Source organism: Budorcas taxicolor, chromosome 5 (genome assembly GCF_023091745.1).
Source record: "Budorcas taxicolor isolate Tak-1 chromosome 5, Takin1.1, whole genome shotgun sequence".
Classification (NCBI taxonomy): Eukaryota; Metazoa; Chordata; class Mammalia; order Artiodactyla; family Bovidae; genus Budorcas; species Budorcas taxicolor.
The window spans coordinates 72648627-72789195 of NC_068914.1; the positions used below are offsets into that span (position 1 = coordinate 72648627).

General features: G+C 51.8%; 5 protein-coding genes across 7 annotated transcripts; all 5 read right to left on the reverse strand.

Moving 5' to 3' along the window:
• Positions 1-10354: 10354 nt before the first annotated feature.
• SMIM41 (small integral membrane protein 41) lies at positions 10355-10630 on the reverse strand. The gene has a single exon (XM_052639341.1). It carries the CDS (start codon positions 10628-10630, stop codon positions 10355-10357), a length of 276 nt encoding a protein of 91 aa, XP_052495301.1.
• Positions 10631-12964: 2334 nt separating this feature from the next.
• ATG101 (autophagy related 101) lies at positions 12965-18758 on the reverse strand. 3 transcript variants are annotated; one of them, XM_052640505.1, is made up of 4 exons: positions 18722-18758; positions 18300-18426; positions 15256-15583; positions 12965-13668 (listed from the first exon to the last, which is right to left on the reverse strand). In XM_052640505.1, the coding sequence occupies exons 3-4, from the start codon at positions 15505-15507 to the stop codon at positions 13264-13266; spliced, it is 657 nt and encodes a 218-aa protein (XP_052496465.1). In that variant the 5' UTR covers positions 15508-15583; positions 18300-18426; positions 18722-18758; the 3' UTR covers positions 12965-13263. The 3 variants fall into 3 exon arrangements, with proteins under 3 accessions (XP_052496465.1, XP_052496464.1, XP_052496463.1); XM_052640504.1 differs by lacking the exon at positions 18722-18758 and adding an exon at positions 17354-17500 and having other exon boundaries at positions 18300-18715; XM_052640503.1 differs by lacking the exon at positions 18722-18758 and having other exon boundaries at positions 18300-18715.
• Positions 18759-27320: 8562 nt separating this feature from the next.
• On the reverse strand, positions 27321-42746 carry NR4A1 (nuclear receptor subfamily 4 group A member 1). The gene is made up of 8 exons (XM_052639381.1): positions 42513-42746; positions 36915-37048; positions 32143-33017; positions 31198-31327; positions 30722-30873; positions 30182-30384; positions 29919-30097; positions 27321-28134 (listed from the first exon to the last, which is right to left on the reverse strand). The coding sequence occupies exons 2-8, from the start codon at positions 36943-36945 to the stop codon at positions 27878-27880; spliced, it is 1827 nt and encodes a 608-aa protein (XP_052495341.1). The 5' UTR covers positions 36946-37048; positions 42513-42746; the 3' UTR covers positions 27321-27877.
• Positions 42747-67836: 25090 nt separating this feature from the next.
• TAMALIN (trafficking regulator and scaffold protein tamalin) lies at positions 67837-75531 on the reverse strand. The gene is made up of 8 exons (XM_052640497.1): positions 75236-75531; positions 73132-73181; positions 71484-71538; positions 71277-71379; positions 70064-70157; positions 69899-69965; positions 69474-69540; positions 67837-69025 (listed from the first exon to the last, which is right to left on the reverse strand). Exons 1-8 carry the CDS (start codon positions 75485-75487, stop codon positions 68532-68534), a joined length of 1182 nt encoding a protein of 393 aa, XP_052496457.1. The 5' UTR covers positions 75488-75531; the 3' UTR covers positions 67837-68531.
• A 10251-nt stretch (positions 75532-85782) lies between these two features.
• Positions 85783-117898, reverse strand: ACVR1B (activin A receptor type 1B). Its single transcript, XM_052641337.1, has 9 exons — positions 117805-117898; positions 100685-100924; positions 99649-99897; positions 96626-96856; positions 93908-94075; positions 92536-92692; positions 91416-91540; positions 88384-88514; positions 85783-86969 (listed from the first exon to the last, which is right to left on the reverse strand). Exons 1-9 carry the CDS (start codon positions 117893-117895, stop codon positions 86844-86846), a joined length of 1518 nt encoding a protein of 505 aa, XP_052497297.1. The 5' UTR covers positions 117896-117898; the 3' UTR covers positions 85783-86843.
• Positions 117899-140569: the final 22671 nt, after the last annotated feature.

The window sequence follows — 140569 nt, forward strand, 5'->3', positions numbered from 1 at the left end:
GGGTAAGTCCTTAGAGCAGTAGCCCCCCACCTTTTTGGCACCAAGGATGGGTTTCATGAATGGCAATTCTTCCATGGGCTAGGTGGGGAGGGGGTTGGCTTCAGGATGACCCTCATAAGGAACACGCAACCTAGATCTCTCACAGGCGCAATTCGCAGTAGGATTCAAGCTCCCGTGAGAAACCAATGTTGCTGCTGATCCAACAGGAGGCAGAACTCAGGTAGTAATGCTAGCAGGGGGGAACGGCTGTACATACAGATGAAGCTTCCCTCACTCGCCTGCCACTCACCTACTGTGCGATCCAGCTCCCAACAGGCCACGGGACTGGTGCCAGCCCATGGCCCAGGGGCTGGGGACCACTGCTTTGTGACCTTAGTGGAATGAACGAGTTAATGACTGACTGAAACCTGTGATGTTCTGTGCCCACTGAAGACGGCACGTGGCTGCCTCTCCCTCTCCCTCTCCACCCCTGGGTACCTTCTGTGAAGCATGGATAAGCCTCCAACACACTGCCCTTTGAGGAAACTCCAGTCACCTGCTGTCCACGCTACCCGAGCTACCTGAGCCCACCCTTGAACTGTGTATCACCTGGAATTGCCCCATCTGGGTCAGCATCCGGGCTAGACCCGGGTCTGGCTGTCTCGGGTGCAGACGACTCCCAGAGAAGCTACTGTAATCTGATAAGTGAGAACAAATGAGTCAAGAAGGAGCCCAGGCCTGGGGCAGGGGAGCAGCCTCCTGCACCCGCAGGTCAAAGGGCCAAGCGGGTGGAGTAGAACAGGAGCAGGCAGGGAATCGGAGCTGGAGGGGGTCAGGGCCTAACGGGTTCAGACAAAGGCAGAGAGAATGTCAGGTGGGCAGGGCTCACGCTGCTGGGTGAGGCCGAGGTGCCTGTGTGGGTGCACGGGTGGGCAGGCAGCTTCGAGGGCCGGGTGGGCCAGACGCCCCATCCTCTCCTCCCACGGCCTCTCTGTAGAACTCAACCTTTCATTCATTCAACACGGACTGACTGAGCACCTACTATGTGCTGAGCACTACAACTGCACTGGAAAGGCAGCAAGGAATGAACACACTTAGGCTTGTTCTTGCAGCCCTGGCCTGACAAGGGGACCCAGGATGTGTAACTGAACGCTTGGGGAAAGACCATCAGGGGCAAGCCTGGAGCTGTGGGGCTGCTTGACAGGAAGCCCCGGGCCTGAAGGAGGGGAAGGGGCCAGTTGGGCAATGGGAGGAGGGCGGTCAGAGGCCCAGAAGACATGATGGAATGTGGGCAGAGACAACGAGGAGAGGGGGCAGAGACCCAAGAGAGCAGCAGCTTGGGGACCATGTTTTAGACTCCAGCCTGGCAGGGAATAGCTTGACGGGCTTCCCCTTCGTAAAAGAACCACTCTGGTTCCTGTGAGAAGGGGGGGCCAAGAAGGACCGATGGACATGGGGGCTAGGTGAGAGGTAAGGCCAGCAGCCAGAGACGGAGTAAAGCTTTCTCAGGGGTAGAATGGACCACATTTGTGTCGGGCTGTGCAGGGGAAGGAGGGGGGCAGTTCGAGGACACCTGCTGGGGAGGAGGTGGTCCCAAGCCAGGAGTCAGGCCAGGAGCAAGGATGGTGCACCCGGAGCACAGGCCTTCTTCTCCAACTGCTTCATTAAGCTCCCACCACGCCAGCCTCCTTTCAGACCCTCAGACAGGCCCATCTCATTCCCACAGCAGGACTCTTTGACCCGTGGTCCCTTTGGCAGGAACGCTGCGCCCCAGCCTTTGGCCTGGCTGCCTCCTCCTCCTGGCCAAGTCTTGACCCAGATGCCGCCCCCTTGGAGAGGCTTGCCCTGACCACCTGCAGCTAAAGTCAGCACACAGGTCTCCTCCCCATCGCCCTGCTGTATTGCCATCTGCGGTGACCTCATTCATGTATTTGCTCACAGGTCCATCAAACATCCCCTCCCACCAGGATGGAGGCTCTGTGGCAGGGGCCCCTCTGTCTCATTTACAACATGTTCTCCAGCAGCTGCCAGAATTAGCTGCTGAGGAAATCACTGCAGAATGGATCAAGACATTAATGCAACTTTCAGCACCCAGGTTCAGCTGGGGCTGCAGCTTTCAGAGCCGTGGTTTATATATGGCGATTCAAGTGCCAGGAAAGGGTACAGAGTACCCAGAGCAAGAGGGCGGGGAAAGAGGAAGCCCTCAGACCATTCTGAGACACTCAGCATGCACGCCCTGGGCAAAGAGAGAGGAGGTGCTGGCATGGGACCCCCAGAGAGAGGTGAGGCAGGGACAGGGCCAAGCGAGACCTCCCCAAGGGCATCCAGCTGGGAGCCGGGGAGCCTGGATTCAACCCAGGCAGGTGCTCCAGGGCCCTGGGCCCACCCTCTGAAATCCACTTCATCTCAGGAGTTTCCCAAAGTGTTATCCACTTCACTGACGAGGGACAGTGTTTTAGTTACCCAGTGAGTGGCAGACCCAGGGTGTGGACCCAGTATTGTCCTGGAGCCCACCGTCTCAGCCTCTCCTCTGCATGTCACCAAGCTTCTCTCTGAGCTTCTTCCGGAGCTGTCGGAGAAGCCACCGGGACGCTGTGAGGAGGAGGGGGCAGTCAGCAGCAGAATGAGAGACCAGGAGAGCAGCTGAGAAAAGAACGGACAAGCAGGCTCAAGCAGCCATCCCGGGGCTGATCTCGGCCAGGCAGCGCCAGTGTAGACTAAGCCAGGTGGGAGAGGATTAAAGGAGGCAGGGGGAGGGGAGGAGGGGTGCGGCCAGTGTGGATAACCTTGGAGAAGGTTGGCTATAAAGATGAAGCAAGACACGGGGTAGTTACTGGAGGCGCACGCACCAGGCGCAGAGAAGGGCTATTTTTAAGGTGGAAGAAACCTGAGTGTTTTGAAGCTGGAGCCAGCCAAGAAGGAGTGGTTAAAGGAGCATTAAAGAAACTAAAGTGAAGGGGGTATGGTGCAGGGGTGGAGAAAGCATGCAGTGTGTGTGTGGTATGGTGGGGTGGGAGGGTGGTCCTCTCATCGGGACACATGGAAAGCCCCTGGCTCCACAGGAGGTCTGGGGACAGAGCGGAGGGAGTCATGTCTGAAGGCACCTTTTTTTTGTGAGCAGCAGGAGGTGAGGGCATCTGAGCAGAGTATGGGAGATGGGAGGCAGGACGTGGAGGCAGAGTTGAAAGTGGTTGTGATTTTGCAGTTAGTAGCAATTAGTACGTGAGGAGAGAGAGAGCAACCAGACAAAGGAGAGGGTCCTGCGGGGTCTGGTAAACAGAGAAACCATGGGCATGGAGGGCGTGGCTGCAAGCTCTGCCTGCCCAGCAGGATGCAGCAAGTGCAGAGGTCCCTGCACTCGGAAGGGAGGCTCAGGAGCCGTGGAGTGGATGAGCTCATTTGTGTGGGCTTTGTGTTGTTTTGTTTTGCCTAGGTGAGCCGTGTGTGTGTGTGTGTGTGTGTGTGTGTGTGTGTGTTAGAGCATTCACACATACAGAGCAGTAAACTAAAGAAAAGAAAGCCACCTCTCTCCCTACAGTGCGTCTGCCAGCCCAGAGTGACCATGTTCCCACTTTCTTCCGTATGGGGGCTCCTCCCACCCCTCCCCATCACCCAGGTTTAAGGCAGTGGGAGTTGGGGTGGGTAGCTCAGGGAAGCCAGGTGGTCCAGAAAGAAGCCTTCTAACTCCAGAATTATGGGAGCATGGACACTCCCCAGTTCTGAAATCCTTTGTTCCCTGACTCCCAAGAGAACTGGCTCCCCGTGTTCCCTCCTGCCTCCCTGGACCCTGCCCCACCTCTAAGTGACCCCTCTCTTCTCAGCCCTACCCGGGCCCTTCCCACAGCTCCATTTTCTGCCTCTAGCAACACCCTGGCCTGGAAGTCTCTCTGGTGAGCCCCAGCCCCATAACTAATTGTACACCTTGGATGACCCCGCTGCCGTGCTTCAGACTCAACACACCCAAACTGGACTCACCCACCACCCCTCTGCCCACGGCCCCCCATGAGTCAGTTTATGGACACCCAGCCTCTGTTCACCCCAGAACTAAAACAGGCTTAGATCTAGGGAGGAGACATCCTTCTCCTTTGGGCCCTGTGGTCTGGGATGTCTGAGCAGAGCATGTGACCTAGGCCTAGAACATTCCATACCAGCAACACAAGACCCCAGGGTTAGCACACAGTCACAACTGCTGCAGGGTTTGGCTTGAGGGACCTGGGAGATGACCCGTCCTTCCCTGATAGATTTGAACTTGAGATGCCTCCTGCCTCACGTGGAGGCTGAGGCTGATAACAGCACTGTTACTGGGCCAGGCTCTCTACACGTATGGGTCTCACTTTATCCTAACGCCCTGCTTCTCCTCACTCCCGCAAGGGATTAAACACCTTGCCCAGGTCACACAGCCAGAAAACGTGGGGCCAGCATTCATGTCCAGCCACGAGATTTCAAGCCCTTGCCCCAACCTTTAGACCACCCTGCCAGAGGCTGACAGAGGCTGCAGACCAAGGCATGGAAGGCAGAGAGGCCAGGGCTGCTCACAGTCAGACCTGAGTCACAGCCGGCCTGAGGCCAGAACTGCCCCTAGGCTCTGCAATTATGTGGGCCAATTAATTACCCTCTGCTCAAGCCAAATATCTTTAGGGTTTCCTGTAAACTCAGACCAAAAATATCCTAACTGATAACACAGCCCCTCGATGGGTGGCAGGCGTCACCACCCCCTGGGTAATTAATTCCAGGAGCTGGGGCTTCGTCCTCCACCCCCACTTCATTCCACATCCAGCTAGTGACCAAAGCCTGAATCCCAAACATCACTTGGGTCTGTCCCCTTTTCTTTCCACTTTAGTCCAGGGCATCATCATTTTTGCCAGGTTGTGACCACAGCCTCCTTGCTGTCTCTCTACGTCCAGCCTGCTCCCACCCACAGACTTACCCCCAATTCCCTAAGATCCAGATCTTACCATGTCGTTTCCAGCTTAAAACCCTCTAGACCCCTGCAGACCCCTTGCTGCCTCCAGGATAAACTCTCCCATCCAGGCTGCCACCCCTCCGGTCTCACGCCTCTTCACATCCTACTCTACCTACCTGCCTCTAGGGCACCTCCAGCCGTACGCCCCTCTGTGTCTCTGCCCAGAATTTTCTTCCTCCCCTTATTTGCCCGGTGAATGTTCACTCAGTACCACTTCCTCTAGGAGCCGAGCCAGTCACTCTCTGCTCTTGGCTTTGTCGACACTCGGCACTTCTTATTGTCTGTGTTAACTTCAGTCTTGTGAGCAGTGCTCTTACTGGACTGTGTGCCTCTTGAAGGCGGGACCTCTGTCTCATTCATCTCATCCCCAGCCCCAGAGCAGGCCTGGCACAGAGCAGTCATTCAATACTCAAGCGACTACCTTGTCAATTACCAAGGAACCTGGAGACACGCTCTAGCCAGGGGCCCTGTTTTCAGGAAACACCAGTTTAATGTTTGGTGGAACATGTTAACATTGTGCCCGCAATGTAACCGCTTATTTTAAAAAAAAAAAAGCCGAAAAGAGAAAAATATAAATAAATAAACACTCATGGACTCAGCCATACATATACCTGTATCCATTCTTCCTCAAATTCCCCTCCCATCCAGGCTGCCACAGAACATTGAGCAAAGTTGCCTGTGCTAATACAGTAGGTCCCTGTTGGTTTTCCATTTTAAATATAGCAGTGTGCACATACCCATCCCCAACTCCCTGACTACCCTTCCCCCATCCCTTCCCCCAGCAACCATAAGTTCGTTCTCTAAGTCTGTGAGTCTCTTTCTGTAAGTTCATCTGTATCATTTCTTTTTAGTTTGTACATATAAGTGAAGTCATATATCTTCTTCTCTGTCTTCACTGCTCACCTGAAACTATCAGAACACTGTTAACAATCAGCTATACCTGAATACAAAATAAAAAAGTTAAAAAAAAAAAAAAACGCTCATGGAAAAGACAAATGACATGTTCCCAGAAACAGGGTGGGTGGGTGTCTCTACACCTTTTCTCTGGAGATGGTCAGGTTTGGAGAAAAAAATAACATCACACTATAATCACAGTGTAGAAAGCCTTTTATCTATGGACAAGCACGCTATATATTTGATCCTTATGACATTGTTGCCTCCATTTTAGGGATGAAGAGATTGAGATTCATGGAGGTTTACAGAATGAAACTATAACCTATAAGTATTCCATGAAGTATAGAATTCCATGCACATGCTCACAAAATTCACTCTCACGTCGAGGCACAAGCTCTGGCCAAACTGTGATCAGACCCCCAATTGTTGTTTTTCAGTCACTCAGTCGTGTCCAACTCTTTGCAACCTGATGGAGTGCAGCACACGAGGCTTCCCTGTCCTTCACTAATTCCCAGAGTTTGCTCAGACTCACGTCCACTGAATCAGTGATGACATCCAACCATCTCATCCTCTGCCATCCCCTTCTCCACCTGCCTTCAGTCTTTCTCAGCATCGGGGTCTTTTGAAAGAGTTGGCTCTTCGCCTCAGGTGGCCAAAGGACTGGAGCTTCAGCTTTAGCATCAGTCCTTCCAATGAATAGTCAGGACTGAGTTCCTTTAGACTCTCAAGAGTCTTCTCCAGCACCACAGTTCAAAAGTATTAATGCTTTGGTGCTCACCCTTCTTTCTGGTCCAAATCTCATATCCATACACAACTACTGGAAAAACCATAGCTTTGACTAGACAGACCTTTGTTGGCAAAGTAACGTCTCTGCTTTTTAGTACGCTGTCTAGGTTGGTCACTGCTTTTCTTCCAAGGAGGAAGCGACTTTCAATGTCATGGCTGCAGTCACCATCCGCAGTGATTTTGGAGCCCAAGAAAATAAAGTCTGTAACTGTTTCCATTGTTTCCTCATCTATTTGCCATGAAGCGAGGGGACTGAAAGCCATGATCTTAGCTTTTTGAAAGTTGAGTTTTAAGCCAGCTTTTTCACTCTGCTCTTTCACCTCATCAAGAGGCTCTTTAGCTTCTCTTCACTTTCTGCCATTAGGGTGGTGCCATCTACATATCTGAGGTTACTGATGTTTCTCCCGGCAACCTTGCCCACACTGACCACAGGGAGGCAGTAGAGCGTGGGTGTGAGAGTCACTGCCCCACCTCCTACCTACCAGTAGGTGTGGACCTGGGTGTGGAGAGGGAAAAGCTAGCACTGAGAAGAGACCGAGGGAGAGGGGCTGTGGCTGGGGTTGCTATTTCAGGATCTGCCAGAAACAGTCCAAGCTGGAGTGGGCCCAACAGGCTGCGTGCTAAGTCGCTTCAGTCATGTCCAACTCTCTGCAACTGTATGGAGCCCACCAGACTTCTCTGTCCCTGGGATTCTCCAGGCAAGAACTCTGGAATGGTTGCCATGTCCTCCTCCAGGGGATCTTTCCGATCCAGGGATCCAACCTGCATCTTTTATGTCTCCCGCACCGGCAGGCAGGTTATTTACCACTGGCCCAGGTTTACCACTAATTCCAAGAGTCAGGAGCTGCAAGCACTGACTGTATACTCCAACTTTACATTACCAGCATATTTAATAACAAGCCACAGGAAGTGATGGGGCAGTGATGAGGCATTGCTGGGGCACCCAAGACCTTCAAATTTGGGACACGGGCCTACCGCCCTCAGCAGGGACAAGTCACTAGCCTGTCAGACCACAGCCACCCAGTACCACAGACGGGACTAGGCCCAGCAGGCACGAGTCTGTCAGCGTCTGAAGCACTGAGCATCCTGAGGGCGTGGCCACTTCAGTGCCCAGGATGCACAGCAGTTGCCAGGAGGCGGGCTGGACACCCAGGCCAGTGCCATGAGCACTTCAGGAGGCTGGATGGAGCGGGTCAGAGGCAGCAGCTGCGTGCAGGAATCCCAGGTTGCGGTCTCGCCACAGTCCAGGCGTCTCCCAGGCTGTCATCTGTACTGTGTGTGGACCAAAGGTTCCTTGTGTGGCCGGTAGCCTGGAGGAAAGCTCTCCGGGACACACAGCATGCGAGGTTCAGGAATCTGTACTAGATAGCCGCCCCCATCTTCGCTGGAGAGGGAGCCAAGGAATGACAATTCTTTCCACCTCAGGGTGAGACTCAGGGTTTAGAGGAAGAGTAAACCAAGATGTCCACGCATGTGTGGACCCAGCCTTTCCATCAAGGACAGTGCAGGCTAATGGAGCTTGTTGGGATCCAAACACCTGGCCTCACTCCATGGCACACCAACCTGCAGTCATCATCCCTGCCACTCCCAACCTGAGTCTGGCAGATGGCATGACAACAGCACCCATTTCCCAATTTTCTGAATTCTTTCCCTCCCCATTCAGTCTGACAGCCTTGACCAGGGTCAGAGTTTCTTAGCAAACGTCTCAGGCTCTTCCTCCAGGAACACTGAGGTCCTCCACAGCACACACCATGGGCCAGCTTCCCAGGCACTGAGCTGAAGGGACAGCAAAGACAGGAAGTTGGATGAAAAAAGTCTTTGCCTACCCCCTCTTCTTCACCCCCACCGCACCGTCCCCAGCCCTGCCTGGCTGTGAGCGGACACCATGATGCTGGGGACACAGCCTTTCCTGCCATCAAATCTCCCTACACCCCTAACACCACCCGGACTTGAACCCAAAGGCCAATCCAAGTCATCATCTTGACCTCTGGTCCCTCTGCCCTGTCCACTTGGATTTCCTTAGATGTATATTCCAGCTGACCCTCTGAGCTCACCCCACCCTCATGCTCAGGCCAGAAAAGCTGAGCCCAGCTACCTGGGAGTTGCTGTGGCACCTGGAAGGCCATTCGCAGCAGCAAGAAGGTATCCAGCAAGGCTGCAAGGAAGTAGGGATGGGAGAGAGGACACCAAGGGGAGGGGTGAGTAGGGGTGCCATGTGTGTGGTATGAAGGTTCATTCTTTTGGGGAGAGAGGCCATATTTTGCATCAGCATCTCAAACAGTGGTGAGAAATCAGGGCAAAAGAGAACAGAGCTAAAGGGGCGACCCAAAGGGTCCTCGCTCAGGGATACCACTCGCACCCAGACGCTCGAAATCAATCAGGAGCCCCAGGGTCCAGTTTGAGCTCTGTCATTCATTCGAGCAGGTCACTTTCTTCCCTCTGAGCTTTCCCATTTGTAAAACGAAGGCCTCACAGCAGACATGGAGACTCTGGCCCAGCTGGAGAAGGAGGAAAGTGCACAGGCTGGAGATGGGAGACAGGACGGAAATACAGCGGAATGTTGTGGGCAAGGGGGCAGGTGAACTGGATACAGTAAAGAGAAGCAGTTCCAGCCCCTCCCCCAGGACACAGCAAAGGGCGGTGGGGAATGTCCCTGCGCCCAGCCCCGCTGCCCTTGGGCCAGGAGCAGTCACACACACCCCTCACTGCCCTGGCCAGGCATCCCTCCAAGGGGGTGGGGGCCGCGTGCCTGAGGTGAGAAGTCCACAGCTCAGCAAGTCCACTGCGGCACAGCTGCCCGGGATTAACACCAAATCCTGGGCTCCTCTGCGGAGGGATCACACGTCGTCGCCTTCACAGCTGCTTAGCTCCACGTTGCCCACTCAGGCCCCTCACCCCCACCAGCCCCTCCTTACACACCCCGCCCTCCCCTCTCAGGGGCCAGCCAGGACCCTGCCTCTGCCTTGGCAGACAGGAGCAGGGCTCTACAGTGGAAGGGGCAAGAGAGATCAGAGGCACCTCCAGTGAACAGCCGCACCCACAAAAACCTCCCAGGAACCCCTAGGTGCGACGCTAAATAGAGAAGGGCAGAGAAGGCTTCCCTCACTGGCCCCTGTGGCTCGGCAGGAGACAGCCTTGGCCTAGAATTACCTTGTCTTTAGGCCACCCAGGCCCTTCCCTCCAGATGGTTCCTGTCCTTGGGGAGAGAAAGGCAGGAGGGCCAGATGGAGCCCCTACAGCTGGGAACCCTCAGCTCCAGCCTCCTGGAGCAACGTGCTTCTGAGGTCTCGCGGCTGTTAGGAACCTTGTCACCTACCCCCACAAGCACACCCCAAAGCTGCTTGCTCTGGGCCACGTGCATTCCCCCCAACCTGAGGGGGAGGGGCAGCACACCTCTCCATCCCCCAGGGTCATCCAGGCCCCTGGTTCTGCCCTAAAACTCAACCCACACCCCCATCCCTGCCTCAAGAGGGAGGCCACAGTGAGGAATCGTACTCGAATCTCCTCTGGGGGGAAAGGCTTCCGGAAGGAGAGGAGGGGAGAAAGAAGAAGCCGGGGGCCTGGGATGGCTGCATCTCTGTCACCTGTGAGCACTCTCACCCGTGCGAGCGCACCAGCATCGGGCAGGGCTCCCCGCTGCAGACGTCGGGCGCTGGGGGACGGCTCCCTCCAAGTCTGGCATGGAGTCCACGGATCGCCGGGAGGCCGCGACCCCCGAACGCAGCCGGGCGCCTAGGAGTCGTCGTCATCGACGCTGGCGCCGCCGGGCTCGCCCTCCCGGGACGAGCGCAGCTCTCGGGCCAGCAGCGCCGTTAAGCCCTGGGCGCGGAGCAGGAGGCCGGCGCCCAGGAAGAGGACCCCGCACAGCACGAGCAGCGACAGCACGCCCAGCACCGCCGCCTGCACGGCGCGCGGCCCCTCGGGGGGCTCCGGGGGCACCCCCGACTGGTTGCAGCAGGAGCTCTGCCAGGCGCCCCGGGCTGTGTCGCCCGCCTGCGAGCTGTTCATGCTTCGGCGCCGGCTGCCCAGATGCGCTGAGGACCGCCAGACGTGCGGGAGCCCAAGGCCGGCGGGTGGGCGGCGGCTGCCTCGGGGAGGGGCCCAAGGGGCGGATCCCAGGCGCCGTGCACCCCCACCCCTGGGGCCGAGCGAGGAGGCTCTTTCTAGACAAAGGACTGGTAGCTACCGCCCAGAATCCCGGGGGCCGGTGTACTTCTCAGCCCAAAGGCCCACACGCCCATTCATGTGAACCGGCCCATGCACCCAACCAAAGCCAGGAGTCCGGTCCCCAGGGCTCTCCCTCCCGCTTAGAAAAGGTCAGGAGACAGCTCTCTCTCAGAACCCTTAAGCCATTCTAGACCACATTACAGGTGCTGGCCACGGTGCTGCCCCCACTGAGCAAGACACAGGACAAGCAAGGGCCATCCCTGCTCCTAGGCTTTCTGTCCCTGGGCCAAAGTTAAATGCTGCTTGGGCTTCCCTGGTGGCTCAGTGGAAAAGAATCTGTCTGCCAGTGAAGGAGATGTGGGTTTGATCCCTGGGTCAGAAGATCCCCTGGAGAAGGAACTGGCTACCCACTCCAATATTCTTGCCTGGGAAATCCCATGGACAGAGGAACGTGGCGGGTTACAGTCCCTGGGGTCACAAGAGTCAGATACAATTTAGCTACTAAAAACAACCAATGACCTAGGTGCCACTGGGACAGAAGGCAAATGAGCAGTGTCTAGAACCTTAGTGATGCATAGCCTTCATCAACCCTTTGGGAGCCTCCTGGGTCTGGCTAAGCAGGCCAGCACCCCTCTGGTCCTAGGTGTGATGGAGGGGAGGAGGAATTTAAGGCCTGCCCCATTCCTCTGCTCAGGTCTGAGGTCAAGGAGAGTTATAGATCAAGGGGAAAGATCTGAGCCACCAGGGCTCCTGTCCTGACCTTGAATAAACCAGTCCCCTAGCCCTGGGAAGTCACAGTGCCAAAGGGGATAGAGATGCTATTGAACTGCCCACTAAAGGGAGCCTGCTGCCAACTGGGTGTGCCACAGCCAAGCCAGGGTGAGTCTGGAGCAGAGCCTGGCTGCAGAAAAGCATGAAGTCTGAGGAAGCTGGGATGGAGGAAAGACACTCCTGCCCAGGTCTCCTGAGAACTCCTGTAACAACCCTGAGCTCTGTTTAAAACAAAGTCACTGTTAGTAAACAGCTGAGTCAGCCAACTCCTCAGAGGAAATGAGCTGGTCTAAGGAGAAAAAGGACCCCCAGACTGCAGCAAGCCAGGTAGGATCACATCTCATTAAGGACTTGCTGACAATGGGCCTTCCCCATCTCCAAATCCCTGAGAACCTCCTGAGTTCTCCGATTCACCAGTGCCCCAGAGGCCAAGGGTATGACATCACAAAACTCCTCATGAAATAACACATGGCCAAAAAGCAGCCTGAAATGAGAAAAATGTGCAAACACTTCCTGGCCATCCTGGCACCTATCTCCTCCAGGACCATGGACAAGACCCCCAGAGCCTGGCCATTTCTCCTTTAGCATTGCTGCTTGCTTACACACTGTTCACTTAGTTTGGTTAGAGCTTGCCCCTGGGTAACAAAAAGCATTGTAAAATATGGAAGAATAAATCAATGAAAAGCACACTGATCTTGACAATGTTTGCCTAGAAATGGATGTGAGATACCAAGTGAAACTGTTAGTTGCTCTGTCATGTCTGACTCTTTGTGACCCCATGGACTGTAGCCCACCAGGCTCCTCTGTCCATGGACTTCTCCAGGCAAGAATGCTGGAGTGGGTTGCCTTCCTTCTCCAGGGGATCTTCCCAACCCAGGGATCAAACCCAGGTCTCCTGCATTGCAGGCAGATTTTTTACTGTCTGAACCACCATAGAAGCCCATGTCAGCCCAAACCAGAAGTGTCACCGGACACCAGTCTCAAGGTGGGCAATCTCTCTCCAGAGGGAGAAGACACCAAGTCAAATGAGCTTTCTGTCAAGTGGGGGGCCTGTGTGTGCTCTATTGATAAGAGGAGATATTCTTTGGGGTCATCTGATAATATAAAAGGCAGGTCAAGGTCATAGCTTCCTTAGGAAGGGAGGAGAAATAGCACAGCCATTTCCAAAAGCAGCAGATCCTGATCTGTGTCATCATTTAGGGGACTGACCGTGGTCACACCTGCTTATGTGAATGTCTAACAAAGTACAAGATCGATGAGCTTTAATCTATCTTCAATCCCATCATGCACCCCCATGTTGGAATAATGCCCTCTACACACTCGTGTGTTCCTCGAAGTTCCGCCAGAAAGCGTTAAAATGTTTCAGGGCAGAACACCAGTCAAGGGAGAGACAGCTCAACCCAAACTCACATTCTCAGCTTTATTCACCATCCTAGTGATGGCTGCTCTGTACAGTGCAGGAAAGGGGAACCCCGCCCCCCGAAACCAGGAGTATGGAGAGACAGTGCAGGCCAGACTTGACCGTCAGTGAAGGTGACAAGGACGACCAAGGACTGGCAACCACACTATGAGGAAGCCAGGGAGGCCCCTCCAAGTCTCATCGAGGACCCGGAGCGGGTTCCAGAGCCCCAAGGGCCTAACAGTATGATCTCCAGAAGCCAAGGTCCATAAGCCATCAAGGAGCACCGAGGCCCTGGAGAGACCTAGAGGGCCAGGGTGTCTTTGATGAGCCTGCGCATGGTGGTGGTGACGGAGGAGCCCAGGGCATCAGTGATCTGGAAGGAAATCTTATAGAGGTAGGGCTGCACGTCCCGCAAGCCCGTGTCAAACACGTTGTCCACCTCTGACTGCGTGGGCATCTTGGGCAGGTACTCGTGCCGGTTCATCACCTCCACGATGTTGATGACCTTCTCGCAGAGCTTCTCCCCCACCTTCTCTCGGCAGATCTGCCGCTCCTGCTCCGTGGCCAGGGCCACCACGTGCACCTTGACCGTCCACACTTCCCAGGGGATGCACTCGTCGGAGAACGGCCAGCGAGACTTCTTCTTCTGGTAGAACTCCAGGGACATCTGCCCCAGCCCGTCGCCCCCGGAGTTGCGCAGAGCATCCTGGGGAAGGAGGAGCAAGGGTGAGCAGGCCAAGGCCTCCACTGGGTTCTCACCTGCAAGAGCCAGCTTCCTACGCCCCAGAGAATCGCTCTCTCTATCAGACCTCCAGGGAGGGCAGGGAACGAGACCCAGAGAGTACAGGATTTGTGTAAAGTGACACAGATGGTTCCTCTTAAGCAGAATCCTTCATTCCCTCGAAGACAACCTAAACTCACAGTTTCTCAAGAAAAGCCCAGCGATCCTTGAATAGAGAGACAGAAGCCAAGGGACAGAGTGGGCTGGGAGGGGAAGGACAGGCCACATCTAGAGCTTCTCCCTCTTCTCCTCGGAGAAGCAAATGGGGCCACCTGGTCTAATAAATCTTCCCGTCCCCCCATGGGGTGCGATGGCCCACACTCTTCCTCCCAGTGGAGACCCCAAAGCACCCGTCTACCTTTCTCTCTGAGTTAGGGTCAACCCAAAGGTAAGGATGCCTCCCTCAACTCCTTAACAGCCCATCAGGAAGTAAGTCTCTCCTTTATTGACAAACCAAGCTCCCATTCCCTCTGCTGACAGTAACAACAGCTACCGCTTCTACAGTGTCTCCCGTGTGACGGCTCTCCAGCACTTGACATATTTGACTCACTTAATCCTCGTGATGCATACACCCTATGAGATGGGTACAGCTTTTGTTCCAAATCTACATATAGTGAAACTGCAGTCCAGAGGAGCACAGTCACTTGCCCAAGATCACACATTTGTGGGTGGTAGAGCTGGCTCGACTCCATGCCCTTAAGAGTCCACTGTTTCATGTGCTTCTCATAAGCATCTGGAGGACAGGAGTCTGAACACCTCTGCCTCCCCTGAAGGGGGACTGGGAAACTCATGAACGTGCCCCTTCTAGGCTTGGAGCGATGGGAGGGTGGGGAGTACCTTGTGGCTGGTAGAGTTATGAGGATCACACATCTACAGAATGGAAGCCAGACAGACAACCCTCCTCCTCCGATCTTAGGAAGGGCACCTTACGAGAAATTTCCTTGGTTACTTTAAATTTTAAAAATATGCACTCACTGAAAGAGTGAAACACTGCAACCCTGAATGAAGACAGAATTAAAAATCACACCTCCATTCCCGCTCCGAGATGACCAATGTGAGCAGCCTGGCGTGTCCCTTTCACCCTTCTCCTGGCCCCTACAGGCCCACACAGACACCTGCCACACCGCCCACAGGACCCTTCTATGGGACAGCCACTGCCTGAGCCCAGCAGCCCTCCCTCTCAGAGAATCTCGTATGAGAAAGGCCCGAATGTGGAAGCAGAAGCAGAGAGGTGTCAGTAGAGAGGAGGTCAAGAGTGCAGAGGCGATGATCAGCCCAGGGGCCCTGGCCATCAGTGCTCCAGGGGCTTCCTGCCCTCCTTGCTGGTACTTTTACAAGGCCCCCTCATCTACCCGCCTACCAAGCACTCCTCACCCAGAGGAGCTCTGAACACGCCTGTTCCTGAAAACCTGCAAGAACCTGATAGGCCCACCTAGGAAGGGCGAGCTGGTCCAGCAGCAAGGAGGTGACGACACTCAGCAGCCACCTGCCGCCCACCGCACCCCACCTTACCCTGAATTCCCCGACGACCTTGCGCAGAGCGCGGTCCAGCTCCTCTGAGGAGACACGCACGTAGGTGAAGTCGATGAAGTCGCAGTCCACATCCTGGGTGCCCACGGTGCCGATGGAGTAGGTGCCCTCCTTCTTGTAGTGGAACTTGCCGGTGCTGCGGTGCAGGAGCACCGTGTGCAGCACGGCCAGCACAGCCTCCTCCACCTGCCGCCCCTCGACCGACACCTCCAGCACCTCCGATCGGCAGTTCATCTTGCAGTCGGTGGCCCACGCTGACGGCAGGGGCCAGAGGAGAGACGGCGGAGCTTCACCCCACCCAGGGGCCGCCCTGCCAAAGGAGCCAGGTCAGAATGAGGACACATTCTGCCTGATCGGCGTGTCACCTGCTCACATCCTTCCAGGCCCAGCCCTGTCCCCTGCCATCGCGGCCCTTCTCTGCTGGCAGAGGGCCGCAGACTCTTGGGATGGGAGATGGGGAGAGCCTCACAGCTACCAGTCCAAACACCCAGCTCCGGCCTGAATTCCGTGACGGTACCCAGGGTGGTTTACAGTACATGCTCACTGTGAACCCCTGCCAGCCCCATCCCTTGCGAAGCTGCCAGGATGGAGGACATACAGGCAGGTAAACTTCACCAGAGGAGTGAGACGCCATGATGGGAGTGAGAAGAAAAGGAAGACTGGAATCTGACCTCCCGGGACCCTGAATGACCAGGCATCCGGACTCTGTCCCGAGGGCGGTGGAGAGTCCACGCATCTCTGTCCAACACTGAATCTGCGCATCAGAAAGTTAACTCCAGCCGACAGATGAAGAACGGCTCGTCACTCTTTGAGGGGTCACAGACTGCTCTGAGAAGTCAGTGAAAGCTAAGAAGACTGAACTTGAAACCTGACTGACACAGACACACCAAATCTCACATACTCCGAGGTAAAAACTTGCCAATTTAAGGGACTCTCCCGGTGGTCCAGTGGCTAAGACTGTGTGCCCCCAATGCAGGGGGCCCGGGTTCGATCCCTGGTCAAGGAACTAGATCTCACAGGCCCCAGCAAAGATTGAAGAGCCTGCGTGCCACAACCAAGAACCGGTGCAGCCAAGTAAATAAATATCAAAAAAAAAAAAAAAAAAAGCTCGTCAGTTTAAGGCAGAAAGGGTTGGGCAAGGAGTCCAGTTAGAGGCCACCACTGTCGTGCCATTTCCAGCCAGTGCAGTGGGATGTGGCAGAGTGATGGCAGACTGTGGCGCTTCCACATCCAATGGCCCAGGGTCCGAATCCCAGGTTTTGACCTTAAGCCAATCACTCAGTCTCTGAGCCTACTTTCTTATCTGTAAATATGGAATAAAATGACACGTGTAAACACAGCAGGCTGGTGGTTAAGAGCAGGGACTCTAAAGCCAGACTGCCTGGGTTGGAACCCCAGCTCTCTCATCAGCTCACTGTGTGATCAGGGCATGTTGCCTCACCCCTAAGTGCCTCAAGTTCCCCAATCCATAAAAAAGGGATATTCACAATGGCTACCTTGAAGGTGTCCTCTCCAGAGTAGGGTGAGCTGGCATCTGTAAAGCACGTGAAGCAGTTCCTGGCAAGCACTAAGCACTCAGCACGAGCTGCTCTAATTACTACGTTGTTATTGCTAAGAGATGACAAAAGGCTACGGCAGGACTGGAGGAGCGAGTGGGAAGGGAAGGTCAGACGTGAGAACCAGAACTTCACCAGTGACTGTGTATGAGCTGGGAAGGAGAGGGGACCGCCAAATTTCTTAGCTGAGAAGGTTCAGCTTACACACCTCCCCTGACAGGGAATTCACCACCTCTCCCAGCAGGTCATTTCAGTCTTTTCAAAGTTCTACCCAGAGACTCCCTCTATGGAAGGCCTTTGTCTCTCAGTGCTTTAAACTGCTAATCTTAATTGTGATATCAAGAGTCACACACAGAGTAAGTCCCACCCCTTCCCCACAAAGGAGCCTTTCAGATATTCAAAGGCAACTCTGCCATCACCCCCTTACTCCTTCTACAGGTTAAAGGTCTCCAGTCCCCAGAAACATTCCAGCTTCACATCACATCTTAATTCCTGAGGGGCAGGCAACTCTCTTCAAAGCTTACTGGTTTGTCTCTTTGCGCCTGAAGTCAGGGAGACAGTCCACAGACCACTCGGAGATCAAGCTGGCTCTGCCTCTCACTGGCGGTCAGCCCAAGACTACCCGTATCATCAGTTATCTTTTCACAGGTGTTAATCTTGTCTGGTCTCTCCTGAAAAAGTGAAGTCGCTCAGTCTTGTCAGACTCTTTGCGACCCCCATGGGCTGTAGCCTACCAGGCTCCTCCGTCCCTGGGATTCTCCAGGCAGGAATACTGGAGTGGGTTGCCATTTCCTTCTCCAACCCAACCCAGAGATCAAACCTAGGTCTCCCGTATTGCAGGCAGACGCTCTACCATCTGAGCCACATCTCTCCTACTAGTAGACAATTCCTTAATGGCAGGGACTGTATCCTATTATCAGTGGAATCTCAGTATACCTGGTTCCCAGTACACAGCAACTGCTCAATTCATCCTGAAAGGATTACTGGACTGATTTATCCTATATATACTCTTAGGATGAGCAGGGCTTCTTGCTCATTTCTGCCCTCTAGTCTAACTCCATCCAGCAGTTTCCCATCTGAAAACTCCCAGCTCTGGTCCAACTCTCTTTCCTTCCACAAACCCCCTCTGGTATCCCCCACAAGCCGTCAAACAGGCCATCCCTCTTCTCACTTTTGCCCCCAGTCCAGGTTCTTCCCTCATTCTCAGTGCTATTCAAGATTCCACTTCTTCAGGAAGTCAACACGAACCAACCCCAGCCTCCTTCCCAGTGCGGCCACCTTTGCTCTGTGATGGGCTTGTCTGCTCTCTCACCCTCGACCCCCCCGTGAGCAGGGGACTTTGCCAGGGCAGTGCCTGGGAAGTCTCATCCCTTCGGGGCCCCAAGGCCCAGGTCTGCAGAGTACCGGGGCAGACGCTGACTGATGCCTCCACTGAGTCAGCCCGGAGCCCAGGGTTTCCCCCAGCCTCACCTTACACGGAGAGGCTGGCACGCGGGTCACTCAGGCTGGATCTTGCCCTTTCTCCTCCTCACGCACAGGTACGCCCTCCGCAGGTACACCGAAACCTCCCCGCGCGCCACGAGCCGCAAGAGACAGGCTGAACGCAAAAACACAAAGTTATTCGGCTCCGCATCGAGAGACCCTGTCGGACGCAGGAATGACTTCCCGGCCGGGTTAAGTTTCTCCCGCCGCCAGTGCCGGCGAACCTCCACGGTCCAGGGACGCGGGAGGAGCGGAGCCCGGCGCCCAGCCTGGCCAGGCCCGGGAGTTCGAGGCGCGCCCGCGTTCGCACAGAACAAGGGCCACTCGGCTACAACTGTCTCCCACCTCCCAGAATCCCCGTCTGGGACCCGCGGGGCAAGAAACGGCCCTCCAGGAGGAGACCCGATCACCTCGGCAAGAGGCGGTGCCGGCGCCGGAAGACCTGGCCCGCCCCTGCGAGCCCGGCCGGTCCCACCTGCTCCATCGGCCTCCGGCGGGGGCGCGAGCACGGCTGGCCGAGCCGTGACACCAGGGCAGCTGCCCGGACCGCTCTACCTCCACACCAGCGAACAAAGACAACCCCATGGAGCTCTACACTTTGAAGGTTGCTTTCTTCTGCATTATTTCTCGGATTTTAAGATTTGATGGTAAGAAGTATCCCCCTCGTTTGGACGAGTCCATTTAACCCCACCACGGAGGATGTTGTTGTGTGAATAACTCACTTCCGCCATAGAGATGAGAGGGAAGGAGGGACCAGACGAGCTCTGTGCTGCCTCTCTAGGCGGAGAGGAGTCATCGGCAGAGAGCCACCCCTGGGACCGAGACGTGGTCCCCAACTCTGGTCTCAGAGGACTGGAAGAAGTACCGGTCCCCTAAGATGAGGGACATGGCATTTGGAGAGGTGCCCTGGAGATGAGCTCAGGCCAGTGTTCTGAGTGGGAAAACTAAGTTGGTTCAATGTGCATGATGGAAGATATCAGGCAAAGAGGGCTTAACCTTACTCGGTTATCTTCAGGAGCATTTCTTGGTGCTCTGCCATGACCGGTCTGGTGACTGTTCTTGCTTGTAATTCTGCCATTGCCTCTGTATGGGCCTCTTGATGTTATTCATCCTTTCTGATTTCCTCCTTTATAAATGGGGCCTGGGGAAGGAGAAAGTAGCCGGCCTGACAGGCCAACACCCTCCTCTAGAGCCTGGACTTAACCGGAAGGGAATCAGGATGAGCTACTGCGAGGGGAGGATCTGTGAGAAGGCAAAGGAGGGAGAACCAGGGCGGTTAGCACCAGCCCTGGGGAGGGGGAGGAAAAAGAGCCGAGGGACTTCTCTGGGGGTCCGCTCTTCTGCGGCAGGGGACGCTGATTCGATCCCTGGTCAGGGAACTAAGATCCCCTATGCTGTGCGGAACGGCCAGGAAAATAGAAAAATAGCCTAACTTCCACCGACTGCCGAAGAGTGAGGGGAATGACTGAAGGCACTCTGTGCCCTGACACACTCATCTCAGGAGCTTTCACTGCCACAGTCCTGACAGCACCCTCATCAGAATTACCTGTCACTGAGCTTTACAAGGCACCATACTAGCACTTCACATGCACTAGTGTGTTAATTTCTCCAACTGCCTGGGAAATTAAGTACAATTTCTCCCCAGTTTACAGATAAAGAAACTGAGGCTCAGTGATACAGAGTGACAAGCTGTGACGGCATATTTTATGCGTCAACTTGACTGTGCCACAGAGTGCCCAGACATCTGCTCAAATATTATTCTGAGTGTGTCCATGAGGGTGTTTCTGGAAGAAAAAGATTTGAATCACAGACTTAGTGTGGCTTCCCTGGCGGCTCCGTGGTAAAGAATCTGTCTGCCAATGCAGGAGATGCAAGAGGCATGGGTTCAATTCCTGGGTCGAGAAGATCCCCCCTAGAGAAGGAAATGACAACCCACTCCAGGATTCTTGCCTGGGAAATCCCATGGACAGAGGAGCCCAGCAGACTATAATCCATGGGGTCACAGAAGAGTTGGACACAACTTAGGGACTAAACAACAACAAAGCAGATTACCTTCCCTACGGAGGGTAATAGTAATAGTGTTAGCAGCTCAGTCATGTCTGACTCTTCGCAACCCCATGGACTGTAGCCCGCCAGGCTCCTCTGTTGGTGGAATTCTCCAGGCAAGAATACTGGTTGCCATACAAGGTTGCCATTTCCTTCTCCAGGGAATCTTCCTGACCCAGGGATCGAACCTGGGTTTCCTACACTGCAGGCAGATTCTTTACCGTCTAAGCCACCACGGAAGACTCTATGTGCGGGTGGGCCGCAACCAGTCAGTTGAAGGCCTGAATAGAATAAAGGGTTCTCACCCTCCCTGATCACTTTCAAGTTGGGACATCAGTTTGTTTTTTTTCCCTACCTTCAGATTTGAACCAAACTATCAGCTCCTCCTGGACCTCGAGCCTGCCAACATTTGGAATCACACCATCAGCTCTCCTGGATCTCCAGCTTGCTGACTGCAAATCTTGGGACCTGTCAGCATCCATAATCACATGAGCCAATTCCTCATAATAAATCTCTTTCTATATATACACATTCTATTGGTTCTGTTTCTCTGGAGAATCCTGACTAATACATTTGCCAAGGCCGCACAGCTAGTCTGTCCTAATTCTGCCAGTCTTTTTTTTTTTTTTAATCTTTTTATCTTTTAGCTATGTCACACAGCATGTGGGATCTTAGTTCCCAACCAGGGATTGAACTCGTGGCCCCCGCCCTGGAAGGGTGGAGTCCTAACTGCTGGACCACCAGAGAAGCCCGCTGCCAGTCTTTTTTCCCACTCTCCTCCCTGCACACTCACGCGTCCGTCCCTGGAGCCTTTCCTGCCTGAGGATGAGGTTGAGACGTCTCACCTCTCCTGTCTCAGGCCCAGATCCTGACCAGTCCTTGCCTCCTCATACTTCCCTGAATCCTTAAAGGGCCATTCTCACAGTAACTCTGACCCTGAGTCCTACACCCATCTGGGCGGTCCTGTCAGGAACATGGCGGGGGGGCGGGTCTCAGCCCCTCAAAATGAGGCTGTGTGGAATGAATTCTCCCATCCTCCGCCAGCACTCCTGCTGACCCAGATGGAATCATGCAATCATGCTGCACCTGTGAAACTGTCCCCATGCCAGGCCCATGTCCTACCTACCAAGGGGGACAAGTGGCCATCCTGGCCCTCTGAGAAGGCCTCGGAGTCTCACAGAGGAGATGGACCAGGAGTTGCACCTGGGTGGGAAAACACAGCAAAGGGTATGAAAAAATGACAGCAGGTTCTGCAGGGGCCAGAGGGGGCCAGGATGGAAGCCACTGCTGTAATCCCAGAAAGATGCCTGTGGCCTGGAATAGAAAGTGACACAGTCAGAGTGAAAAGGAGTCCCAGGCCCTGCTCTCAGCAAGCTGGGAGGTGACGGCACCAGCAGAAAACCGGGATGACAGCAACCTGAGAAGATGGACAAGAAGCGGGGTTGGCAATCGCGGGAAGAAGTGGGGCCACACAGAATTATGCTGGGGAGGCTTCCTGAAGAAAGAGAAAGAAAGGAGCTAGAGGGAGAGGTCTCAGCGAGGGTGGAAACTGAGCATTCTGAGGCAGGACGGGCCAGCACAGGGGGAGCTGACTTCTCAGTCAGAGTCACGGCCAGCCAGGCAGACAGGCAACTGGTGAAGGCCCTCTGAGGCACGTCTGCGGCAAAAGCTTGCAGAGGGACCTTGAAGGCCAACCCAAGACCTTGGGAGTAGGCAGCTGGCTTCGCAAGGCGACTGTGGCCTCAGATGGCCCCACCCCATCCCAGTGCACCCAGGGGAGAGCTAAGCCCTGAAGCCACCCCCAGCCGCTCCAGAGCTGACCCCCGTGCGTCACAGGGAGTGACTCAAGCCTCAGCAGCAACAATGAGTGGGACTGACGTCAGGCTGGGGGCTCTTGACAGTGGCCAGCTTGGCTGGGCAGCCGGCACCCTGCCTCCCGACCCTCTAGTCCGAGCCAGGATGCGGGGGCGATGAGGACCAGCTGTCTGCTTCTGACATCTGCCCCCCGGGATCCTGGGCAGGGGCTACTCCACTTCCCACTCTTTCTGGGCTGTCACTCCCAGCACCCCCCCCCACCCCCCGCTGGCCCTCCCTTCAAGGCGGAGGAAATGGCTGGGCGGACGAGAGAGTGACAGAGAGCGTGAGAAAGAGGGGCCTCCCAGCCCAGCCTCGTCAGGAGCCTCAAGACCTGGGCAGGGCAGGAGGTGGCACTGGCTGCCCTTTGCCCCGGGATGCGTAGGGCTCTGGCCTTTGGTGCTGGGGAAGGCTGGTGTGTCTCTGTCTCCTAGAAGATCTTTATCTCTCTGGCCAGCTGGGGTGGGGCTTTGTTTCTGTGTCTGTCCCCCAAAGGGAAGGGGTCAAGCTATCCTTCCTGCAAGGTCTGTGCCTCTGTTCCTCTGGGAGGTGTGTGCATGACTGTTGTTCTTTGGGGCAGAGGATTCTGTGAGACTACCCGTGCAAGAAAAGAGGCCTGTTTACCCACCCTTCGTAAGGGAGTGTCTCCACCTACTCCTGGGGGTGGGGGGGGGGGCTGCTTTTCTCTCCCAGGTTTCCCGTCGGGCGGGGTTACCTCTGTATCTGTCCTCATGGTACCCCAGTTACCTGGGATAGGTCCAGGTCTTCCGCTTGGGCAACCCTGATGCTAGACTCCCTGGATGGGGGCCCTGTTGCTCTGATGTGCCTGGATGAGGGCAGCAACAGTCAGCACCCGCCCGCCCAGCTCGCAGCTGGGCACTGCTCCCTGCTAACGCAGCATGTACCCAGAAGAGCCCCCCCGCACTCCCCTCCCCGGCCCAGCTGCCACCCCCAGCCCTCCCAGCCGTGCCGGCATGATTTATGATCCTGAGCCAGCACCTGGGTAAGACCTTGAGGAGACCTCAAGTGGCCACCCCCCCTGGCCTGGCAGGGTCAGGGCCCAGCAGGAAGCAAAGGGGAGCAGGGGTGGTGGGCAGGATGGCTGGAACACGGGCCTAGGGTTGGGGGGCAGGAAGCAGATGCCAAGGCCCCAGGGCTCTCAGGCAGCTCTGAGTCCAGCTGGGGACCCTGAAATGTGCCCCCTACCCTCAGAATGTTCCCAGCTGTGTGGCGAAGGAGATACTAAGGGGGTGGAGAGGGGTTTCCTCAGTCTTGTGCTCCTTCTTGCCCTTCCCACAGTAGACTAGAAGTTTCCAAGTCCCACTGGGAACCCTAGGCCTTACCCAACAGCCCCCAGCCTGGGACCAGGGCAGGGCCTGGAGCAGGGAGGAGCAGAGGTTCGGGGCTCTAGGTAACACAGAGCAGCTGCTGGCTGAGCTTTAGGGCTGTAAGACCGGGCCTGGACAGGGCCGCAAGCAGATGGACAGAGGCTCATCCCTTCGGCCTCATGTTATGAGAAGGCCCAGCAGCCCTGGGGTCACTGCTAACGTCAGGGGCTTGGTGAGGCTGCGGCTCATCTAGATTTAAGCTAAAACACCCTGGGAATCCCCAGGCCCAGCTCTTACCTGAGGCAACCCACCACTGCCCTCAACCAGAACAGGCCCAACAGGGCTCCTCACAGCCATGGAAGGACATCACTAGACCTGCGGACTGTCCCCAGCTGCCTACCTCTGAGAAATTCTCATACGCTTCTCTCCGCAGCCACAGGGCCAGCTACCATCCAGCCTGGCGCACTGGACATTCAGAGCAACCGTGAGGTACCGTACAGCTCAAGTACCAGGTGGCTGCCTATGAGGGTCAGAAGCTTCTGCGCCTCCTTGAGGCCGACCCTCGTCACCTCCCTCCATAACCACAGCAACTTCTTCCATCCCAGGCCCTAGTGAAGGGCCGTCAGCCCCTACTCACTCAGACCTTAGACCTCAGAGCCAGAGCCCCTTCACTGTGGCACCTCCGGACTGGGGGCCTCTGGGCACGGGGCCCAGCGTGGGTGAGGCGGGGGACAGAGGGAGGCAGGCTTCCTGGGTCCCCTGTGAGGACAAACAGAAAGCTTTGAGGCCTCGGAAAATCCTGCCTGGGATTCCAGGCCCTGCCGGCGTCACTGCCTTTTGACTATTGTCCCCGACGGAAATGACCCAGCCCCCAGGCTGCAGGGACAGAGCAGCCATTGTAAGGCCCCACCAGGCTCAATGCCCCCTTGTTCGTCCTCCCAGCCCCTAGCAAGACTCGGAGGCCAGTTCTTCCAGTTGCTAGTTGGAAAGAAAGGGCCTGCCTTCAGGCACCAGGCCTTGGGTGGGGCAGGGCGGGGCTGGAGAAATCAGCACACACCCCCCACCCTATACCCCTATCATCCAAGTCCTGGAAAGAAGCCACTGTCCATGGTGTTTCTTCAACTTACAAGGCCCTGTACAGAGAGACCTAGTGATTAAGTACAGTAGTTAGACCCACCCAGCTCAGCCACTTAGAAGTCAAGTGACCTTGGGAAAGTCATTTCCTTTTCTCTGAAATGAATTCTCCTCTTTGGCAAAAACAATAGCTATTATGTATTGGTGCTTGCTACATGGCAGGCACTGCTGGAAACAACTTTGTATACATTCACCTTGTAATCATTATAGCAACTTTGTGAAATAGATACAACTATTTTCCCCACTTATAGATACTCAAGCTGAAGCTCCAATCCTTTGACCACCAGATGTGAAAAGCCAACTCATTGGGAAAGACCTTGATGCTGGGAAAGGTTGAAGGCAAAAGGAGAAGGGAGCAGAGGAGATGGTTAGATAGCATAGGCAACTCAATGGACATGAATGTGAGCAAACTCTTGGCAAAGGCAATGGCACCCCACTCCAGTACTCTTGCCTGGAAAATCCCGTGGACGGAGGAGCCTGGTGGGCTGCAGTCCATGGGGTCGCTAAGAGTCGGACACGACTGAGCGACTTCACTTTCACTTTTCACTTTCATGCATCGGAGAAGGAAATGGCAACCACTCCAGTGTTCTTCCCTGAAGAATCCCAGGGATGGGGGAGCCTGGTGGGCTGCTGTCTGTGGGGTCGAACAGAGTCGGATACCACTGAAGCGACATAGCAGCAGCAGCAGCAGCTGGGAGATAGGAGGAGCCTGGAGTGCTGCAGTCCAGGAGGTCACCAAGGGTCAGACACAAACTAGCGACTGAACAACAACATAGATGAAAACACCGAGGCGAAGAAAGGTGAAGTGACTTGCCCCAAATTCCACAGCTAGGAAAAGACTTTTAAAAAGCCAGGTAGTCGGGTTCTGGAGTCCTTGCTCTCTTCACTCTCCTCGGTTGCAGGCTTTCCTCATAGCGCGGTGTCGAGGACTAGAAATAGCAAATATATGAACTCAGTGGATGATGAAGCAGGTGTGGTAGCTGCTGTCCTCACCATGGTGCCTAGATATCGGTAGGGACCAAAATTCTCCACTGCCCTGCCTGCTTTCTGACTCTGGGAAGAAACTTCTCAAGCACCTTTGCCTTCCCCGGGGCCCTGCCATGTGCTCTACATCTGTCTGTGCCAAAGGGTGACCCAAAGGGAGAGAGACTCAATCCAGCTACAGCTGGTGGGAGATTTCCCAGCAAGCTCTGCTCCTAACCAGAGTACTGCCACCAGACTCACCTCCACACGGAAGAGACAGGAAACCAAGGCTCAGCGAGGGAGTGGGGCTTCTCAGAAAGCAGCATGGAGTTGGAGGCAGGGCTGAGAAACGAAGCAGATCTCCTGACCACCCCACCCCATACCCCTGTCTCACCAGGTGCTAGGGCTGTGGCAACTCAGGGGCTCTGGCAGGGCTGCCAGGAACATGTGCTTGGATGTTCACACACTGTGGGGGGTGGCGGCCATCATGTACAGGGCCCAGGACTCCCCAGCCTACCCCAACGTGGACCCTTCAAAACACCTGGGGCTTAGCCATCATCCCAAAACCTGAGTGAGGGCAGGTGGTGGGGGACTCTCTGGGGAACCTGTAGGCGGGGGCTGGAGCACCAGGGAAGGCCCTTGATTCTGTTCTACTGCGAAGCAGAGCCCTATTTTGTTGAGCTTCCATCAGGCAGGGGCTGCCCTCATCCAGCCAGTTCCTAGGGGCTGTGGGGGTGGAGGTTCAGGGGTCCTGGGTCAAGGGTCCTCCTGCACAAAGCGCAGGGTAGGGGGCCGGGCCCTGCGTGGCAGCCAGCTACCTTGGACTTTGGTATAGGGTCAGTTCTACATTTGTTTCTCCAGAGAGTGGCTCCCAGACCTCCAGCCTCACAGGCACCTGGGTGCTGGGTGAAAGTTGAGCTCCATGGGCCCCGCCCCTCGTCAAATCCCAGTCTCTGGGGTAGAGCCAAGGAATTTGCATTTTAAGCCAGCTAAGCATCTGATGGGCTTGGGAGCTGGAGAACCTATTTGGGGGCATTTGGGCACAAGCAGGGAACTCAGAACAGTCTTCCTGCCAAGAAGGTCAGGGTTACCATAACCTGGGTCCTGCTGCTGGTGCACTAGGCTTGTGGGGAGGGATACTGAAAGTGGGGATGGGGAAAAACTTCTGAGTAAGGACAGTGGCTACCACCATCCTGGGCTGCCCTGGACCCAGCCCTACACTCCCAGGGGACATGTGAGCTGGGGCTTCAGGTTAGGAACTTCCAGGCAAAGCCGCTGGACGAATTGGTCCCCAGCACAGGCCCCATCCACAAGCCTGGCCTGTTCACCAGAGGCTTTCTCCATGTCAGAAACTAGTCTGAGTGCTTTGCCTAACAACCCCATGAAGCAGGTGTCATTACTTTCACCTTTTATAAATGAGTAAACCGAGGCCTGTTAGCCAAGTTGGCAACATGCAAGATTTATGGGAGCTAGGGACTTCCCTGGTGGTGCAGTGGTTAGGACTCTGCACTTCCACTGTAGCGGGTGTGGATTCGATTCCTGGTCAGGGAACTAAGCTCCCATATGCCACCTGACATGGGTTGCCCCAAAATAAATAAGGACTTACAGGAGCCACCTCTGTCTCTATTATGCTGTTTTGGGGGTGGGTGGTATGGGTAGAGGGTGCCAGAGAGAAGATCTCAGCTTCAGCTACATGTCTATTTTTTATTCAATATATTAAATATATTAATCAGAAAAGTCACATACTATAAATCCAGGAAAATACACAAATATAAATGTCAGAATCTGTCATTTGTCTTCCTCCTAGAATGAGTCTATGTACACGTGGAAGGAGGGCGGCAAGAGAGCAAGTAGGAGGCGGCTGGTGGGGGCCCATTCCTCCCTCCCAACCCCCACTCCCACCTCAACCTCTTCCTTCCTGTATTTACAGCAGCATTCGGCTTATTTACAGCATGGCGGTGTGTGTGTGTTAAAAACGGTTTATCTTACAAAAACATGAAGACCAGGGCTGGGCTGGGGGGGTAAGACAAATAGTAAGGGTCACCCCTGTGAATGCATCCCTCTCCCCGAGGCCATGAGCTCCCTGCTGACCTCCCAGACAACAAAGGGGAGGGGCAGCCAGTCTGCAGCTCAGGCCCAGGCCAGGGTGATGCTCCGGGGGTCCGTGGGCCATGGGCTAAAGGCACGTGGGGTGGCATTATGAGCGTGCACACCAAGTGCGCGCATGTTCCCGGGCCAGGGTCAGAAGGGCAGTGTGTCCATAAAGATCTTGTCGACGATGGGTGGAGGGGGCACCAAGTCCTCCAGCTTGAGGTAGAAGATGCGCTGCAAGCCCTGGGTGCACAGGGTCCGCAGCTCGGGCAGCTTGCCCAGCAGGCGTGACAGGCAGCTGGCCGGCTGGGGCTCACCCGCCTCGGCCGAGACGTGCTCCTTCAGGCAGCTGGCAATGCGGTTCTGCAGCTCCTCTACCCGGCGAGGCTCCTGCAGCCCATGCCGGTCTGCGGTGGAGGGGGGGACAAGGTGTGGGATTAGACGCCCTGCCCGGAACCGGACGACCCTCTCCCCCCTGCAGAGTCGGCTGCCCCCAGGTCTCTGGAGCTGCTGCTACTGATCATCTCCCACGCCCCCTCTGCACCCCACGCAAGCAGAGGAGCCCCACTAGAAGCCCAGCAAGGCAGCAATGCTCATCATCCTCATCTTCCAAGGGACAAAGTGAGGCCCAGAGAGGTTACAAGACTTGCCTAAGGTCACAAAAAGGAAATAAAACCTTAAGCAGGTTTCACTGACTAGCCCGGTGCTGTTTTTTTGGTTTCTGGTTCCCCCCACCCCAGATGGTAAAGAATCCGCCTGCAATGCAGGAGACCGGAGTTTGATTCCTGTGTCAGGAAGATCCCCTGGAGAAGGGAACGGCTACCCATTCCAGTATTCTTGCCTGGAAAATTCCATGGACAGAGGAGCTTGGCAGGCTACAGTCCATGGGGTTGCAAAGAGCTGGACATGACTAAGCGACTAACACCCCAGACTACTGTGAGAAACCCTGGGTTTGTGTAGCAGCATTACAGATGTCACCTCCAGAGAAAGCAGGCCTCAAAACCCAGTGCTCTTTCTGTAGCCGAAAGTACCTCGGATTCTGTCCTACAGTTTTTTGGTTCTATGTAGCCTTGTGAAACTTAACTTAAATCCACCTTGCAATGCAGGGGACAGGGGTTTGCTCCCTGGTAGGGGAACCAAGATCCCGCATGCCTCAACTATCAAGGCCCACGTGCTCTGTAGCTCATGTACCATAACTAGAGAGTCCTTGCACCACAACAAAAGATCCCGGAGAGAAAGAGATGGGGCAGATTCTGGTGCTTTAACAAATAAAGACCTGAAAACCTACACATTTAATGCCAAAAACTCGTATCTTGCAGAATTACATTTACATATTCACATGAAGTACACAACCAGCACAGCTAATCAGTGCTGCTAGCAGTCAAGGTGGTAGCTACCCTTCGGGCAGCTAATGACTAAAAAGTGGGCACAAGGAAGGGCTCTGGGGTACTGGTCATGGCTGTTTTTTTAAATATAACTTTACTTATTTATTTGTTGTTGGCTGTGCTGGGTCTCTGTTGCTCCGTGGGCTTTCTCCAGTTGCAACGAGCAGGGGCTACTCTAGTTACGGTGCACAGGTTTCTCATTGTAGGTCTTGTCTTATTTGGAGTACAGGCTTTAGAGCAGGAGGGCTTCAACAGTTGCAGCTCATGGGCTTCAACAGTTGTGATTCCTGGGCTCTAAAGCACAGGCTCAGTAGTTAAGGCACACGCGCATAGGTGTAGGTGTTTCGCAGCATGTGGGACTCTCCCAGATCAGGGATTGAACCCGTGTCTCCTGCGTTGGCAGGTGGATTCTCTACCACTGAGGCACCAGGGAAGCCCCATGTCTGTTTCTTGACCTGTGTGTTGTTTATGTGCATACATTCTGTGATAATTTCCATGCAACATGATTCAGTAAGATTTAAAAAAAAACAAACAAACTTTAGGTCACACCTGACACCTACACAGTTAGGACCTTCAGTAGTCTGGGCTCCGTCAGAGGCTGATGGTTTGCAGTCAGCCACAGCTAGGCCTGAAACCCGGCTCTGCCAACCACCGACTGCACTGCCCTGAGCCACGTCTGCCCTCTCTGCATCTCGTCACCCTCACTCCACAATGCAGGGGGCCCAGGAAACACCAGATGTTGGTACATCCAGAGCCAGGCCCTCAGGCCCTCCCCATCTCCCTGGGTCTGGGGACCGGCCTCCCACCTGTGATGAGGACAAGCGCGGAGAGGCAGGCGAAGGCAGGGATGTCTACCACCAAGCTGTGCAGGGAGCGAGAGAAGGCCAAGATGCTGTCGATCCAGTCCCCGAAGCCACGGGCACATTGCAGGCGGTGCAGCACCAGGCCTGAGCAGAAGATGAGCTTCCCCTCGGCTGGTTTAGACCTGGCAGGTTGGGTGCAGACAGCCGTTAGGGGGGCTGGAGGGCAGGGCGCCGGCCAAGGGCTGAGCACACAGTGGGACACTCACCTGTAGGCCAGACGGAGGATAAAGAGCTCCAGAAAGGCGGACTCCAGCAGCAGGTCCTGGTCTCCGGGAGACAGTTCGGCAAAGCCAGGGATTTTCTCGGCCCACTTGCGGATCACCTCCAGGGAACCCGAGAGCAAGTCGTAGAACTGCTGCACGTCCCCAGCATCCTCTTTCCCGAAGTGGGGCAGCGCCAGCTCCTGGAACTGGCAGGTGGCCCAACAGGGTCAGACCCCAGAAAGAGCCCCACATTCAGGCGGCCGTGTACAGCCGTGTCACGCCCTGGGATGCCAGATCCCAAGGGTGAGAATGGAGCCGAGATCCCGCCCACGCTTGCTTGCCAACTCTTGCCTGTTAACCCAGAGCCGAGGCTGCTGGAAGAAGCACATTTTTTTCTAATTGGCCACTGCCCAGAGGGGTACATTTTTCCATCTGGTCAGCCTAGAGGGGCCAATCCCCTTTTCAGTCTGTGGAACTGGAGGCTGCGCGGGTAGCTTTTCTCATATATAGGAAGTGCCGAATGTGGGCTGGGCAGGGCCTCACCTTGGAGTAGTCCAGTTTAGAAGTGCTGGGCCCTGAGTCCAGGTGTGCCCGGACCAGGGAGGTGAGTAGGTGGGCTGGGGAGGTTTCTGGGGGCTGCTTGGGCTTTGAAGGGAGCCGACCCCGCCGTCCTTTCAGGCTGTCTGTCCGGACAACTACAGAGAAAAGGGCTGGAGTGAGGCAGGGAGAAAGGGGCCCAGGGAAGGGACTCCCAGCCCAAGCTGTGCACCCCGGTGCTAGAAGCACACCCAAGTATGAGGAGCTAGAGCCCCCAAGAACCCAGGGGACCCTGCAACGATCTCCACTCTCACAAGGCAGGCAGGTGGACTGGAGGCGGGGGAGGACAGAAGGCCCAGGCACACCCTCCCCTGCGGCCCACCAGGACAGATGTCTGGGGCGGGGGGGGGGGGGGGGACATCTGCATGCCCCACCCTGCTCTGGCCCCCCTCTGCCCCTCTGGGCCTGTCCCAACCACCCACCTTCCTTCACCATGCCCACGGCCAGGCACTTCTGGAAGCGGCAGAACTGGCAGCGGTTTCGCCGCCTCTTGTCCACAGGGCAGTCCTTGTTAGCCAGGCAGATGTACTTGGCATTTTTCTGCACTGTGCGCTGGGGTGGGGGGAGCAACACGGAACAGGCTGTCAGAGCGTGGGGTGGGGTGGGGGGGAGCCAGGGGAGGGGACTGTCCAGATTCTACTGCCATTGCAGACAAAAGCGCTCTCTGTTCACAATTATTTTTCTAACATTTGGGTGGCAGGGGAGGATAAGATGGATGGGTTGGGGGAGGAAGAAAAAAAGTCTTGGGGACACTGGCAGAGGGTTCGGCCATATCCTCAGGACGCAGGATGAGGGGCGAGGGGCTCCCCAGCAGCCCAGACACTGACACTTCTTAACGTGCCTGTGTCCGCCTGCCCCTTCCCTGAGGCAGACACGAGAGAGCTGAGGGGCCGAGGGTGGGGCCGGGCAAGGAGGCAGGCACCCAGCGCTGGGACAAACACACAGCCTGTTCCCAAGTCCACCCCCAGCCCTCCAGCACCAAGCCCTCTCCTCGGATCCTTTCATCTCGTGCCAGGAATAGGAGTGCCTGGCGCCCCCCTTTCCACCAGGACCTTGAGTAGGGGGAGGCCAGGCAGAGGAAAACCAGAGGCTGGCCACAGAAACTCCCCCTCCTGGGTAACCCCGCAGCCTGCACCCTCTGCCCCACTCTCACCCCTCCCTCCATCTCTCCCCCACCCCAGTGTCAGCATGAAAGGTCCCAGGTCCCTGCTCCTAGGATGGCAGCCCACCAGGCCAAGCGTGCCCTCTTCCTAAAGAGCAGACCTGTTGGAAAGAGAACCCAAGTGAAGCCATCACAAAGCCTGCTGGGGTGAGAGACCAGCCTGCCCCACTTCTCATAAAAAGCTACACCCAGGGCAGCCCAGTACCTTGAAGAAGCCTTTGCAGCCCTCACAGGTGCGGACACCATAATGCTGGCAGGAAGCGTTGTCCCCACACACAGCACAGCGGCCCTCGCTTCCACCCGGAGCCCCACTCCGGGCCTTGGCAGAAGTCACGGGCGCGTCCAGCCTCCCTGAGCCATCAAGGTGGGGAGAAGTGGGCACCAGGCCTGGGAACGCTGTTGGCATGGAATAGCTCTCTCCCTCCCCCAGCTGGTGGGCGGCCTGTGAGGGGAACAGCTTCAGGGGGCTTGGGGCCAGGCTGGGACTGGGGCCGGGGGGAGGGCTGAAGGAAAAGAAGGCCGGTGGCTGGGGGTGCCCAGAAGCCTTGGGCAGCTGCTCTGTCCATGCCCGCAGGCCTTCATAAGTCTGGCTGGGCGAGAAGGGGCCGAAGGAGCCATCCCAGGGAGAGAGCTGGGGCGGCTGGAAGCTGGGTGTGGATGGTGACGGTGCAGAGCAGGGACTGCCATAGTAGTCAGAGCCGCTGGAGGACAGGGTCTCGTCCAGGGGGCCACTCAGCGTGCCAGGGTAGCAGCCATACACCTGGAAGTCCTCGAACTTGAAGGAAGCAGAGGCTGGGGAGGTGGCTGACGATGAGGACGTGGAGGAGGCTGAGGAGGCCGAGGAGCACGGCTGGGCCGTGCCCGGCAGTTGGTAGAGGAAGGTGTCAAACTCCCCTGTGTAGCCGTCCATGAAGGTGCTGAAGCTGGGCAAGGCGGTAGGGACAGCGGGGGCCGCCTCAGGGCTGGCCAGGTCCATGGTGGGCTTGCTGAGCTCGGGGGTCAGGAGGTCGCCTGCCAGGTGGTCACGGGGTCCTGGGCTCGGTGCTGGTGTCCCATACTGGGCTTGGATACAGGGCATCTCTGGAGAGGGAAGAGACCAAAGTTGGGGGGAGGGGGAAGACAGTAAGAGAGGCCTGAAGCCTGATCTCTAGGTACAGGTCCCTGAGCGGCCAGGAGGCAGGACTCCCAGCCAGGCATGGGACACTGAGGCGCTAGGGCCACGGCCCACCACAGAACCCAGGAATCCTGGCACCTGGCCTGGGCACCATCTCAGCGTCTATGTCACAAAGTCCCCGGGCAAGGGTGGGCTCAAGTCGGAAGGCCCACCACACCCCAGGCAGCCTGGGAACCCCAGGGAGGGCATGTAGCCAGCATTTCTCTGCTGGAACAGGGGAAAGCTGTGTTCGTCCAGCCCCCTGCTTCTCCCTAACTGGGTAAGGCGCGGGTGGGGGCTGGAAGAAGGGTGGGTGGGAGAGGCAGCCAGGCAAAGCCAGAGCCCAGTCCTGGGAGCAGATATGCCACTCCTCCAACCTGGCACTTCTGGGAATATTCCCAGGCGTGGCTCAGCCTCTGCAAAACCCCCACCTCTTCTCCCCTCACAGTGCCTGAGCTGATGAACAACATCCTGCAAATGGAAGAGGAGCTGAGAGTGAAGGCCCAGTTGCCTATGAAAGCAGCCTAGACAGCAATTAGCCTGTCCCTACCGCCATCCCCAACCCCACCCTCACCCCACATACTGAGCAAAGGCTGTAGATCCCACGCGCACCCTAGTCCTGCCATCTGGGGATGGGCACCCACTCTACATTGCCTGTGATGCTCCCAGAAGCAAAGAGGAAAGGAGCTCGACCTCCTTCCCCAGTACCCCAAGGGATCAGGTAACCGGGCTCCAGACCTTTAAAGGCCATATGCTGGAAGGGAGAGTGTGGTGGGGAGAGCAGCCCCTGGACTTCGAGTCCTGAAAAGGAACTTCTCTGCTTTCCCGCAGGATCTCCCCCTATTATTTTTACGAGAGCACTCAGAGTCTAGCAGACTACTTGAGGGGCTGTGTAGGGCAGAGGAGAAGCCTGCTGGGGGTGATGGAAGTCTGGGTCCCTCCACTAAACAGTTCTGTGCCCTGAAGAACCCAGAAGCTCAGACAAAGGGGATTTACACCCCCTCAAATCTGGAGGAATCTGAAGGAGCAGAGAGAATCATTTGGGGGGAATCTTTAAGTTCACAGACAAGTCAAAAGCTAACGCAGAGAGGAGGCTCTCATCCTACCTGCTTGCTTTGTCTCCATGACCCTGGCCTCATCAGTCAGGGAGGGAGGCTGGGGATGAAAGCAAGCTGAAACAGGGAGTGCCATAATCAAAGGGGACAGCAGAAGGGGGCAAAAGCTGGCATTACCTCCTGGCCAAGAGCCTGGGGAGTTCTCCCGTAATAGGCTTTCTCCCGCCTTCTTGGGCCCTGGACAGGGCAGCTCCACCCCTGTCCTGACACTCCCACAACCAACCCAGACAAGAGCCCCTAGACACTCTGGCCCCACCAACCAGCAGCGCCCATCCATAGGCATAAAGTACCTGCAAGAGCAAAGCCTGGCCCCGTCTGTCCGCGCTACGACAGCCTGGCAGGGAAGGCTCTGGGGTGGAGTGAAAGAGGCAGCAGCTACGAAGGACTGGGCTGGGCACTCCAGCCTTATTCAAATCCCGTTTCTCCACTTGGAAGTCCCACATCCGGATCAACCCCCACCAATCTACCCCCGCTCCTGCCTTCACGCAGGTACTCAATGACACAAGATATGGACCTCCATCCAGCCTTTGGCAGGGACACAAGGCGAAGGAAGAGGCGGGGTTGAAGGAAGGAGCAAGGAGAATCCGGCTACAGGCAGGTCTTGGCAACAATGTGGTTTGCACCTGTTGTGCTAAACAAGCCTCAGGCTGCACCCTACCTGTCTGATCCGACAGAGACTGGGGAGGGGGATCCTCTAGGTGGTACCCCACCGGAGACTCCAACATCAACTTCAATCAAGGATCCCCAAGGACGAAGCTTTCCACCTCTCTCTCTCTCACACACACACACACACACAGATTCAAGCTACATTAAAAAGCAATCTTCCCTACGCTTCCAGAGACTGTGCTCTGCCATAAGAAGCCTCTTTTATTCCAACACACAGCAGCACCCCCTCCACAGTTCAGTCGCCAATGTTAAGCCATTTGCTTGGACAATCCAGACCTCTCCTAAGATAGTTCAGGCAGAAACTTCCAACTGGGGAACCCTAGAAACTAACCCACAGCATTAAGAATAAGTGTTAAGAAAACAACTAGCGGTATAGGAGTGAGCTGACAAGCTAAGAGACCCTTTTGGAAATCCAATCCTGGAAGGAGTCAGATCCCATCAGCCCAAAACTCTGTGCACCTTTCCCTGCACTGTACTGAGACCCCCAGCAGCAACTAACTCCTGGGCGCCCTGTGCCAACTAAGGGACCTTGGGAGACTGAACTCTAGACAGCCTCCTACTGAACGAGTCCCCACTGCAGGAGCCAACTGAACTCTGAGGCTTCCACCTTGCACAGACCCCCGCCTCCGCAACACACACACACACAGCACCCAGTAGACTCCAGTCCCATCTGGGTTTTTATCCCGTTCCAACCCCTAACCCCCGAGCCAGGGTTGCAGCCTATACTCGCCCTCCTTCATGCTAACCCCAAAACATTCGGTCCTCGCACACACTCATCTCCTTCATACAACATCCCCCCGCCCCTCCCCGCCACAAAACCAAAACGGAGAGCCCCGCTGAGATGCACACTTTCCAGGGGGCACCTACCCGGCTGGCTTCTGCTCCCCCTGCCCGGACCGGGACCGGCGCTCCAAGTCGCAGCCTGGTCCCGCGTACGCTCCCGCTGTCTTGCACACTCCCCCAACTTTCGCAGCCTCCACTACTGGGACTCCCGGCCGCGCCGGACCCTGCTCTTAAGCGCTCCATGACGCACGGGGAGGGGCGGGGGCGCCACTGACGCACGCGGCCCGGCGAGCTTTGGCCATACAAGGGCGCGGGGGGCGGCGCGGTTCCGGCGGGAGGCGGCCAGGGGGAGGCGCGGGGCCGGGGAGCCCGAGGGGGCGGGGCGAGAGGGGGGGCCTGGAATGTCTGTGCGCGTGACGCACGCGGGGTTCCATTGACGCAGGGAGCGCGGATTGTTTGATCTATAAATAGCCCCCTCGCGCCCGCTGCGCCGGCTAAAAATAGCAGCTCGCGGACTCGCAAGGCTCCGCTGGCCGGCCCCAAGACCCCGGTCCCCGGGGCAGAAAACAGGCCCAAGGGCCAGAGCCCGAGAAGAGGGCGCTGTAGCTCCGAGGCCGCGGGGCTTCCCCGGCTTCACCCTCCGGGTGCTCCTGGGAGCCACGACTGCGCCTGGCTCCGCCTCTGCACCTTCCCCAGCCTTCCCTGCTGGCTTGGGGTGCCACTGCCCGGCTGGGCGGCCCCGGGCAGGCCTTGGGCTGAGCAGCTCAGGGACACGTTCCGGGGGAACCAGCAGGGTCTCGGGTTGAGAGGTTGGCCAGGGACGTCTGACACCACAGTACCCACCACACAGATACACTCCCTTCTAGGGACGTCAGACACCACAGCACCCCACCATCACACAGACACACTCACTCCCTACTCCCTCCCCCCAATTTCTTATGCAAAGTATCTTCTAGAGGGCAGGGATTCGCCAGGCCCGAGACAGGCCAGTGCTGTGCTTCACAGCTGAACTAGATTTCTCACCACTATCCTCTCTCTAATTGGGAAATTACCGAATTTCAGAACCGGGTGGAGCCTGAGAAATCTTATCGAATTTGTGCCGACTCTTCCCCATTTTATAAATAAAAGGGCCCAGAGAAATAATGACACTTGCTCAAGGTCACAGAGCAAGGTGGTGGCACACTGGGGTGGAGCCTGCCTGCATCTCTAGGGGATCCCTTCACCCCCTCCGCTGCCCATGATCCCTTCCTCCCACCTCACCTCCAGCACCTGCAGGCAGTGTGTCTTTCATGTACAGCAGGGCACAGGCCAGGCTGCAGGTGGCTGGAGCCTTCTCTAGATGGGGCTGTCACCCCTCACCTCCCTGGGGTGCCCCAAGTCTGGTGAGCCAACACCTACAGTAAGACAGGAAGATAAAAAGGCTAATATTTAGGAGAAGGAGCCCCTCCCCTCCCCCTGTCCACACTGAGCCTGTGACCAAGGACGCCACTCTCGCTTCCCCCGGTCACCCCACGGCACTTCCCTCTACCCTTGAGGCACTTCCTGCTCCTCACTTCCATTCTCACCTCCCTCTCAGGTTTCCCACACTCTGCTCTCCAACATCACCCATTCTCTACCATCTGCTGTCTCTGCACTCCTTGCCCACCACCAATCTCTGCTTTTGAAGCCTCACGCGCTACTTTTCACTTTCTTCTGAAATCATATTTCGGATTTGGAACCAAAATCCACAATCTTGGATCCTCTGTTCTTTTTGCAGCCATGGCCCGTGCCTCACTGGCACCTGAAGGCACCAGAGCATCTGAGTGAAGCCAGTGACTTGCCCTTCTCCCTGCCCACACCCACTAAGAACCTGCCCCTTCACCATCTGTCTCCTATTCACACCCTACAGTCCACGACAGATGGAGCAGGCTCCATGTAGTAACATCAGTATCTTTCAGTCAGAACCTAGCATAGCTCCCTCATCACAGCATACGCTCTCAACACAGACAGGCCTTTGTTAAACGGTCTTCCAAACACCCTTCAAGGCCACCTTCATGAAGGTGAAGTGTGGATAGGATGATCTTTAACCAAAGTTTTGTTTTTCTTTGTCTTAGGCTTTTGCATTGAGATATTACTTGGGAAAAACACGAATTCCACAGCTTAAACCTGCTTTGAAACCACTAATATAATTCATGTGTTCCCATTTTGCAGATTAGGACCCAAGGGCGCCCAGAAGAGCTGCACCTTGCTCAGAAGCACAGGCAAGTCTGGGCTGGTGAAACCAATCCAGTCATGTCACAGGCTGGTTTCCCCACCTAGCCCCCCTCCCCACCCACCCCAGCAGGGCCTTCCTCAGAAAAGAAAACAATTCTAGTATGGTAGCAAAAGTTGATTAGTCAGGTCAATGTTCTTCCCTCCAAACCTCACCACCAAAACACAAAACAAAAACAGGTGTATTAGCTGCAGCCTTAATGTCTCTTTGAAAGCTGAATCAGCAGCCTTGAGCCCTAGCACCTCCTATTCACCACACCACTTTCCATTTGTAAAAAGCAACACAGACCTTCCCTACTTTCCCTACATGGGAAAGTCGACCCAGGAGCCTCAGGGAACTCAAGTGTGGTAAGGAGCGGTCCAGGTTCCGAGCCTACATCTCCACATCTAAGCATCTAGCCTCCAGAGCCGTGCCGGCAGCCCAGGCCCCACCTGGGCAGGAGATGGCAGGTTTGGAGACAGTAATCTTGCTGTCCCAAAGGCAGAGGGTGGGAGACGCAAGAGCAGCTGCCACCTGGCCATGCTTGTGGAGGCAGGGGATGCTGGGGTCTCAGAACACATTACACTCTGAAAATAAGTAAGGAGAAAAGGCCAGAGTCCTTCTATAGGAACACAGCCAGGAGCACCTAGCCAAAGCAAAAGGGAGAGGGACTGGGGGTCCTTGAGCTTCATCCCTGCCAGCCAGATGCCCTCCAGGGAGGGTGGCCTTGGGCTCCAAATCCAGAGACTCTTAGTAGAATCCAACTAAGGCGGAACTCTTGAAAAGGCGTAACAGATGCAAACTTTGGGAGGCCTAGAGCATAAGCTGGTCCAAGGGCAGATGGAGACTCCAAGGGACCTGACTAAGTCCAGCCCTTAAGATAAGCAAGGTCAGAGTGAACAGCTCATTGTAGGGGAAATAAGGAGTGGAAAGGGACAAGTAATAACCATGGGAGGAGAGGTATCCACAACTTTGAAGTGAGGACCAGAAAGTAAGGCAGGGCCAGGATAACACGGGAAGGGCAGGGGAAGATGTCATGCTGGAGACCAGAGAGAGCTGCCCAAGGTCAGGCGCCCACAGCCTGGCACAAGCGCTGTGCCACCAGCACCGGGCCCCCCACTGCCCCAATACAAAGACCTTGGGCTTCAACTTTCCCACCACCCACTGGGCACATTGTTCCTTCTACTCTAATCCCACCGACCTTCTAAGACTTCAGCTCATGCCACCCTCCTGGATCAGCCTGACTTGTAATAATAAGTACCTTCTCACCAGAAGATTTGGGGGTGTGAGGAGTAGGGAATACCAGTGAAGGGTCAGACCTCGGCTTAGGACACTGCATGGATTCTTCCATTTCACCCTCTCCCTAATCTTCTAGGAATCAGGACTTCCCTGGTGGCTCAGACGTTAAAGTGTCTGTCTGCAATGCGGGAGACCTGGGTTCAATCCCTGGGTTGGGACGATCCCTTGGAGAAGGAAATGGCAATCCACTCCAGTACTCTTGCCTGGGAATTACCACCTGCATTTTATAAATGAGGAGATGGAGGCTTAGTGGCCAGGAATCAGAACCCCCACCCACCCCCACCCCTGCTAACTCCCAGCTCTATGCTGGACCCACTGCCCTCAACTCTGAACTCCAGAGCTGTGGCTTCTGACCCCGTGAGCCATGAGTCTCATAAGTCTAACCACAGAGCCAGGTACACACATGGCCTGCAAACTGAAAACAGCAGTGCCTACGAGGAGGTCTCTGCAGGAAACTGGAGGCATCCCAGTTCCTAGTCTGAATGATGGTCACCTGGGTGTCTTCACTATGAAAAAGTCATCAAACTATACACTCTCAAGATTTCACATCTATGGTTTGTATGCTTTTTTGTATGTATGTTATACTCTCAGAAATAAAGTGTTTATTTACAAAATGTGCTCAGTTGTGTCTGACTCTTTGTGACCCCAAGGACTGTAACCTGCCAGGCTCCTCTGTCCATAGAATTCTCCAGGCAAGAATACTGGAGTGGGTTGCCATGCCCTCCTCCATGCAATCTTCCCAACCCAGGGATAGAACCCAGGTCTCCTACGTTGCAGGCATATTCTTTACCATCTGATCCACCAGGGAGGCTCAAATAATCATGTCTAAATGGGAGAGATACATTGATTCAAATGGATGCAGATGCCGCTGGCATTTACTGAAATCACAGAGAAACGGGGGTTGTTTCTCATGTATTTGTTCTATCAACACAGACTCAGCATAGCTACGGTTAGGAGAGCCCACAGTATCTAGCACGAGAAAGATCTCTCCCAGTGTCTTCTGAATCGCTCAGCTAGGCCCTGGTCCCTGCTTGTCAAATCCTTTGCGGCCCACAGACTTATGTGCTCAGACCATCCCTCCCCACAACCAACGCGTGAACATGAAAGCAAGGCCCTGTCTCCCCTACCTTGGCAGGAGGCATCCTCAAACAGTACGTAGCCCAGGGCAGGCCCCAGTGGGCAGCCAGAGTGCACCATCGTCCCTTAGTCAAGACAGTGGAGGAACAGGAGATGGAGGAAGTGGAACTGCACTGCCCCTTTCCCACACTGCCCCCCCCCCCCCCCAACACACACACAGTCAGGCTGGCTCCCACCCCTGCTGAGCAAAGGGCAGGAACTTGTCCTACTTTCACCAAGACCATCCCCACCCATGGGCCTCCACACCCTTCCCAGCGGGTGGGCAGAAGGAGTGAGCTTTGCCTCCTCCCCACCCCCTACCCCGAGCTTCCCCTCCTGAGCCCCAGGACCCATCACCAGGCCTGACCCAGCCACTTCCTCTTCCTGCCCCAGCATCAAGTAGGGGGATTTGCTCTGTGGGCAGGGAAGCGCTGCCTACTGCCCCAAGGGGCTGCCACGGATGGTTCTGGGAACTGGGGATGTGGGGTAAGGCCCAGGCCTGATCTCCTGGCCCTGGCCCAGGCCCTGCCATGACCAGGCGTGTTGTTCCCTATGGGAAAATTGGCTCCCAAGGACACACAGGTCAGCCACCGCTCTCCACATCTCACCCAGCCCCCAACAGGGCAAAAGATACAGGAACTCTCAGATGCATCTTTGACCAGGAGCCAACAAGCCTGGTGTGTGACCCGGGCCAGTCCCTTGCCCTCTCCCAGAGCGTTTCCTCATCTGCCCAATGCTGACAACATCACAAGTGCTGGTGCTGTGAGAATTCACTGACAGAAGGGGGAGGCTCCACAGTGAAATGGGAGCGTTGTCTGGGGACCTGGGCTCTAGAGCAGGATCCTGTGGCAAGCCCAGAAAGGAGACACCAGGGCCATCAGCTCGACTAGAGGGCCCCGCACCCTCCTCCTCCAAGAATCGGAGACAAACAGTACCCCTCCCCTGCCTCTCCCCTCCAGGGCTGAGTAAAAGGAAATGAGAGTATGTCCAGAGATGGGGCTCCACCCAGCACCAGGAAAATTCCAGACTGCATGCAGCAAGTGCTCAATTGATACTCTGAAGACAGCTGGTTAACTAAGGAGATCAGATCTCTCTCCACAGAGGTCATTTTCAGTCGAGTAATTTCTCCACCCTCAGCCCCCTCTCAGGCCAGCAGGAATCAACATACATCATAAAAGAACAAGAGCAGCCTTCAGGAAGAACATCCAGACAGAACTGAAAAACACAGACAAGATCACGGAGTTCCTTGGGAAAAGCTGGCCCACGCCTCATTTGCACCCTCCTCAGTTCTCCTTCCATCCCCTCAGGTTGCTCAGATCCTGGCCAGCTCCTCTCTCCCCCACCCTTGGAGGGTCTCCCACCACCTTGCAGAACATCAACAACCCACCAAGTTCTCCTGCCCCTGCCCAAGGTCTCCACCCAGCCTCCTTGGGCAAAATTTCAAATTCCAAAATAAAAACCCTCTGATAACGAGTCCCAGCCGGAAAGACTGATGCATTTTCCTATTGTTAAAGTATTTTTAGTCACAGGCTCTGGATTCGTTTAGAGACTCACGTTCAGAAAGGGAAAAAAAATTTTTTTTCTCGAGAACCAAGAAGGAGAGCACGGAGCCTCCCACGTAAGAAGCTCCGCTTGTTCCACGCCGGCCCAAGCCCCTGGCCTGGCTCCCGGGGAACGTGTTTGTGGCAAGCTGGTTGGCAGCTCCTCCAAGCCTTGCTCCAGCCCTGCTTCTCAGGCACCCAGGCAGCCGGGAAGCCAGGCTAGGAGGGCAGGGCAAGGGCCGAGGGCTCAGAGACATCAGTCTATGGGTTCAGATCCCAAGTCCCAACCAGCGAGGGGGCCGGGGGCCTTACCCAGGGACCAGTGCTGAGGGACCTGCCTGATAACCAGCTCTCTCCAGCGTCCCTCCCCAGCCTGAGCAGACCAGTGCCCTATCCAGGCCGGGTCAACAGGAGAGGATTGAAGAGCCTGTTGCAGATCTCTGAGGAAGGAGACTTCCACCTCTCCTGATTCTCAACCACAATGTGGTCCAAGTCCCACCATCCCAGGGCCATCAAGCTTTCACTCTCATTCCTTGAGAGGATTGACCACCCTTGTTTCCCCCTCCAGCCCTCCTCTTGAGGCCAAAGAAACCACAACTCAGACAGTCATGACGAAAAGAGATCCAAATGGCCCAGCCCCAGCGCCTTGGGTTCGCCATTCCTAAGACTCACCAGCTTCCTCCACACGACCTGCTTTGATTTTCAGAGGTCGTGGACAACTGCACCAAGGGAGACTCCCAGGGCTGGTTGGGACCTCTTCCTGGTGGCCTTGAGGAGCCCTGCGGGAAGAAACGTGACCGCCCAGTCAGCCTGTCCTGCCGGCCGCGGCCGTGCACCAGCTGAGTGGGCTTAGGACGCGGAGCGGCCTCCACGGCACCGTGTTCTCCTCTGTTTATGTAGCTGAAACCAGAGCCGGCCTCTGGGGACGGGGGAGCTGCCTCGGAGCCCTCTTGGCTGAGGCCTGACTTTGGCCCGGGTCAGCGAGAGCCCAAAATAGTCAGCTGACGGGAGCCCCGGCGTGAGCGTGACCCTGGGCCCATGCCCGGGCCTGGCAGACAGGTGCCCACGTCACAAGACCAGCAGCTCTAGCGCTCATGGGGCCCCCCTGGCAGCCCCTCAGGGTGCCCCTGGCAGCATATCTGGCATGGGAATTCCACCCAATCACCTCCCTCATCCAGACAACAGACTGAATGCGAGGAATTCTGCCCACAGGAGCCACTGTGTACCCAGAGGGAAGGCCGGGCACTCAGGAGGCCAAGTCAGAGCTGAGGGCGGAGGTGGGGGCTGAGCGGAGGGAAGTCACCCAGCCCGCTGCTGTCATCTTCACTCACGCGCTTCCCGCATCCAGACCTCCGGCTGACCAGGAACACCTGCCTCATCCGTTTACAGTGACTCCTCTGCCCGCCCCGGGCCGCCGAGGTCGGTGGCCCAGCACCTGCTGCCATCAGGGGGCCAGGTGCACGCCCAGCCCAGCCCCCAGCACAGGAGGCCCTGCTTCCCAGGGCTGTCCCTCCTTCTCTGCAGGCTTGGAGGGCTAGACACCCTGTCCTCTGCACCCCAGCCACCTTTCTAGACTCTCTGGACCCTGAACACCAACGCCACATGAGGCAACAGTGTTTGGGGTTCCAGCAGGGATACTGAGCCAGCTCCCAGTTCACCCAGGAGGGTCTCTCAGAGATGGCTGAGCGGGGGCTGCTGCCCAGAGATGCCCCTCAGTTCTGGGGAAGGAAAAAGAGAATCCCAGGGTCCCTGTCCAGGGCACCAAGCTGAACTCCAGCTCTCTCGGGTAAAGGTGTAATCAGGACTCTGGTACCCCTGGCCTCACCCCATCAACTTCCTGGAACCAGGCACATGCTGCCCTGGCAGCCGTCACTCCCGACAACCCCAAGACACCCAGGCCCAGAGGCCCCCCAAGCCTGTCCTGCTAGGAAATCCAGGCTTCCCCCTTCCCCACCCCCGCACTACCCCCACTACCAAAGAAATCAGATCTCCCCGTGCCTAGCAGCGCCGCCTACTACTTCTGCAGGGCTTCCCTCTCCATCCCCCAAACCACATCCGCTTCAGGCAGCTCCTACACCCACCTTGGCCCCCCAGCTACCTACTCAGGAGGCCCCAGGGGCATACAAAGGGCAACGGCAGGGCACTTACCACTCTGGGTGGACCGACGGAACTTAAGCAACAGCTGACCATCCCTAGGACCTTTGGGGCCTGGCAGAAGGGGCCAATACCAGGGAGGGGCTGGGGCTGGCCTCTGTCCATGGCGGAGGCCTACAAAGGGAATCGTGTGAGAGAGGAGAAATCAGCTGGCAGGGCCATTCCCTGGAGACAGTGCAGCCAGAAACAGACATGGGGACAGAGGCAGGACCCAGGCCACGACGGAGGACAGGCCAGCCCAAGGTGCCCCGAGCTGGGCATCAGAGGTTGGCGGCCCACACCCCAAGCGACCAGCACTTGGGAACGTGGCATGTGGCCAGGAGCTGCTGACAGTGTCTGGAGCATCTTCAGGCCCTGGAGACACAGCCCCTCAACCTTACACCCCACTCCTGGGTGCAGCAGCAGGTGGTACGTCCACCCAGCTTTCAGCTCCTTGATGTACACGAAAGGACAGCTGGAAGTAGAGAAAAGGGAGCTACTGCAAGGACAGAGCACAACACCTCTCTCTCCTGAATGGACTCCAACTTGGTCCCCAAAGCTTCACAGGCCCCCACAAGGCAAGGGCTCCATGCTCCTAGCTCTAGGAGGCCCAGCCTTCTCATCTGAGCAATGGGGACTTTCAGGAAGTCTTCTGTGAGGGGAGTCCAGTCACAAAACAGGAAGATCCAGCTTAGGGAAGAGTGGTGAAGAGCATGGATCCCTGCATCAGTGTTGCCTGGGTTCAAATCCTGGCTCCTTCACTTGTAACCTTGGGCAAGTTACATAACTTCTCTGTTCTTCATCTGTGAAAATGACTATCTGTAATTGACGTTTCTAAAATTAACAACCGTAAGGTTATCAGCAGGTTTACAATGATTTCGCATGCAAAGGACTTAGTGCCGGATACACATAGGTGCTACTGTTAGTAGAAGGAACTGAATGAAGACACATAAAAGCTAACCCCAGACCCTGGTCCCTATTCCAAGCCCCTTCTGTGAACCTGGGCTCTACTTCCAACACCAGATGTGCGTGCCATTCCTCCAAACTCTTCAAGTTCTCCCCCGATCCTGCTGGTGCCAGAGCCTTCAGCCAGGGCAACCCAGACCCCACTTCTCACCTACCCTTCTCCTCCCTTTAACCAGCCCTCTCCTTTCCTGATTGGGCCCCAAGGTGAGGGCAGGACCAGTCAAGGTGGGATCTTCCCTAGTTATCAGGCTGCCCTTCAGGCCGAGATGAAGTCTAGGAAAAGAGAAGTAGATGTTCCCAGGGTGGGTGGTAGAGGGAATGAGGAGGAAGTCCCAGAGGGTAGGTGACAGCCCCTTTACCCTTCTAACTTCTGTTCTGGGGTCCATAGGCTAAGGGGCATTCCTCTGGCCCAAAGCACCCAGACTCTCCTCTTACAGAGCTACCAGCACTTCCAATGACCCTAGGCATACAGTGGGGAGCAGGGCATGAAGAAGAAGAAGGCAGTCTGGATGAGTCAGAGGGCTTCCAACCCCAAACAGAAGGCAAAGTTCAGTTCAGTTCAGTCGCTCAGTCATGTCCGACTCTTCGCAACCCCATGGACTGCACCACACCAGGGCTCCCAGTCCATCGCCAACTCCTGCAGTTTACTCAAACTCATGTCCATTGAGTAGGTGATGCCATCCAACCATCTCATCCTCTGTCGTCCCCTTCTCCTCCTGCCTTCAATCTTGCCCAGTATCAGGGTCTTTTCCAATGAGCCAGTTCCTTGCATTAGATGGCCAAAGTATTGGAGTTTCAGCTTCAGCATCAGTCCTTCCAATGAATATTCAGGACTGATTTCTTTTAGGATGGACTGGTTGGATCTCCTTGCAGTCCAAGGGACTCTCAAGAGTCTTCTCCAACACCACACTTCAAAAGCATCAACTTTTGGGTGCTCAGCTTTCTTTACAGTCCAACTCTCACATCCATACATGATACGTACAAGGAAAAACCATAGCCTTGACTAGATGGACCTTTGTTGGCAAAATACTGTCTTTGCTTTTTAATATGCTGTCTAGGTTGGTCATAACTTTTCTTCCAGGGAGTAAGCGTCTTTTAATTTCATGGCTGCAATCACATCTGCAGTGATTTTGGAGCCCAAAAAATAGTCTGTCACTGTTTTCACTATTTCCCCATCTATTTGCCATGAAGTGATGGGACTGGATGCCATGATTTTAGTTTTCTGAATGTTGAACTTTAAGCCAACTTTTTCACTCTCCTCTTTCACTTTCATCAAGAGGCTCTTTAGTTCTTCTTCACTTTCTGCCATAAGGGTGGTGTCATCTGCATATCTGAGGTTATTAATATTTCTCCTGGCAATCTTGATTCCAGCTTGTGCTTCATCCAGCCCAGCATTGCTCATGATGTACTCTGCATATAAGTTAAATAAGCAGGGTAACAATATACAGCCTTGACGTACTCCTTTTCCTATTTGGAACCATTCTGTTGTTCCATGTCCAGTTCTAACTGTTGTTTCCTGACCTGCATACAGATTTCTCAAGAGGCAGGTCAGGTGGTCTGATATTCCCATCTCTTTCAGAATTTTCCAGAGTTTGCGGTGATCCACACAGTCAAAGGTTTTATCATAGTCAGTAAAGCAGAAATAAATGTTTTTCTGGAGCTCTCTTGCTTTTTCGATGATCCAACAGATGTTGCCAATTTGATCTCTGGCTCCTCTGCCTTCTCTAAAACCAGCTTGAACATCTGGAAGTTCACGGTTCACGTACTGTTGAAGCCTGGCTTGGAGAATTTTGAGCATTACTTTGCTAGAGAGTGAGATGAGTGCAATTGTGTGGTAGTCTGAACATTCTTTGGTGTTGCCTTTCTTTGGAACTGGCATGAAAGCTGACCTTTTCCAGTCTTGTGGCCTCTGCAGAGTTTTCCAGATTTGCTTGCATATTGAGTGCAGCACTTTCACAGCACCATCTTTTAGGATTTGAAATAATTCAACTGGAATTCCATCACCTCCACTAGCTTTGTTCTTAGTGATGCTTCCTAAGGCCCACTTGACTTCACATTCCAGGATGTCTGGCTCTAGGTGAATGATCACACCATTGTGATTTTCTGGGTCATGAAGATTTTTTTGTACAGTTCTTCTGTGTATTCTTGCCACCTCTTCTTAATATCTTCTGCTTCTGTTAGGTCCATACCATATCTGTCCTTTATTGAGCCCATCTTTGCATGAAATGGTCCCTTGGTATCTCTAATTTTCTTGAAGAGATCTCTAGTCTTTCCAATTCTATTGTTTCCCTCTATTTCTTTGCACTGATCACTGAGGAAGTCTTTCTTATCTCTCCTTGCTATTCTTTGGAATTCTGCATTCAAATGGGTATATCTTTCCTTTTCTCCTTTGCTTTTAGCTTCTCTTCTTTTCACAGCTATTTGTAAGGCCTCCTCAGACAGCCATTTTGCCTTTTTGCATTTCATTTTCTTGGGGATGGTCCTGATCCCTGTCTCCTGTACAATGTCACGAACCTCCGTCCATAGTTCATCAGGCACTCTGTCTATCAGATCTAATCCCTTGAGTCTATTTCTCACTTCCACTGTATAATTTTAAGGGCAAAACCAAAACAGAAGGCAAAAGCAGGCTGCAAACCTGGCCCAGCCCATGCCCTACACCTGCCTCCCAGAATGACACTGTCATCTTCCCATACCCCAGAAATGGTCTGCAGTCAGGCCCTAGCCCTCCAGCTCCCACCAACTTTCCCTTTTCTCCCTTCCAGCCCACAGCTGAGGAGTAAGGGAGGCCAAACACCTTCTATCACCGTCAGGCCCAACCTGAGCGCCCATGTTTTCCCCACTTGTATCTGAGAACAGGGGCCAGAGTCAGAGATCCAGTTGGTTCCCCAGAAAGTGTTTCAAAACATCTTAGAGCAGGTATCTGATTTCATCTCCAGTCCCACATCCACAGTCCCTCCACAAGCATTTACTGAGGGCCTACTGTGAACCAAATCGTGAACCAGGAACACTGGGAGATCCGAAGAGCAAACCGAGACCTGTGGGCCCCAGGAGGTTACAGTGGGGGAATGAATCAAGGTCAGTCACAATCAGCACAGTGCAGAGGACAAACTGAGGGCTGAGTGGGCTTAGAGGAGGAGAAAGTGACTCCCTCCCTAGAGAAACGGGACCATCAGCCCAGACTTCAGTCCCCAGCTCCAGCGCCCCTCCTCCCTGTGCTCCAGCCTCATGGGCTCTGTTTCCCCACTCAGAGCCTGTGCACTGGCTGTTTCCTCTGCCAGGAAAGTCACTGCCTGTGATGTCTGTATGGCCAGTTCCTTCTCATCAATCAGGTTGGCGAACCCATTTCACCTCCACTCCCACCCTGCAGCGTTAATCTGTTTTTATCATCTCCATAGGACTAATGCCATTCGTTTACACGTGTGTCCCAATGACTGCAGAGTTCAGTGCCTAAACCTGAGCTCAGCACTAACAGGTGCTCAGTAAGTACTGGTGGAACGTGGGAGAGGGGGACTCAACACATGCCTGCAACAGAACTGGGCTGGGAGGAGGGTTGACACTGCAGTTAAGGAGGTGTCCCTTCTATCTGGGGGCATACCCAAAGCCTGAGGGTGTTTCCTTATGTTGAGTCACAATGGAGTCCAGCCCCCAGCCCTGGATCCCAGTCCTACATAGCTATGCCCATCTGATAACTCATCCTCCCTCCTATGGCATATTTGAGACTTTTCTTATCTAAACTCCTTGCAACAGGACATGAATGACAGACCCTTTGCAGCCCTGGTGGCTTCCTGATAGCATAAACTCTGCATTGGCTAATGTCCCCACCCAGAAGTAGATATATTACTCTTATCAACAATAGCAACAGCAGTTCATATTTGTTGAACACCAAGAAACTTCCCTGGTGGCTCAGACAGTAAAGAATTTGCCTGCAATGCAGGAGACCCCGGTTAATCCCAGGGTCAGGAAGATCCCCTGGAGAAGGGAATGGCAACCCACTCTAGTATTCTTGCCTTGAGAATTCCATGGACAAAGAAGTCTGGTGGGCTACAGTCCATGGGATTGCAAAGAGTCAGAGGCACTGAGCATAAGTCGCTTTCCCTTTCACTGTTTTTGATGTGTTAAACACATCACTAAGCACTTTACACCCATGTACTTTTTTTAACCTCACACTATAAGGAAGCAATTATTATTAACATTTTAACAAGGAGGAAACTAAGGCACAGAAATGTTAAGCAACCTGCCCAAGGTCACACAGCTAGTTAAGTGACAAAGCCAGAATTAGAACCTGGGCATCCCCCTTCCCTCCCTGGACCCGTTTGGTGGGCACAGAGCAGTTTGATAGCCAACACCAGAGAGCAAGTGGGAAGCTCTGGGGCCTGGGTTGCTAGGCTAAACTTCTCAGCTAATTTTCTAAACTCCAGCACAGGCCTCAAAATTAACAATCAGTCACATTCATCCTGTTGGGCTTGGTCCATCCTTCCCCGTCTGCCATCGCTTGGAATCTTGGCTTTATTGTACTATACACTTGTCATTGTTCCACTCAGCTCTTGGTCAATACCAAGAGTTGGCTGGCTTCCCTTTCAAGTCTTCATCCAAGTCACTTGAAGCAAGAGGGTTTAGGAACATGTCTGAAGCCACCACTGAAACCTCCCACCAGGCTCTTATCAACCCCCTACTCCAGCAGCACACTTTGGGCATAACTTGTGAACCCACCTACCTCTTCCTTCCCAGCCTTCCTTTTCCCAGCACACCCCCCAACCCAAATTTATATTTCATTGGAAACCACCGTAAATGCCACTTCTGTAGCATTTCTAATCCCAGGTCCGTTCCTGACTCCACGAGACCCTCTCCAGGCTGTTTCTCTGCTGTGACCCACGAAGGAGTTGCAGTAGGCCACTGGGGTCCTTCCCGGCTCGGCGTCCTGGCGGCCAAGCTCTCGGACTGAACTCCTGGAACCCGTTCCCTGCAGCCAACGGGTAAATGGAAGGAATTTCTCCGGCCTGGACACCTCCAGCACCCCTCGCGGGCCAAACCCCACCCTTGGCGGGCTGGTGTGAGAAAGCGCTGGCCGCCTCACTCGGGGGCTGACTCGGAGCTAGCTGGTTCCTCCGGGAATCCAGTCCCTGACCCCCCCCCCCCCCCCCCCGCCCATCACCCTGGTCTCCAAGCGGGACTCCCGGCGCGGCCCCGGCCACCCGACGCGCACCCATGCAGACCCATCTCTTCCCGGGCCTCTCCCGGGCCCCCCGTGCCTCCTCCCCGGCCCCCTCACCTGGCCTGGCTCGCCCTGCTGGCCTCTCCGCCCCCGCCTTCCGGGGTCGCGCCCCCACCAGCGAGGAGCGGCTCAGCAGCGCGGGGGCGCCCATGGCCCGGGCGGCAGGGGGTCGCGGGCACGGCGCGCGGGCCCCCACGGTGCTGCCGCCGCCTAGCGCTCCTGCCGCCGCGCCGCCGCGGCCCCGTGCCCCCAGCCCTCGGGCAGCCCCCCGCCCCGCAGTTCCGGCCGCAGCCGCAGCCGCGCCCCCCGCCCCCGCAGCCCGCGGCCGCCCGCGCCGCCGTCCCAGCCCTGGGCGCGCCTCCCCCGGCGGGCGGGCAGGCGGGGGACCGTGACGCGCGCCCATTGACGTCTCCGGAATCCCGGCGGCGCGGCCGACGCAGCCTCATCAATGGGGCTAAAAATAGCGGCGCCCGGAATAGCCGCGAGCGCCCCGCCCCGCGGGCCCCCCTCCCCAACCCTCGCTGCACACCCCGTTACATAATCCGCCGGGCTGTGGCCGGGGTTGGGGAGCTGTTTTTCAGGTGAAGCGTCTGTGGCCTTGCTAACACCTTCCGACAGAGGCTGCAAACCTAGAGCTGACTTCTAAGTAAATTTACCCGGGGCTTCCCCGAGGAAGAGGTGGAAAAAATGAGGCCGAGAGAGGCTCAGCAGTGGTCCAAAGTCACACAGCAATTAGACTGCTTCGATAGGACAGGACCCCGGCCCTCTGAACCGCGGACACCCCCACCAGCCTCGCTTGGCCTACAGGCCACCACAAGGGCAAGGGGCCCGGCCAGCAGGGTGTCCAGCATTCACACAAACAGGTGGCTTAGAGAAAGAGCACTTGCTGGAAAGATGAAATTTCTCTTGGAGAGAAGCATTTCCGGAGGCAGCTCCCCCCATACTCGGGCAAGTCACTTCACCTCTCAGCCTGTTTCTTTACCTATAAAACAAGGATGATACTATTATCATCCTTTTCTGGGTATCAGGAGTCAGGAGGACTGAACAACTGTGGGCCTGCCTTGTACACAGCAGGTCCTTATAGTGACTTTCTCCTTGCTTTCCTCTAGGAGCTTGACTTTCCCATTCCACAGAATTGCTTACTGCAAGAGGTGCTTAGCGCAAGAGATACTTATGCAGAGGCCCCTGCAGTGGCCAGGAGGCCCTGAGTAGCCCACTCTCTTCTGCCCAGTACGAACCTTCCTGGGGATGAGAGTCTTGGAAGGTTTCTCTTTCCCACATGACTGGTACACTCTTTGGAAATGGGAGAACTATACTTGTCTGGAGCAAATCAATCCTTGTCTCCCAACAGCAGCACACTTCGGAGGGGCTGGTTCAGGGAGACAGGCCAAGGCCGATGCAGTGGGGCTGGGGTTATGGTGTCTACTCCAGTGCTGCTAGGCAGGCAAGGCCCTGGGAGACACTTATCAGGCAGAACCAGTCCTGGGCTCTGTGGTCACAGCCACCAGCCCGTACTCATGTTTGGAGCCCACTTAAATTATCAGCATGCTAATCAACCCAGCATTCAGGCCGGCCCCACGCAGCAAAGAATCTCTTCTGCATTCAAAACTCTCCAGAAGAGGCCCCACGCGTGCCCCCCCCACCCCCCCAGCCCTCATTCCGGGGCCACATTCCTCTCCCCACCTCCTGCCCACCCCCAGAAATCCTTTCCTGGACCTGTCCTAAACTCCTGCTGCAACTCACATGTCTCTTTTCCTCCTTTTGAAAATGATCCCAAGGATCTCTGGTTTGTCGCAAAATCACTTTCTCAGAAACTTTATCTTTCTTTCCCAGATTCAAATACTAGGCCAAGATGGAGATAAAGAAACCAATTCTTCAAAAATGCAAGGTGTGAGGGGGGGCTATCAGTCTATTTTTTTCCTTCCCCCTTCCCCCCTCCTCTCCTCCCTACCCCAGGAGTTCCTTCCAAATGGGCTTTTTAAAGAAGCCACTACCCCCCACCTCCTCTTTTTCTTTTTCCAGAATTCTAACTTTTGAAATACATTTTAAAAATATTTGCCTGTGTAGGAGAAATACATTTATTTGGACAGGAAGAATAAAATTTTTTAAAAGTCTGAGTTACCACTTTTTCCATGAAGAATTCCAGCCCACAGAAGTCTCTCCCTTCTATAAATACTTTAGCACAACTTGGCTTTATTATATACTCTCCTGTTTTATAATGAAATAAAAATATATTAAAATATGTAATGCTAAAACACACATGCCCATGTCGCTTGTGGTGGCTGACTGAGGTGGCTGAAGGAACATAGGTTCGAGAGGCCTGGGACTGACCCTGGTCCCCACTATTACCAACTATGTGACTTCAGGGCAATTACTTACCTTCTCTGGCCTTCTGTTTCTTCATTGGAAACACAAGGATGACAACATACCGATCTCACAGAGTTGTCATGAAGAGTGCATCTTTAATAGTACGGATAGAAAAATGCAGCAACAAGTCTGGGACTCAGTAGCAAACCTGCCATTTCCACACAAAAGAACTCGGGTTAAGGCAGGGCTGGGGACTTCATCTTCAAGCTGCACATCCAAAGTACTCACCCTGGCTTTTCCAGATAGTATGTTTATCGGGAGGCTTGAGCTGCACAGATGAGGGTGATGTCACCTCATGATGTCACGACAGATGTCCAGCAAATTTCAATCCTCTTGTCTCCTTGACCCAGTTAGCCAGTGGCCAAGCCAGGGCGACAGCCCCCATCTTCCATCTCCCAGACCAGTACTCGAATTTGTATGCACCATCTTGCTCCTCTTCTTCGTAACTTAGGCTCTCCTCTTTCTACACAAGTTTCAGGAACTACCACAGACCGCACACTGCAGACGGGAAAACTGCAGGGGAAAACTGAGGGGAGAGAAGGGCAATTCCTTGCACAGCTCAGGAGATAGGACTAGAGGGGAAAACAGACCCCATCCAGTGCTGTCCCACATTATGGGAAATTCCTAAGGGAGAAGGACAAGCTCTTGCCACAGAAAGCTGGGGAGGCAGGACACAAGACACCTCCCTGCCAGAAGAGAATATGGGCACAGCGTGAAGGGACAGACAGGACCAGGTAAGGCAGAGCGAAGGAAGAGTATTCCATAGAGGACAAAGATTGATCACAAAGTTCACAGGTATGGGGTGGGGACAGGGTAGAGATCTTGGGGGCATAAAGCCCCAGGACTCAGGACAGTCAAACCCTTAGTGGTGTTCCCCATATGCCCTTCCATCTCAAAAGTAGCAGAACCCAGTAACCCAACTCTGCCCAGTCAGAGAGACACCATTCCACCTTACCTCCACCCTGACCCACTGGGGGTGGGGGTAAAAGGATGTCCAGGGGGTGCCCCAGACCATTTGGGCCCTGAAGGGGCTCCCCTGTCCAGGTCCCAGCCCTCAGTGAGGAGAGGGGCTGTGGAGGGGATTCCCTTCGTGGTTCCCTACCTCACTCTGAGGATGGAGAAATACCAGGCTGGGGTCCCCCCACCCCTTCCCCACGTTTAGGAGCAATTAAAGGGCAAAAAATGGGGACACAAAGACCAGGCCTTTCAGGGGCTGTCCCAGGGATCATGGCTTTCCACGGGTGACCTAGATGGGAGTACATGCTCTGAATGACATAAGGAGGAGGAGGTGCCCTGCTGGGTGCTTTTAAAAGTGTCTCCACATTTGCTCTTCCCTAGTTGCCATGGAAGGCCGTCAGGGCCAACAGGAAACAGTGGCCAAAGTCACCAGGCTGGAAGTGACAGAGCTGGAATTAATACCAAGATTTCCCCTAAATCCAAGCCAGGCTCTTTATTATTAAAAACAAACAGAAATCCTCTGTAACTTATTTTTTAAATTACAAAATCAAACAAGCTCGTTGTAAACAAATGCAAAACGTTACAAAACTGCGTGGTGATTTACGAAGTGAGAGACCGGTAATCTATTCCCAGAGGAGTCGAGTTTGGTAATCCTCTGCTGTCTGCTTCCAGATTTCTCTGCACGTTGCCAGAGATCAGATTTGGCCCAGCAGGCCCTCCCAGAGGGGCCGGGACCGGAACGCCGGGCCGGGACCGGAACGCCAGGCCCGAAGGAATAGGGCCGGGCTCCGCTGCAGCGTTGCGGCCTCGGCTGTGCCCCACGCCGTGTTCCCGGGGGCGGCCGTAATGCCCCGCGCCAGGCCGGGTTGGGTCGGGTGGGGCCCGGGGAAGCCGCTACGTCACCAAGCGGACCGGAGGGAGTCCGCGCCGGGTCCAGCCAGGATTCCATTACATCACCCGGCAGCGCGGACCCGCCGCTGGGTAAACACCGCTGCAAACCATTGGCTACCGTGCCGCCCTTCCAACCAATAGCACGAGCGCATGCAAATCAGCCATTGGGCGTTCACTGCCTTTGGGTCTGATGTATGCAAATAGACTTCTTTGCCAGGATGGCGCAGGGCGGCGGGCGTGGGGGGCGGATGCCTCCAGGCTGAGAAAAAAGAGTGGCCCCGAAATCCGAAATCCGTAGCGGAACTGGTTGGGGACTTTCCATCTCAAATATGGTCCGGCCATTCCTGTGGGGACTAGAGGGTAATTAAGGATAAACGCCTATAATTCTTGAGCTATCTTTCCAGTTATTCCGTGCTTCTCGGAGGTCAGTGAACCTAAGCAATGATGCAAACGTTAGTTAGGTCAAGTTGGAAAGAGGGAAGAAATAAATACAGAGATACACAGAAAACTGAACCGTACTTTGGTGAACATCGGGGACGACTCTCCCGCTGGGGACACAAAGCAAAGAACAAAGCAGACACAGTCCCTGTCTCTGCGCCTTCTTACAACCCAGGCTGCCATTAAAACATCTTGCCAATAAGTAATAAGCGCCCTAAAGAGAAAACGAGTTGCAGGATGTCAATGACACATTTAATGAAGAGCTGCAATTTAGAAGTGGGATGGTGGATAAGGAAAGTAATTTTTTTCCTTCCTCAGGAAGTAAAGTTTTCAGCTGAGGAGTATTTATGAGGTGAAGAGGCAGGGGAAGGGCCAAATGTTCCACGGAGAGGAAACAGTACGTGGTAAAGCTCGGAGGTGAGCAAAAGCATTGTGGAGGGCCACGTGCCAGACACTTTCCTTGTTTTGTCTCTTCCTACCGTTCAACAGCACTCTTAGTTGGGTCCTGTTTAGTATTGAGGGAACTGAGGCTCCAAGAAGCTAAATAACGTGCCTAATGGCACACAGCTGAGAAATCACAGAACATGGTTTGTATCCAGGTTGCTGTGGCCTCAAGTCTCTGCAGTGAACCGCTGATTGTGCCCTCCTGGTTTAGAATCTGAAAGGTCAGGGAGGTGAAGTGACTTGCTCTGCACTTCATGGCTGACAACAGGGCTCCGATCCCCAGAGAGGTCTGCAGATTTTTCACTGTGCTGTGAAGGAAGATGGGGTTCCAGAATGGGGAGTTGGATGGGGAGAGAAAAGATCTTCCCTGCCCAGACCTTGGCCTAGAACTTCGGGTTTGCTGAAGTGGAAATAGGTAGAAGTTTTAAAGCATCTTCCTCTGCAGGGGAGGGGAACAGGGTCTGCTGCTAGCCAGCAGGCAGCTGCCCTGGTGACGGAGGGGTCTGCCAGAGCAGCCCAGATTAGCTGGATCTTGTGTGCTCTCCGGGTTGCCAAGCGACGCTGCTCCTCCAGCTCTCACCAGATGATCCAGCTCTGGTTACCAGTGACAACTCCCGGGGGAGGGCCTGGAGACACAGGGAGGCCGGCAGGAGAACAGTGGAGGCCAAGCCTTCCCTACACAAGTTTACCTGGTAGTGGGGTGGGTGTCCCTTAGCTCTCTGGTGGTCTTTGGGCCTGTCTCCCATATTCCTCTGCCATGAGCTCAGAGATCCAGGCACACAGGAGGCCCTTCTATAGAGTGCTACCATAGGAGTTTAAGGAGGGGGTCCTGCCCCGGCGCCTGAGCACTGAGAAGAGCAGCGCTCTGTGTGTGTGTGTGTGTGTGTGTGTGTGTGTGTGTGTGTGTGTGTGTGTGTGTGTCTGATCATGGAGCAGGGACTCTGTCATCAAGAAGGTAAAGCAACTCACCAGCCCTCCATTGCTCCTTTGTAAAATTTCCCACCCCTCTCTAGTTGGAGGGTTCCTATCCATCAGAAGAGCTTCTCTGGTGGCTCAGAAGGTAAAGAATCTGTCTGTAATGCAGGAGACCAGGGTTTGATCCCTGGGTTGGGAAGATCCCCTGGAGAAGGGAATGGCTACCCACTCTAGTATTCTTGCCTGGAAAATTCCATGGACAGAGGAGCCTGGTGGGCTACAGTCCATGGGGTCGCACTAACACTTTCACTTTTTACTCTCTGTCAGGGAGTTCTGAGATTATGGAATAAAGAAGTCCTAATTCCCTAAGAGTGCCTGTTCCACTGAAGGATATGTGCGGGGGGCGGGAATAATTAGGTGATTTAACTATTAGGTAATTTAAAGCATTTTCCTATTTTTAGGGAGAGGATTTTGTTTTTAGAGGAGTAGGTGTCTTAAAGGCACAGAATTGGAATAGCCACACAAATAAGTCTTACCCCATGATCACCCTACCCTGGGAGAATACCCTGGGGGATCTTCAAAATTCTACCCAAGGTGGTCTGAGGAGTAGGAGCGTATGTGCCTTGTCTCTGGAGGGGGCATGTGACTCTGTCCTTTCTCGCGGGCACCCGAGTGTGTGGACATCTCCTTGGAACCAGGGGCCATGAGTGTGGTGACAGAGTGAGTATGACATAGAGGTGTGGGAATGGGAGTGAAGCGTAGCCCTGGAATAATGGAGCCTGCAGCCGCAGCATCCTCTTTCCCACCTCCAATTTCTCTGACTCCTCTTGCTCTCCTCTTGGGGCCCTGAGCGGAGGACCCCGAAGGGCAGAGATCCCAGCCCTCCTTGGAGTTGGCGGCAGAAATCCCCAAACACTTTCTCTGGGTGAGGCTCTGGCCCCCGACACCTAGGGAGGCCCCAGTGGGCGCAGTGTATCTGTGAGCTGCCTCAGCCATTCAGGCTTGAGAGTGGGACGATCCCTCAGACACACCATAAATGTCCAGACACAGAGTCACGGAGGACAGGCAGGGCCTCCTCTAGGGAGGGCTGGGTAACATGAGCCACCCACAGTCCCTCAGGTCACTTCAGGAGAGGTCAGCTGATGTTCTTGAAGACCATTCATCATGCCCCCAGCCCAGCCTGGGCCCTGCCATGGCTATTTCCAGCCCCTGGGTATGTAGCAGCTTATGTAACAGGCTAGAAGCCAGGGGCTGGGCTGGGGGCACTTGTGGCAAGGGATAGGGCTGCTCCCTCCTCCCACAGCCAGGCCAGCCCCTCAGAGCCCCTGTTCCCCGTGTGGATGTGTGTGGCGAGGCTCACAGGCCCAGGTGGAATCGCTGTGGACAGCCTGATGGCTCCTAGCACACTTTTACTTCCTCCCTCCCACACTGGCCCAGAAAATGACCCAGCCTCCTTCCTCCTGTGGACTTGAGGCCACTGAGCAGCCTCTCCTCCAGCTCTCTGCCCTGCACGACCTCTCTTCTCTCACCCTCCCTGATGCTCAGAGCAAGAGCTAGGTGTGTCTGCTGCTGGCCCCTCTAACTCCCTTCCCTGACTCCAGTGGGGACTGGGAAATATCCCTTGGAGGTTAAGCAGGGTTCAAATACGGGTATTCATATCGTGACTTTGGGCTTTGTCAGCTTTCTGAGCCTCAGCTTCCTGTATGGGCAATGCAAAGATCTTATCTCCTTTTCCGTGTGGTTGTGACCATGAGGACTTAAGAACCCATTCTGCCAGGAGGCAGATTGTTCAGGTTTGAATCCTACATTGTCTGTGTGACCTTGGGCAGTTTACTTAAGCTCTCCATGCCTCCGTGTCCTCTTGTAGTGTGACACAACCCAGCTCCCTGAATTGTAAAGATCTCAGGAGTTTCTACACATAAAGCATTTAGTGCCTGGCACAGGGTAGCCCTATCTAAGTGTTGGCTATAATTAGACAATGTTTGGAGATCACTTTCCTAAGCCTTGGCTCCTAATAAGCTCTTGGTGAAAGGTAGTTGTTATTTTTAACTTCTTTCTCCTTCACTATTTTAATCCCCTCCATAAACCCACCTTTACTTAGCCTTGCAAGTGCCCTTTAATCTCTCCTCTTTTGTTGCTAATTTGCTGCCACTACCAATAAAGGCGTGTGTAAATTATATTCCCCTGGTGTTTACATTCACAAAACATTTCTCACACATTCCTGTCTGGTCTTCACAGCAAAGCCAGGAGCCAGCCGCCCAACTCCTGTCATTGCCCTCATTTTGCAGAGCTTGGGACAGGGTGTGATCTGTCCCGAAGCCTCAGCTGCTAAGGGGTGTGTCCAGGACAGCGGTCAAGTCAGGGTATTCCGACCTCGGGCACCAGAGCCCGCCGGATGAAGCGGCCAGTGCATGCCAGCTCCCCGCTGCCAGGGTAGATTAGCACAGGGGGCCCTCCTGCTTCCGGTTCCAGCCCAACTGAGCGGCCCACAGAGTGGGAGGAGAGAGACTTTCAGGCTTTATAAATATCTCCATTCCTAGCACTAACTCCTAGAGACCCCAAAATGCTATGTAGTGGTGCCCTCTACTGGACAGAAGTGGCTTCTACTGGCCTGCTGCCTCCGAAGGGAAGGCAAGTGGTAGATTTATTCATATTCACACAAAAATCTGTCCAGGGCCTACTATGTGCCAGACAGTTTCCTAGGAGTCACAGAGGCGGAGGAAAAGCTCAAAAAGTCCCTGTGTTCCAAGGAGATACATTGGGTGGGGAGATACAGATAAAAAACATGTGCAAACTTACAAGCTTTTACACAGCAGCTGCTGCTGCTGCTGCTAAGTCACTTCAATCGTGTCCGATTCTGTGCGATCCCATAGAAGGCAACCCACCAGGCTCCCCCGTCCCTGGGATTCTCCAGGCAAGAACACTGGAATGGGTCACCATTTCCTTCTCCAATGCATGAAAGTGAAAAGTGAAAGTAAAGTCGCTCAGAGGAAACCATAAACAAACAAAAAGACAACCTACAGAATGGGGAGGGGGGATATTTGCAAATGATACAACCAACAAGGGATTAATTTCCAAACGTATATAAACATCTCATATAACTCAATAGCAAAAAAGCAAACAACTCATTTGAAAAATGGGCAGAAGACATAAACAGACATTTCTCCAAAGAAGACCTACCGAGGGACAACAGACACATGGAAAGATGCTCAACATCAGTAATTATTAGAGAAACTCCAATTAAAGCTACAATGAGGGACCACCTCACACCAGTCGGAATGGCCATCATGAAGAAGTCTACAAATAGAGAGATTATCCTTCAATTAAAAATAAAAAAAATTTTTTCCAAGTCTACAAATAACAAATGCTGGAAAGGCTATGGAGAGAAGGGACCCTTCCTACACAGTTGGTGGGAATGTAAATTGGTTCAGCCATTATGAAGGACAGTATGGAGGTTCCTTAAAACACTAAAAATAGAGTTTCCATATAATCCAGCACTCCTAGGAATATATCCAGGCAAAAGTATAATTCAAAAAGATACATGAACTCCTATGTTCATAGCAGCACTGTTCACAATAGCCAAGATGTGAAAGCAGCTTGATGTCCATCAACAGATGAGTGGATAAGGAAGATGTGATGCACACAGACGAGGGAGTACTATTCAACCGTAAAAATGAAGCACTGCCGTTTGCAGCAACATGGACAGACCTGGAGATTATCATACTAAGTGAAGTAAGTCAGAAAGAGAAAGACAAATTCTACCTGACATCACTTATATGTGGGATCTAAGTCATGGCACAAGTGAACTTATCTATGAAACAGACTCACACAGAGAGCAGACTCACGGTTGCCAGGAAAGGAGATAGGGAGGGATGGAACGGGGGTGTGGGATTAGCAGATGCTGTTATTAAGCTTCTCCTTCCAGATGCTATTATATGCAGAATGGATAAGCAACAACAGAATGGGAAAGACTAGAGACCTCTTCAAGAAAATTAGAGGTACCAAGGGAACATTTTATGCAAAGATGGGCTCAATAAAGGACTGAAACGGTAAGGACCTAACAGAAGCAGAAGATATTAAGAAGAGGTGGCAAGAATACACAGAAGAACTGTACAAAAAAGATCTTCACGACCCAGATAACCACAATGGTGTGATCACTCACCTAGAGCCAAACATTCTGGAATGTGAAGTCAAGTGGGCCTTAGGAAGCATCACTACGAACAAAGCTAGTGGAGGTGATGGAATTCCAGTTGACCTGTTTCAAATCCTGAAAGATGATGCTGTGAAAGTGCTGCACTCAATATGCCAGCAAATTTGGAAAACTCAGCAGTGGCCACAGGACTGGAAAAGGTCAGTTTTCATCCCAATCCTAAAGAAAGGCAATGCCAAAGAATGGTCAAACTACCGCACAATTGCACTCATCTCACATGCTAGTAAAGTAATGCTCAAAATTCTCCAAGCCAGGCTTCAACAGTACGTGAACCGTGAACTTCCAGATGTTCAAGCTGGTTTTAGAAAAGGCAGAGGAACCAGAGATCAAATTGCCAACATCCGCTGGATCATGGAAAAAGCAAGAGAGTTCCAGAAAAACATCTATTTCTCCTTTATTGACTATGCCAAAGCCTTTGACTGTGTGGATCACAATAAGCTGTGGAAAATTCTGAAAGAGATGGAAATACAAGACCACTTGACCTGCCTCTTGAGAAACCTATATGCAGGTCAGGAAGCAACAGTTAGAACTGGACATGGAACAACAGACTGGTTCCAAATAGGAAAAGGAGTATGTCAAGGCTGTATATTGTCACCCTGCTTATTTAACTTCTATGCAGAGTACATCATGAGAAACGCTGGGCTGGATGAAGCACAAGCTGGAATCAAGATTGCCAGGAGAAATATCAATAACCTCAGATATACAGATGACACCACCCTTATGGCAGAAAGTGAAGAAGAACTAAAAAGCCTCTTGATGAAAGTGAAAGAGGAGAGTGAAAGAGTTGGCTTAAAGCTCAACATTCAGAAAACTAAGATCGTAGCATCCAATCCCATCACTTCATGGGAAATAGATGAGGAAAAAGTGGAAACAGTGGCTGACTTTATTTTTCTGGGCTCCAAAATCACTGCAGATGGTGACTGCAGCCATGAAATTAAAAGACGCTTACTCCTTGGGAGGAAAGTTATGACCAACCTGGATAGAATATTAAAAAGCAGAGACATTACTTTGCCAACAAAGGTCCATCTAGTCAAAGCTATGGTTTTTCCAGTGGTCATGAATGGATGTGAGAGTTGGACTGTGAAGAAAGCTGAGCGCTGAAGAATTGATGCTTTTGAACTGTGGTGTTGGAGAAGACTTCTGAGAGGCCCTTGGACTGCAAGGAGATCCAACCAGTCCATCCTAAAGGAGATCAGTCCTAGATGTTCATTAGAAGGACTGATGCTGAAGCTGAAACTCCAGTACTTTGGCCACCTGATGCGAAGAATTGACTCATTGGAACAGACCCTGATGCTGGGAAAGACTGAGGGTAGGAGAAGAATGGGACAACAGAGGATGAGATGGTTAGACGGCATCACCGACTCAATGGACGTGAGTCTGAGTGAACTCCGGGAGTTGGATGGACAGGGAGGCCTGGAGTGCTGCAGTTCATGGGGTCACAAAGAGTTGGACTTGACTGATCGACTGAACTGAACTGAACTGATATATTTGTTATATAAATATATAGTATGCGTGCATGCATGCTAAGTCACTTCAGTCGTATTTGATTCTTTGTGACCCTGTGGACTGCAGCCCTCCAGGCTCCTCTGTCCATGGAATTTTCCAGGCAAGAGTACTGGAGTGGGTTGCCATGACTTGCTCCAGGGAATCTTCCCCACCCAGAGATCCAACCTGCATCTCCTGCAGCTACTGCATTGCAGACGGATTCTTTCCCCCTGAGCCACCAGGGAAGCCCAAAATATACTATATATAATAAATGTATTTAATGCAGATGTGACCATATATATATCATTTTTTGAAAAGACTGAAAAGCAATGCATCAAAATGTGGTGACTCCAAGGGATGAACTAAGCCACTCCTTCCAGAAGGCGGGAGAGGACACCCTTAGCTTTAACAACAACCACACCTCATCTTCAGATGCTCGCTTTCAGTTTACCAAGTGTCTTCTTTCACAGTCCCACGTTTGGACTTCACGACTGCTATTTCACAGGGAAGGAAGCCAAGTCCCAGGGAGGCCGCGACTCTGCCTCAGACAGAATGTAACAGAGCTGGATCCAGGACCGACATCTGCATAGTTGGAGTCCTGCAAGGGTCAGGTCAAGGAAAGGAGAGAGATGGCAGAGAAGTCAAGGAAGGTCCAAAACCAGGTGGGCTAACGGGCAATGGAAGGACCCGGCGACGGAGGCGAAGCAATTCCCTGATCTGCCCAGCAGAGGGCGACGCCGCCCCAAACTCCGCAAACCTCCCAGGCCACGCCCCTCCCGGACAGCCCCTCCCCAGATCCAGGGAGCCGGGAGGTGCGCATGGGGCGCCTTCCCTCGATTCTAAAGGGTCCGCGGGCCTTGGGGTTGGAGAGGCGGCGGGTGCCAGTGGGGCAAGGAATGAGGGGAGGACACGCAGGAGAGGTTGTCGGGGAGAGGGGGATGGTGTGGGCATCTGCGATGAGGTCAAAGGTGCTGGGGAGCCACGCGCCGCGGCGGAGCGAGGGTGGGCGTGGGCGGGGGACAGGGTGGAGCGTGTCTGTGGGACTTCCTGAGGCGGCAAGATTTGCTGCTCCGGGGAGGCGGTTACTCACTCAGGCTTGGCCACCTGCTTCCCTCCCAGCTCCCAGCCAAACGCAAACCAGAATCCCCATCTCCACCCCCACTTCAGCTAATGGCGGCTGCACCCCCAAGGCTGGGACCTGCCTCCGCAACTCAGCCCTCAGCCTCTCAGCTTCAGGGTGGAAGTGCCCGGCTGACTCCAGTTCGGCACCAAAAATGGCATTCCAGCCCCACCCATTGCAACCAAGCCCAGAACTTGAAGGTCGGCTTTCCTGCGCCCCCAGCACTACCCCTAGTCTCACCTCCCGCTGCTGACCCCGCATTCTGGTCTAGACATGAACCCCAGGTCGGTCCCCCACCTCCGGTCCGCTCCCCTGCCCCCTGAGCATTAGCTACACCCAGTCAGCCAGCAGGTCCTGGATACCTGTGTTGTGTCCCTATGCCCCACTCCAGCCAAGGTGGGGACATAGATGTGTCCAATGGGTTCCCCTTGCTCTCCAAGCAAGGGGAACAGCTATCTTACACCACCAAACTTACACCATGAAGTGGAAGGTGGGAGGCCCAGGTCCTCAGCTCCCGGAGGATGACACAGATGACAGGACCTCAGGCCCCTGAGTTCAGTGTTTGGAGTGCCCTGCAGAGAGGGTAAATTGGTTGAAATCAGTGGAGCTGGATGACATAGATTCTGAATTCATTGTTCGTTCGTTTAGACATATCTGCCTCCAGTGTTGTTGGAATGCCTGCTCAGTGCCAGGCCCAGCAAGGGTGTGGGAGAGCGTCAGATGGTTTGCGAGGTTCAAGGAGGGTCCGCTTTGTAAGAGCATGAGGGCAAAGCTGAGCAGGTGGGCTCTAAGGTGGAGAGCTGCCTTCAGGGCATCTTAACTGGGAGGAGAACCCTACCTCTGCCCCATTGCCTTTGGGGAGCTCTGGGCTGAGAGGTGCAGTGTTCTGAGGTCACCACCAGGGGTCAGGCACACTTGCTCTGTTCTCCAGCGTCTGTCTCATCTATTTTCTTCTATGAGGAACCTTCCTGGTCCCTTGTCTTTTCTCTCTCACTTCTCTTGATCCATCACTCCCTCCTTTAGGTCATCCCCTCCAGCCTTCAGTGCAGGACCAGGCAGCCTCCCAGCGTGACAGCCTGACATTTTTCTCGACCCTCGAAGAGTCCCACAGCCTGTCTCACTTCCCCAGGTTCATGAGTGAGTAATGAACTGGTGAGAAGAAGGTGTCATCTACTGTCTCACCTTTCCCCTCCTGCTCAAGTTCAGCTCAAGTTCTCTGGTTTTGTCTCCAGAGAAAACAGGAGTGTTTATGGGTTCCCTCCTTCTGACAGTTTTTCTTATGTCTGTCCGCAAAGCTATTCTCTAAGCCCCAGTTCCTTTTGTGACTCCTAGAACCCAGTCCCTAGAGCCCCTCTGACCCCCTTACTCTAGGACAGCACCCAAATCTATGGAACCTTGATCCTGTAGTCCTGATCTCCTCCGCCCTTTGCTGTCTGGCACACCTCAGCTCCTGCTCTCTCGGATTCCACCTTTCGTTTGCCCTCCATGCTCCCACCTTGCTCCCCACAAGTGAGTCCCACAGCTCTGGAGGTTCAATTTCTCAGAACGGTTCCTTGCCACCTTGACCCTGCCCTCACACTCCTTCCTCCAGAAAACATCCCTCTCCCCAGTCTAGGCTCGAGAGACAGATGGATCTGAGAGAATGCAGGCTCAGGCAGGTACCAGCTGGGCTATGTTATCCTCTCTAATCCTCAGTTTTCTTCATCTGGAGAATGGGCTGTCACATAGGCTGTGAGGCCTGAGTAAGGTGATGGATGTGGACATGCTTAGCATCCCTAGGCGATGCTCTGGAAGACAGACTCCTGGCCTTTCCTTCAGGACCGCTGACACCCCCACTGTCCCCAGCTCCAGCCTGTTGGCAGGGACCTGCCCTTGTCTCTGCACACTGGATGCTTCTGCTCCCCCTACCACCCCTGGGCAGAGCTCTGGCCTGGGAAGAGGGGGATGAACCAGGAGACTTAGGCCACACAGCCCCCATACTGAGGGGGTGGGGCAGATGAGGGCTCTGTGAGGACCTCAGATCAAAACTCCATCTGCAAGGCTGTGTCCTCAGGCTACCATGCAGGAGGCCTGGAGTGGCATCCACTCTTCCTCCTTGGAGTTATTAGGGGCCCTCCTGGCCTGGGGAGGAGGGGCTCCTGCAGAGTCCCCTGAGGCTTTGAGAGGACCAGAAGGCTGGTGGGAGGTAAAGGAGGGGAGGCAGGGCAGGGGGGATACCGGCCACACAGTATTCCTAGTCTCTTCTCCTTTCCCATCCACCCCCACCCCTCCACCAAACACGATCCCTGGGTTAATTTTTAGCATCGCAGCTCGCACATTAGTCACTCCCTGTCACCCACCTACACGGCAGGAGGCTGCTGTGCTGGCATCGTCATGCCATCAGCTGAGAGGTGGGATCCAGCCCCGCCCTGGGCACCTCCTCAGCCTCCTCAGGGTGCACACGGCCAGCCAGGAGCCCCCTTCGGCCTGGGTGAGGGGGACTGACATCACTGCCAACACTAGCTGCCGGGTGGGGGAGGGGGGAGCAGGCTGGTAGGAGAGGGGCTGGGAATCTGTTCTGGGAGGAGAAAGTCAGGGAGGCCTTGGCAGCCCCCCAACACCAGGAAGGTGCTAGGCGATGCCCAGGCAGCTGGGCTCCTGGCAGCCTGGGGCTCTGGGAACAAAGGTGTGAGAGGGCCCCTCCCCTAGACCTGAGCCCCTGGGAGCGGCTGTTTGTCATCACAGCAGAGCAGCTGTTCAAACAGGGAGCTTGGGGAAGCTCCATTTTCTTAATCAAATGTCCTCCCTCCCCAGGACCAGGGAGAGCGGAGTAGTCAGGAGCAGGTGCCCCTGGCTGGAGCCAACACCCAGCCCCAAAGGGATTTGGTGAAAGGGGTCCAGAGATGCCAGCTACAGATGGCGCAGGGGAGGGGCCTCCCCACCCCACCCTCCAGGACTGAAAGGTGCAGAGGTGGTGGTCACCCCTGTGCAGGGTTGGTCCCGAGGGGACGTTCTCGTGTACTGAGCAGCTGCTGTGTGCCAGGCTGTGTTAGGCCCTGAAGGTACAGTGTAACACAGTTGAGTTTTCCTGCCTTAGAAAGTCAAAAGGCAGATACAATGGACGTCAGTATAATTACCAACTGAGAGTAGGTGCTATAAAGAAAAAAAAAAATAGAGGTCTCAAGATAAATAATAATGGGGACAGGGAACTACTTTCAATCAGATCAGGGAAATCTCTTCTCCTCAAGGAGGTGATATTTAAGAGATCTGAAGTTGGAGGCATCAATCCTGCAAAGACTCTTCCAGGCAGAGGGAAGAGTATGGGCAAAGGCCAGAGGCAGGAAAGAGCTTGGCATATTTGAGAATAGAACCAGAAAGAGCAGTATGGCTTAAATATGATAAGTGACATAGAGGGAGAAACAATTGGAGCTTGAAAGGGCCCAGTTCCACAAGAGCAGGGCATCCCAGTACAGTTGCAGAGGTTGTGCACTGCACAGAGGCTCACAGTTGCCAAACCGTTTGGCCTGTGTGGCTGCTGTCAACCCACAGGAAGGGATGCCTTTTCCTAATTTGTCTTCCCAGAGGGACAACATGTTATGGAGTTTGGGTTTTGGACAACATGATAAAGAGTTTGGATTTTTTTTTTTTTAATTCCAGGGAAAGCCATAATGGGTTTTAAGCAGAGAAGGGTTGTGACCCAATTTCCTTTTTGGAAACATCACCCCAACTGCTGTGTAAAGCGATGGTCCAAGGGTAAGAGAGGAAGCAGGGAGCCCCTTCAGGAAGCAAGTGCCGCAGTGCAGGAAGGAGAGTATAGGAGGTGGCCTGCCTGGGGGAGGGTGCCACTAGACCTCTCAAGGGCACCCCTTATATGACAGTTGCTGCCAGGGAGGAACACTAACACAGGAGTCTCGAGTCTTGGGCCCTACTTTGCCATTTACTTGTGACCCCTAGACAGCGCACTTGCTCGGGGTCACCTCAAAGAAGGTGGTGACCACCTTTCACAGACGCTTTGAGCACACACTGTGTTTGTTTATTGAGATTCTATTATGTGCTCGTGTTGTTCATGAAATAAAGCAGTGAGTAAGACAGGAGAGGCCCCAGAGTCCTGCTCTCAAGAGTGTTCATCCTATGGGAAAGGGAGCCAGGCAAAAACCCAAACCCATCCTAGTCAAGACAGTTTCAGAAGAGGATGAGTAATATGATACAAACCAAACAAGGCTCAGCCATATTTTAGACCAAATGGGAGGGCCCTGGGGAGGCCATGCTGATACCAAAGGAGCCAACTGTGGGCAGAGCAAGTGCAGAGACACTGAGGGCGGGACACCTGAAGTGCACCATGGGCAAGGGGGCGAGAGCAGGGAGCGAGAGAGGAGAGGAAGAAGAGGAGGCAGCCAGGGGCCAGATGCGCCTGCGTAGGGATTAGCCTCTTATCCTGGGAGTGACGGGACACCTTTGAGGAGTTCTAGAACGAGTGACCCGTGATTTGGCCTGTCACAGGCTGGGTGGATGATGGCTAGGGACTCCTATGCAGGAGGCTCCAGATTCCTAGGAGAGAGCATGCCAAACAGTTGTTTATGCAAGGCTAGGTTTAGAGGAACTTCGACCCCACCTGCTGTGGTATTTGGGGAGGGGGGGTTCCAGATGCATTAAACAAGAGGCCCAAGTTCTGAAGCAGTGTGGGTACTCTAGTTCAGGCCCATACATGTAAGTCAATCCCCTAGTCTATTTCCCTGGCCGCAGGCTCCAAGCAAATAAGATGTAAAATATAGTGTGTGTATGTGTTGAGGGGCGGAGTGGTGGAGTCAAGAGCTTGCCGGAGCCCAATCCTCCCCCTCAGGCAGTCACCACACTGACACAGATGCAAAAAACCGTCCATTTTATAGTTTGTGGTTCAGAAGCAACAATATGCAAAACGGTGGAAGAGGCTGCACTGCCCTCACCCCACCCGGGGGTGCCCATTCCTATCTCCCAAGGGCAGAGGACCCAGGACCCCTGCCCAGTAGGACCCCACTTAGTTAAGGGCCCCTAGGGGGCCAAGCCCTTAAGGGTCAAGGCTGAGAGGGAGGGAGACCAGCACCTTGGGCCCCCTCAGGCGCCCACTGGATAACTGGAACTGTGTCTGTGTGGGGTGGGTAGGGGAACGACCCCGGCGGAGGCCATTTCTCCCCATGGCCAAGGGCGGGGAGCAAGTAAAGCTGAGGAGAGGGCTTCGTGGGACAGGGTCCCCCCACCTAGAGGTGGAGTTTTCCTGGACACCCCACAAGGCACTGCTGACCCAGATGCAGGATGGCACGTCCCATTTTTGGCCCCCGAACCTCTCCCAACCCCGAACTCTCCGGTTCTCCTGTGCCCATCTCCCACTGTAGTCTGGGGGAGCGCGCGTAAAGAGGCCTGGGGCTGGGTTCACCACTCTGCAGAGACTAGCCAGGACCAGTTGGGGTTGCCAAGGACCCTCTCCTGCTACTCCGGGCTCTTGGGGTCCCCGTGGCGGCCAAGCGACCGCCCCCGCCCGCTTTTTGCACTGCTGGAAAGAATAAATAAATAAATACGTTCCCCTGCCCGCCCCCGCCCCTACAGCTGGCTCTCCTCCTCCTCCAGGGAGCGATTGAGTCCGGGGATGAACTTGAGCAGCCGCCGGCGGAAGCTGCGGTACTTGGTTTTGCGCAGGCCGGGGCCGCACAGGGCCTGCTCGCGAGCCTCAGTCCAGAGCGCGCCCGGCGCACCGCCGCCGCCGCCCCCGGGGCCCGCGCACCGCACGCTGGCGCTGCGGCTCAGCATCGCTCGGGACCCCGGGGCCGGAGCGTCGGCCGCGCCCGGTCCCGGCAGGCGCGCGAGGGGCGGCGGCGGCGGCGGGGGCGCAGGCGGCTCAGCGCCCCCGAAGAAGCACGTGTGGTAGACCGCATCTTCCGAGTCGCCCCCGGTCCGCCGCGCTCCCCCGCGGGAGCCTCCCGGGGCGGCCAGCAGAGGCCCGAAGGGCAGCGAGCCCGGGAGCAGGCCCGCGCCGTACAGGCAGGAGCGCACCGACTCCAGCGTGTCATAGATACTCGGGTCCTTCACCACGAGACCTGGGGGCAGAAGACACGGGGCGGGGGGGGGGGGGGGGGGGGGGGGGGCAGGCGTCAGAGGACCTTTGCTCCTTCCTGATGACCATCAGTGTGGCCCTTGGGCAAGTCAAAACGTTGAACCCTACTTCCCCAGTGTGTAAAACACAAACTATACACTCGGATCCTTCTGAGGGTCCTTATGACACAAGTCACAAAAGGGGCCTGAAACAAGCTCTTGGAGCCTTGGTGTTCCCACCTGTAAAATGAGATAGTTCTGTGTAGTACTTTCCTTCAGGGCACTACTGTGAGAATGAAAATTTGTGGGCATCAGCCCAGGGCAGCATTGTACCCAGAGTAGTAGTTCAGCACAACTTGGAGGGGGAAGTAAGCGACTAGTTCCTAGGGGGAAGCAGGTGTGGGGGTAGAGGCAGGGGGCACAAGTGACCCTTCCCAACACTGAGCTACTCACCATGCACCAGCCGCTGCTCCTGCACCATCAGGGACCTGTATTCTCCCCACTTCTCATACAGGGTTTGCTGCAAGAGACACACCCACCTCACTGTCAGGAGTCAGCAAGAACCTAACCAGCGTGGCTACAGACTGAGGGATCCGGGAGTACAGAAGAAACCTTAAGGTTAAAAGGAGGTTCAGGCAGATAAACGACCCCCCAAAAAGAGTAGGAGGACTTCTCTGGTGGCTCAGTGATTAAGACTCTTGTGTTCCCAGAGAGGGAACTAAGCCTCCCATGCCATAACTAAAGATCCTGCATGCCACAGTGAATATCCCACATGCCACAACTAAGACCCAGCACAACCCACCCCCCCCCCCACCAAAAAAAACCAGTAGGGCCTGCAGGGGCAGGGGTTTGGCTGGATGGTTTCCAGGCTGCTTTACCTTCAGGTACTGTAGACGAGCCTCCAGTTCTGCCTTCCTAATTGATGTCCCGTACAGAGTTTCCAGTCTGAGGAGATAGGGGAATCAAAGGATGAGTGGGCCCACAGGGTGGGGAAGAAAGGCTGCGCTCAGGAATCCCCTAGGGACCACAGCACCTGGATGTACCTGAGAACGTTGCCAGATGCCTTAATGATGTCGACAATCTCCCGATGTCGGATGCCTTCCACGTTCAGGCCGTTGACGCTGGCAATGGTATCCCCTGCCAGGCAGAGAGGGAATGAGCGTTTGCTCCATGGGGCATGCGGAAGAATTTCAGTCCCCTACCTTCACCACAAAGGGTAGGGGTAATAACCCTACAGAACTCTCCTGAGCTCCCTACCCCCACTCATGGTTCTGGGGCGATCTTGTGCAGACCTGGCACCTTAGCATAGCGGCCAGGGCCCTCAAACATCCACATCCTCATCCTCATCTCACTCTCAGGAAACTCTGTCCCCAAAGGCTGAGCCCTCCCAGCAAGCCTGGGCTTCCCCCAGAGCTGGTTATTTTGGTCCAGTCCACAGGCTGTCACCAGCGAACCCCAGCTGAGACAGGAAGGCAGGAGGGTGAGGAGCACCACACCGCGAACTTTAACACTGGCCCCCAAGCTTGAGGCCTCAACCTCTGACACCCTAGGCTGCTGCAGAGCCTCCTGACCTCCAGCGGAGCAGACCACCCTCTCTTAGGACCCACTGCCCAATTGGAAAAGGAGATGTGGGCCCCTGTGGTGGCTACCATGGGGATGTGAAACTACCTTGCAAAGTTGCAGTGTACCACTTAGCTACCAGAGGCTGCTGGTGAATGGGGCGAGAGATGAGGACTTCAGGAAGAAAACAGGGATAGAATTGGGGGGGTCCAGTTCATGCAGTCTCAGGCTGCCCCTTCCTGGGACTTGGGGCTCTAGATTTGGCCAGTCCCAAAGGTCTCCTGGCAGCACCATGTCCTTGTTAGAGGAAGTATCACAGGTACTCCAGCATTGGGCCAGGTTGGGAACACGATGGACTTGCTCTCTCCCCGACTCCTGCCCATGCTGGGTTGCCAGATCGCCAGGAGGAGGCAGAATAGCCGTGGCAACATCTGCCATTTACCAGGCAGGCCCTGGCTTTGTGCCCAGGAAAGCCCCTCACCACACTGATATGAGGACATGTTACTGCCCCCAGTATGCAGATGAGAATATTCAAGATCATATAGTAAATGCTATATTTGCCTTGATCCAACTCATTCTTCTTTCTGGCCTTCTCAAAATAGGAGGAGGAAGGGGAACTGATTGGATTTCTGGCCCCCTCTGCTTGGGAGGTCATACTCCCTTCCCAGAGCCCCGTGTCCTGGGCTCAGGCCCCACCTGGTGTGAGCCCCGCCAGCTGGGCAGGGCTGGATTCATGAACCCGGCAGACAAAGGTCACCATCTCCACGCGCTGTTCCTCTCGGTGGTGAAGGCCATAAGTCTGTAACAGGCAAGGGGACCCTCAGCCCAGGAGCGGAGCAGGATCCATTCATCCCTCAGACCGCCTCCCAACCCTTCCCTCCCTCTGCACCCAGCTTCTCCCACCTGGAGCTCAAAGCCAAAGGTCTGGTTCTCCTCCTTCTCCAAAGTCAGCACTTTCCTGCAGAAGACACAGGGCCCATCTCATCAAGTCCGTCAGGATTAAAGAGGAGCCTGGTGGGCCCATAGTGTGGCCCTCTGCTAATGCTGGAGTCTACTCTGGAACATCCAGGCAGGGCTCACAGTCTCCAGTGACAAGCCATACTCATCCCCGGCTGTCAGAATGTCCTTCCCCATACTGAAATCAGCTTCATCAAGCCACACAAAATCAGTCCCCTCGAGTGGGGGACACACTGCAATGGCCAGCCCCCAGGGCCAGTTGAACTAGCTGAGTTTTTCGGCCACACTCCCAGCTTCCTAGTGAGCCCCAGAATACTACTGACTGACTAGCTGAGGCCCCCAGTTCGGCCCCAGCCTGGAGCGCTGTCTGCTCCAGAGCCTTGGGGAGAGGGCTGGCCCCACCCCCAGAGGCCAGTCACGAGGCTCAGCCCGGACCCCAGCCGCCCCTCCCAGCTGCGGTGAGGCCAGCCCACCAGATGTGAGGGCTGGGGGGAGGGGAGACTCGAGGCCGCCCCTTCCCGCACTGAAGGCCTGCCCACTGGACACAATGGTCTGGAGCTGCTCCAGATCTTCGCCTGCTGGGGGAGCCCAGAGTTTCCTCTGCCCACTCCCACCCCCTTCCTTCCCGCTCGGCCACAAGCCGAGCTGAAGCAGCCTCAAAGTCCCCTTCAAGCCTCTCGGCCTCAGCAAGGCCCTGGAGACCCAGGCCTCTCAGTGCCCAGCCTTACCCACATACCCCCCCCCCCCCCCCAAATGCTGATCGGCAACTCCCTACCCCAGCGCGAGCTCCTCCCTGCTTTGCAGGCAGGCCTTTCCCCCTCTGTGTGTATTTGGGCCGGGGTGGGGGTGGGGGCAGGGTGACTGATTACTCCAGTGCTCTCTGGTTTTCTAAAAGGGTTGGCAAAGTTTTTCTGCAAAGGGTCAGATGGTAAATATTTCAGCCTTTCTTTTCGAGACCTGAATTATTTGACAGTCTCTGTCTTATATTGTTCTTTGTCTTTATTTTTACAACCCTTGAGAAATATCAAAACAACTCTCAGCTCAAGGCCAATCTGGCCAGCAGGCCATAGTCTGCTGATCCATTTTAGAAACCAGGCTCACATCAGGATGGGACACAGGCAGAGCAGGGCTAGTCCTTCTGCCCTCACCCCAGGCCCTTCCTTAGAGCCCACCACCGATGGGACTAGCAGAGCACTGAGGTTTTGGGTGCAGGGCCAGACGGTCGAGTAGCCGGATGCAGCTTGCCATGGTTTGGGCCTTCAAGGTTTGCTCGGCTGGGAAGGCCCAGGGGAGCTCCCCAAACTCCTCCTGCTTCCCCCTTCCCAGATCCAGATTTCTCCAGGGAGGGGTGACTGGCAGGGACTGGGGGTGGTTTAAGGAGCACCTGATGACTCAAAAGTCCCTCCCTCCTTCCTCTGCCACCCCCTTCACACAGCCCACACCCCCACCTGCCCCTCATTCCTGGTGAGGGCACCGTGCTGAAAGGGTGGGAGCACAACTCCCCCTGGGTGGGCTGAGATGCTGTGTCGTGCTGCCCCCTCCCCAGCACCTCATCCTTTGGGCCAGGGCAGAGGCGGGGGTAATGGTGACTCACCGCTGCTGTTCAGGACTCTGGCTGAGGTTCTTCCAGCGGAATCCTGAGCCCTGGGTGGGAAGGAGAGTCAGGAAGAAGCAGGTGAGAGGGAGGTGTCCTGGAGCAGAGGCTGAGAGCCCTCCTTTGGGGGGTTCCTCACCTGGGCTCAAGTCCTAGACCCAGCATCTATCTTCCTGTTGCCTATCTGTCCTGTTCCAGCTCCACACCTGCTCCTCTGATGCTGGGGTAACTAACCTAGAGTGCCACCATCAGTATCACTCCACTGTTTTCTCCCTAAAGTTTATCCCCACAACTGGCACCTCGGGAACACAATTTCCTGGGCTCCAGATGCATGAACCTCTAAGTCCTGTCCTGGTTCCTAGTCTGGAGGGGGTGAGGGTTTTTATGACTCTAAGTAGAATAGCCTCTGTCCCCAGGGTGCATGTTTGAAGGGGCTCGGCACCCTAGACCCCAAAAGGGGAAGCAGGGGCTCTTCCTAGATATTATTCAGAGAAGGGCAGGGGCCCCCAAGACATTTCAGAGCCCCCAAGGCCAGTCACATCTCTCCTAATTTCTCAGTCACAGAGAGTGGCTTGCAGGAGCTGGAGTCAGGGGCCCGGGTCTAGAGGGCTGGAATATCAGCTTAAGCATGGAAAGGCAGGGGATAGAGGGGCCAAGCCCCCTCCCTCAAACTATGGAGTCCAGCTGCAGGTGGCCAGCTGTGCCCAGCTCCACCTGGGTCTCTCAGCATTGTGATACATGTTGTTGCTTTCTAGGACAAAACAAAAACTTAGATCTCAGACTTGTTAAGTCTCACTACACTCAAGGTGAGAGATGGGGAGGTTTTGTTATTGTTTGGTTGGTTTCATTTGCTTTTTGGTACGAGGGATGACAGAGCTGAGGGACCCCTTACCTCTTTTGGGTCCTTGAGAAACTAAAGCAGTGTCTCTCCCTCCCTAAATGACTGATGCTTGGAAGAAGCCCAGTTCCAGACCAGCCTTTGTCCCGTGTGCCCCAAACAACCCAGGAGCTTCCTGGTCAGTGCACTAGTTAACTCTCTCCCCAGGCTACCCCGAGGCCAGGAAGAGAAGGAAGTCCTCCTTCTCTAGAACCTTACAGACGGGCCTCAAGGGTGGGGACAGTTCCCAAACCGGCCAGGGAGGAAGGACTGGGCAGCATAGAGAGACCCCTTTGTCTTTCCAACCGATTTTCATAAAATGCAAATTCTCAACAAGCTGTTCATTGTGTTGGGGGGGAGCCGGGGGCCAAAGGAAGAGGAGGGGGGGTTGAGCTGGGAAAGGCCACCAGTCCCCTCTCCTTAACCTAGGTCTTAAGTTTCCTTTCTGAGCGCTTGGGTCCCCCTCGGGCCAGAGGAAAAGCCCGGCGGAGGGGGAGACTCCGAGGGCGGGCGCGGCCCGCATCCTTCCTGCCCAGCGGGCGCCCTGCGACGCCTCCCACCGCGTCCGGTCGCGGCTGACGTCCAGGGAGCCGTGGCCTCGCGCCCCGCACCTCAGACGCAGGGTGAGGTGGCCGAGCCCAGGAATCCCGGCGCCCCCTCGGAAGGGTGAGCTCTCGGAGTCGGCGGCGCCGCAGGCACTTCCTCGGCGAGAGTCCCACCCCGGGCCCGCCGACTCTCAACTTGGCTGGACTAGCGGCCGGACCCCAGCTCGAGGCCTCTTGCTCCCACGGGAGAAGCCGGGGCGGGGGGATCCTGGGGACCTCAATACTCCTGGACCCGGGGAGGCGGGGCTGGGGCGGGGTGCCGATGGCCAGTTGGGGCGAGGGGAAGGGAACTTGGGGAAGCAGCAGGAAGGAGAGCAGCGAGACGGGGCAGCGGCGCATGGGGAGTGGAGAGCCGCCCAGCTCGCGAGCGGCGTGGAGCCGGAGATGGGGGAATTTGCGCCTTCTGAGCAGAGGGTCGAGGGGATCCAGCAGGATCTGAAGGTGTCCGTGGGGGTCAGAGGGCGGGGGAGGAAGTGGGGGGCTCGGGGACCCCAGGAGTATGGTGTGGGTGGGGATCGGCAGGCATCCATGGGGACTGTGGCGGGTAGCGCGGGTCTTGAGGAAGGGACACCACAGGGTACCGGGGGCCGAGGGGATCCGCGGGAGTTGGGGAGGTACGCACCTTTCGGCGGGGTAGGGTGCCCCCGGACACCGCGAGCGCGCGATACAGCTCGGCGGGGTGGTAGTCCTCCAGCGCCGCGTACAGCTCGTCCCCGGGGGTCCCAGGGCCGGCGGCTGCAGCAGGGGGGCCCGAGGCCGGGGTCGGGGTCGGAGCGGCGGGAGCGGCTTCCGAGTCAGGAGCCCGAGCGGCGGGGTCTGGGGCGGCCGCCGCCTCCTCTTTCTGCTGCAGCTTCCTGAGTCGACGAAGGGTCATGGCTCCGGCGCCCCTCTCTGGCAGCGCTTTCTCCGCGTGGCGGGGCTGGCGGTGGCTCTAGGATGCCAGCCTGGAGGGTGGTGGGTCGCCTCCCTTTATAGGCTCGGGGAGCGGGGCGGGCTGAAGGCGCGGTCGGGGAGGGGCCTCGCAGGGCCTCGCCCCCTGCGCGGTTGGCTCCGCCTCCGGGGCGGAGCCCGCTGCTCCGGAGCCCCGCCCACCACTCCTGAGACTTGCCTAGACCGGGGAAACACTTGGGGACCTCGAGCGACTGGCCCGTAGGGGTAAAAGCTGGCCGCGGAAAGGAGCGGAGATGGGGGGGTGTGCAGGGCATCCCGGGGCGGAGTATGGGTCTCTATGATACCTGAGGGACGGGGAGCCTGTGAAGGGGCTTGTGCACGAGATTTAGCAGTGGAGTGACAGTAAGGAGTCTTTAGAAGGACGTTTGGAGGCCCAGAGTAAGATTTGAGGAGACCCAGGGCGCTGCAGGAGACTTTAGGTTAGGAGAAGGAGGGGTGAGGTCTCTTGGGGGTAGGAAAAAGATGGCCCTGAAGTAACTGTGTAGAAGCCACTAGGGGGTGAAAGGGCCCAGGGTCTCCTCTTTATGTAGCTCCCGGAACAGTTGCGAAGAGCTGCCTCTGCTCCCCAGGTCAAGAGAAAAGGGAAGAGAGGGAAACCCAGAAAGCAGCAGACTTAATTCTGGCCCGTCAGCCTCACCTCCTGATGTTGGGGCTCAGGTAACCTTTCTCCGGCAGACAGACGCTTACTGTAGGGCTGACTCATGGCAGGGCATATGGTGTGCTGAGGGGGTGCTCAGGATTGGGGGTTGGTGCTCAACAATTCTCTGACCCTTCTTGGGGACCCTCCCCCCACCCCCGACCCTTGGCTGTGCTGTCTGCGGCGGCCAGTCTATGAGAGAGGTGGGAATGGCCCAGCCAAAGTCTCTGTCGTCAGTGGTACCTGAATAAGAAGTGAGAGGAGGAAGTGGTAGGTCAGGCCTGGCGTCTGAAGAGTGGCCAGCCACCACACGGCGTCAGCACCGCGAGCTGAGGGCTCCACATCTCGTCTGCCACTAAACAGAAGCCAGGAATGCACTGTCCTCATCTGTCCCCTCCTCCAGTGTTCCCGAGTCTGTGTTATGCCTTTATATTAATAGCTGACATTTATGAGCCATTTACCATGTGCTCTGCACACTGTTCTGTGTGTTACATCCATGAATGAACTTGTTTGGTCTTCATAACAACCCTATGAAACAGATCCCATTATCATCTCTTACGGAGAAGGAAACTGAGGCCCGGAGAGGTTAAGTAACTTGCTCTAGGCCACTCTGTGGCAGAGCTGGTTCGAACCTGGGCAGCCTGCAGAGCCTGCCATCTACCCACTGTGTGATGCAGTCTTCTGCTGTTCTTCATTCACCTTGGGTTGAAGCCCTGCTCCGGGCCAGGTTACAGAGGCTCTTGGTCAGGTAGGGAGTGATGCCCGCGCCAGTGCTGGGTTAGATGCATGGCATGCGGAGCACAGAGGGGCTAGTGACCCAGCAACCCGGGAAGCTTAGCACAGGCTTTCTGTCTCCTGTGCCTCTCAGTCCATGGGTCTGTCTCCGTCTTCTTGCTTCCTAGTCTCCTGACTCTGTTTCCACCACCCCCAGGCCCCTGGGGCCCCAGCCCCTATAGGAGGTGTGGGTGGGAGGGGGTGTTTCTCCACCCTGCAGTGATTACACAAGTCCAGATGGCAGGATGCTTGTTGGGTGGGGGGCAGGGGTGGATTGGGGACGGCCAGGAGCCAAGTACCAGCTCCCTTAGAGCCTTCCTCTGCCTCCTCCCACCTCCCCCCTTGGCACCACCAAGTGGCCATCAGCTGAGGGGCCGAGGGGGAGTTGGTGGGGAAACACGGGACTCTATTGTGAAGCAGTAGGACAGATGGACCCCTGGACCGTCTGCTGCCTGCTCCCGCTCCCGACAGACAGCATCTGTGGTGGGGGTGGGGATGGGGAGGCGAGCGAGCGAAGGCAAGAGAGGCGATGGTGTCTATTCTCTGCACTCCTTGCCTATCTGAAGGGACTCTCAAAAGGGCGTCTTATGAGTGCTTCTGAACTACCACCGCACCGATCCCACAGTGGTTCCTAAGGGATACCTCCTTCCCTAAAACCCGGGGGAGCAGATGCCATGGGTATCCGTGTCTGCAAGCCCTGTTGAGACAGTCCTTCTTCAGACTGACGTGGAGACAGAGCCTTCCCATCAGCATCCAGGCCAGTCTGCCTCTCCGCGACCAAGTGAGAGAACAGCCCCAGAGAGGTGAAACAAGTTTCTGCCTCTTGCCAGGCAGGGCACTCTGGAGAATCCCAGAGTAAAGGTGGGCCCAGAAGATGCCATTTCTGTCACATTCATTGCATGATTTCCTCAAATCCCAGAAGTTCAGAGCCGAAAAGGGCCTTGTGGTCCAGAGTGGACACCAAGCGAACCAAGCCCTCATTCCATGGAGGTGGCAACCTGAAGCAGGGAGGGAAAGATGGCGGCAGAACAAGCATTAGAACCCACAAGGGCCCAGCCCCCTTGGCTCTGGAGACTATTTAATTCAGCTGCTGGTATCTCCGCCTGAGATCTCAGAGATCCATGCCCTCCTCCTCCTCCCAGTATTCCCAGTTCCTCCAGGGAGGCAATGGAGAGCCCAGGAGGCCATACTGTGAGGTGGTGGTGCCCTCTGCTGGCCAAGAATCTCCTGGAGAATCTTCAGATCAATCTGGGAAGGGCTGTCCAGCAGGCGCTAGAGCCCCACTTTAAGGACCCCAGCTCAGAGGTCCTCTTCCACCTGAGGACTGTGTTCAGCTGAGACGCCAAGCTCTGCTTTGGTCACGAAGTTCTGGAGTTTCACACCTGTTAGGAAGCTGTATTTGTGATCTAAGCCTGGCTGCAGGTGACATTCCTCAGGGAGAAGGCAGACAGCCGGTGGGCTTCTTCTGTGCAGGAATCTGCATGAGCCAGACAGTATACCGGGCCCACAAAACTTTGCCTTTTTCAATCCTCCACCACTTCCTTCTGAGCCTGAGTCTCTAGTGTAGCGTCTGCTCCCCTCATCCCATCTTCGACAGCTCCTTAAGGCTGGGGATGGGGGTGGGGGACACACTGCACTCTGTCTGCAGCCTCATACTATGACACCTCCCCACTCCACTCTCCTCCCCAAGGAAGCCTCCTGGTAAAAGCAAAGCCCTGTTGCTCTGGCTCCGCAGACATCTGCACTCAATCTGTACCTTATTCCCGAGCAAGTCCCAGGCTTTCAGAAGAATTTCCCAGGCTTTGCATCCTTTTGTTCCAGCTGTCCTGGCTCCTAGCTCTCAGGGTACACAGGGCTTGGTCTGTGTTGGGGGGCACAGATGCAGGGGCTTGGCTAATGGACGAGGCCTAGGTGAGACCCCTTCTTTGAGACAAGCCCTTTCCCAGACACCTAACCATCAACAGTCCCCTGAGTCCTGTCCTCACCCACCTGCTTAAGCTCTCGGCTGCCATCAGATCCAGGCACTCAGGGCAAGAGCTGCAGAAGCCCAGCCCTCTGGTGTCCGAGTCGATGTCAGGGCTCTCCCGTGGTCATTTCATCCCAGGACTGGGGGCCCTCTCTGGGTGTTGCCACTGCTTCTGAGTGGGAGGTGGGAGGGCGAGGGCTGGGGACTCAGCTGGCTGTCTGGGAAGGAATGGGGCTGGGCCCCGGGTGCAGGACGCTGAGGGAGGCCTGGGCAGCTGGTGGGCAGCTGACTGGGCAGGGAGTGGTTGTTTTCCTTAATGGCTCCTATTTCCCAACTGTTTCCACAGGCTAGTGTCTGTGTGTGGCACTGGGGTTCAGGGAGGCCCAGCAGCAGGGGCGGGGGGTTGGGGGCAGGTCTGGGAACTGGAGCAAGGCGGATATGGCAGTTTGTTTGTGTTGGATACAGTGGCCTCTGAGTCTAGTCCCAGTCAGAGGCCAGGGACCATCTTGCCTCCTAGGTGGGATGCCAAGATATTAGTGTCTCAGGCTTGGACAGGTTAGACTGGCAGAAGGGAGAAAGGATCAGCTCTCTAGTTTTCTTTACAGCATCCACTTACCATTTTTAGGACAGAGGGCATGTATTATTTTATCCTGCCTCATTTCAGACAGGTACAGATAGCTAGGAAAGAAAACGACACCTTTCAGGGCCCCGGACTCCCCACATCTCCTCCCTCTTGGTAAACACAGCTGCTCTGGTGGTCCACCCCTGGCTCCTTCTCCTGGGGACAGCGCTGCACACCAGGCTAAGATTCTCCTGTAGACTCCGAACTGAAGCTGGCTCCTCCTCACTGTCCGCATCTGACCATGCTCCCAGCCTGTGCGTCCTACCCACTGTCCCTGTCCTCCAGCGTTTCTTGCTCTACCACTCCAGTAACTGCCTTCTCAAGCCAGCACCATGTCCTGCCGCAAACACATCACGTGATTCCGCTGCTCAGAACGCGCCGAGGGCTTGGTCCTACATGCAGAACGACAAAGAGGTGTTCACTTATGGGACAACTCCACATAAATATGCTACTGAGAAGAATTTGGAGACCTTGTCGGGACTCAAGAGGGAAAGTGATGGAGACTAGCAGTCTGAGGTGGCTGTCACAGGGAGGTGGTGGCATTGGTGGCCCTCGGGATGCAGTCCTGACTTCTTAGCATATGATAGCTCTAAGAGATTTCCTCTGTGCACCCTGGCTCCCTTGCTCTAGGATATTGAACATTTATGGGTTGTTTTTTACTTACTTACTTTTTGGCTGTGCTGGGTCTTCCTTGCTGTGCCTGGCCTTTCTCTAGTTGCAGCCAGCACGGGTTACTCTTCCTTAAGGTGTGCGGGCTTCTCTTGGTGGGCTTTGTTGCAGAGCACAGGGGCTAGAGCCTGGGTTCAGTAGTTGTGGTGCATAGGCTTAGATGCCCCACGGCATGTGGAATCTTCTGGGACTAGGGATTGAACCTGTGTTCCCTGGACTGGCAGGTGGATTCTTAACCACTGGACCACCAGGGAGGTCCCACCTACAGTTCTTGAATGGTGGTGACACTCTTTTTGACCAAATTTCCTGTCCCCAGTCAGTAGGCCAATGCCAAACCCAAAAGAGATAAGAATCACCTCTCTTGACCCCATCTTCCTGTGTTCCCTGAGTATTGTGTGTCTGCCCTTATCACAGCACTACCTCACTCCATTGTAATTACCTATTAACTAGTCCATCCCATCTGGTGGGGAGCCGCTGGAGAGCTGGCTTTCCGTAGGCACCTCACCTGTGCTTCCACGACGTGTCACACACGGCTCTGTAGTGGGACTTGCTAAAGCCTGCCCTCCTGCTCTCTGTGTAGATCCTCTCCATCTCGAAGGGCAGGGCCCACAGGTTGTTCGCCCTTCTGTTCTGCCTAGTGCTTTACACACTAAGGTTGTTGGACAAATGCTTTTACTTAATGAATTTACAGCCCAGTCCATCCTGTTGTCCCTTAAACTTTCCTATGCCATTATCCTCCATCCTTGACCTCCAAGGACCATTCCCAGGTGGATCCAGAGCTATCTGCCATATTCCTTAAATCTGATCCTGTCTGGCCATGGGATGCCCAACTCCTCTTGGGATCTGATGCCAGGGGTTTGGTCAAAGACCAGTCTGGATGTTACTATGAAGTTATGTTTTAGGTGTGATTGACTCATTGGAAAAGACTTTGATGCTGGGAGGGATTGGGGGCAGGAGGAGAAGGGGACGACAAAGGATGAGTTGGTGATGGACAGCGAGGCCTGGCGTGCTGTGATTCACGGGGTCGCAAAGAGTTGGACACGACTGAGCGACTGAACTGAACTGAACATTTAAATTAATAGACTTGCAATAAAGCAGGTAACCCTCCATAGGGTGGATGGGCTTTACCTAATCAGTCAAAGGGCTTAAAAGATTGTGGTCCCTTGAGGAAAAAGAAATTTTGCCCCCGACTGTCTTCTTTCCTGGCTCTCTAGCCTGTCACCCTGCTCTGTAGATTTCAGACTTGCAGCCTGTCACCCTGCTCTGTAGATTTCAGACTTGCCAGCCCCACAATTGTGTGAATCGATTCCTTTAAATGTCTACCCATCCATGCTATTAGTTTCATTTCTCTGGTGAGCCCTAACAAACCATTCCTGTCTTGATCCAAAGCTTTCCCCAGGCCTTCATTACATGTCCCTCACATGCTCCTGTGTGTCTCTTAAACTTCTCCTATTCTACACCTCATTTTGTTTTGGTTGTATTTAGCATTTTCTCCAGACTGTAGATCAGAAGACATGGTCTGGTGAGAGGATGGCAGGAACAGAAATTTTAAATGTGGGCAATAAAACCCCCAGACATACACCATTCAAATGAATTCCGGTCTCCTGTGTCATGGGCCTTACAAAGGTGAAATGTTAGTAACCTTCAAGGGCACATGAAGAGGTCCCAGTGTGGTTGCCTTTCTGATTTTCAAAATGATGCAAGTTGAACCTGCAGTTCTTAGCCTAGTGGATTTGGGGTCCATAGTTGGCAAGATGACTCACTGCTGATTGATTAGCTTTTGAACTGGGATGAGGTCCACTATAGGCCACTTCACCTTTCCTTTCGACAAACACAAGAATACCTTGCTACTTCCGCAAGGCACTTGCGCCTTTGCTGTTATTTTGTCTATTAAATTCTGGCCAGGATGCAAGGAAAATTTAGTTAGCAGTTGATTTGGGTTACTGGGATGCATGCCAAACTTAAAAGCCAACTTGTATAGGATAGTTGCTTGATTTTCTCCAGCCCAACAGTCTCAGATGACAGGACAATAGAAAACTCTGGGTAACAAATCAGAATTTCAAAATATTGAGAGGCTGGACCTATCGGCAGATTCTACGGTAAAATTTATGGGGTATACACAGAACATCCTGCACTTGAGTTCAAAAATACCGATTTCTCACATACAGGATGGAGGAAGGGGGCTGGATTTTACCCAATCCGCAACATGAGGTGCAGTCCTGGGATGTGACCTGAAGGTGTCAGGCAGTCTGGGATTCTCATCCGTCTATGCTGTCAGTCAATGTCCGGGTGGAGTGCTACGTGCCCTCCACGGCCCCAGGCTCCAGCCAGGTTCTTGGCAAGCAGCCAGCGTGGGGGAAAGACGTGGCGTCATGGAGACAGGATGTGCTGAGGCTGAGGGGCTGCAGGCTCTGGCCAGGCACCGTGGACCCGAGGTCTTTTCCACCCCTGTGAGCTACGTGCGTGGGCAATTTGTCTTCTCTAACCGTCAGTTCCCTAATCCACAGAGGATAACGACCACCTCATGCTATTTGAGGATGAAAGCAGTTCATGTATGTAAGGCCAATTCTGGCACACTGCCTAGCACACAGTAACTAAGTATTTGCTGAATACTAATGGGAGAAGCTCTAAGCTTTGCAAGATTCATGATAACGTAACAGCTGCCTTCAAGTATTTTAAGGGACCTTAAATGGAAAGGAGAATTAGTGCTCTGAACCATCTGCGGAGAGAACTCACAGGGAGGCTGCCCAGTCCTATGTAAGGAAGAGCTGTCCACTGAGCAGATGGCCAGCAGGTGGAGGCTGTGGTCCTGAGTGTCACGGCATGAGGCTACGGCCACTTGGCGGGGATGCTGTGGGGGAGTCAAGCACGTGATGTGCGGTGGACCTCTGGAGTCCCGTCTAAACTTGAGATTCTATGATTTTAGACTTCTTCCTCTTGGATTCCTTGGCCTAGAGATTTTTAAAGACATTCACAGCCACCCCTACACTGAAGACCCCAGAGTAACCACTGTACATTCTCATTTCAAAGTCCCCTAACCCATCCCCAAATTCACATTTCTACTCCAAGTCAGGAGTTCAGTTCAGTTCAGTCGCTCAGTCGTGTCCGACTCTTTGCAACCCCGTGAATCACAGCACGCCAGGCCTCCCTGTCCATCACCAACTCCCGGAGTTCACTCAGACTCACATCCATCGAGTCGGTGATGCCATCCAGCCATCTCATCTTCTGTCATCCCCTTCTCCTCCTGCCCCCAATCCCTCCCAGCATGAGTCTTTTCCAATGAGTCAAGTGGGGAAGCGAAAACTGAAGAGGGCTGAGGCTGCTGTTGAGACTAGGTGGCTTGTGACTTACCAGGATCAAGACCCTCTTTTATATAAAGAGAAAACTGCTAAAAGACAAATACAGACAAAGCCCAAGAGAAGGTGTCGAGTTTGTCCTCCACTCCCTCTCCAGGCCAGGCCCTCCCTCTATGAAATGCAGAGGAACAGCCTCAGGAAGACCCCCTGATGATCCAATCAGGCCCTCTTCTGATATGCACTGCTGCAGCAGATGTTAATGAGCATCATACCCTGGCAAGTGGGAGGGGACGCCTGAAACAGCTGCCCAACTCCCCTGACAAAGGCTGGGCAGCCAGTCGGCCTACAGATGTAAAACAGATGGCACCAGAGAGGCTCTGTGAATAAAACTTTAATAATGTACAGCAGAAATTGGACAGGCTCATTCTTATATTAAAACAAAAGATTTCCTATATTACAACTTATTTACATTTGCATACTGAAGAGGTAAAGTGTCTAAGTGGCTATTTTACAGTCCATTCTAATAAAATGTACAAAAACAAACAGAAGTACCGAGAATGCCGTTCGGGGGCCTTGATGGCAACGTAAGAACGGGCTTGGACTTGGTCTGTGAATCCAAAATCCAGAGGTGCAGGTAGCCCTATGGATCAGGGTTAGCCTCAGGGAGCCAAAACCACAGCTTTAGTTTCTCCCCAACTCTCTAACTCCTAACTCTTGGGTTAAGAGTGGCGGCAGTGGGGCTGGGAGCGTCCCCCCAAAACTGCTCAGTCTCCCCCAGAGGTGGAGGAGGAGTGTGTTGTGAGGGCAGCTGGGCCACCTGGGGAGTGGGCTAGTGGCTTGGGAGTCCCTGGGTCGAGGAGTGTCGGCAGATCCCAGAGGCTGGTTGAGGCAGGGAGTGAGGAGTCTGAGTTCCATCAGCTCCCATAACCCGCCAAGCTCTGCCAGAGGGCAGACAACAAGGGGGAAGTGCGTCAGCAGGGGTAGGGAAAGAAGACCCCCCTAATGACACAATTGGTATTTAAGGGAAATTAGTCAGTAGCCAGTAAATTGGCCCAAAGGGTGAGGGGAAGATCTCCTTTAACACAAGGAAAGCACTACACCGGGAAAATAAATAGGAAGGCCAGGGCACTGGGGAGACGGATGGGAGTGGGGAGAGGGCTCCCCCCCTCCTCCACAAGCTTTGGCAGAGAATCGCTGGGCTAGAGGCAGGGATGCGCTGAGGCTGCACACACACTGTGCCTCCCCTGGGGGGCAGGAAGGGGGCTCTGGATGAACGCAGTGAAGGGGGGTTTCACTGCCCACCACCGGCCTCTTTGGTGGAGGACAGGGGGGGTATCCTCGCCTCCTTAGTGGTCTTGTATAAGAGCAGTCGCTCCAGGCTCAAAAGGCTCAGAACCAACTATGAAAACTTCTGGTCTCGCGAGTCCCACCGTCAGTGCTCCAAGAGCAGGACCCAAGCCTATCTTGTTCACAGCTGCACTTCCCAGCACCCAGCATGGGGCCTGGCACCCAGCTGGCACTCAGCGAGTGTCTGCTGAGTGAGTGCCTGGATGAGAAGGTGCAACCTGTGGGCGACGCACAAAAAGCTAGAGTCCCAGTGCAAAACCCGCTTTGGGTGGGACTGGGCAGGGAGGCAGGGCGCCAGCGAGACCAACCCCCAGGGCAGAGGAGCTCTCGCAGCTGAGTCGGAGGGGGCGGGGAGCAGGCTCAGGTACAAGGACAGATATTTCCAGTGTGATTGAGCTGCGTGCGTCTGATTGAAGCATTTTGTGTGTGTGTGGTTGTTTTTATAGGGATTTCCTTAAAAACAAATGGATTGAGAGGTAATTATCACATAGAGATGGTTTTCCTTTTATAAAAACTTAACAGTATTTAAAAAAAGTTAAAATCCAGACCCTCCCAATAAAATTAAAAAAAAGAAAGAAAGAAAGAAAGAAAACCAAACCACTCCAGTTAAGTTATGGCTTCAAAGTTATTATATACCTAAGATATGCTGACCGAACCACCACCCACAACCGTGCTTCTAGACGTCGTTAAATACTACACTCAGGTTAAATAACAGGTTCAGCTCAGGCTGTTCCCTTTAGTAAAGCCCCTGAAGTGGATGCAAGTCTCACATCTTCCCTCCACCATGATTGGATAACTCAGTAAAAGACCCATGCAGATGCCTCCCTCCCCCCCAGCCTCCCCCGCAGTCCTCATCCCCACTTCCCTTCCCCGCCCTAAACCCACCACCACCGAAAATACACACTGCTGTCTCCAGAATCTGGGATATGAAAGACAGATGTGACATTCCAGTCTGAGTCTCCCCAGGTCTGGGCTGCAAATTCCTCGGCCCCTCCTTGCCGCCACCGAGGATGATGCCCTTAGGCTGGCTCATTTCCCACGGTGGCTGCTGACCACAATACCCCAGGTTTCCGCCGAAATTCCTGCCCTGCCCATCCCACCCTCTTCCCTCACATTTGGACCCAAAAGCCTCGCCTGGCACGGACAACTGGGCCAGCTTTGGTTCCACAGTCTGAAGTGGAGAAGGAGGGCAGGCGACACACGGGCAGGCGGCACAGCCTGCTGGGGAGGGGGTACCACTGTGGAGTGGGGGCTCTGGAAGGAGGGGTGGGGAGGAAGCCCCCCGGGAGGGGCGCCAGGGAAACTAGACGCGGCTCACTACTGAACAGAGGTGCCGGCACGCAGAGACGGCATGACGACCACAGCCCCGACCTGCACATGCACGAGAAGCTCAAGCAGGCAAGTGCGCACCCACAGACACACACGTACACACACACACGTGTAAGGGCGTGGCACAGACCAGGCACAACAGGGACGCACCTCGGCACATGCACACACGGCTGGACAGACAGGCACCAGCAGTCCCTCCACCTGGAGCTGCCAGGAGGGGCCATCCTTCTGGTTCCCGGGGCCACTCGCTGCACTGGGTTGGTCCCGGGGTAAAGCCCTCAGTGCTGCTCAGCACGGGGCCACGCTCAGCTCCTCCTGGGCCGCTTGTCGCCACACCAGGCTCCTCGCCGGGGGCACCGGGCTTTGTGGGACATCCCACGACAGCCGGTCCGGGTCGCGGCATTGAGTTCTCCATGCCATTCGCTCTCAGAGGCTCCATGCCACTAGGAGGTAAATATCAAAGGTGTCTGTGTCTCAAACCCATCGTGGGAGTGAGCGAGTCTCCCGGGCTCTGTCCCTCTGTGGGCCAAACTCCTGGCCACAGAGGGCTGGGCAGAAACGAGAGGTAGGCCTCCATCTGATGCTCGACACGGCCGCTCGGCTGTAGGTCCCGTGGCCTGGCGGCTGTGGGAGGGGCAGCTAGATCTTCACATCCTCCTGCACACTGAGCTGGGAGAGGGTCTTCTTGATGCGCAGCGCAGTCAGGCGGGCTGCGCCGTTGGCGTACCAGCACTCCCGCATCATCTTCCCCATCACCCGTAGCGCCTGCACAGAAACGGTGTCACTGGGGCCTGCCCCGCTGTTGCCTGCCTGATCCCCCACCTGCCCTCCTTCTGACCCTGGGGAAACGCCCACGAGCCCCACTCCTCCTAGGGCTCGCCAGTCCTTGAGGGACAGTCTGGGGAGGGGCCTTCTCCGCAAGCACAGTCCGCCATTCCCCCAAGTCCGGGTGATCTTGAGAGCAAGACCGGCCACAGCCTGTGATCTGAAAACCACTCCTGGAAGGTCTGAGTATCCATGCTTATGATTGTTTACTGATGGCTGTCTCAAAGTAGCACGTGAACCAGGCCCAGCAGGGACACCCCCAGCAGGCGCACGTGCACAGTGGTGACCCCACGTTCACCCGCAGAGACACAGTGGAGGAGGAAGGGGAGGAGGCAGCCCCCGAAAGATGGTCTTGACTGTTAGAGGCAGCAGTTTGCAGCCAGGGCCTGGATGACACGGGCAGCCACGGCGGACAGGTGAGGGGTGGATCTGGAGAGTCATGGGTGGAGGCTACAGAGCTCCCTGACTGCTGCCCCAGGCCAGTGTTTTTGATGCCTTTCAGCACTGGGACCTGTTTTCCCATGCGGAGTCCCAACCCACGAAGAGCCCTGACTGAAGACGGAGTGTGGGGGGCAGCTAGAGACTGGCTCTCTGCTTCCCTCACCCTCTGAAGTGGACAGGCCCTGAGGGGCCAAGGAATACTTTGGAAAATGCTGCTCTGTCATGCAAAGAGGAGGCACCACTGAAATGTGCACTGACTCTGGTCCTCAGTGCAGAGCTGCCCTCTAGTGGTGACATGCCTTAAAGCAGAGCCACCAGTGACAAGGGGGCCCAGGAGCACTAGCCAAGCAAATCCCGCGCCCCCAAAGACTCTAGCACCCCGCAACTCCAGGTTTATTAGCAATCTAGATCATAAATTTGTCCTCGCATCTATCATTTCCACCGAATGTCGTCCCCTTCCCACTTCATCCACCACTAACCCCAAATCCAAACCCTCTGCACCCTCCTCGCTTCCGAGTTTTCAGAAAGCCACCTTCCTCAGACCTGTTTTCTCACTGGGTCCACCTCTCATCTGCTGATCCTCTGCGGATGATGCTTCTGAACTCTCCCATAGAGCTCAGCTCACCCACTATGACTCCAAAGCCGTTTTTCTAGCTGGACAGGTCTAACAGCCCCACTCAGACTTTGTTTTGTCTCTGATCTGTGTCTTGGGACCAAGCCTTCTTCTAGGTTCCAAAGGGGACCCTACAGTGTCCAGGACAATGGCTTAGTATATAACTGCACGTAACAGTAATATAATAACTATTCTTACACAGGTAGTAGCCCTGGGGTTGGCCCCATTTCTGGGAAACCCTTCTCTAAGGTAGAGAAATAGGGCAGATAGAAAAGCACAGGAGACAGGGCAGCGTCCTACCTCGTAACTCTGCCACCAGTTGGGGATGTTGGGACGGAGCTTCTGGTCACATACAACCTTCCGCATCTCCTCAATGGAAGGGTCAGAGGGCACTAGGTCATAATATGGCAGCTGATATTCTTCATGGACTCCTAGGAGAAAAGAAAATATCCACCAGAGTTATCAAAAGAAGGAAGGGATTACTCAAAAGCCAGTGACAATACTCATGTCATGATCAGTAAACCCGGCCTCCCACTAAGAGGAACTAGGGCTCCTTGGAGAGCTTGGTCAACGCTAGGTATGGGACAAGAGACACACAGGATTAGCCAGGAACATCTTTTCCATAACAAAAAGCAAGGAAACTATCAAAGATTACTAAGGTCATGTCAAAAAGTACCACCTTGAAAAGCTCCCAACTGGCCAAAGATGAGAATATTTAAGCATTAGTAAGACTTATAACATCAGTGGAAACAAATATTTTAGATCATCAGTTCATGAGGACACTAAGAAGAAACAAACAAAAACTTCAGTCACCTTTGTGGGATGATAGAGAATAAATTCATTATTTTGAAAAATGGTAAATAAATGGAAAGAATCAAGTGTTTTTCCTGCCTTTCCTTTTCAAATTAAACACCTTTGTAACCAAAGAGACAATAAGGGGAAGTTTCTCTTTAATTAAAAATCTAGCTAATATGAGAAGTTTGACAGAATTGGAATGCTGGCACTTTTCAAGCTCTGATAAATCTGGATTTGGACAATGATCGACGATGGCTGTTATCACAAAAAGAGAAATAACCACCATTATATGTGCCTTAAGTGGGAGGATTTTGGGGGGGGAATGATTCTAATCTTTAGATGTAATTTCCATAGGAAATTCACAGAAACGGTAGAATGTGTAAACTCCATGAACAAGCACTCAGGAAAATCTACATAGGAAAATCTTACAGGATAAAGGACCTGGATTCTCCAACTTTTAAAACTGCAGGAGAAAAAAAAAAACAAATGGAGTGGTAAGCTGTACATCATAAGAGACTTAAGAGGTATGCCAATCAATTGCAGTGGATAGACATTTACCACGGAGCAGGCAATGGCACCCACTCCAGTACTCTTCCCTGGAAAATCCCATGGACAGAGGAGCCTGGTGGGCTGCAGTCCATGGGGTCGCTAAGAGTCGGACACGACTGAGAGACTTCACTTTCACTTTTCACTTTCATGCATTAGAGAAGGAAATGGCAACCCATTCCAGTGTTCTTGCCTGGAGAATCCCAGGGACGGGGGAGCCTGGTGGGCTGCCGTCTATGGGGTCGCACAGAGTCGGCAAGGACTGAAGCGACTTAGCAGCAGCAGCAGCAGCAGCAGACATTTATCAAGCTGCTTTTAAAACAATTAGGAGACAACTGAGGAAATCTCAACACTAACTAATGTTAAATGATATTAAGAACTACTGGGACTTCCCCTGTGGTCCAGTGGTTAAGAATCTGTCCTGCAATGCAGGGGATCTGGGTACGATCCCTGGTGGGGGAACTAAGATCCCAGATGCCTTGAAGTAACTAAGCCCGTGAGCCACAATTAGAGAGTCTGAGCACAAGGAAAGATCCCGCATGACACAATGAAGACCCTGGGTGCCACGACTAAGACCTGACACAGCCCAATTAATTAACTAACTGAAAGAGAAATAGCCAGTAAACGCACCAAAATAGCTAAAAAAATTTTTTTAAAGAATTATTGTTGATTTTTACAGTGTAATAACAGTTTTGAAGGTTTTTACCTTCTACAGCTACAAATGGAAATATTTTCCATAATAAAAAGTTATTAGTATTTTAAAAAATCAAATGTAACTTTCTCATCCCTTTTTTCAAGAAAAATTCTACTGTCCTGAGCTGATGGGACAGATTTTTAAATGGAGTCTGACTTGGTAATTAGCTAAGATGCAGTTAGCTTCATCTCTGGCCTCAGTCTGCCAAGGTCCGAATCCTAGTTTATTAGCAGTGTGACTCTGGACAAATTACCTAACCTGTGACTCATATTCTTCATCTGCAAAATGGTGACAATTAACAGTACCCACTTCATAGGTTTGAAGAAAAGATTAAGTGAGTTTATACACAGCAAATGGTGAACAAATCTTAGTACAATTATTATATACTTAACCCCAATTTCTGGATGGTATGGAGAAAGAAAAATTTAACTTGTTCACAGTTTAAAATCTGTGTGGCTAGATATATCCTGATCTGTTTTATTTGTATATCACAATCAAAATTTAAGATGTACAATACCTAGATGCCTCCCTATGATTCGGACCTTACCAAACATATCATAGAAGGAAAAAGGCAGTACAACACAGGAAAGGGCTCTGCTGGAACACCCACCAGTTCTTTTTCATTAATTTAATTCACTTCCACTGATCTGGAATCTCTTACATCAAAGATAAATGGCTGAGGGCAGGCTTCTAGTGGCTCTTGAACTTGATCACGTGACAGAATACTTGAAAGTCACCGTAAAATTCTAACATACTAAGTTGATGATAAAAAGTGTTTTCTGCCAAATCCGATACTGCTTTTCACTAGGTTCTGACACGGTCCAACAGTTGCAAATGCCAAAAGATTTAAGAAAATATTGCAGAAGAAAAAATTCTGTGTGTTAGTAAGCTTTCTCCTATGAATTGAGAAATCACCATTATCAATAAAACCCCACGTTCCCCAGGTATGTGGCTTGAGAGCCAGTGCGTCAGAATACCCTGCCTTCTGTGTGAAGGAGACCCCCTGCATTAGTCCTGTGCTATTCCTGCCCAGGGCTTTCCCAACCTCAACAGACCACTAAAGACAGCCTCTGGGATGGTCACCACAACATAAAACAAGAGTAAACACACTCTTAGCCACTGCTGCTCCCAGGTCGCCTCCCTCCTCCTGGATGAGAATCCTACGTGTGACTCGCGCTAACATGAGGCATCCGACAAGCTGTGTAAAGAAAGGAGGCTGCAGTCAAAACCTAGGCTCTCAGGTGGCCCGGCACTCTGGACTGGGAGGTAGGAGCAGGGAAGGCAGGAAGAACGGTACCTCCAGAGTTGCATCTTCGAGCAATCTCCCAGTACACAAGACCGAGGGCATAGATGTCAGCACATTTAAAGGAGTCAAAGTGCTTCATGTTGATGGTTTCATCAAGTACTTCAGGGGCCATGTATCTGCAACAGCAAAGGAAATGTGGTCATGCATGGAAAACAATGACTTCTTTTCCGACTCAAAGCACTGGTTCAAGGGCCCCCTGAAGGTGGGAAAGCCATCACCCAAGACTGGCCCCTGGGGAGGAGGAAGTGACGGATTCTTCTCACTGCAAACTCCCATGTTTTGCATTCATTCATTGCTTTTTTTTTTTTAAGTTTTTGCCAAGCTGCATGGCATGTGGGGTCTTAGTTCCCCGATCAGGGATCAAACCTGTGCCACCTGCAATGAGGGGCAGATTCCCTGGACCAGTAGGGGAGTCCCTGTCCCTTAGTTCTTTTTCTAAATATTTAGTTACTTATTAGGTTATGCTGGGTCTTGGTTGAGGCACACGGGATCTCTGATCTTTGTTGTGGCATGCAAACTCTTAGTTGAGGCATGCGGGATCTAGCTCCCCGACCAGGGATCAAACCTGGGCCCCCTGCAGGGAACGTGGAGTCTTAGCCCCAGGACCACCAGGGAAGTCCTTGTCCCTTATTTCTTACTTTCCTTTTCTATGAAGCAGGAGGGAGGCCCAGTCCTGATGGGGGCCCCTTATTTTCTACGCTGGAGCACCTCTGTTCTTGCTAGATGAAACTGATCTCTACAGCCCAAGCAAAACATGCACTCTGCCTCCTCAGGGGTCCTGCACAGGCCACCCCTTCAGACTGCACTCTCCCTTCCCACTAGCCAAGCCTGGCGCCTGGTCCCCTTCCAAACCTTGCTCCAAGCTCCCTTTCTCCGCTGCCTCGCCTGCCCAATGCACCGGTGCCTGTGGGCATACGGTCCTATGGAGGTATGCTGCCAGCACTTGCAACTGCTCCATGCAACCTGTGTGGCTTTCCAGTGTGGGGGCAGGAGTTCAGTGCAACCGCCAGCTGATGAGACCACACTCCTTCTCCCGCGCACATGGGCAAGGGCACACATGGGCTACTCAGTACAAGTATTGGGCAAGGGCATAGGCCCTGGACCTTCCTACCGTTTAGTTCCCACCCTCTGGTTAGGGGCAATGTCAATGGTGTCCGTGACTGCATCGTGACGGACAGCCAGACCCAGGTCTGCGATGGCACACATGCCATTTTTCTTCACCAGGATGTTCTTTGACTTTAAGTCTCGATGAGCAATTCCAGGTTTCCCTGGTGGAGGAGAAAAACAAGGATCTTTAGAGAAAGATGGCATAAGCATTTAAAGCATAGTCTCTGCAGCTGGATATGTAGGTTTCAGTTCTGGTTTTGCCCCCCACTAACCCAGTAACCCTGTAAATGCAACAATCTGTCTATACACTGGTCGTCTCATCCATAAAATGAGAGTAAACGCCAGTGTGTGCATGCATGCCGAGTTGCTTCAGTCATGTCAGACTCTTTGGGACACTATGGACTGCAGCCCACCAGGCTCCTCTATCCATGGGATTCTCCAGGCAAGCATACTGGAGTGGGCTGCCATGCCTTCCTCCATGCCGATCCGGGGACTGAACCCACGTCTCTGATGTCTCCTGCATTGGCAGGCAGGTTCTTTACCACTAGCACCACCTGGGAAGCCCAAACACCAGTACTTCACGGGAATGTTGTGAAAGTTACATATATTAATGTAGGTGAGTCAAGCGCTTAGAAGGGCGTGAGGATTAGCTAACATTACTTTATGAATGCTATCGCTGCTCACCTTCCCTGAACTCATATACTCCTGTACAGAACAGTCAAGGACTTGAGAAAAAGCTGCTGCACTGGCTAGGTTCTCAGAACCAAACAGGGGAGGTAAGACCCACTACTTTCTCTGCAGAGTCTAGGGATAGTGTCAAACTCTCACGGCTGGTTTCTGATCACAGACAGAAAGAGCTCCTGCCCAATTGACCATGCACCAGGAAGCAACGTGCCACCTGCCAAGACCTGGAGCTCCCAAAAGGCTGATGCCAGTCAACAAGCAGGGACTCCCGAGGCAGTGTTCCTCCAGGAGAATCCTCCCAGATAGTAGAGCCCAGTGTCCAACCATCCAGCTGACCCAACGATGAGCGCGTGCACTCACTAAACTGAATCTCGGCACACTGGTTCAACCCACCTTTTCAGTCTCGTCATTCACCTGTGAACTGTGGGCGTCTGAGACGATCTCTCAGTTAACACCAGCTCCCCAACCAACAACCACACCAGGACACGGGGAACAAACAGCCAACATTTCCCACAGGACTCCCTCAGGAAGCTCTAAAGGCAGAGGCACCTCTCGTTCTTGCTCAAGTGAAGCTCAAACTCCTCTCCCGTAGACCATACCCCCGCTCCTGAGGCCCAGCCCCAGCCTGCTCAGTGCACAGGAGTCCCAGCAGCTCGGCGGGGACCGGACGGCCGCCGAGCAGGCCCGCTCACCTTGGGTGCCCACGATCTCCATATGCAGGTGTGCCAGCCCGCTGGCGGCCGACAAGGCCAGCTTGATCATCCCCTCGATGGTCACCGTGTACCGGTTCAGATAGTCAAACAGGGAGCCGTGCTCGTGATAGTCCGACACGAGCCACAGCTGTGTCCAGGTGCCGTTATCTGCGGAGGACCACAGAGGAGTTCCAGAAAAGGCACAACTACCAGCAAAAAGGGCAAGGGTGGCGAGGAAGAGTGTATGTGCCACGCACACCCCCCGTGATCCCCGAGTCCCTGCTCTTCGCCCCCACACCTCCGAGGCCCCTCGGCGCCCTTGCCATCTACAGCCGCCCACAGCTTTGGGCTCCAGGAAGAGAAGAGGAACAGCTTTTCTTACTTAGACCTGCTCCCTTCCGGAAGGGGGCTGTAGGATTCTGAACCACACCTCCCCTATTCCAGATGTGAAATGTGAGGCCTTCAGAAGAAGAGGTAGCACGTGCTTAGGGGGAGTAACAGGGACATCTGTTTCTTTTGCTTCTGATCCTGACAAGACCCGCTCATCAAAACCATGACTGCCTGTGTCCTCCCCATCAAGGAGGAAGGCTTCGCAGGCCCTCCGCTGCGCTCCAAGACCCTTCGAGCACAGCCCAGCCCCAGCGCCGGGCCCATCTGCAGCACTTCTCTGAAGCCCACTGCTCTTACCAGGCTATGAGCTCTCCATGAGAGGAGGAAAGAGCTCCTTTGTGCATTACTGTGTTCCGGGCCAAAAATGCTTTTCAATACATGAAGAGGACACTTTCCAAGGATTCCAGAGAGGGATCGAATCTTATCATCTTAGCCTCGGAAGAGCAATGGGAGGCAGTGAGCACACACTTTCATCCAAGGGGCTGGGGGTGTGCAGTGTCCAGGGGGAGGGAGGGAGGGGGGTAGGGAGGGAGACAAAGGAAAACCAAAGCTGGTAATCTAATGAGCTTGTGCTACTGTCAATATGAAGACTGGAAATTGGGTCGAGATCTCCCAAATTCCAGGCTGGCCCTAGTTCTAGGGCCTTACACTAAACATATCATGCTAAAAAGACAAGAACAAAGGAGCCTGCTCTTTCTCCTCCCCTGGCCTTGATGTGGGTTTCAACAGCCAGATCCTACTCACACGAGCTGCCAGAATCAATACAGGGAGTGGTTCCTGGGAAGGCACCAACCTTTGCTTCTCTGATTATGAGCAAGGGGTCCATCAAACACATCCCTGAGGTCCAGAGGACCCTGCTTATAAGTTAAAAGGGAAGACGTCTTTTTGAGCCTTTAAAATACACGTCAGATTTAAACTAATCATCAAAAGGTAAATGTTTTAAAAAGCACCAAGCTTACTCGGAATGAGCAAGGAATTCTCCCTTCCCTTGCATGAGAGGTCAAGGCTCTTCAGCCTGGGGGCAGCTGAGGCCTCTACAACCCCCACAGCAATGTGAGAAACAAGCAGCCTGCTGTTGATTTAGGACAGAAAAACAAACACTTAGCATCTTCCGTAGCCTCTGCCAGCAGCGACTTCTAAAATTGCTGGACCACGGAGCGAATGAACCGTGTCCTGACTGCCAGAGACACTTCTAAAATGCAGACACCACCACCCACGGTCTTTCTGTCTTAAGTGCGCTGCCTGCCCAGGTGCCAGCTGTCCTCTCCTCCTGGGCACTGTACAGGCAGGAACTGTGCCTTGGTCTTCTGTGTGACGACCCCAGGACCAGACAGTAGCCAATGAATATCACTGAGTCAACGAATGAAATGTCAATTACTACCCTCTCTCTAAAATAAAATACAATCCTCTCAAAATGGCTCTCCATAACCTGGCCTCCGCCACCTTTCCACCCATGTCTCTGGCTGGAATGTTCTGAGTCACCTGCAGCTTCCCAAAGACATTACCTCTCTGCACATGTTTGGACTTCTCTTTTCATTGGTTTTTCTTTCTGACCAACTCCCTGCCACCTCTGCCTCAATTAAGCCCAGGTATGATCTCCGTGACCCCCATCTCACCCCCATTTTGCACTCACCAGAATACCTGTTGTTTGATTACTTCCTATAATCAACCATTAGTTTACTTTTCTCTTTTGCTAGTCCATGAGGCTCTTAAAAATGAGTACATGCCTGGGCACATGAGAGAGACTCAAAAAACTAGAGCAAAACCAGCGGAGGAGGGAGGAGGAAACAAGGAACCTCAGATACAAGCGGATCAAAAGCTGAGCCTGAAGGCCGCGGTGGGGCAGCGCGGAGAGGCAGGCTGTGCCTCGGGGGCGCCTGCTCCACTGCAACGAGGCGCGTGATGCTGCTCTGCCAAGGAGTGTGGGCCACAGGCTTTCCTGGGGCTGTCCTTTCCTTGCAGGGGTTGAAGCTTCCCTTCTTCCTTCCAGTTGTTTTCAAGGTTAAGTTTACTGACGCTCCTCTAGGGATTACCCTGGAGGTGGGTTTGGGGGTATCACAGAAGGGAGAGTGAGCAGGTAGGATGAGGGCTTATTCACCTGGTTAATAACTGCTTGTTTACTGGCTTAGTAACCTGGATTTCAGTACAAGCTTTTCGTAGAAGCAAAGTTTGAAAACCACTGCCTTACTCTTATTCTCGTTCTACGGGGAGCAACTGCGAAGGCAAATAGAACTGTGCTGTCTCGTGTGTGTTCAGGCTCCCCAGTCATCCCTCCACCGAGCCGGTGGTGGGCTCTGGCACACCTTGTCTGTAAGCCCAGCCCTTTACCTTTATTGTCAGCGGCGATGAACCCAAGGATGTTTTCATGGCGAAGCATGACTGTCTGGTATATCTCTGCTTCCCGGAACCAAGACCGTTCCTCCCGAGAAGAGAATATTTTCACAGCCACATCACCGCCCCGCCAGCGGCCGCGCCACACTTCTCCAAACCGGCCCTTGCCAATAATCTCCTGTAAGACGATGGTCCGGGCCACTGTGCGCTGGACGAAGAGGGGTAGCCCTGGGGACCAGAGAAGGGACAGAAAGCCGACACTGTGTACATCTGCTGACCTCTGCAGCTCCCACTCACTGCCACCCTGGAGAAGCCCTTCCCTCCCACAGCGCCTCCATGCTTCCCACAGCGCCTCCATGCTACAGTGGCCCACTGACCACGGAGAGCTCGGGAGCCCCGACGGGGGAAGGCATATGATTAGCTGTTCCTCATCTACGCAGGTTCTCCTCCCAGCTAGTATGGACGACAGATCTAATGGTCTAACCGGATTTACTAACTCTTCAGCCAGCCTCTCGTGGGCCAGGCCACCCACAGCCGCTTTATGTGGAAGAGCAAAGTCAAGGGGCTGAGTGAGCAGAGCGCCTCTGGCTGCTCTGCTCAGTGGCCACTAGAGGGCAGTGCTGCGTGGCCCATGAAAGCCCACCAGAGCTCAGGGCACACCAAGTTCCCACCGCTCTCCAAAGGGATCACAGTTCTGCTCACAAGAGCTCCAGATGCAGCAGGACTGGCGGGCGGACGACTGCCCAGGATGGTTCTCAGATTAATTTCACTGTCTTTATAGGACTCATTTATCACCTCATTTGATCCGTGCAAGGAGTGTCTCCCTCCCTCTCCAGTCAGCTCCACCTTCGTGACTGACTCTCTCTCCCTCTCCTTGACTGAACAAATCCAAGTGTTATCAACCCCAAGCTATTTACTGCATGTTTGCTATGCATGCGGCGCTTGCATAAATGACCTCATTTCCTCACAACCACCCATAAGGCAGGTGTTATTATTATGCCCATTTTACAAATGAGAAAACTAAGCCTCAAAGGGGAAGGTTAAGTTATTTACTGGAATTCATACAAGCTGTAAATGGCAAAGCACGTAAGACTGACTCCAGAGTTTATGCCTCTAACTCCCACAGCACAGAGCCGCCAAATGCTTCTCAATTTGGCCCCCTCCTCTCTCGGCCCTCCTGACCCATTCTGACCTCCTCTGGAGGACTTCCAGCAGTCTCTCTGCCTCCCCTCTGATCTGGCTCGCCCCACACACCCCGCACAGCCAGCCTCACCCTGCCCTCCCTAACAGGGGACTGCTGGATGGATGAATCCACCCTTCACACCACTGCCAGAGTTCTTTCCGCAGGAAAACATGAGCACACGCTTTCTCACACGACAGCCTTCGGTAGCTGCCTCTCCCCTCACCAGACAAAGCACAGCCCAAGTATTTTCCCACCAGGGCCTGGACAACAAGCTGGCCTCTGGATCATTCCCTAAACACTCAGTGAACATTTCTGTCTTTTTGTGCTCTCGTGCAAGGGTTTTCCGGTGGCCTGGAATGTTTCCTGCCCTCTTCCCACTCTCAAAACTTCCAACGCAGGACCCCTTCAAACATGACCTCCTCTGTGAGATCCTTCCCCACAATCTCTTCTATCCAGTCCCGGCTTGGCCTCTTGCTCATCTTGTTTACTCTGTATCACCCACAGGATGCTCAACACACTCTTGTTAGTGTGAACTGAAGGTTACACAAGCAGCAAGGACTTATTACTTAAAGGCCACAGGATTAAAACCCCAGCACCTTGGAAGCTTTGCATATTCTGAACTGAGTGGACGAAACCAACCAGAGAGAAACAGTTACTCATCATTTCACTCCAGATGATAGAGTAACCACCCTAGACCTGCCCTCACCTCAGCTAATCCGAGTCTTAAAAAAAAAAAAAAGACTCCAGAAAACCCGAGCGACCCTCCTCCAGCAGCAAATCAAGTCACAGAGCCAGTCAGTTCTAACCACTGCCCTACCCTCTTTCAGCAAAGAACAAGCCATGTATTTTCTCTCTTCCTAAAAATATGCAGCTTTTAAATATATCCATCATCTTGGCACTCTCTACTGCAGAGCTTAATAAAGGCAAAACCACAGAAATTCAGAAGATGTCAGAGCTCAAAGTATTCCTGTGCTCAAGAAGGGATGTCTGGCCATGACTGATGGCATAATTTCCCCACAGAAGAGTCTGTCATGGGCTGAAAAAACATACACCAACACACGTGGAACTCTCACGGACATGAGCCTGTAGGTTTGAGCTGGAATGGCAACAGGGGCCTTTGTATCCACATTTTCCCCCATAAGAACAGAATACCACTGTCACTAAAATAATTATTTATCTTCCTAAAAAGGCTGCTTTGTACTCACAGCCGCATCTGCTAGCTGGCTCCGCTCTCCTCCGAGACCGGAGCCACCCAACGGTCCTTACCCTAAGTTCTAGTCTTACATCGAGGCCCACCTAAGAAAGGCTCGGTCACCGACAGGCAGCTCCGGAAGTGGTGCTGACGCCATGCTGGAAGCCCTGGCTGCTTTTATTTCAACTGCCACCATAAACCCTTGGGCAACTGCTACGAGTCGATCATTTACCCAAGCCCAGCTCTCTGGCCTTGCTCGGTGTCCTTAAACTCCCCTTGCGGTTGCTCACAGATCAATGATTAGCTGCCACCACCTCGCAGGAACCCGGCACACTCCAGTTTCTCCAAAGAGGCCCTGACACTGAGCACTCTGCTGCTCAGGCGGAACCAGGTGAATTTTAATAGCTGCATGGTTACAAGACTTGAAGAGAGGCAGGGACTCTGGAAGGGAGAGTTTTGCAGCTGATCCTTGGAATTCCAGAGAATGAGAGATTTTCTGTGAACCCCATCATCTTATTACATGTCTAGACTCCCAAAGAAGGGGAATTCTGAAAGCAAATGGCCAGGCTTCTTCCTGAACGTTCCATCGTGCTGGGAGGCAGTGAGGAAGGCTAACGGCTGGCGTGAGGCCTGAAGAGGTGGTACCTGAGCCAGACCCTGACGTGGAGAGGTCGTAGACCAGGTCCTGGAGCGTCTTGTCCTTGGAGAGACACATCTCACACGAGGGGTCCTCCATGTCCAGCCTCTGGCGGTTGTGATAGACGCGCTGATGATAGTTAATGACAAGGAAAACGATGATGATGATGAGAAACAGGAGGAACACTGGGCCGGCAATGATGCCCACCAGCTCCACGGGGCCCCACATGGAGGGGTGTTCAGGCTCCTTGAGATGACCTGCGGCAGGTGAGAGGGGAGAGGGAAAGAAGAGAGTGAAAACGTGGGACCGCCAAGGCCTCCCTCTCCCTGGCTCCTCCATCCAGGTGGAGATGCCCCCTTCCTCTCCCCACTCTGGCCTCACTGGGCTGGTGGATCTGTCTGGACGCTCTCACATGCCAGCCTCTCTAGTTATGGCACCCGCTGCAACGGTCAGAGCCACGGCCCGCTCGGTAATTTCACGGCGTTTCATGGTGTCTTCCCACCCCCATGCCCCAGGCACACACCAGGTTCTGCTCCTCCGTTTGTGATGGCCTCCTGAAGCTCGACTCGGTCTCTCCCCGCCTCCTCAGATCTCCCCAGTCACGCCTCTTAAGTGGCGGACCTGTGAAGGCTGGTGGCTACCACTCCCCAGCGTAGAGCGCCATCCTCCAGGCCCGAGTCCCTCTTCCCCTTTGCCATCACCGTCACAGGGCTTACGGGCTGCCTCCTCCAGGATCACCCCAGACCCTCCCACGGGCATCTCTGGCTGGCTCTCCCACTCCCCACCAGCTGCTGATGGCTCCTCAGCCACGACCCAAAATGCGGCCTTCACCTCTGTGGTGCACTCGACAAGTCTGTCTCCCTTTCCTGGGATCCACAGACCAGAATTGGGAGGAATGCCCTCCCACGTCACCTCAGGGAGCATCCAAAAGGCGCCTTCACCTAGCCTCCAACAAAGGGGCGGGGGCGTAGTGGAGAAGGATGAAACGACAGGGGTGCCCGACCTCCACGACGAGCCAACAGTCCAACAAGGGCGCCCACTCACCGCTGGGCACCCTCAGGTCGATCCTGTTGCAGAAGTCAGTGTAGCAGCAGTGTGTGTTGCGCAAGTCCTCGGAGCTCAGGCAGTAGAAGGGCTTCCCAGCGGGGACCAGCTCCACTTTGGGAATGCAGGTCCGCACGTGGTGCTCCATCCCGTCCAGGTTGAAAATGGAGACCATGCAGGCCCCATCCGTCTCACACGTGTAGTTGGCTTGGAGGCAGCTGGTACACGCACACAGCAGAGCTGTGGGGAATTCGGGGGCGGACACTTATGTCAGTGTGAGGTCTTAGCCTAGGTCCTTCTCTGGAGTTAGAATACAATCCCCTAGCACACTCGTGGTTCCAAAACAAGGTGCTTTTTACAGGGATGGGGCCAGAGATGACGTCGTCAGGGGAAGCCCAACCTTTTCACCTGTCTATTCAGATCACAGACAAGGCTTTCTGCTCCGCAACTGTCCCCCTACCCCGCCGTTTTCCTCTAATTGCTCTAGTTTATGTCTTTAAGAAACAAAGAAACTACCTTTTAAACTCTGCTTTAGACTGTTGTATGTTGTTGCTGTTCAGTAGCTAGGCTGTGTCTGACTTTGTGACCCCATGCACTGCAGTCTGCCAGACTCCTCTGTCTGGGATTTCCCAGGCAAGAGTATTAGTGGGTTGCCATCTTCTTCTCCAGGGGATCTTCCCGACCCAGGGAGTGAACCCGTGTCTCTTTCACTGGCAGGTGGATTCTTTACCACTGCACCACTGGGAGGAGGGGGGCTACTCTAGACTTAGACTCACTTTAAGAACCTGTCTTGAGGCTGGGAAAAGGGTTTTCCTTTGAATTTAGACGCCTAAAGATGAGAGCCAAGCACGGTCCCCTGGGAGACAAGAGGGCCCCTCCCCCACATACTCCTTCCACCACCACCGCTTCTTAGAGCCATCTTCAACCCCATCTCCTTTCTCTGCACCAGAAACGCCTACAGTTTCCTGAATGCAGTGTGCGTGCTCTCTCACACAGGGTTTTGCTGCAATGGTTTTTTCCTGGCTAATTTTTACAAGTTCTTTAAAATTCAGCTTAAACGTCACTTCCTTTGACAAGCTTCCCCTGACTGGTCCAACAACCTCCTTCTCCCTTTAGTTCCCAGCAGGTACCCCTTTCAAGAGGGGCAAAAAGACACCCTCCAAAGAGGGCAATATTAGTGCCTACTTCATACAGTCACTGTGAGGATTAAATAAGCTAATGCACAGAATGGGTGCATGCTATGTCGCTTTACTAGTGTATGACTCTTTGCAACCCTGTGGATTGTAGCCCGCCAGGCTCCCCTGTCCATGAGATTTCCCAGGCAAGAATACTGGAGTGGGCTGCCATGCCCTTCTCCAGATCTTCCCAACCCAGGGACAGAACCTGCGTCTCTTATGTCTTCTGTGCTGGCAAGCAGGTTCTTTACCACTAGCGCCACCTGGGAGCCAACGTACAGAAAGTACTCAATAAATCTAATCCACTCTGAAAGGGCCTTGATATCATCACTTAAAAAGCACTATATATATATATATATATATATGTATATATATTCCCCCCACCCCCAAATAGATAGTATACGCAATCATCTCTGGGACTAACAAGTTTGGCTGGGTGTGTGTTATCCCTAAGTGTGCACTGTTGACAGGAAATTACTGTAAATGAATTTGGTGCCTCTGAAAGTCAGTTCGGCAGCCCTGGAATCTGAAATCCTTTATTTATCCACCTAACAGGAATAGCACAGACAGCAGCAGCTGGCTCTCCCCAGCACTGCCTCCCGGGAGACTAACCCAGCCCTGACCTCTGGGCTCGACCCACCGGGGTCCTGAGGCTGGGGCTCACAGGGCTGCACACAGCGCTCACCCATCGGGGCTGCAAGTGCAGGGGGACCCAAGTCCCCGGCTGGACACTACGCGCATACTATCTGGATACCAAGAGGGAACATATTCAAACTACAGCCCCTGGAGAAGAGACATTTATGACCAGTCCCGTGAAAAACTATCCTGTTGTAACGCACCCCTTTCGGCTGTAAACAGTCTATCTTTGTCTCTTCCTCTAAAACACTGAAAGGCATCTCCTGGCCTTTCAAATCCAAAGACAGAATAGAAATATCTCTGCGTCCAACTCCCCACTCCGGCAGGCTTTCTGTAAACGACACGATCCTCGCCATCCCCACCGAGGAAACAAAGGAGAGCGACCTCAGACAGGTACTCTGACAGCATGGATCTTCACCGCACAGCCTGCGGGATTTTTCTTTCCCCCCACAGTATTTGATCAAAGCCTTTTCTTCTGGGAGAAATTCCAAGACACGCAGCTCTCTGCTGAAGGGCTTGGGGAGTGTCGTATTTTAAAGGCAGGAAGTTTAAAGCAGGTACCCTTTAGACTAGGATCCCAAACACAAAAGGAATTTTAAAAGTAAATTCCTTCTAAATGTCATTCTTCTTGCTGACTGAATTTACTTCTGCAGCTCTCAGAACACTCAGCCCAAACTCCTTTGACTCACGCTGGAGTCCTGCCTACTCATCAGCAAGCGCGAGCGCCCATTCCTCTCTCCATCAATGGGGACATTCAGGTACAAAGGGGTCCCCGCGGCATGCACACCTCTCAACACACGCGCCCCGACGGCCGGCTGCGGATGAGCACGGTCTCGGGGCTATTTTCGGAAGCCAGAAGGGAAAGCGAACAACTCCCAGAGGGCTATTCTGAGCACAGTGGGACACGCGAGCCAGACCCGCGGCCGCCTCTGGAAAAGCAGCTCCCTTCGGAGTCCGTCAATTAGCAGCCGGGGAAGCAGAGCCCCTGCTCCCAGACATGCGCTCCCCTTTCCCTGGTTCATGGCCTCTTTCACAGTGATTCATCCTGGAGGACGAGCACACCCACACGTGGCTCATTATTTTTGGGAAGTACTTAAACAATCTTGGTGTAAGACAGGAAAGAACAAAAGTGGTGAAATCTATGCTAGACGGGACGAAGAACGGAACTGGGAGCAGGGCCATGCGGCTTTGTGATAAGGGATTGGGCAAGTCCCTGGCTCTATCTGGGCCTCGGCAGTCCAGCCAGAAAATGCCATTTACGTGACAGAGGCGGTTTGAAGATCAACCCGCATCTGCAGAGTGCTGCTGGTCCTCCGAGAAGGCTGCCTGCATCTGTGTGCAGGTCTGCTCTTTAGCAAGGCAGTGAGAAGTCTGAAAAGGGTATTTCTGTGATAGCCATCACCACTGCCCACGCCCCTTCGAGGTTTCTGTTACTCTCCCTAGAGCCACAGCAGGGGAGCGTGGAAGGAGCAGGTCACACAGACCCAGGGCTCAAACACCAGCTCTATCAGTCACATGACCTTGAACGAGTCAGTAACCTTTCTACACCCCAGCTGCCTAATCTGAAAAGTGGGGCTGTTAATTACCTCACAGGACTGTGTAAGAATTACATGAAATAAGAGATTTATGAGCCAACTCCGTGGAAAAGCTCCTGAGGCTGGGAAAGATTGAGGACAGGAGGAGAAGGGGGTGACAGAGGATGAGATGGCTGGATGGCATCACGGACTCAATGGACATGAGTTTAAGCAAGCTCTGGGAGATGGTGAAGGACAGGGAGGCTGCAGTTCACGGGGGTTGCAAAGAGTAGGACATAGCAACTGAACAACAACGAGACAAAAAATGTGAAGCAAAGAGATACTCAATAAATTTTAATCACTCCCTTCAGTGTAAAACTCAAGTAAACACATTCACATACAACATGTCTCTCTAACCACTAATTAGGAAGTGCCAGGTTACAGCAAGACCACAGCAAGGAACTGCTGTTTGAGTCTCAGCTCTGCCAGTAACTAGTTGTGTGGTTTTGGGCAACTCATTTTAACCTTCCTGAACATCATTTTCCTCATCATTAACCAGAAAGAAGGGGCTGAACCAGATGAGCTCCAAAATCCTCCAGCTGAAATCTGAATCTAGTTTGTTTTTAAATTCACATTGCTTGGATCACTGATTCAACACTGCGAAGTTCTGCTTTAATTCCATATACCTTTTTCTGAACTTTAAAGACTAGTCTTAAATCATTTAAAAAAATTTTTTTTTATTTACTGGTGGGCTTAGTTGCCCCGCGGCATGTGCAATCTTAGTTCCCCAACCAGGGATCGAACCCACATCCCTTGTACTGCACGGCAGACTCTTAACCACTGGACCATCAGGGAAGACCCAAGAAAGACTGGTCTCTAAACTGTCTTCTGTTAATATTTTTCATTGAAACGAAGGGATCATAAAAATATAAAAACATCTGAATTGTGGGATTCTCTGGCAATCCAGTGGCTAGGACTCTGCACTTCACTGCCATGGGCCCAGGTTTAATCTCTGGTCAGGGAACTAAGCTCCAGCAAGCCACGCGGCATGGCCACACACACAAAAAAATCTGAATTTACTAAAACTTTTCTAGTACACTAGATCACAAATTTAGCTTTTGATTTCTCTGAAAAACTGAATCTGGACTACTGATAACAGCCATTTATAATCTTGTTTCATAGTGACTCATCAGGTGAAATCAGCCTACACACATGTACATAAACAGTACATACCGAACACTCTCCGTGTTCCTGACTGAAGAGTTAGAAATAACACAATTAGGAAAGCCAGTCACAGAGGAGTCACAAATGCAGGTTAAAAGTGGTCAGAGTGAAATTCTCACTAGCACAGCATTTTGATACGAACAAGCTAGTCAAACCTGAACCAAAGACATTATGGCAGGATTTGAACGTGTTTTCAAAGTATGATGAGAAGGTGGTCTGTGGTAGAATATCAAAGCAAATTTAATTTGGGAGACAGGCTGTGTTTGGAGGAAGGCTGACAAGTCCCGACTTGGGCAGACTCTGTCTCGCTGCATATTATGGAGCTGCTAACACGCTGGGTCTGAGCAGAGAGCCCCACGCAGGCCCCTCTCTCCTGCCCATGGCATACTCTGGAGGACACTCAGTCAAGGCCTTTGTCCCAACAACTAGAAATTCCCAAGAACCAAGTGGCTAAACTCACTGCCCTTCAGGCCACATCACCAGCGGACAGGCTGTGGGAGGGGCAAGGTAGAGGCACCAACCTCAGAAGGTAAAAGGCAGCCCAGAACACCCATATTTGTCCTGGTACATGAAGGTTCATGATGTTTTAAAGCTACAGTATCTATGTTTTTTGGCTTATATGTACACACACACACATATACTCCTTGGGGTTGGTAAGTTTCATCAGTTTAGTGTGGCACATTGTCCTGTTAAGGGATACTAAACCTGCCTCTTCCAAACTTCACTGGGCAACCTTCTAGTTCCACAAGAGTTAAGATTTGGCGCCCAATACAGCCTGTGCCCCCTCCCCCCTTACTCTTCATGACTTTACAACTTGATCATAGCTGCGTCTGAGCCCTCCTCTTTCCAGATGACAGCATCCATCACACAGCCCAAACTGATGAGAACAGCCTATTACAACCTGTGATCATTTTAATTCTTCTTCCTTGGACCATATCCAAACTCCCTACAGCTTTCTTGGGATAGAACAAAGACCACAATTCTACACAACTCTGTGACCCTGAAAAGCCAGGATGATCTTGGGAGAGGGAAAAGAAAGAGAACAAAGTTGGAGGACTCACATTACCTGATTCAAACTTACTACAAAGCTACAGCTATCAAAACAGAATGAAACTGGCCTAAGTACGGACTATAAATCAATGAAACAGAATTGAGAGTCCAGAAACAGATCTATATATCATCAACTGATTTTCCATTTCTAAAACATTTTGGGGGTGGGAAGACTAGTCTTCAACAAACAGAAATCCACATGCAAAAGAATGAACTCAGACCCTTCACACCACACACCAAGATTAATTAATGTAAGTTATTACATAATGTAAGTAACGTAATTAACTCAATGTAAGTCAAAGACCAAAATACAGGAGCTAAAGTTTATATTCTAAAAATTTTTTAATGAAAATAAGGGTAAATCTTCATGACCTTGGATTTGGCAATGGGCTCCTAGATATGACATCTAAAACACAAGCAACAAAAGAAAAATAGATGAATTGGCCTTCACCAAATTAAAAAGACTTTTGTGTCTCAAAGGATAATGTCAAGACAGCGTGAAGAGAGCCTACAGAATGAGAGAAAGTATTCAAAAATCATGCATCTAATAACAGTCTTGCATCCAGAATGCGTAAAGAACTCACTCTTAAAAACTGATGACAAAAAATAATTTTAAAATGAGCAAATGATTTGAATGGACATTTCTCCAAAAAAGATATACAAATGACCCAAAAGTACATGAAAAGCTGGTCAACATCATATCAAATGCAAATGAATTTCAAATTCAAATGTAAACCAAAACCACATATAACTAAATGTGGTGTTTTAGTGACTTTCTGATAATGTACAGTTTTTTTGGTGAATTTATATTTCTTTCTATATTTTTAGGACCAATCTCATTTTTAGTAAGGTAAAAAAAGAAGGGGAAAAAAACTAAAGGAAAAAAAACTTCTGTTTTTGCCATGTGATGTCCCAAGAGTGCATCTGTAGAAAAGTGCTTGTCAGCTAAATAAAAGTCACATTTGATAAGAAAAACAAAAACAAACAGAAACCAAACCACAATGAGATACCACTTTACACCCACTAGGAAGGCCATAAGAAAATGTTGGTGCAGAGTCAGAGGAAACTGGAACTCTATACACTGATAGTAGGATCGCAAACCAGTACAGCTCCTGTATATGGAAAACAGCTTGATGACTCCTCAGTAAGGTAAACACTGAATCACCATATAACCTGGCAATTCCACTCCCAGTACAATAGGCCCAAAAGAATGAAAGCAAGTGTTTAAACAAAAACTCGTACACAAATGTTCCTAACAGCACCATTCACAACCATCAAAAGGTGGAAACCCGAATGTCCACTCAACAAAGAGTGGACAAACAAAATGTGGTACCCTCATCAGATGGAGTATTAGTCAGCTATAAAAAGGAATAAACTGCTGATATCTACTACAGTGTGGATGAACTTTGAAAACAGTGTGTTAACTGAAAGAAGCCACATATTGTACGAGTCCATTCATATTAAGCATCCGGAAAGCATATTAGTGGTTATTAGGGGCTGCAGAGGGGAGAAGATGGGGGATGCTGGCTTTGTGGGTTACTAGGTTGGTTTCCTTCAGGGTAAAGAAAAAGTTCTGGAACTAGAGAGGTGATGGCTTGCCGAACATTGTGAAGGTACTTCATTGATTTATACACTTTAAAACGCTTAAAAATTCTTTTATGTGTTTTACCATAGTTTAAAAAATACCATAAATCTCTAAAAAGCAGTATGTGTAATACAGTCTCAACTACAGAACAAAACCAGCAAAAACCCAACACATGCAGACCCCCCAAAATGAAGGCACACGGTTGTTCTGTGTCCTTCCCAAGTCCGAAGGCCCTCATATGCCCCAGGAACCCGTGAACTCCTAGAAGAGGGAACCAGAGTCCTTCTTGTCTTCATTTTCTCACTGGTATCCAGCAGAGTGCCCACACACCACATTGTGCTTAATAAATCTCATTCAGCAGCTCTCAGCCTAGCAATCTGAGAGGGCAGGGGGCTCTGCCAGAGAGGACATGCTTTTATCTGTTTTATATGCATTTCCACATTTTCATTTTTGAAAGGTTTTTACTGCTTTAAGAAGACAGAAAAAAAGAAAAAGTTGTTCAGTAACTACTGATCTAGACAACTGTCAAAATGTTTATGAAAATCCTGAATTGGGCTTAAAAATGGAGGTGTCTGGCACTCCACTATCACAAAGTAGAGGTAATGTCTGTTTCTCCAGAAAGGCTGAGGAGCTGACAACAGCACCAGGCAGGAAAGCCCTGCTGCATGGAAATAAAGTAATCAGGTGCTATTGGTGACAAAGATTCGAAGTGCATTTTCAGTTTTCACCATCATCCAAATTAGATTGTAAAAATACACTAAAATAAAACAAAACAAAAACTCTCAAGTACCAAAGAGCCATAATGAAGTCCAATTTTACAATGTGTAGCTAGCTGGTGGTACCCAAAAAGTGTACTGGTAAAAAGCACTTCCAGCTGACTTAATAAAGGAAGCTATTTGTATGAGAGAGAGAAAAAAAAAAAAAGCACAGATTTAACAATAAGACATTTGATAAGCTTGGTATTTAATTTCAATCTGGGGAAAGGTCTCAGAGTGGGCTTTGCATAAGAGAAAGGTGTTTGAAAAGCCAGCTCCACACTGTATCTATTCTACAAACTGCCTTTCTGACATTCTACTTGGAGACAAACCCAACCCCAGAGAGCTGTTTAAACAAGTTCACCCTTAAGCCTCAGGTCGAGAGAATGAAAGCTTTGTTCTCCACTCAAAAGAGACGTTTGATGTTTATGCTAAGGAGACCTGTCATTGCGACTTAATTTATGGCTGGCTGTAAATGCCTGAACATCCAGCAAGGGCCCACCTGCTGCCCAGGGGAATGTCAAGGTAGAGCTGGAAGGAGAGGCATCCCTATGGCAGAGCATGTCCTGTGTTCCTGGGACCTAAGTGTACAAACTCAGCCGTCACATTCAGACTGTCTGCTAGTCACTTGGTATTTCTCCTTTACCCACAAGTTTATATTGACATGTACAACCTTCTGTCTTCTTTCTTTGTTGTACTTAAACAGACACACTCCTGGCTCATTAGAGCAGGGGAGAGTATTTATCAGTGGTGTTTTGTATTTGCTTCCTGACCTACTTACTACACTACGATGCGTGGAGAGGTGACAGCGTACATCACAGTTTCGAGAAGAGGGATAGGAGTGGTTGTTTCAGACAACTAGGACAATGAAGGGAAAAAAAATAAGCAAGGATGGAGAATAAAACTAACGAGGTTGAGGACTTCCCTGGTGGTCTGGTGGTTAAGATGCCACGCTTCCAGTGCCTCTACTGCAGAGGGCACGGGTTTGATCCCTGGCTGGGGAACTAAAGTCCCACGTGCTGCGCATGGCACAGCGGGAAAAAAAAACCACATCAAAAAAACACCAAAAAACAACTAATGAGGTTGAGATCAAATTTATCTCAAGTAAAATGGGCAGGTAGTGGATTCAACAGAGATGAAAGAGGTGAGGTACAGATTATGCCGTTCCCAGTAACGCACAAATGTCTGTGGCACTTTTAAGCAACTAGGATGAAAACTGTATATATACGAGATAATGAAATTACAGCAGGACAGAACTGGAATTATTTACCTAGGATTTTGCTGAGAGGATGGAAAAGAAATGAATGAATTCAATTAAATCATTAAGTACCTAAAATACACAAGGCTCTGTGATAGAACAAAGACATATAAAGAAAATACAAGGCAGTTCCCAGGATCAACTTTCAGGGCGTAGAGGGTGGGAGAGTGGGAGAAGCAGAAAACTCTAAGCCAGTGTGAACCTCTATGTTACTGATAATGGACCAAAAAGAAACGCAGAGAAGATGGAGTTACTGGCTGGGGACAGTAGGAAGACACAGAGGGCCCCACACTTGGAGGATGCTGGATTTGGCTGAGAAGGCCAAGACCAAGAAAAGCACAAGGCATGTGAGGTCTAAAGTAAATGGGCAACAGGACAACAACGCCAGGGTTCTAGCCAAGATAAGGGCAATAAGCGAGACTAGACCGGATGGCGTGGGCTGCGGTGGCAGGCGAGGAGGTCTGGAGTCAACCCTGGAGGCTACACAAAGGTGGCAGAGCCGGCGCACTTTCAGGGTTGAACCCAGTGGTAGGACGGGAAGGCAGGGACTGGCTGGAAAGCTACTTCAACAGTCACCACAGCACACAGCACAGTACAGGATTTTGAGCATGTGCTGTGGAGTCAGACTCTAGGCCCACTGCTTAACCTCTGTGCCCGTTTTCTCACCTGTAAAATGGGGATGAGATTGGCTCACAGAATGGCTGTACTGAGTTAGCAATGCAGCACAAATGCCCAGTATAACCCTTGACTAGATGGCACACATTCAGGAAATCTGATGGTTTTATTATTGCTGTCATCCTAGTGAATGAGAAGGGGCTGCGCTCTTGTGTGGTTTTATGGTTGTTCTAACAAGCAGAAGTCAGTCTGTGGGCAAACTTCTTAATGGCAAGGACAGATTCTTTCCTCAGTATCCCCCTCAACACTGAGCTTGAGGAGCTTGAGGTGTGCTCCCTAACATCTAGGGAGATGTTAAGAAAGAACATTGATTGGATCTGAACTTATCTACTGCAAGTGTAGAAAGTAACGTACAAATGTACACCAAGACAATACATGACAATCTGGGGACAGGGGCGCTCAACACAATATATATATATTTTTTAATTTCTATTTAAATTTAAAAAAATAGAAATCCCTCAAGTCACAGATTCCTCAACACATCAAAATCATTGAAAGCATCCACAATCTTCTCTCTCCTCCAAACCTCACAATGTCTAGGAAAAGGTAACAGGCAGCAGCTGAAAGCCACATGTGGTCTCAGGACTTCTTTCCACATGTAAGTCCATCCATGGGATGGCAGGGTGACCCGGTCTCAAGGAGCCTCAAGCCTATCTTGGGGAGTGCGCTTATCCCTCAATCCTGTTTTCCTTCTCCTCATATAACCATCTGACTCACCCCACATGCATTTTAAAAAACAATATCTATTTACTATTTCAGTTTCTGTAGGTCAGAAGTCCAGGCATAGCATGACTGATATTGGCTGGGGCTTTCTCGTCTAGGGTTATCTCACTCATTGCTGGCAAACTTCAATGCCCTGTGGATGAAGGACTAAGGCCCCCCAACGGCCCTACTCGCTGACGGCCAGGGACCACTCAGTTCCTAAAGCTGGCCTGTAATTCCTGGTCACGCGGCTCCCATGGGCAGTTCACACCTGAATGTTTACTTTCTCCCAAGCTAGCTGGGGCATCCCTGCCTTCCTCTTCTGCAATCAGCTGAGAAAATGCTCTGCTTTCAAAGGGCCAGCTTGATTAGGTCAGGTCCACCATGACAGCGTGCCCATCTGAAGGTCAACTGATTTAAACCCTTCACGATACAGTTGACCCTTGAACAACTCAGGGGTTAGGGGCACTGACTGCTACAGAGTCAAAAACCCACGGATAACTTAATCACACCACTAGACCTGAAGTTCCACATCCCTGAATTCTACCAACCTCGTACTGCATAGTACTGCACTCTGGTATTTACTGGGGGAAAAAAAAAACCCACCCATGTATAAGTGGACCCATGCAGTTCAAACCACGTTGCTCAAGGGTCAACTGCACCACCTTCATTCATGTCTGAGAACTGAGAACAGGTGTGTGTATACCTAAGGCTGGAAATCATGGGGAGAAGGGAGCAGTGGGAAGGAAGCTGTGGTAGACATAACCACCTTGTACTTTGTTTCTTTATCATCTATTTCACCTGCCAGAAGGTGAGCTTCATGAAGGTTAAGCATTTCGTCTCCTTTTGTTTACTGGTGTATCTCTGCACCTACAACAGTGCCTGGTATATAGCAGGTGCTCAGTAAATCTGTGTTATAGGAACCTTTAGATCACCACAGCAGTTCTCAGTATATGTATATATAGATACCTGGTTTATTCACAAGCTAGAAACAGAACTTATAACTGTAGACACTACACTGGTACAGTGAAACCATCTCCTGGGAATTCCACAGGATATGATTTTCTCTCTGCCACAATCATTGCACTGCTTGAACAAAATACAGTCAATTTTCATTATTCATGGATCCACATGTGTGAATCTGTCTACTTGCTAAAATTTACTTGTAACCCCAAAATCAACACTCTCAGTGTTCACGGACACTCACAGGTGAGCACAGAGGGGTGACAAATTTGAGTCACCCGGCACACACGTTCCCACGGAGGTTGAGTAAGAACGCTCTGGCTTGTTTCAGCTCTCATTCTGTTAATATGTGTTCTTCTCATGGTATGTTCAGTGCCAAGCTTTCTGTCTTTTTGTGGTCAGTTATGCTGGCGATTTCACTTCAAAACGGCCCCAAGGGTAGTGCGGAAACGCTGGCTAGTGTCCCCAAGTTCAAGAAGACAGTGACATGCCTTAGACAGAAAATACATATACTGAATAAGCTTCGTTCAGGCAGGCATTATAGTGCTGTTGGCCCTGAGCTCAACTTTTATGAATCAACAACATATATTAAAAAATTTGTCTTGAAACAGAAAGACAAACAACGTAAGGTTATGTGCTGATCAGCTGATGAAAGCACTGGAACCAGCAGGAGCAGCGGTCCAGTATTTGCTAATCCAGTGTTCAACTGGGCTTCACAGAACAGTTACCAAAAATAAGGCCACCTGACTGTGTTAGCCCCATTTCACAGATCAAACAATGAAGTGGACGGGGCTGTGACGTGGCAGCCCCCAGCGCACTCCAGCACACCATCCTGTTTTATTTCCTTCACAGCACTCATGACTGATAACTGTGTTTACTCATTTATTTTCAGTCTGAGCCTCTGCAGTCATAAGTTCCATGAAGAGTTAGGGATTTTTGTCCCTCTTGTTCCCTGTTACCTCCCCATGCCAAGAAGCATTCCAGGCCCACACCCAACCAAATGAATAAAGAAACCTCCTATATGTAATTGTGTAAATATTAGGGTGATTGATACTTTAAAGGGAAAGGCAGTTACTTTCATTATGTTAAATTCAAAATATTTAGCAAGACAAATGAGGCCTCAGACTAAATGGAGAGAGAAAAAAACCAAAAAGAGCACCACAGCTGCCTGAGGTGGCACCGTGAGATGCCCTGCAAGCAGGTAAGACTGCCGGGGAGGCCGGTGGACCAAGACTACAGAGGAAGAAGAAAGGAATGGTATTTACCCATTCCTACACCAGGAATGGTATTTACCCGTGACGGAGAAGCTGGAGGGCAGAGAGAACAGGCGAGACCAGAGATGCTGCCTCCAGGCGCAGCTGCAGGTTGAACCATGTATGAGGCAGAGAAGCTGAGGAGAGCAAAACCCGAGAGGCCGGACATGGGATTCAAGAGGAACAGGAGGCCCCCTGCAGAGTGACAGCCTGCAGGGGACTGCCCGCTCCAATCCTTTCAAAGGTCTGGGCACTCCCAGGCCAGGTGGAACTGATGGGCTCCAGAGGCCCTCAGCACTTCCAGCATCGGAGGGGGCTGATGAGCAAGAGGACTCCAGGATTTTCTTCTCGTGAACACAGAGAGGAAAATGAGGTAAGACCCCTCTTACATCACCTCCTGCTGTAACAGACAAATAGCACAAGGGCTCGAGACAAAGAGGCGGGATTCCAGAATTAATGTTCACCACGGCTCTGAGCAAAGACTGAACCGTAAACAATAAGGATTTCAAAATTAAAACAAAAGAGCCACTTCAGTGTTCTAATTTAACCTTCCAAAATAAAGAAGATCGCAAGCACCGCAGACTGAGAATTCCATTCCACCTCAACACCCTGTGCTCCTGAGTTATTATGAGAACAGGCTGAGGCTGCAACGCAATTCAACTCCTGTTCCAAAATGCAACAAGCGGCTTCAACAGGCCATGCTGGAAGAAGCAGCACGCCTCATCGTCTCCTTGTCTCCTGATTCATATTTTGGTAGCAAGGTTACAATTAGCTCACCGGTGGCAAATAAACCTATTTATAACACAGCAGTCCACCTGAAAGACACAATCATCTAAAAAGGTTTTTAGAGGAAAACGAAGTGCAGCTGCTTCTTTTACTGACTGCAGATTTCCAAGGTCCTTCCGGATGAAGTCCTCAGTCTAACCTTCCTGTGCTCACAGGCACCATTCCGGCCACCTCTCTGCCTCCATGTTCTTATGTAACATTTACATAGTGCCATAAACATACCCAGAGTTGCGTAAGAATGGAAACGTTGCCAAACCAATAAAGCCTAAAGCAGGTCACTCCCTCCAGACCGTCTTTGATTAGCACAGGTATGCTGCCAGGCCTAGGATGTGAGGGCTTGTCAAGAGACAGAAATTAACTTGAGGAAGTCTGAAAGGGGTCCACAAAAAATGCAACAGAGAACAAATTAACCACATGGTGACATGTGTTGCTTCTCTCAATCCCAGGAGCTACTCTCTGCCCCATAAGATAAAAAGTAACCCAACATTGCCTGTTCACTGAAGTCAGAAACTGTGTCTAAAAATACCACCCAGCCAACTGGCTGTCAGTCAGTCAGTCTCACAAATGTCCCAATAAGAGAGACACAGACCAGTTCCTTACTTCACGGAGGCAAAACTGAGGCAGTCGCAGAAAAGTGAAGTGCCTTACTCAAGGACAACCTGTCAGGGAGCAAAGTTCTGGGGCTGGAGAGCAGCCTCCTCCCCCCACCTGGCTCTAACCTTTAACCAGAGTAGCCATTTTACTGTGTTAACCACATCTGTTCCAGGGGCTCTTAACAAAACTAATCCGAGATTCTCTTTTTCTCTACAAGAGTTCACTTCTGCTGTATTTCAAACTCATGTCCACTCAACAAAAGTATAAGACTTGGCCTGAGATTAAATTTTTGGTTTAATCACAGACATTCAAAATATTCCTGTCAGAACCTCAAATGTCTCCCTTGCAGCTTTTTGTCTTAAGAAAATGAATGTCATGTTCTCCTGCTACTAATTCAGCTTTACATTTTTAAATACTAAAGTGAAAATGCCAAAGGTAGGCCTTAGAATGTGGTCCACCTATTAAATGGATGCAGTTTATAACCTGGAACTCGCGCTCTGTACCACTGGCCTTTTACTAAGTTGCTACTAGCTCACTATTTAACACAGACACCTATCCCTTGCTGTCCTCACATCCTGTCTTCAGAGGCATCAGGGCTGCCTGGCCCTGCTGCTCCTCCCGGCCCACCTAGGGGAGCAAAACAGAGGAAGCGTGGGGAGGACAGTAATCAACTTCTAGTTATCTCACAGCCTCTATGTTCCCAGAACTGATGCTTCACTTTAAGCCTTTTGCAACAGTGGTCTCTGTAGCATGCACTATTGGCAACGAGATGTGTCCCGGAAAAAACTGTAGTGTCTGGCCAAGTTTGAAGGCCTTCGAGAATGTTTGCTGGATACACAACCTAATTTCCAATTAACCAAAAAAAGAAACCAACTCCCTACTATGCCCACCCATCCTCATCCCAACAAACATCCATTTCAGGAAGGTTACAAAAAAAATGAACCTGCCCCATTCAGAACCAGATGGATCATCAATTAAACATTCTTAACTAGGCTCATGACAACAAGAAATATCCCACCAGACACTACACCAAACCAAGAGGGAAATGGCTGTTAAGAATTTCAGATACATTAGCAACAGGATAAAAATTCCTAAGGAAGAAATTTACAGATTTAGTCATACACATGTAAAATGACAAACCTGAAGGCTGAATCTCCTTATTTACTACCCTACTAGTGAAATAACATCATGATACACACTCCAAAAACATGGCCCCAAAGTAAGGCCCAGCATACATTATTCATGAAAACCATTAACTTACCACGAATGTCAGGCTGTGTTCACATACCTTCACCACATCTATCAGACCCCACAGCACGTTACCTCTGCCACAGAGCAGCGAGATCCAGGAATACACACGACAGCCTTAGCAGAAGCATTAACCAGTGAACAAAGACCCCACCACACAGGCTGCACCACTGGAAACAAACATCAAGGCTGGAGGGAATGAACTTGTTTGTGAGACGCCAAAATGGGATCGCATCTTTGGTTGATTGTCTCATTTCTGAAAGAGATCTGAACCTGCCTGAGAACCATTATTTTTTGGTGGAGAGAAGAGAACCACGGAACACACACTTGATCTCCCGCTGCTAGAAGGTTAGGGGCTGCTGAGAAGTCAGAGCAGCAGGCTTTGTACATCAGGAGCAAAGACAGTCCTAACTGTCTCTCCCAGATCCAACTGCGGGTCAATAATCACTCCAATATAAAGGCCAAATATAACCTTCATCTGCTACCCCAATGCCAGCACAGGGTTGAGACGACTCCCTTAAATATTTTAGGGTTTCATCTGCATTCCTCAAGCCCGTAAAGCCTCACAAACGAGACACTCAACTGAGTGTCCCACAGAAAGGCACCACTTTGGTAGTGAGAAGGATGGGGGTGCTGCCAGGGAGCAGAAGGCTGTGGGAGTTGGAAGGTGAGGGGTGTGCAAGGGTGGGGGAGGACGTAGGGGTAAGGGCTGGGAAGAGGGCTGGTGTGGGAAGGCAAATAAATCCCGACCAAGGGCCAACAGCTGGTCTGGTGGTGGGGTCTTTAAATAATCTTGGGGGTGGGAGGCAGGTTCGAGGATGTCACCTGAAAGGCATCCACAAAGTGACCAACAGAATGGACCCCCTGAGGTGGGGTGGGAGTGGCGAGGGAGAAAGCAAATACACCTAGATGCAGATTAACCGTTCTGGAACTAGGTCTCCTAGGGTTAGAGAGACTCCAAAGCCAAGCTCCAGATAGGGGCCTGTTCGTCCCATTTCCTCCACTGAGCTTCCCCGGGGCGTGTGGACTGGAGGAGGGGGGTTGGCCCCACTGAACTCAAGGGACTGCCCGAGAGGGAAATGTGACTCGCTTTCCCAGAACGTCAGGGAGGAAGGCGAGGGAGGGGAAGAAGCACCCCAACTGCAGGAGGGAGCTGACGGAAAGGCTGAAGACCCCCTTCCCCTTTTATCTATGGTGCGCAAGGGCTCTCAACGTCAGGATACCTCGGAGGAGCAAAGACCCCATCGCCGAAGCCCCGTAATCTTGGCGGGAGAAAAGGCGCCCCCCCCCCAACTCCCCGCTGGAGCATCTGGAGGGAGGGAATGAAGACCCCCGCCCCTGGACATGCTGAGCGGCAGAAACGTGGATCTCCAAACCCCGGGGAAGGAAGCCTGCACTCCCTTCCATGGAACATGGGGGTGCTGGGAGCGCGACCCTCGAGAGCGCCCCAAATCCAGTCCCTCCTGGGAAAGGGCTCGGGTCCCCAGGGGCCCGCCGTGAGCTCGGTCCCGGCGGGGCGGCCGCGCCTCGGGGATCGGCGGAAGCCGACCCAGGTGAGGGGTCCCCGCGAGTCCCCCGCGCCCCCCGCCCGGCCATATTGTGCGCGTGGGGAGGGGGCGCGCTGTAGCCAGGGGCCGCGGCGCGAGGCCTCGCCCTCGCCCGGCCCGCTCCATCCCGGCCCCCGCCCCGCCCCGGGACTCACCCTGGATCCCCCGGGGCCCGGACCCGCCGCTGCCGGCAAGCAGGAGGACAACAAGGGGGAAGAAGGAGGAGGCTCCGGCCAACTCCGCCATAGTAACCGCCGCCGCCGCCGCCGCCGCCGCCGCCGCCGCCGCCGCCGCAGCCCAGCAGCGCCCAGCGCGCGCGCGCGCCCCCGGCGCCTCCCCTCCTCCCGCGGCCCGGCTCCCGCCTCCCTCTCCTCCACCCGGCGCCGGCACGTGCGCTCCCGGCGGAGCCGGCGCCGCGGCCGCCGCGCGCGCCCCCGAAGGGCGGGGCCGGGTGCGCGCGGGCGCCCGCCTTAAAGGGGAGTGTCCCCGTTAAAGGGGTGGGAGGGGCTCGCGCCTCGGCCAACCTCACCCGTGAGTGCCAAGCACGGCGCGGAGGCCGAGCCCCACACACGCGGCCTCCGCCCAGTTCTGCACCCCCAGCAGCGCGGCGTGATCTTATCAGCACCGACCCCCATCCCTCGCATAGAACGTTCTACGAGTCCCGTGCGCTTGTTCCCTTTTCCTTCATGCCTACTGCTTAGCCTCAAGCACCCATCACATCCCACTGGGATCGTCGCAACCATCTCCTGATTAGTCTCCCCTTCCCAGTGGCCCCCTGCGATCCGCAGGCCGCACAGCCACCTGTGTGATCGAATCATGGGATGCCCCTTCTCAGAACGTACAGGGCTTTTTAATGACAGTATTCAGTCTTGGTGAGGGTGCTGCGTGAAGCACTCCCGTGCTGTTGGTAGGTAGAAACCTTTTGGTAAACAACTTGGCGTTGTGTATCAAATGTCTTAAAATGTTCATACCCCAGCCTCCCATCTTCAAGCAATAATAGAGATGAGGACAGGTTTTTGTGAGAAATGTTAACTATTACTTGTTTATCACTGTAAACGCTGGAAACAAATAGTATAGAAAACAAATTATGTCCCATCCATACAATGAAACATTATTTACTAATTAAAAGTTATGTTTGTAAAAATAATGATGTGAGGAGATATTCATGAGATAATGCTAAATGAGAAAGCAAAATACAAAACCACTTACAGTATTGTTCTGATTTTGTTGATACTATATAACCGCAAGGAAAAAAGACTGTAGGAACTTAGTCAATATTATATGTAGTTATCACCAGAATAATTTTTTTATTTTTTCTTTAAACATTTCAGTATTTTCTAAATATTTTGCAAATAAGCTACTGTTACTTTCAAATTTAGGGGAAAATGCTTATTAACAGTAAACTGAATCGCTCATATCTTTTTGAAAATATTCACTTTTCTTATCTTGAAAAAGAGTTTGAAATCATGAAAAGGACAGAGTTTTGGACCCAGAGTTCTGGATCTGAATTCTCGTTTTCTTACTAACTGGCATGAAAACTTAGGCAGACTTTTTAACCCCCATTAGCAGAGTCTCATCAAATGAGATTTAGAAGTGGAGAGGATGCCCAAAGGTGGGAGTGGGAGGGTGGAGCTTCTCAAATGGAATCCTCACCTTCAAAGCTATTACCAACCTGAAGAATACCCCTCCTAATATAAAGAAAAAACTAGACTGCAGACACCCCAGACACCACTCACACACAAACACACACATGCAAAGTTTTACAGAGGCACTATCTACACATTGGTCAGTAACTGAATGATCAAACACCTTATTTTTATAGTGCTCTGCCTCTATATATTCTTATAAGTGCTCATCCCCCAAAATGGGCACCCTCTCCCCTCTATTTTATCTAACTGATCTCCCAAACTCTGTTCCACCTGCCCTTTAGGATTCCCAGCTGTGGTGGGCACAGTGTAAGACTGTGTGCTTGCATGCTCATCACCCAGTCATGTGGGACTCTTTGCAACCCCATGGACTGCAGTCCACCAGGCTCCCCTGTCCATGGAATTTTCCAGGCAAGAATATTGGAGAAGGTTTCCATTTCCTCCTGCAGCGGATCTTCCCAGTTCAGGAATTGAACCTGCGTCTCCTGCACTGGCAGGTGGATTGTTTACCACGGTGCTACCTGGGAAGCCCTACCGTGTAAGGTTACTTTCTAGGACTGTCTCAAAGTATTATACCATGAACTGAGTGGCTTAAAGAACAGAAATCTATTCTCTCAGTACTGGAAGCTTGGCATCTGAAACCAAGGTGTCAGAACCCTATCCTCTCTCTGAAGGCTCTAGAGAAAAGTCCGTTCTTGTCTCTAATTTCTGTAGTTCCCTGAATTCTTGGTGTTCCCTGGATTGGGGAAGCATAGCTTCAATCTCTGCTTCCATCTTCACATGCCTGTCTTCCCTCTGGGTCTGCATCTGTGTCCAAATTTCTCTCTTATAAAGACACCAGTTAATCCAATATGAGTTAAAAACATTGTAACTTCATTGCATCTGCAAAAGTTCCTATTTTCAAATAAGATCACATTCACGGGTTCTGAAAAATGGGGACACACTACACCACAGGACATTCACCAACCCTTGTGGTTGGGAAGGAAAAGCTGACCCCTTCAGGAGCACATCACCAGGCCGAGGCGGGAGGAACTGTCCTCCCCTATACCTTACTAAGTGCTGTCCTATGGCTGTAAGACCAGGAGTCCCAGAAGGGACCTGTGGTTGCTTTACCCCTGATTTACAAGGTCGGTCCTTAGCTGAAGGCACAGCCCAGGGAATCATCAGACTGGGTTCACAGACCGAATGCTAGCTCACTTCAGAGAATTTAACTTGGGCAAGATATTTTGCCTCCCTAAACCTTGATCCCCTCATCTGTAAAATGGAGCTGGTATTAGTTCTGCTTCATAGAGATATTGTGAGGATGAATGAAGATACTGTCTATAAGCACTTGGCACAGTCTCTGACACATAGGAAGTGATATAAAAAGAACAGCTATTGTGATGATGGTGATTTGACCTTGACGATAATCCTGTGAAGTGGTTGAGGCATGTCAGGGTGTGTGCAATTTACCAATGAAGCAACTGAGACCTAGGGAAGGTAAGCCACTTGCCCAAGCTCACATCTAATTAAGTGTTGAACTCTAGCTTACTGATCCTGTGCTTCTTCAACATCACAGCATCTCATGCTTTTCCAGGGACTAGTCTTCAAGAGCCAGCTGATGGTGAGAAATTAGACTTGATGGAGATGGGGAGCAGTGAGTTATATTCTTCACACCCTATTCCTGAGAGTTTGCAGCATCTCAAGTCAAAACTTTACCAGAAGATGCATATACCTTCCCTTTTACATCCCAAGCTGTATAGAGACAGACCGCCAACTCTCCCCATGCTCCCTCCCACAGCTTGGCTCTGCTCCCATCCCTGAAGGTCTCAGCAAAGTGTCCATTTCTGTAAGCCTCCTGAATCCTAGAACTGGACCCACATCACATTCTATGAACTAACTACTCATCTGCCTTGCTCTGTCCCTTTGTCATGGAATTCCCCAGAGCTCCCAGGATTTACTTCTCTAGGAAAAAGTCTTACTCCAGGCTCCACTGATTAGACCACCCAGTGTCACAGCTGCTGACTTGGTCACGACACACCAAGACGCGCCACCTCCTAGGGGATTCAGCACAGTTTGCCTTGGTGAGCAGCAAGGTCATTCATTCCAAGAAGGCAATGGCTCAGCTTCAACCATTCTGCAAGTGCGTATTGAGCACCTACCGTATATATGGCCTAAGTTATAAACATGGATAAGTTATAGTCCTTGTCCTCATGGAATTTACAGTCTAATAAAGATGAGCGTGAGGGAAAAGGCACAACGCGCTGTATGCGCTGTACCACACACACGTGAAGGTTCAGCAGGGGCACTCCAGAGGGCTTGAATGATGCAGCTCTGCAGGGTTAAGGCGGTGGGAAAGATCTCACAAAGAGACCATGCTCCAGCTGACTCCTGGAAGATCTAAGGGTGTTCCTTGGCTAATCAGGCCTATGTGGGGCAGAGGGAGGCGGAAATTATCCCTGGCAGAGGAAGCAGTATGAGTAAGACACCGAGGTGAAATTGCTTGATGTTTAGGCATGGCAGCACACCAGAGGGTACAGGGTGAAGAGGAGCCGGTGGGGGAGCTGAAAGGTAATAATGGGAGAGAGAGACAGATGTAGAAGTCCACTTGGAAGTATCCTTTTCTCTGGTACTCCTGGAAGGGTTCTAAGCAGGGGGTGGGGGTAAATTGATCATATGTGTGTTATAGGAAGACCACTTTGTTGAAGTAAATGAACTTAAACTTTGTGCAGATGGTTGGAGGAAGGCAAGACTGGTGGTAAGGAAACCAAAGAGTAGGCAATTCCAGTAGCTCAGACAGAGACAGGAAGAAGACCTAACCCTGGGCAGCAGCAATGGAGATGGGGAAAAAAATAAATTCAAGCCATTTTAAAGAGGCAGAAGCTACAAGATTGATTGGATGTGAGAAGCGGGGAAGAAATGGAGGTGCCCATCATGTTTCCAGCATAATCTGACTTGGGTGACTGGCTACTTGGTGACTTCATTCAGCAGATTAGCAAGAGCAAGCTTGGAAGAAAGACAGTGAATTCATCATTGGACACACTGAGTTTGTTTTCTGTTTATTTGTTTGGCTGTGTCAGGTCTTGCTTTGGGTCTTAGTTGCACTTGTGATCGTTTGTTGCAATGCATGGACTCTAGCTGTGGCTTGCAGGCTTAGTTGCTCCAAGGCATGTGGGATCTTAGTTCCCTGACCAGGAATCGAGCCAGAGTTCCTTGCATTGCAAGGTGGATTCTTAACCCGCTGGACCACTAGGGAAGTCCCTGTACATACTGAGTTTGAAGGGCCTCCTGTAAGTAGGAGCAATGGCAATATGGATTAGAAATCAGCAGCATATCATAGTTGTTCAAACAGCTCAAGGGTGTGCAATAATTCTGAAAGTACAGCAACACAGACAGGAAAGAGGAGACAGAAAGGTAACAGTCAGAGAAATGGGAAAAGACGTGGGGAAAAAAGCAGGATCATGGAAACCAAGGCAGGAGAGAGTTTCAAGAGATCAGTAGTTTCCAACGTTGAGAAGGAATCCAGTGACTTGAGGACCAAAGAATGTGTAGGATTTGATAACCTGAAGTCCTGCTGTGCCATTTACTTGAACAGGTTCAGTGGAAGGTGGATTGGAGGCCTAACTTCAGGAGACTACAGGTGACCAGGAAGTGAAAGCTTAGAAAGACTGAGTGTCATCTGTTTTTTAAAAGAACTTGGCAGTGATGGGAGAAAGAGATTTGGATTTCTTCAGAAAGATAGACCAGGTTCCCTAAGCAAAACTTCTGCTAAAGAAACAACTCAAAATGCTCAGTAAACTAGCAAGAAAGTGAAAAATAAAGTGGAAAACTAAGGAACAAAGTGAGGAAAGCAGAGAACCAAAGCTGGCTTTCACCTTGAGAGAATTTGTTTGTTAGGTGAATTTGAATTTTCCTGTTCTGAAAGTGAGCAGGATTCAGGAGACAGAAAACAGAGCCCAGGCCTGCCCAAGGTGGAAAAGTCTAACAAATCGCCCTCTGCTTAAATCTGAGACTCACAGGGATAATAACACACTTGGTCAAGGAATAAACTAGATATTATTCACTCCTCTAGAAGGCTGCCAGGAAAATTGCCTGACTTGAACCTTGGCTCTGAATGAGAAAGGGGAGAAATTTTCCCTGGGAATTCAGAACCACAGGTTGGCCTGCATGATTTAATTTCATTCCAAATTAACCCTACCTGGGTGGTCTGAAAAACTATACACTATTTAGATTCCAGTGGGGCTGGGCTGGTAGGAACCCTTGGTAGTACCTGGAAAAAAAAAGAGCAAATAATCTCTAGAGGAATCCATATTTAACACAGGTTGCAAGGAATTCTCACAGACAAAGTTCCAAGAAATATAATCTATGTAGTAAAAAATCCAAAAATAACTAAATAACAACCTAGAATTATATACTCATAGAAAATATCTTTCAAAAATGAGGGTTAAATTTTTTAAATGTATGAGTTATATATGAATTCATGCTTACTTTGTTAATTGTCAGATGTTCACTAATAGAAAAGAAACAGAGTATATAACTTCCAGGTTAAGAGAAGGAAAAAAACAGAATAAAAAAGTATAAGCAATCCTAAAGGAGACAAGAAAAGGGGAGGGGAAAGGTTAGTATTAAGGTGGGATAAATAGAAAACACAAAATAAGATGGTGAAAGTAAATTCAAATACATCTGTGATTATAATAAACATGAATGGGCTAAATAATCCAAACTAAAAATACAGATTTCTGGACTAGAGAAGAGAAAGAGAGAAAAAGGAATTTCCAGAGGATATACGAGGTCAAGGAGCATTTGCTGTGTGTTTTGCTGCTTTAGGAAGAAGGGAGAGATTGCAACTTAGAGTACAATAAAGGAGCAAGGAAGAGTTCCAAGATATAGGAAGAAGAAAAAGTGATGTAGCTGGAAGTTGGAGGAAGGGCATGAAACAAAGTTTATAGGCATGAGAAGGTCGCCTAGATGTCCTCAGTCAATGTAATCAGGAGGCAGGACAGCATACGACGGAGGACATGCTTGAAAAGAGTAGTGAGAATTTGCAAAATCCACTGTGGGAATAGGATGGTGTCCAGACACATAAGACTGCTGCTGCTGCTGCTAAGTCGCTTCAGTCGTGTCTGACTCTGTGCGACCCCATAGACGGCAGCCCACCAGGCTCCCCTGTCCCTGGGATTCTCCAAGCAAGAACACTGGAGTGGGTTGCCATTTCCTTCTCCAGACACATAAGAGCAGAAGATAATTGCCAGAGGAGCAGTGGGGCCCAGCAAGAGTTGCCAAACATCATGCTGAGGCCATGGCGAGCCTCTGTGATGCTACAGTTTCCTCTAGAAATGCTCAGCATCCTAGGATAGAAGCCAGAGCGGGGATGTTTGGAGGCTGAAGGGGTGGAAGTAGCGATACAGGGTCTAGTGGGAGAACGGGTTGGCCAGGGAGTTGAGGGAAGCAGAGGAAGGGCAGCTAAGGTGGTGGAAGGCACTTGAATGTGACGTGGCTGACATCTGAGGATGAGAGGCTGGCTAGAGGCACTGTTGTGGGCGTGAGGATTCCGAAGGCCCCAGTTAGCGTTTAGGACCTGAGAGAGCCAGTGGCTGCAGTCTGTGCTCAGGGGCCCCCATGGGATGCTGCTGAACTCTGCTGTTCTTGAAGAAAACCCTCCCAGGATTTCCCCCCTCACTTTCTGCTCCAGAGGCATTGCATGACTGTAGATCACTATAAGCCTCACATTGACCTCGTTCCACCCCAGTGCCTCCTGGGTAAACAGGCCCAGTGCCCTCGGCCTTGATGATTCGTACTTCAGTTCTATCTTGGCATGCCCAGCGGGCAAGCAGGGTGGCTCTCCGGGTCATTCCTTTGCCGCGGGCCTCTGAGCTGTTATCTATTTGTGCCCCTTTCTTCCCCGTGCCCCGATTAGGCCCATGCAGAGCTTCATGTCACACACGCTGCTCCTGCTGTCACCTCCCCGCCTCCTGGTCACCCTTCCTGCAGTCGCCAGGTATCCCGTGCAAACCCGTATTCCCTCTCACTTTGTCATCTGCCTTACTGAGAGCACACAGGCTCCCTATTGCCCACAACACCAAGCCAAAACCATGGCATGCTAAATCTGGAGGGGATTTTTAGAAATTATTTAGTGTGACCCCATTGTACAGATGGAAAACTGAGATCCATTTATCTTAATGACTTGTCCAGGACAAAACCAGAACTGACAGTCAAGACCTCTACACGCCAAGCACTTAGTATTCATCCAGACTTACTTCCCCTACACAGAAAAAGAGTTTACATTTACGGAGACTGACCATGTACTCTCCTGAGACCTCTTTGTGGATTATTTATCTTCACAGACTCAGTGGGTGTGGTACTGTTTACCCTATTGCAGAGATAGGGAACTGAGGTACAGAGAGATCAGATAATTCGCCCAAGATTACCCGATTCTGACAGCTCCCCTCTCATCCTGGCTCCCGCCCCTCCTCAATCCCTCCCTCTCTTACACACTTTCAGGCATACCTGCCAAGTCCTAACTCATTGTCCTTCCGCTGCTTACACAGCCCCTGCCCTCTTTTTCTCCACCTGGATCACAAGGGTGTATCACTGTCACCTGCCTACACCCCCTTCTCCTGGATGAATACACGGTCTGCTGTCTGGCCACAGATGATTGCATCAGTGTTGGACATCGGAACCAAGAAAAAGTGGTAAATAGACTGGCTGAGCTATTTAGCTGTTCTTTCCTGAGCATTTGCACCAAGGAGGCATAGAGACTGAGTTACTTGGATGGTGGCAGAAACTACAGAGTGGTACTCGGAAGCCGTGTGGTATCAGGATGTACTGGGAGAAGAGAGTGGAGTGGAGCCGAGGCAGGGAGGGTGGGGGGGTGGTCAGCAAGGTGTGCTTGTGTGCACACATCCTCTAGCCGCAGCCACTCTCAACAGCGAAGTTGTCCTCCACACATACTCGGTCCAGGTCCCATGAGATCTGCCATATTTCCCGCTCCCGTTTCTCTGAGATTCCCACGTATCTTTCCAGGAAATCCTCTTTTCTCACTTCCACTGTTTTGAGTGTTGTTGGTTCTCTTAGCCTAGGAGCACTGGCTAGAACACCAGCTCAAGGGATTCTCCCCATCCTTCAGACAGAGCTCAAAGCCTTGCTCCTCCAGGAAGCCTTTCCCCTTCCCGGTGTGCTGCCCCTGCTTCCCCAGACAGACCATAAACCCCGCCTCTTCCACTGCCCTCCCCACGTTCAGAATGTACTAATGTTGGGGCACCCAGCTCTGATTTTGCCATCTGAAGCTGGATTACCTTTATTCCTGTCGTTTTATATTCTGGCAAATCCATGGGTCCAGCCATCATTTATTCATTCTGGAACATGTTTTGAATGTGTTTGTGCCAGGCACCAGGCTAGACTTTGGGAATGGTTCAGATGCAGTTCTTAGTTCTTTGCCCAACCGGAGTTCACAGGCCAGGAGGGAAGTCCATGTTCTGCTTGCCAAACTAGTCACACCAACACCGCCTCCGGTTTCACGATTCCAGACACACATGCGTGCGCATGCATACACACACACACACACACACACATTCCCCAAATGAGACTATGAGACTGTTAGGTTGTCACACGCAAACCCAGACCTGAGCTCTGTCTGTCTTCTCCTCCTGGTTCATCCATCCCCTTCTTCAGGTCGAGTGCCCACCCTTCCATGGCCTGAGCTCACACTTGCCATACTCTCTGTTCAGGAAGATGCCCTGGAGTTCCCGCTCCTCTCTCCCCCCTTTTTGATCACTCTATGGTACGGGAATTGACACTATAGTCTGAGTGTGTGTGTGCCTTCCTGCTATTTTAAGACCCCAGCACTTTTCAAAAACCTGGTGGAGATTATAGCCAAAGCTAGAGGCGGGGGAGGGGAAGATAAGCAACCTGAGCCCCAGGCGGCTGGGTGTCTGCGAGCCCGGTTAGCCTGGAGCCAGCTGCAGAGGCTCCGCTGTGGACTGCTGGCTGCCTGGCCCGATCCGGCCCAGCCTGACCCGTCCTCTTCCTTCTCTCTGTTATGTCGAGTCCTCTTCCATCCCCAGGAGTTGCTTTGGAGTTTGCACACCAGGCAGCATGTAAAATTGTTTGTGCTACTGGAAACATACTCACACACACACACACACACACACACACACACAGAAGCCTTGAAATTCTTCTTGGAACAGTTCCAGGGATTTATTTATGAAATTCCCAGGGGGTGGGAGAGACAGAAGTCTGGACTTTGCAGACTGAGTGCTGTGCCTGTCATCTCATCAACATAACCAGCGGCTCTGGTGTGCTCTTACTAAGTGCCCGCTGTGAGCCTGGGCCAGGCTGGGTGGGGGCGGGGAGCATGCACAGGTGCCCCGTTCTCAAGGCAGCAGGGGTGCCCTGCCCACCATTCCCTCAAGAGGGAAAAACAAGCATGATATTGACATATTTTGGCCGTGGTCCCTGCCCCGGCTCTCTCTTCCACCACCCCGTTTCCTCACTTTCTGGCTCTCTTTCTCCCTGAGCCTGCAGCCTCTCTCCCCCTTGCCCACTCCCCTATGGAGCCTGTGCTGCCCTGTGGTTGGACAGCTGAGTCTTCTAAAGACAGGCTTCATGGCTGGTTTCTCCACAGGTGAGAAGCTGGGAGCTGCCTGTCAAGTGTTCCCATCCCCACATCATTCTTTGATCCCTGACAGTTTGGCAGGATCTAGGCACAGGCATGGCAGGGTCTGCCAGCTGCTGGAGAAAGGCAGGTGTCCAGGCCTCCTAGGATGGCTTCCAAGTTGATCCCCCTGGACATGCCATGGGAGTTTCAGAGAGAAACTGGATGGAGGCAGATGGTCAGGCTGATAGAGGTGGGGAGAGAGCCTTAATTCTGCTTCTAGTAGAAAAGGCTGCAGAACCTTCCTGCTCCAGACAGGCTTCAGTAGGTCTTCCAGCCCCAGTCAAACCTTCTGATGACTGAAGCCCCAATCAGTATTACAGCTGCAACCTCATGAAAAACCCTGGGCCAGAACCACCAGTAAGCCACTCCCAAATTCTAGAGTAACAGACATTATGTGAGACAATAAGTGTTTATTACCGTTGAAAGCTGCTACAGTGTGGGGTAAACAGCAATTGATAGCTAATATATGACTTACAAGTTTGCATGATAAATACCCCTCTTTGACCCTTAGACCCCATCTCCTATAACTCTCTCCTTTGTTCATTCAACGCCAGCTACAATTTTTACCTAGTTGGCTTTACCGAGTGATCTCTAAAATCACTTGTAAGCCTGAGGGTTTAAAATACAGATGATAGAGAATAAACTAGGAAAAGAAATCATCTATGTTTAAGAAATAGACTCACAGACAACGAAAACAAACTTATGGTATAGTTTGTTTGTATAGTATATATAAAAACACTGTATAGTGCAGGGAACTATATTTAATATCCTGTAATAACTTTTAATAGAAAAGAACCTGAAAGGAAAATGTATAATTGAATCACTTTGCCATACACCTGAAATATATATCAATGATACTTCAATTTTAAAAGTTTTTTTAAATAATAAAAAAAGATAGGTTTGAAGTCTATGCTGCTTAGCTGGCCCACCACCTGAGAGGAACTTGACAGAATGTGATGTTCTCTTGCCACCCACCCTTAACTCTGTAGAGGTGGGAACAGGTGGGTCTAAATGTGTCTTTAGTTTTCAGTGCAAATTCTGCCTTTTGGGGGAAAGTTATAGGATCAATATCTGTGCAATGACTGATCTAATGCAAATGTTGTGGTTTTACTTCAAGACCTTAAAGGTAATCTCCCAGGTAAAGCTATGGAATGGTCTGACAGAGATGAGACAGAAGGACAGACAGAAGGCCACCACACTTACTGCGGGGATTGCAGGACTTTTAAAAATCAAAGACCACTACCCAGAAAATAATTAAATCAGGGGAGAAGTAATTAGATATATTAAAGGGACACTGGAAGAACAACAGGAATGATGTCCTTTAGGGATAACAGAACTTCCCCTTTAAGGAGCCCAGACTCTCAGCTCTGAAGTTTAGGCTCCCCACTCTCTTTAAGAGAAAAAAAAATCCCCAAAAGTCCCAGCAGCCTCACAGACTTCTGGAAGTTTCTCCCTCCGTTGGGAAGCCCCAGCCTGGTTATGCAGCATGAGCTGGGGTGGAGAGACGTGCCTTCCAGCAGCCTGTCCCAGCTGAGGCAAGCAGGTGTGGGCAGGCTCACTCCTGGGAAGACTGTTGTGAGTGGGAGGAGGGCAGCATCATCAGCCTGCCAGGGCCTGTGTGCCTGTGTGTATATGTGTGTATGCGCGCGCGCGCGTGTGTGTGTCTGTGTGTGTGTGTTGACACAGTGCTAAAGGCACAGAAACACCCCCCACACACACACACACGCCAACCACTCACTCCCCTAAAGCTAGTAAGCAACCATAACCTGTCTCTCCAGGCTTATGGACAAATGGACCCAGGTGAAGATGTGAAGGTCCAGATTGATTTCCTTAAGAGTAAAAAGGTCCATGGGCTCTGGGTTCAGACAGATCTGAGTTCAAATCCCAGCTCTGCTACTTACTAGATGTGTGATTTGGGGCCCATCATTTAACCTCTCTGACCTTTGGGTTCTTCATCTGTATTATGGGAATAACGAGTTTTATCTTAAAAAATTTGGTGAGGATAGAATGAAGCTATCCTTTATCACTTGCCAAAGGCTGAAGACAGGAGAGTTATGACTTCCAAGAGGTCTTTGATGCAGACACTGAAGTCAAAATGCCAGTTTTTAAACCTCACCATGCTAGTCTCTTAAAAGATGGGCTTGTTCCTTGGAAGAAAAGCTATGACAAACCTAGACAGCATATGAGAAAGCAGAGACATTACTTTGCCATCTGCCAACAAAGGTCTGTCTAGTCAAAAATATGGTCTTTCCAGTAGTCATGTACGGATTTGAGAGCTGGACCAGAAAGGAGGCTGAGCATCGAAGAATTGATGCTTTTGAACTGTGGTGTTGGAGAAGACTCTTGAGAGCCCCTTGGACTGCAAGGAGATCAAACCAGTCAATATTAAAGGAAATCAACCCTGAATGTTCATTGGAAGGACTGATGCTGAAGGTGAAACTCCAACACTTTGGCCACCTGATGTGAAGAACCAACTCATTAGAAAAGACCCTGATACTGGGAAAGATTGAAGGCAGGAGGAGAAGGGGATAACAGAGGATGAGATGGTTGGATAGCATCACCAACTCAATGGACATGAGTTTGAGCAAGCTCTGGGAGATAATGAAGGGCAGGGAAGCCTGGCGTGCTGCAGTTCATGAGGTTGCAAAGAGTCAGACACGGCTGAGTGACTGAACAACAGTGCTGGTCTCCTCACCTGTAAAACAGGTAAAAGAATGGCCCTACCCCGCAGGTTTGTCCTGAGGATCAGAGAGGTCAGTACATACACAGCACACATTCAGTGGTGTCCAGCCGCAAGATGTACTCCAAACATGTCAGATATTGTTCCATAGACTGCCTAGCACTGGCCTGTGCTTACACCTCTGTGGTCTTTGTCGCAGGACCTGGCCTCACCACAGAGCCCCTGTCCTAGCTTGCCTTGCCTGTGGCTTCTGATCAGGTTTTCTTACAGTAAAATCTGGTTTTCCCTCAAACTGGTCCTTCCCAGGCGTGCCGTTGTCATGGGAACCTACAGGGGCCGCCTGGGTTTGGGGGAGGAAAGGGTTGTGGATAAAAGCCAAAGAATCCCACCGCTGCTGTTGCAGCCACTACAGCAGTAGGCTGGCCCCCGTTCTAGCCCCCCAAATAGATCCTGACAGCGCCAGAGGGTAGGGTTCATAGGGGCTTACTCCCGCCCCGACTTGCCACAGGCCACATGGGTGAAATCCCACGATTTAACATGCTCCACTGTCACATCTCCTTCCCATTGTCAGGCGCGGATTCTGATACTAAACACAAGTGTTTCTTTCTGAGGCTGAACAAATGCACAGCTTAGAATAGGGCTTTATAATTGATATATTACTACTCCACCTTCAAGACAAACTACAAGACTCTGGAGTAGGTATAATTAACCTTACTTTACAGATGGGAGAACTGGTGAGTCCTCAGAACACTTAAGTAATTTGCCTGAATCATTTAGCCAGTAAAAATTTGGAACTCGCACCTGGAACCCAAGTCTTTTGAGCTTTGCCGTTGCCCGCAAGTGACAGGGACTGGAGGGGGGTTTGCCCCAGAGAGAGCAGGGGAGGAGGGAGGAAGACCAAGAGCTGGTCCCACAGCCCAGTGCTTGCTGCCTGCCTCTCCTCTGGGAGGTGATTCAGAGAGGACAAAATCCCCCTCTCCTGTCCCACTAAAATTCCACTCAACAATTAAGGCAGCCTTTTCTTTTTTCTTTTTATTGTCCTAAGAATTTCTATATTTGGACCTCATAATTCCACTCCTGGGAATTATCCCAAGCATATTCATATACTTCTTGATCCTACAATTCCATTTGTAGGAATTCATCCTAATTAAATATTGTATTCAGATACCTGCATAATGATTTTAAAATCAGGAATGTCATCACAGCTTCAGCTGAAATAGTAAAATATTGGTAACAAATGAAAGCTATGACAAACCTAGATAGCTCATTAATAAGCATCACTTTGCCAACAAAGGACCCTATAGTCAAAGCTATGGTTTTTCCAGTAGTCATGTACAGATGTAAGAGTTGGGCCATAAGGAAGGCTGAGCACTGAAAAATTAATGCTTTCAAATTGTAGTGCTGGAGAAGATGTTTGAGAGTCCCTTGAACTGCAAGAAGATCAAACCAGTCAGTCCTAAAGGAAATCATCCCTGAATATTCATTGGAAGGACTGTTTTTGAAGCTGAAGCTCTAATACTTTGGCCACCTGATGTGAAGAGCTGACTCATTGGAAAAGACCCTGAGGCTGGGAAAGACTGAGGACAAAAGGAGAAGACAGGAGTGGAAGATGAGCTAGTTAGATAGCATCACCTACTCGATGGACATGGATTTGAGCAAACTTCAGGAGATAGCGGATGACAAAGGAGCCTGGCGTGCTACAATCTGTGAGGCTGCAGAGTCGGACATGACTTAGTGACTAAACAGCAACAACAATAAATGTTCAGAAAGAGAGCTGTTCATGTAAGGTACATCTATATAAAGGACTGCAGAAAATGTAAAGATGTTTATGATCTGCAGTTAAAGTGGGGAAAAGGAGGTTATAAAATATGCAGTATAGTATAACCTAATACTTACTTTTTAATTATTATAAAAAAGATCTGGAAGGATATTTAGCAAAATGTTTACAAGAGTTATCTCTGGGTGGTTAAAATGCAAATATTTTCCTCTTGGCTATATTAGCAACATGTTCAAAGATGACTATATATTACTTTTACAACTAAAACAATCATTTTATAACTTTAAATGGAATAAAACCTATAAAAATATCAAATCACGATGTTGTACACCTGAAATTAGTATAACATGGTAAATCAATTATGCTTCAACTAAAAAGAAAAATCAATGTAAGCTGATTTGAAGTAGCATTTCCACAAAGATACATATTGCAACATGATTTATGACAGAAAAAAAACAGGAAATATATATATTTTTGGAATGCCTTAATAATTACATTATTTTGGAATGGCTTAATAAATTAATTGCCTAACAAATTATTTAAGACCAACACTGTTCTTATATAAATAAATAACTTAATAAAGTAGCATTTCCACAAAGATACATATTGCAGCATGATTTACAACAGAAAAAAACAGAAAATATATATATTTTTGGAATGGCTTAATAAATAAATATATTTTGGGAATGTTTTAAACATTATATGATTATTAAAATGATTATGAATTCTATATAGAACTATTTAAATGTTTATGATAAAAGTGAATAATACTGGCCACAAAATAGGATATGCCCCATGATTATAATCATTTAAAGTATGTATGCAAATATTTGCTTCAGTTTGGGAGGATGAGATAAGGTGTAGTTTTTTTCCTTTTTTTTCAGAAATACAAAAATATGATACTTTGCCTTTTCAATTAAAAACAAAATACCCATGGGATGATACAGTGCTAAGCCCTAGGCTCTATTTCTGAGACTGTTCTAGAGAAACGGGTGCAGAGAGTTCTGACATCCCTTCCTCAGTCATTTATCCTTTGAATGTAAAAATAATATTATCATCTTTATTTCTTGATTACCTACCGTACGTGTACATACCTCATTTCTAACTTTCACAATAACTCTGTAAGATAGATAGATTATTTCGGACTTCGTTGATTCTAAATAATAGAAATTCAAGCTATTTAAAAAAAAAGAATTTTTTTCCTTTAGTTTCTCCCAGACTCAGTGCAGCTGGTCTCAAGCTGTGCCTGGACGCAGGAGTCAAATGGACAAGACTCTCCATTTCCACTCTCTTCCCCTCCCGCTTTTGCTTCATCTGTGCCTGTGCTTCCATCTTCCCTGATGTAGACCAGCGTTCTTTGCGTCCCATCCACAAGGAATATTTGACTTCAAGAGAAGTCATCAGGTCTATATTCTCAGGGAAGATTCTGGTATGACGCTCTATGGGTCCCAACTCCTCATTTAGGAGGTAGGGACTGATGATTCAGGTTGGGTCAGGTGTCAACCTCTGGTCTAAAAATCTGTGGGGAGGGGGCGGTTTGGTCATGTTGTACAAACCTGGCTGCAAGGGACCACCACTGTTCCTATAGAAATAGGGAAGAAAGGGTGGTACCTGAAAAAGTTGGTGAAAGTGGAGAGGTGGAGTGAGCCAGGTAGTTGAAAAGAAGAACCTATTTACGCTAGGTATCCTTCTTTATACAGATGAGGACACGTAGGCTCAGAGAGGTTAGTCGACAGGCTCAAGGTCATACATAAAGATTGAAAACAACAGAGCTGGAATTTGAAACCCAGGTCTGCCTCTCTCTGAAGTCCACTTCATCACACCACCATACCCATTTGCAGACAAATTCAAGTAGTCAGACCAAGAGTGTCTTAGACAGACGGGAGAGCATGTACAAAGGCCCACAGACAAAGGGAACTGTGGGTCTAAGGAGTTGAAATCCAGTGTTACTGGAATGTGAAGTTGGAGGAAAGCTGTGGAAAGAGATATGGCCAGAATTGTGTGCTGGATCAGATCGAGCAATAGGGGCCTGTTAATAAGGAGCTTAGACTTTAACCTGAGGGCAGCGACATTCAGCAGAGAGCATTATGGAGTGTCCATTTGTATTTTAGAGAAAGTTCTCCAGTTTCGGTGTGAAGTATGAGCTGGAGAAGCTAGACGGATGCAGGACAGCAGGTGGACGTCCCACTAAACTAGAGGAGAAAAGGGGACAGAAAGAGGTGGATGGAACTGGTAAGATAATTGGGAGGTAGGATGGACAAGAATTTGTGTTTCATTGATGAGAAGGGTGATAGGGAGATGGTGGTGGTGATGGGGGAAGGTGGTCATGAGTGAATCTCCTGTGTTTGCTTGGATTGTAATACCATTCTCTGAACATCAGGGGCAAAGCAGGTTTGGGGTGACAGATAAGGAGTTATGTTTTGAACGTGATGAATTTGAGATGTCTAGGAGACATCCAAGGAGATGTTTGGAAACAGCTGGATCTTGAGGTCTAGAGCACAGGGTGGAGGTGGGGGCTGGAGACACAGACGTGAAAGTCATCACTGGAGAGCCTTAGAGGTGTCATGAGCTCACACAGGGGGCTTGTGTTCAAGAAGAAGAGGACCTCAGACAGAATGCTGGGAACAACAGCATTTCCAAGGGAGGTAAAGAGACATCTTCAAAGACATCTGAAAAGGAGCCGCCAGAGAAGCTGGAGAGAGATCAGCACCTTGTGGCAGGAAAAGCCACGAGGCGGGAGCAGTCAGTGGTCAAATGTTGCCGAGAGATCGAGTTAAAAAAGGAAAGACTGATAAGGGTGCATGGGATTTTGCAACAAGGAGGCCAGTGGTGACCTCCAGGAGCTGTTTCCATGACGGAGCCAGAAGGTGGTGGGCTGAGGAGTGAGTGGGAGCTGTGGAAGCAGAGACTTCACCAGCAAATGTGACCACGAAGGGAAGGGAGAGAGGTTGAGGTGATTGGAAGGGAGGCGGGGGTGAGAGTATTTTGTTCGCAGCAAGTTCACACCCCGGTGGGAAGGACTCCGTAGAGAAGGGCAAGTCAAGGATTCATTTTGAAAAGTAAGAGTGAGGACCTGAGAGGGGATAAGGAGGGAGGAATTCGGATGCAACAAGTTTATGGGTTTGGTATCTGCAGTTGAGAGCATTCGGGCGCTTCCATTTTCTATGAAAGAAAAGGCAAAATCGATGGAGATCTGAGAGTTGCAACCCTCTCGTTTACACAACTATGATAAGTCCATTTTTGTGTTTTTAACCTCAATAGCATTAAATCAAATTCTCAAATTCAAAAAAAAAATCAAAATTTTATTGAAATAGGAGGAAAGTGCAAATCCAGTAGAACTGTGGAAAGGCCAGTTTGAATGAGTGAATATTGGCTGAAAAAAAGAAAAAGAAAGAATTTTATTCATTTCAGGTACATACAGTAACACAAAATATTACCTAGTAGTTGGAAAAGAATCATTTGCAATTAGCATAGAAATTGTTTGGAATGTAAATTAGTTTTTCTGAAGTACTTGACTGTGCTTAAAAACAGTACTTTAGTATTTTAAGAATTCCCCTTGTGGGGTGAAACCACTTTATATCTATTTTAAAACCTTGTTAAGTCTGCTTAAATGTAGTTTTTTTTTTTTCTGGAAAAGATACCAGCTACATCAGAAAACAGTTTCTGGCATAGGTAAGATTGTGCAACTGTGCGCCGCACAGCACTTTCCAAAGGCCATTTCCACCAGAGAGCAGATCTGATTGCCGGAGATTGTTACTAAGGGAACGGTGGGCGTGAATATAAATTTCATTTCACAAAGACCTAACCAAACTATTGATCCAAAAGGAGCAGCCAGTAAGTACAGGATGAAGAATCTTCTTCTCACTGAAATAAGCACAAATAAATACCCATACACATGTCCCTATATATGTATATGGCTTATACATGTATACACGTATATCTGCAATCACATTTCAAATCTCCCTGGAAGTCTCTCCTCTAGCTGCTTGCCACATGAGGAGGCTGGGGAGATTTGAGAGCCAGCCAGGGCCTGGGGAGAGGGACTGCCTTTGATCTTAATTCCCTGGCTAGGCATTGATCCCATGCCCCCTGCAGTGGAAGCAAGGAGTCCTAACCACTTGGCCACCAGGGAGGTCCCAGCAAGAGGTATTGACCCCAGGCTAGCCTGTAGCTCTGCAGAACCAGAGCCAGGAACACTACTGGTGAGGGCAGAGCACTCTCAATGCTATTATTATTAATTATTGACTAACAGTTTTGGCCAGGCCCCTTATCCAACATGATCGCGATTCCTCAGAGTATTTCCATTTCAAGATGAGGAAACCTAGTATTATGTGCTGTTTCATGTCCAAGTCACGAACTCCTGAACTGCTGAGTCAAGACTCAGACTCTGTGGTTTTGTCTTCTCCCCGTATATGCGTGGGCCTCAGGTTAATCACACAGCAGCTTGTTATTATCACTGGCCTGTGCAAGGCAGCCAGTCTTCTCTCAGATTTTTTTCCAATCCCCTTTGCAATCTCTGTCCACCTTGCTCCCTCTCCGCACAAGCATTCTAGTGAGCTTGTGTCCTTAAGTACATGCATATCCTTGTTAAGAACGCAGTACTGTTTTGAATATGTATGAATTCTATTATTATTGTGTGTGTGTTAAGAACACTTGACATAAGCTCTCCCCTCTCAGTGTATTTTTAAGATTACAATACTGTATTGTTAACTAGAGGCTCTCTGCTGTACAGTAGATCTCTAGGTCTTGTTCTTCTTGCATAAATGAAACGTTGTACCCTTCCAACGACTGCCACCCCGTTTCTACCTCAGCCCAGCGCTGGGAACCACCATTCTACATGCCTATTTTGTTTTCATTTTGCTGCGCTGGGTCTTGGTTGCAGCATGTGGGATTTTTAGTGTGGCATGTGGGATCTAGTTCCCTAACCAGGAATTGAACCCGGGCCCCCTGCATAGGGAGCACGGAGTCTTAGCCACTGGACCACCAGGGAAGTCCTGAGTCTAACTATTTTAGGGTCCTCACGTAAGCGGTGTCCTGTAGTATTTGTCCTTCCGTGTCTGGCTTATTTCACTTAGCATGCAGTCCTCTGCGTTCACCTACATTGTTGCACATGGCAGGATTTCCTTCTTTTTAAATATTAATATTAAAATACATTAATGGCTGGATAATATTCCTTTGTATGTATATACTACGTTTTCTTTGTTCATTTATCTGTCAACAGACATTTAGTTTGCTTCATGCCTTGGCTATTGTGAGTAATGCTGCAATGAACACGGAAGTGCAGAGGTCTCTTTGGAATTCTGATTTCAATTCCTTTGGATGTATACCTAGAAGTGAGATTGCAGGATCACAGGATAGTTCTATTATGCATTCTAAATTTATATAAAAGGCACTGTGATCTAGCTCTCATTCTCTTCTGCCAATCAGTTCTATATTTTAAAGATCTATCCATATTGCTGTATGTATATCTGGTTCCATCTGATGAATGACATAATACCCTGAACTATTTGATCCCTGCATCGGGAGATCCCCTGGAGGAGAGCATGACAACCCACTCCGGTATTCTTGCCTGGAGAATCCCATGGACAGAGGAGCCTGGAGGGCTACAGTCCTTAGGGTTGCACAGAGTTGGACACGACTGAAGCGACTTAGCACGCACACATTCATCCACAACATTTTACTTATCTGTTCCTCCAGCAATGGACACCGAGGTTGGCTCCAGCTCCCCGCTACCACAAGCACCACAGTGTTAAACATCCTGTGCATGTCCCCTGTGGGCTTGTATGAGAATTTCTCTGAGATATGGACCCAAAGATGGTATCATGAGATCAAATCGCATGGGCACACCCACTTTCACTAAGCAATGCTTAAAAGGCTACACCAGTTTAGACTTCTACAAGAAGTGAATAAGAATTCTCATTTCCTTGTTTCTTTATTTCCTTATCTCCTTGCTAATACTTGATATTACTCACTTTTCTAATTTTGCCATTTTGGTAGATATTAGTTTTATGTCATTTGAAGATGCATTTCTCTGATCACTAGTGAGTTTTAGCATTTTTTTTTTTAATTTGGGTTTCCTTTTCTGTGAATAAACTCTTCATGTCTTTTGCCCATTTTTTAAATTGACTTTTGTTGATTTGCAGAAGTTTCTCATATACTGTAGATATCATTCTCATATCTTGTAGAGTTTTTCAGGGATTGTAAATATCTCTTTTGGTCTGCCATTTATTTATTAGTTTTCTTAATTCATCGATGTTAAATTTATGGTGTATCTCTGAAAATGTACTGATGTCATCATGTCCGTATAGTTCTTCATTTTGTAGTTTGTCTTTTAAGAGTCTTGTTTAAATCTTTCCCCATACCTGAGTTACAAGGATGTCCTCTTACGTTTTCTTTTATTAGCCTCACGGTTTTGCCTTTCACATTTTGGCCCTTAATGCATTTGGAGTCCATCTTTGTCTTCACTAATATTTCAACAGCTTTATTGAGATATAACTCATATACCATATAATTCACCCATTTAAAGTGGCTTTTAGTATATTCTCAGAATTGCATAACAGTTATCATAATTAATTTAGAAGATTTTCATCACTCCCCCTGGAAAAAAACCCACTATACCCTTTAGTTATCGTCTTCACCAAATTTTGATGACATCTTTATCACATATCAGTTCTCGAGTATATATGGATCTTTTCTGAGCCCTTAATTATGTTCCACTTGTCCATTTGTCTGTGTGTCCATCGTCTGGTACTATACTATTTCCATTACTATGGCTTGTCATGTTTTATTATCTGCTACAGCAAGTCTCCACTCTTCACACTATTTTAAAACTGGCTTGGCCAAATTCATATATCGTTTGACCTAGGCACTTCACTTTTTAGAATTTATCCTACGGGTATGTTTGAATGAAGCAAAATGATACACAAACAAGTTTAGTCATTGCGGCTTTGTTTGCTGTAGCCCTAAATTGGAAACAACCAAAACTTCCAATATGGGGGACTGGTTTAATTTTGGCACATTCAAACAGCAGAATACCACGCTGTTTTTAAAAAGAAGAAGAGGAAGGCAAAGAGGAAAAAGAAGGAGAAGGAGAAAAAAGAAGAAAGAATCTGAAAGCTCTCTGCTGGATATGGAAAGATCTTCAAGGCATATTATTAAGTTAAAAAAAAACCAAGGAGTTTCATAGTGTATATAATGTTACTTTTGTATAAAGATGGGAAAGGACAAGGATCCATATTCAAATTCACTTAAATCCATATAGAGAAACTTTGGAGAGACGGAAGCGTAAGAAACTAAAACCAGTCATTTCTTTGGGGTTCAAGGAACTTGGGCAGATGGGCAACAAGGATGAGAAGGAGACATTTCACTGTCATTTCAATTTTGTTTCCTAACAATGTGAATATATAACCTATGCAAAAAGTAATCTAAGATAAGGGAATACTGACTTAGCTCTTCATGAGTTTATATTTTTCCCTATACAATTTAGAATACATTTATTGAATTACAAAAAAAAAAAATTCCAACTAGAATCTGGACTTGGATAAAACCCTTGGCACCACACTGTTTCTCCCCTCACAGGTCAGAATTACACTGACAGCTTTGAGGGCCTGAAGCCAAGAGAAAGCCCTGGTCAGGTGTAACCAGGACTGGAAACAATTCCGAATTCAGGAGAAAGACCTTAAGTTGTAGACGGCTGTTGGTTTTCTTTTAAACACTGGCCATTTAGAGCCATGTGTTTCACTCCTTTACTTTGGCCTAACTGTTCTAGCAAGAAACGATCTCTCTGGGGGGAAAGGAAGAAGTATGGAGTACGAATCTTTAAAACACCCTTGTCCATGATCCATGACTACTTGCATTAGTGAGGACAAAGCCTCCTCAACCGCCTGGTGGCAGGTCATCTTAACTGCAGGCGGAGCGCTTGAGAAAAGGGCCTTTGTTGAGCTGAGCTTACAAAGCCAAACCCAGGAAGGGCAGTCGGACCCACTTTGCAAACTTATTTGTTTTCTTTTTCTAAACATCAGTCCAGCTTCTTGTCCCGAAGGATTCCAAATTAGAAGAGTCAAAATTAATGAGATTTTCCAGTAATGAGCCCGAGACCAAAATGATGGAAAATCCACTAATTATAGACTATGCAGCCACCTAAGCACGACTTGGATCCAGGCCTCTGGGGGGAGGAGGAGAA

What these genes read in the sequence shown, in the direction of transcription:
- ACVR1B (XM_052641337.1), bottom strand. Translation starts at nt 117,895, where the DNA reads ATGGCGGAGTTGGCCGGAGCCTCCTCCTTCTTCCCCCTTGTTGTCCTC. An exon ending in CGACCTGAGGGTGCCCAGCG is followed by an intron (nt 99,898 to 100,684) that starts GTGAGTGGGCGC and finishes CACCTGCCGCAG; the next exon opens with GTCATCTCAAGGAGCCTGAA. An exon ending in GGAGATCGTGGGCACCCAAG is followed by an intron (nt 92,693 to 93,907) that starts GTGAGCGGGCCT and finishes CTCCTCCACCAG; the next exon opens with GGAAACCTGGAATTGCTCAT.
- SMIM41 (XM_052639341.1), bottom strand. Translation starts at nt 10,630, where the DNA reads ATGAACAGCTCGCAGGCGGGCGACACAGCCCGGGGCGCCTGGCAGAGC.
- ATG101 (XM_052640505.1), bottom strand. Translation starts at nt 15,507, where the DNA reads ATGAACTGCCGATCGGAGGTGCTGGAGGTGTCGGTCGAGGGGCGGCAG. An exon ending in AGGTCGTCGGGGAATTCAGG is followed by an intron (nt 13,669 to 15,255) that starts GTAAGGTGGGGT and finishes CTCCTTCCCCAG; the next exon opens with GATGCTCTGCGCAACTCCGG.
- TAMALIN (XM_052640497.1), bottom strand. Translation starts at nt 75,487, where the DNA reads ATGACCCTTCGTCGACTCAGGAAGCTGCAGCAGAAAGAGGAGGCGGCG. An exon ending in GCTGGCGGGGCTCACACCAG is followed by an intron (nt 70,158 to 71,276) that starts GTGGGGCCTGAG and finishes TCTGCCTGGCAG; the next exon opens with GGGATACCATTGCCAGCGTC. An exon ending in GCATCTGGCAACGTTCTCAG is followed by an intron (nt 69,966 to 70,063) that starts GTACATCCAGGT and finishes CTATCTCCTCAG; the next exon opens with ACTGGAAACTCTGTACGGGA.
- NR4A1 (XM_052639381.1), bottom strand. Translation starts at nt 36,945, where the DNA reads ATGAAAGACACACTGCCTGCAGGTGCTGGAG. An exon ending in GCTGCAAAGGCTTCTTCAAG is followed by an intron (nt 31,328 to 32,142) that starts GTACTGGGCTGC and finishes CCCCCACCCCAG; the next exon opens with CGCACAGTGCAGAAAAATGC. An exon ending in CGCGCTTGTCCTCATCACAG is followed by an intron (nt 28,135 to 29,918) that starts GTGGGAGGCCGG and finishes CCTCCACCGCAG; the next exon opens with ACCGGCATGGGCTGCAGGAG.